The sequence below is a fragment of the Eschscholzia californica genome, unplaced genomic scaffold, assembly GCF_041429995.1.
Source record: "Eschscholzia californica isolate CP2 unplaced genomic scaffold, dmEscCali1.0.p SCAF_3, whole genome shotgun sequence".
In the NCBI taxonomy this organism is placed as follows: domain Eukaryota; kingdom Viridiplantae; phylum Streptophyta; class Magnoliopsida; order Ranunculales; family Papaveraceae; genus Eschscholzia; species Eschscholzia californica.
The window spans coordinates 11,499,633-11,643,811 of NW_028238420.1; the positions used below are offsets into that span (position 1 = coordinate 11,499,633).

General features: G+C 36.1%; 7 protein-coding genes, 2 long non-coding RNA genes, 3 other non-coding genes and 4 pseudogenes across 16 annotated transcripts; 3 read left to right on the forward strand and 13 right to left on the reverse strand.

Annotated features, from left to right (window-relative positions):
• Positions 1–11,852: 11,852 nt before the first annotated feature.
• Positions 11,853–21,374, forward strand: LOC147548402 (serine carboxypeptidase-like 34). Its single transcript, XM_086666424.1, has 10 exons — positions 11,853–12,324; positions 16,328–16,435; positions 16,656–16,751; positions 16,853–16,945; positions 17,031–17,119; positions 17,253–17,552; positions 17,918–18,054; positions 18,146–18,238; positions 20,168–20,273; positions 21,023–21,374. Exons 1-10 carry the CDS (start codon positions 12,012–12,014, stop codon positions 21,170–21,172), a joined length of 1,485 nt encoding a protein of 494 aa, XP_086522550.1. The 5' UTR covers positions 11,853–12,011; the 3' UTR covers positions 21,173–21,374.
• Positions 21,375–21,564: 190 nt separating this feature from the next.
• LOC147548403 (rRNA 2'-O-methyltransferase fibrillarin 1-like) lies at positions 21,565–25,440 on the reverse strand. Its single transcript, XM_086666425.1, has 7 exons — positions 25,073–25,440; positions 24,643–24,977; positions 24,322–24,417; positions 24,136–24,213; positions 23,872–24,048; positions 22,282–22,350; positions 21,565–21,894 (listed from the first exon to the last, which is right to left on the reverse strand). The coding sequence occupies exons 1-7, from the start codon at positions 25,086–25,088 to the stop codon at positions 21,718–21,720; spliced, it is 948 nt and encodes a 315-aa protein (XP_086522551.1). The 5' UTR covers positions 25,089–25,440; the 3' UTR covers positions 21,565–21,717.
• On the reverse strand, positions 22,724–22,793 carry LOC147548404 (small nucleolar RNA snoR60). The gene has a single exon (XR_015239058.1). It is a non-coding gene; the product is annotated as a small nucleolar RNA snoR60 (small nucleolar RNA).
• On the reverse strand, positions 23,300–23,372 carry LOC147548405 (small nucleolar RNA snoR60). The gene has a single exon (XR_015239057.1). It is a non-coding gene; the product is annotated as a small nucleolar RNA snoR60 (small nucleolar RNA).
• A 421-nt stretch (positions 25,441–25,861) lies between the features above and the next one.
• On the reverse strand, positions 25,862–31,795 carry LOC147548406 (zinc finger BED domain-containing protein RICESLEEPER 3-like). Its single transcript, XM_086668039.1, has 4 exons — positions 31,673–31,795; positions 28,212–28,253; positions 27,050–27,961; positions 25,862–26,308 (listed from the first exon to the last, which is right to left on the reverse strand). Exons 1-4 carry the CDS (start codon positions 31,793–31,795, stop codon positions 25,862–25,864), a joined length of 1,524 nt encoding a protein of 507 aa, XP_086524165.1.
• Positions 31,796–36,569: 4,774 nt separating this feature from the next.
• LOC147548407 (uncharacterized) lies at positions 36,570–37,419 on the reverse strand. The gene is made up of 2 exons (XR_015237197.1): positions 37,265–37,419; positions 36,570–36,820 (listed from the first exon to the last, which is right to left on the reverse strand). It is a non-coding gene; the product is annotated as an uncharacterized LOC147548407 (long non-coding RNA).
• A 2,226-nt stretch (positions 37,420–39,645) lies between these two features.
• LOC147548408 (uncharacterized) lies at positions 39,646–46,257 on the reverse strand. The gene is made up of 8 exons (XM_086668040.1): positions 43,964–46,257; positions 43,609–43,869; positions 42,109–43,514; positions 41,805–42,011; positions 41,605–41,694; positions 41,004–41,507; positions 40,825–40,896; positions 39,646–39,865 (listed from the first exon to the last, which is right to left on the reverse strand). Exons 1-3 carry the CDS (start codon positions 46,255–46,257, stop codon positions 42,815–42,817), a joined length of 3,255 nt encoding a protein of 1,084 aa, XP_086524166.1. The 3' UTR covers positions 39,646–39,865; positions 40,825–40,896; positions 41,004–41,507; positions 41,605–41,694; positions 41,805–42,011; positions 42,109–42,814.
• A 6,845-nt stretch (positions 46,258–53,102) lies between these two features.
• On the reverse strand, positions 53,103–67,987 carry GTA2 (global transcription factor group A2). The gene is made up of 22 exons (XM_086667189.1): positions 67,212–67,987; positions 64,526–64,764; positions 64,291–64,437; positions 64,056–64,214; positions 63,893–63,976; positions 61,385–61,455; positions 59,689–60,043; positions 59,423–59,578; positions 57,698–57,795; positions 57,542–57,590; positions 57,297–57,449; positions 57,054–57,194; positions 56,858–56,951; positions 56,213–56,371; positions 56,047–56,095; positions 55,877–55,965; positions 55,700–55,778; positions 54,962–55,016; positions 54,753–54,870; positions 54,520–54,657; positions 53,942–54,042; positions 53,103–53,459 (listed from the first exon to the last, which is right to left on the reverse strand). The coding sequence occupies exons 1-22, from the start codon at positions 67,540–67,542 to the stop codon at positions 53,214–53,216; spliced, it is 3,111 nt and encodes a 1,036-aa protein (XP_086523315.1). The 5' UTR covers positions 67,543–67,987; the 3' UTR covers positions 53,103–53,213.
• Positions 67,988–70,329: 2,342 nt separating this feature from the next.
• LOC147548410 (cytochrome P450 94A1 pseudogene) lies at positions 70,330–70,869 on the reverse strand (annotated as a pseudogene).
• Positions 70,870–75,096: 4,227 nt separating this feature from the next.
• On the reverse strand, positions 75,097–76,001 carry LOC147548411 (uncharacterized). Its single transcript, XR_015238255.1, has 2 exons — positions 75,874–76,001; positions 75,097–75,497 (listed from the first exon to the last, which is right to left on the reverse strand). It is a non-coding gene; the product is annotated as an uncharacterized LOC147548411 (long non-coding RNA).
• Positions 76,002–76,443: 442 nt separating this feature from the next.
• On the forward strand, positions 76,444–81,195 carry LOC147548412 (uncharacterized). Its single transcript, XM_086669666.1, has 5 exons — positions 76,444–76,608; positions 78,142–78,863; positions 78,957–79,473; positions 79,593–79,970; positions 80,050–81,195. Exons 2-3 carry the CDS (start codon positions 78,158–78,160, stop codon positions 79,451–79,453), a joined length of 1,203 nt encoding a protein of 400 aa, XP_086525792.1. The 5' UTR covers positions 76,444–76,608; positions 78,142–78,157; the 3' UTR covers positions 79,454–79,473; positions 79,593–79,970; positions 80,050–81,195.
• Positions 81,196–84,105: 2,910 nt separating this feature from the next.
• Positions 84,106–100,082, reverse strand: LOC147548413 (helicase-like transcription factor CHR28). Of its 4 annotated transcripts, none has more exons than XM_086667194.1 (13): positions 99,905–100,074; positions 99,759–99,826; positions 98,287–98,425; positions 97,982–98,183; positions 97,222–97,877; positions 96,622–96,693; positions 96,471–96,548; positions 95,018–95,930; positions 91,245–91,375; positions 87,932–88,153; positions 85,286–85,873; positions 84,937–85,146; positions 84,106–84,782 (listed from the first exon to the last, which is right to left on the reverse strand). In XM_086667194.1, the coding sequence occupies exons 3-13, from the start codon at positions 98,395–98,397 to the stop codon at positions 84,678–84,680; spliced, it is 3,288 nt and encodes a 1,095-aa protein (XP_086523320.1). In that variant the 5' UTR covers positions 98,398–98,425; positions 99,759–99,826; positions 99,905–100,074; the 3' UTR covers positions 84,106–84,677. The 4 variants fall into 4 exon arrangements, with proteins under 4 accessions (XP_086523320.1, XP_086523318.1, XP_086523316.1 ...); XM_086667192.1 differs by having other exon boundaries at positions 98,287–98,482; XM_086667190.1 differs by having other exon boundaries at positions 98,287–98,482; positions 99,759–100,082.
• A 2,625-nt stretch (positions 100,083–102,707) lies between these two features.
• On the forward strand, positions 102,708–106,442 carry LOC147548414 (uncharacterized; annotated as a pseudogene). Its single transcript, XR_015236728.1, has 3 exons — positions 102,708–102,764; positions 104,569–105,966; positions 106,044–106,442. The product of XR_015236728.1 is annotated as an uncharacterized LOC147548414 (transcript).
• A 23,204-nt stretch (positions 106,443–129,646) lies between these two features.
• Positions 129,647–129,789, reverse strand: LOC147548415 (small nucleolar RNA U3; annotated as a pseudogene).
• Positions 129,790–129,904: 115 nt separating this feature from the next.
• TRNAM-CAU (transfer RNA methionine (anticodon CAU)) lies at positions 129,905–129,976 on the reverse strand. The gene has a single exon. It is a non-coding gene; the product is annotated as a tRNA-Met (tRNA).
• Positions 129,977–136,219: 6,243 nt separating this feature from the next.
• On the reverse strand, positions 136,220–136,424 carry LOC147548417 (small nucleolar RNA U3; annotated as a pseudogene).
• Between the last annotated feature and the right edge of the window lie 7,755 nt (positions 136,425–144,179).

The window sequence follows — 144,179 nt, forward strand, 5'->3', positions numbered from 1 at the left end:
GGACGTGCTCGCTTCGCTCAAATGGTCCCCAATTCGACTTATCCCTTTTGACGTTTTAGTCCCTAACTAAACCGATTTTCGTTCAAACTTTAAACTTGAATTTCTCATTCATCCGAAATCGGATTTGAGTAATTCTTTGCTCTAAATTGATCAGCACGATCTTCCCTTTTCCTTCGACTTGGGTGGTTGAGTCGTTTCCCATGAACAAGGTCTCTCCTTCGGCTACTTCTTTATAAGAAGAGAAGGGGCTTTTGTCACCACAAATGTGACGAGTTGCTCCGGTGTCGACCCACCACTCTCTCTGGTTGTTAACGAGGTTAACTTCAGATACCACCGCACATGGGTTCAAGTTCTAAAGTTTCTCAGACACTTCTTCGGCTTCAGTAATCATGGCACATAGATTCTGAGTTTCGGTGTCTTCTATCAGCGAGGCTTGGTCGTTTGCCTTCTTATGTCGTTTGTCGGTTTTGGAACGACAATCCTTAGCTAGATGGCCTCGTTTGCCACAGTTGTAACATTGGCCGAACCTGGCCCTTTTCTTCAGCTTTCCTCCGTCTTTAGACGGATGCTTACGCTTGAATTCTTACTTATACCGGTCTCTACGACGTTCACATTAGAGAGCTTTTCAGAGTTCTTCTCGGCAATGCGACTGTCCTCTTCGATTCGAAGCTTTAGGATGAGTTCTTCAAGACTCATATCCTTATGCTTATGGCAGAGATAATTTTTGAAGTCTTTCCACCCTGTGGGTAATTTTTCAATCAGAGCTCGGACCTGGAAAGGTTCATTCGTTGTCATGTTCTCTGCATGTAGTTCTTGTAGGAGACTCTACAGTTCTTGGACTTGGGTCATAACTGGTTTTGAATCAGTCATCTTGTAGTCCAAGAATCGTCCTACGAAAAACTTTTTGACACCCTCCTTTTTAGTTTTATACTTATTGATAAGGGTGTCCCATAGTTGTTTAGACGTTTCTATAACCGCATATAGATTATAGAGTCCGTTGTCTAAACTGTTCAGGATATAATTCTTACACAAGAAGTCGTCTTGTTTCCATGCATCTATTCCAGCAGTACGTTGCGCCTCATCCTCTATTTCTGCATGGGTGGGCCTCTCTTCGGTTAAGTATTTAACCAGACCCAATGTCGTTAGGTAGAACATCATCTTCAACTTCCATCGGTTGAAGTCAGTTCCTTTGTACTTTTCTGGTTTTTCCCCATTCGTGGTGTTAGACGGAATAACTCGTAGAGTGGTTCTTGTTCTTGCCATTTCTGAAACACACAAAAAATAAACCAAATCAATTTCTTATAACCAGAGAAATAATCGTAATAAAATGTCTTAAGATTGTTGTTCCTCTGGTTATCAATCGATAAGTTGATTTCTCTCTGTCTTGTCTGGATTAAGACAGGGTTCCCTTTCTCTAATTTGTTGAGAGATAGACTGTAAGCGAATAATGATTTAACAGTATTCCTTCTCTCGGATTAACCGAGTTAATGTAGTCGAGGCGAGAATAAATTCTCTTTCCTTAAGACATTTTACACCCCCGTAACAGTACCAAACGTTAGGGTGTATGCCTTCGGGATACAACGACTTTCCTTTCAGAATTTTAAGATGGTACTTCTATATTCTGAAAGCGGACGAACCTTCATAAGTATTATGAGCTCTTGGACTTATGCGGATGATCTTCTAGACGCCTTAAAAATTCACTCGAAACTTCTTTCTTCCTTTTTCTAGATATACTAGAATTACTTCCCAATAAGTATTCCGACACACAATATATTAATTGTTAGAAGAGAATGAATATTGGAATGGTTTTGGGTTGTTTATATAGGAGTTGAATGGGTGCATAGTGTCTTTTGGGGTTAAAGAACACAACTGTTCGGAACCAGGGACTTAACTGAATATTAGAGGCGCAGCATCCTGGGACGTTAGATCTGGCTTAAACCCGCGGATAGAACGCCATCCGTTAGAATGAAATTGAAATCCCAACACTGTCCCGACGCGGAAGTGACGCGCGGCGTTGGATTTCGTTGATCCAACGCGCATGGAGAAATCCCACTACTGTCCCGCTCATTTTTAGGCGCGAGCCGTCCAGATCTGGACGTGCTCGCTTCGCTCAAATGGTCTCCAATTCGACTTATCCCTTTTGACGTTTTAGTCCCTAACTAAATCGATTTTCGTTCAAACTTTAAACTTGAATTTATCATTCATCCGGAATCGGATTTGAGTGATTTTTTTGCTCTAAATTGAAGAGCTCGACGAGACGAACATAATGGAGCGTTTCGTTTCCGAGTTTGACGAGTTGGGTCAAGCCAAAATTGGCTCCGATTCCAACAAAATTATCCCCTCTTTCTACTAACCGGGAAGATCTTCATACAACTCATCTCTTTCCCTTTCTCATCTGTTTCCAAAATCCCTTCAATCTTCTAAAATCTACTCGGTTTCCTTTTGGGTTTGAAGAATCATAGAAGAGAAGAAAGAAAATCTCTTTCTCTCTCTAAAGATATACTTAAATTAGGGTTAGTAGTTCCAAAATAATTGGGGATACGAATAACCGTGGGCCACCCCTGATTGCTGGAAAGCTGGCCACCGAAAGGACAAGGTACTTCACAAGCTACTGAAGAAGTTGAGACGTGGTAGAATGATCGTTGGATATAGTTGATACACACGTGTACATGGACGATTGTTGAACTCAAGCGGGGGCATTGAAGGTCAGTTGCGCACAATGTAGCGGATAAGTCTTCTTCTCTGTCCCAAATGTGTACCACATGCGCCCAACAATGTACCGAAGATTTTCCTTGGACCACCCGATCTGCGCCACGTGTCTATGATTGATTAAGTCAACCCTGATTTTGACTCATACTTTGACTAGCTCTAATCTCCTCATCCGACCTCCGATCGGGCTTCGTTTTTCGCCATTAGGATCGTCTTGGAGTCTAGTTTTATCCGAGCAACAACATTGACCAATTCATCAAACTACCATAACCTCCAAATGTTCAAAGTGCCCCTATGTGTGTTTTTCTCCCGATTTTATTTGTTTTTCGTGCTCAACTGTTTAGAAGACACCTAGACAAGAGAAACAAATAATTCATGAGAGTAACGGCTCGAAATAGGCTAACTAACCCAAGTTAAGAGATCCAGATGGGACATTTTCATGTCTTATTAATAACCACACATCAAATACAAATTATGAAACAAGTTCGTAAATTATGTGTTATTTATGACGAGGAAACCATCATTTGTCATGTATACAATGTAATTTATCCAATGGTTCACATTATTTATACCAGAACTTAATGTCTTTTACACAGGTACACTGCAGTATCTTCTCAACTATCTGAGGCATTCAACAAACAGCAGTTACACGCTTTAAATCATTCTTGACAAACGAACTGAATCTTCTCTGATGGAAATCGAAACAACTGACCAACTTCATTAAATATTTTATCCCAACCATCAGATTTTAGTTTCGTAGTCTTACTTAGGTTGGATGATTCGGTAGGAAATTCCACCAGTAACAGCAAAACTACAAAAAGAAAAACATATACATTAGTCAACAAAACATATAATTTACTACAAATGACATGTATAACACAGTAAATTATGTATAATGTTTTATAAAATTCATCATGCGTTAGAGACAACAGAACTTTAGTTTGACTAACAAGGTTACTGTTATGTAAAAAAAATATATGTAAAAAAAATATATGTAAAGTTTAATAAATTACATATAGGTTTTGGAACATTACACACTGTTTACCTTCTGTTACAATAAAATTGTACGAAATCTTCACTAGTTCAAATGTATAAAGCGCAATAAACTACATATAATTGTTTAAACAATACACATTGTTTACATTCTGTTACAATAACATTGTACGGAATGTTCGCTGGTTAAAATGTGTTATGTTCAATAAAGTACACATAATTTCGTATAAATTACACATTGTTTACATTCTGTTAAAAAAACGTACGGAATCTTCTCTGGATCAGAAATGGTACGGCAACCGGATATGATATCAAGAAATGTTCTAAACATCAAGATCTGTAACCTAAATCTAATGAAAAATAAAATAATACATGGATACAAACATAGCATAATCGAAGATAATGAATTAGTAAACAAGGATTTAACATTAACATCATAAATCGGTTATGAAGATCTTAGAGAAAGAAAATCATGAATAATGATGAATATTTAAGAAGACGATATAGAGATGAAATCGATTATAATGAAAATTATAAATATCTTTAAAGATGATGATGAAAAACATTAAAAAGAACAATTAAACTTGTTACTTAAACCTCATAAACAACTGTTGATATTAACAATAGTACGAACCTGAATCTTTGATGATGTAAATTAAAATAAACGATGGAGTTATCAGCTGGTCTAATGAAGATGAAGCAGATTTTGAGACTCAATAATGGAGGCTGAAAAGAAGATTCGGTTTTTGAGAGAGAAAATTAATAATTTTCGTTTTGGAGAAGAATGAAGATAATGTTTCTGTTAATATGATCGTGATTGGAGAGAGAAGGCGGGAGATAAGAATAGAAAACAGATATTTGGGGATTTTGAAGGAAAAGAAGGTTTTGTTTATATAGAAGGTTAAATTACGTATTATGGTTTAATATGAATCCTAGAGATTTGTGTTTTCTCTAGAGATGGATACAAATGGACTATATTTCCATTTATGTTAATATTTTGGTTTATAAACCCATTTTAGGATTAGAGAGGATTAAAAGTGTGTTTAAGGGTAGATTTTTGGACCATAAGCCCAAAAATTCATAAAACAATAAACGTTTATAACACAATACGAATTTATAAATCTTAATCAAAAGGAATTCGAAAATGAGAGGGAAAGAATACCACTAGTTCCATTTCATAAGCATGTGACTCTAGAATAAAATCTTCTTCTTGGACTAGACCATTCACCAACAATTTCAATTTCGAACTTGTATGAGAATTATGTGTTTGTATAATGCTCACTATTAAATACTAAACTGTGAACATGTATAGGTACCCTTTGACCAAGCAGTGAGCAATTGTGAATTAGAAATTCTGCAACTTCGAACTGCACCTTCAGTTAAATGCTCTGTCACTAACCTCACAATGAAAGAGTAGGAATGTCATTTTGACAAAAATGATACCCTTCTTCTTCTTTTTTTTGACAAAAATGATACCCTTCAGTTGTCAAAATGATCAATCACCTTAAGTTAAATGCTCTGTTAAAATGATACCTATTTTTTAACTTACAATGAAAGGAAAAAAGAAAACAAAAAGGAAACTAAACAACAGCCTTAATAAAAGTCGGGGGAGTTCCAAATATACTTTCGTTGATGCTTCCTTCCCCGTTTAGCTAACGCATCCGCGTTTACGTTGATTGATCTTGAAATGTAAGAAAATTTGATGTTAGTAAATTCGCTTTTCAAGTGGAGGATTTCGTCTAAGTGCTTCCTGGATTGCCAAAGAGTGGAGTAGTTTTGATCTTCCAAATAAGAAATAACATTGGGGTTGTCACTCTCTATATGGACGTGGTGAAGCTGAATATCTACGGCCTGTAGGAGAATCGATTTAATTGCTAATTAAACATTCGCATTCTTCCGCATTTTGATATTTGACTGTATCTGCAAGCGCTTATATATTGACTCCGCATCAATGCATCTGATCCCTGCTGGTTCAACTAAGTTAGTGCAGGATGCGTCCGTGTTAATTTTGAGAAATGGTGTCGATGGAGGGCTCCATTGTTGTTGCTTTGGTTCTTTGCCTTTGGTAGTAATCTTCAGTGGGACTGTTGAGGAAGCTTTGATTAATTGAGCGGTCTGAATAGGAGATTGTTTTTTTGTTGAGAAGCATGTTTCACACCTGACTTTCCAAATAAACCACATAATTTTAGCATATAAGTTCATTAGTTCCTCATCTAGATCCTTCCAAAGAAGGATCTATTGTTTAAGCGAGGTGAGATGTTCCGTCCTGACATGAGAATAAAATCATATAGCTTTGGCATAGTGACGATGCAGTAGCGAATGCTCGATCGTTTCATTAGCATTACAGTTAATACAAGTAAAGACCTTCCCAATAAACTTACCTATTTTATCTTTCACAGGTAGACTGTTGGTACAACATTTCTATACGAAAAGTTTAATTCTCGACATCGTATTCATGTTCCAAATGTAGTTCCATTCTGGTAATTTATTATTTGAATCATACTTGTTGGTTCTGAGATAATTGTACATAAATTTAATGGTATAATTACCTGATTTACTTAGAAGTCATCTGGCTTTATCATCAGCATCCATCTACAATAAGTCATTGTGCTTGTGCCAACTTAAAAGGGCAGAAATATAATAAAAATGTAAAAACAAAAATCTCATTTTAATAACATAATAGCAGAAATGTCATTTGGTATAATAGGAGGTAAAAGTGCACGTTAGAGTAACTCATTTGGATAACATGAGGACAAAAGCGTCATATTGGCAACATAAGAGCAACAATGCCATTTACCAATATAAGTGAAAAAAGTAATTTTGAAAAATAAGAGTAAAAATATCATTTGGACAACACACAAGGTAACTGAGAGATCATAATTAGAACCGATATTAAAATTCCTAACAAGTTATTATCATTTTCGTGAAAGTTAATTGTCAACAAAATAACGAGATTATATAATTTCACGAAATAACAAATGACAACCAAATAAAAAGAAATTTACTGAATATATTTCACGAAAGACTTTCCACTGTTAATCTTTATTTCCACGGAATTATTTATTTAATATCAAATGTAACCTAAGAAATATGGGATAATGGTGTAAGTTGTTTAGCTCTTACTCCCCTCTATTCATAATCATAAGTTGTATAACAATAAAATCTTAAAGGTATACAACTTAGGAAAGAGATAAACACGAGAAAACATAAAAATTAGAAGTAAGAATGTATTAGGAAATAATACACTCCTACTCGGATCACTGGCCGGATGGATGGCCAAGATTGACCTTGTGATTTTCGGCCTAGTGGGACAAAGTCCCACCACTATCATTACTACACTCTTAAAAATTGAACGTCAGTTTAGATCGTAGTTAAGTTCACTTTGGGCAAATCTTTTGAAATCGCAACTAAATAAGCTCCCTGTGAGAAGATCCTCCAATTGATCATGAGACGGGATATATCAAACTTGAAGACTATCTGCAACCTTTTCGCAAAGAAAGTGATAATCAAGTGCAATATCCTTAGAACAACCCTGGAGAACCATATTGACAATCATCAAAATAGACCTTTTATTATCACATAGAATTTAGAAGGAAAACTGAGACCCAAGTATAGTAAAACAAAAGAAATCCATGTAGTATCAGCTAGAGGCAAATGCTCATTATTTAACTTCAGTACTAGAACGAGAGGCTGTGAGTTGTTAGTTAGCGATCCAAGCAATAAGGTTAGAGCATAAAAATTTAGAGAACCTTTAGTAGAACGTCTCGTGTCAGGGCAACCTGCCCAATCGACATCTAAGTTCATATGAAACAGTTTCAACAAAAAAAAGTTCATGTGAAACACTATAATAAAATATGAAATACATAATACATTATGTACTTTTTTATTCTTTTTTGTTAAAGGTAATACGTTATGTACTTGAAATGGCATTTTGTGTTTTCATGGTTTGCGGATCTCCAATTAGTTTGATATTTTTGCCACTCTGTTCCCGCCTCTGGTCCCCTGCCAAAGCAACCGCCTTTCCCCTATCCTTTATCGGCGCATAAATTTACAATTAGTAAAAATTGAAATTGTATATTAAACTTTTAGACAGGTCGCCTTGGGCCGTGTTTCTACTCTCACAATATATGGATAAAATGCAGCTTGACAAAAAAAACATAATTTTCAGGATAATGAAAAAGACAGTAATAATCAACAAACTATTACAGTAAGAAAACTTCTAATTTTTGTACGTATGTCATTATTTAAACACGGTCCAGCCTAAAAGCCTCTTTGGCTTAACCAACTCAAGTATTTAGTAATTTAAAAGGCCAAATGAAATTGAAGTGGTGTATGGACATACATAATAGGGGCATATATATATATTTTGTATATAGAGTATAGTATAAAGTGTCCATGATTTTGCTGATCTTCTAAGTTGTCAAGTCAACCACACTCACATCTGCCTTATCCCTAAAACCAAAACTCCCCAGTCGATTGCCGATTATCGTCCCATTAGTCTTCTTAACACCACTTACAAAATCATTACTAAGATTCTGGCGAACCGCCTCAAACTAGTTCTTCCTAATATCATTTCCTCGTTTCAAGCGGCTTATGTTCCTGGTAGGCAGATCACGGACAACATTATCATTAGCCAAGAAGTGGTTTATTCGTTCAAACTCTGTAAGGGCTCAAAAAGCTTCTTTGCTCTCAAACTTGATATGTCTAAAGCTTTCGACCGAGTTGAATGGTCTTTCCTTACTACCATCATGAGGAGTATGGGCTTCGACTCAAAGTGGATTAGTCTTGTCCACACTTGTCTCTCCACTTCGACCATGGTTGTCCTGATTAATGGTCGTCCGGGTCCTACCTTTAATGTCAGCAGAGGAATTCGGCAAGGCGATCCCCTCTCCCCATTCTTATTCACCCTTGCCATGGAAGGATTGAGTCGTCTTCTGGAAACGAATAGACGGAACAAGCCTTTTCAAGGTTTTCCTATCCCTGGCACAAACATCAATCTCAAACATCTTCTCTTCGCGGACGATTGTATTATCTTTGGTCAGAACTCTTTGGTCAACATCTCCTCGCTGCAGAGCATTCTTGATATCTTTTGTCGGGCATCGGGGCAGATGATTAATTACAATAAGTCTACGATCTTTTTTTCCAAAAACACCCACCCGAAATCCAAACGAATGATCATTCGTAACTTTAAAGTGCATCAATCCTCCAATCTCGACAGGTATCTTGGCACTCATCTTTTCATAAATGCCAACAAAAGAAAAGCTTTTTCTGCCCTTACTACTCAAATTCAAAATAAACTTTCTAAATGGCAGTCCTCTTTCCTTTCTCCTGTTGGCCGCTCTGTTGTTATCAACACAATAGCAGCGGCCGTTCCCCGATACCAAATGCAATGTTTTGCCATCCCCAAAGGTATAAGCAATCGCATCGAAGTTCTTCAAAGAGCTTTCTAGTGGGGAAAACTTCGTTCCATCCATACGATAAACTGGTCCACCATCTGTCTCCCTAAGAAATTGGGAGGTCTGGGTTTTCGTTTCCCGTACCTGGACAACCAAGCCTTTCTCAGTAAACTGGTCTGGCGCCTTCTTAGAGATCCCGGTTCCCCATGGGCTGATATTCTCAAAGCTAAGTACTTCACCAAGGATCATAAACATAAAAGTGCTAAGAATCACCACTTGTGGCTCTGGAAATCCCTCTCCAAACAGGTAGATAAAGTGACCAAATTAACCTTTTGGGATATTAATTAATAAAGGCACGAAGATTAGTATCTGGCATGATTACTGGATCCCCAATCACCCACCCCCCATTAGTAACCCCACTAATAGTACTCTCACTGTAGTTTCTCAATTAATTAGTAATAATACGTAGAACTTGACGATCTTAACCCAATGTTTTAATCGTGATATCTGCAATTCTATTTTAAGCATTAATTTACAGGAACAGACGGAGGATATACCCAGATGGTCACTCACAAAATCAGGTAAATACTCTATCAAATCCATGTATTATTATCTTCGTACTGAACACTATCCTTTTGAACAAAAGGAATGGGCCTTCATATGGGATATGCATATACAGCCTAAAATCAAACTATTCCTCTGGAAATGTTGTACTAACAGCCTACCGGTTAGAGAGAAAATTGGTAAATATGTGGGCAATAAATTTAATTGTGAATTTTGTCAGGATGCCGAAACAATGATTCATATCCTCTTACACTGTGATTTGGCTCAGGTGATTTGGTTCCATTTTAATCTCTTTTCTATCAAGATTACTAACCTCTTGGACTGGATTATATCGTGGAAAACTCTTGACGAACAAACTAGCCGTCTTTTTGCTCACATTCTTTGGCAGATTTGGAAAGCAAGATGTGATAAATGCTTCTCCAACAATCAGATAGTATCCATGAAAATCATAGATCAGATCAAATGTATGGCTCATGTTCCACAAATCCACACCATTAACAGAAAGATTGATAGAACTATACCATGGTTGCCACCAGTACCACCGTATAGAAAAATCAATGTCGATGCCTCTTTTCTAAATGCACATGAATTAGCAGGGATTGGCTGTATTATGCATGATGACCAAGCAAATTTCCTAGCGGCAATGGCTTGTAATGTTCGAGGACAAAATGCGGAAGAAAGTGAAGGTTGGGCGATCTTGAAAGCTCTCCAGTGGTCCATGAAAAAGAACATTCAGTATATACATATCGAAAGTGACAATAGCAACTTGGTGGAATGGCTCAACAACGAGTCTTCAGAGATATCCTGGCAAACGAGCAAAATCATAGACAAAGTTCATCAGCTAGAAGCACATTTCTCCAAAGTGATCTACTCTCACATTCACAGAGAAGGAAACTACAAAGCAGATCAATTAGCCAAGTGGAGTCGGATACATGTGGGTTCCTGGGTGTGGCTGTCTCTATCTGACCTTCCAGTCTCTTTGTACCAGTGTTGTGCTTAGGTTTCGTCCGTTGCGTCTATTACTTTCTTCTCAACACAAAAAAAAAAAAAAAAGTTGTCAAGGTCTCTCTAGCTGAAGCAATTGACCAGACCACCAGATAACACTCTACTCACTTTTCTTTCTCCTTACTTGACAATTATGCCCTTCTATGCCCATCTTAATTAATTGGGACCTCTTATGGTTTTTGACTCTTTAGAAAATAACAACCCTAGCTAATAAATAACCAAATCTAAAAATTCAAGTCACTCAAATCAAAGAAAATCACAACAATGAATGCTTTATACAAATAACTAAGGTAAACATCTAACTAGTGGTAGGAATTAAAAGAACAAATAACTAAGGTAAACATCTAACTAGTGGTAGGAATTAAGAGAACGGAACTCACTGGTATTAGACTACGGATGTATTTGTTTTCAAAACATATAAATTTTACGTTCATATCGTTCTTTCAAGTTAGAGCAATCCTTATTTCACCTTCTCCTTTGCCTTTTCTCGGTCATATCTGTATTATTAGTTTGACTATTTTGCAAAAATAAAAAACTCATTATCAGCATTTAATATGTTATAGATGATGTGGATCAACCTTCTCGACTGTTAGTGATATTGTTCATTTTGGCATTTTTGGACTTCACGTTTTAAAAGGCCTCTCAACGGGGAAAGGTGTTTAACCTTTTATTAGTAGCACCACAATCCGTCTCACAACTGATGTGAGATTGTTTACAATACACCTTCCCACGACTAAATCACAGTAGAGCGATGTTGATAACGTGTTATAGGATATGGGGACTAGCCTTCTGGACTACTAATGATATTGTTGTGACACTTCTGAGCCTCGTGGTTTCAAGAAGTCTTCTTAGAGAATAGTGTTTAACCTCTTAAGAGGAACACCACATTCCGTTTCATCACCTGTGTGACATTGGTTACAACAAAATACTCAATAGTGACATAATTATTGAAAAATATGGGGTACAGTAGAAAGTCAAAACTATACCAAATGGACTTATCAATACTCAATTTAGAATGCCAGTTAAGGGTAGGGTGAAATATATACGTAGGATAAGAAAAGGGGGTCCATACTAGCATTAATACTTTTTGTATTTATTCATATTGATATGTATTATTCACAGCTCACTACAACTGAGGGTATTTTAATCATTTTAAAGTAAAGGGGGTAGTTTACCATCATCAACACTCAAAAACGTGACTTATCCGTCACATGCTCTCTTTGTATGCATTATATAAACAAGCCATACATGAGTACTGTTAGAGAAAAATCATTCACATATACAGAGAGAGAAAGCAATTTAGCCTTAATTAGCTAGAGAGATAGAGAGATTAGTGTTGGTACAATGGCTTCTATAGTCATACCCATCTCTTCTTCTTTCTATCTGTTTCATCTTCTTCTTGTATTTGTTCTTCTTCTTCTTCTTCTAAATTCTCTAGTTTCAGCTGAATTAGACTTGGATCGTATAGGCCCAAAAGCTAAGGCCCAACAATTAGTGGACCGTGTCGTTCGACTACCCGGTCAACCTCCAGTAAAATTTAGACAATATGCTGGTTATGTAACAGTGGATGAAAGTCATGGGAAGGCTTTGTTTTATTGGTTCTTTGAAGCAATTGATAAACCTAAAGAAAAACCTCTCCTTCTTTGGCTCAATGGAGGTAATTATCATACCTATTATGCTACCTAAAACTTGGTTATGGTTTCTAATTTTATTGTTTAGGTTCGAGTTATAATATTATTAATGACATGGGTTTAAAAACTATTACTAATGAATGAAAAAGAAGTTGAATTTTAAGTAGTTAGAGTTGAGCTTTTTGGTTAGCTTTTTGGTTAACTTTTTGGGAAAAGTTGAGTGTCTTTTGCTTTATTTTTATTTGATAAGATAGGTAACCAATTGAGAATTCTAAAGGTGGCTATTTATCCCAACATTTCGGGTATCTCTAATCTCAATTGTTTTTCGGGTTTGTTCGAAAATTTCTCACAAATAAGTAGGAAACTGAATTATTACAAATTGAAGCTTACAAGTTTGCAAAAGAACATCTTGTGTTTAGGGTACCTCTAGATGTAACCATCATTTTTTTTTTCCTAAGATTATGAGTTATTTGATCAATGCGAGGAAGCTAATGTTTTTTTATCTATTCAAGATAAATTATTGATTAAAATTCAAACGCACCAAGTTGGAATTAGTTCAATTATAAGCAAGAATTGTCATTAAACTTAAAACTTGTTTAGATGACGGTAATTTTAACATATACATTTGTTGTAATCATCGTCTTAATGAAGAACTAAATATTTAGTACTTTAAATGACGTTATATCATAATAGAAAAAAAAATACCTAAGACTAAATTGGTTGTTACACAATAAGTTTAATTTAACCAAAAACTTTTGTACTATATACATTTAATATGAATTTCTCAGAAGAAATTGTGGTTTTGATTCTAAAGAGCCACTTGTGTGATGGATTTTGCAATAATGTTGGAGGGGAATAATAACATCTTTTGGCTTCAACATTGTTTGAGTTAGGTGTCACTCTCCTTTAGTCTTGTAATAATATCATTATTTCTTTGACTATTTACTATTTGTTTGCTCTGCCTAATAGATATTGTTATGTTACATCAAACTTTGATAGTCATTATGTATGTTTGACCAATCTTTGAATTTGAGAAGATAAGACACAACTCTCATTGATCAACTTGATTGATGATTGTATTTGATGTACAATTTTAGTATGTCTTTTCTATTAGATCCATTGAAGAGCCTGTCAATAATGTGCTCTTAATGAAGTCTTTATCAAAAAGATATGTATATATATACATATTTATATCATAGGGCCATATATCTTAATATTTATTTTAATAGGCCGAAGTTAGTTGAACTTTAACTCTTCAATTTTGGTTAAAAATTAAAATATTATCTAAACCATTCAATTAATTAGAAAAATAAGTAATTAACTTGGAGTTAATTTTATCATGTCTATTTCACAATAAAAATGAAATAAATTTAGATTTATAATACATCTTGATAATTTTAAGATTGTCTGATATCAGAGTCTCAAAAGAAAATGTCACCAGATACTTCACTTATCTAGTGGATGAAAAAAGAGTAAGACTACGACAAATAGACAATAATGTTGCAAGTAAGTGCGCTTGGTCCATGGTTGCAAGTAAGTGCCAATGGACCACCCCACGAGAGAAGAAGAATATGGAAAATTTGACATATACAACATAAAACACATTAGAATGCTTAGGTAGAAATTAGAACATCACATCCACTAAAATGAAAATTTGACCCCACTAGCCACTTCCAATCAACACCTTTTGTACACATGATTCTCCTCAAAACCACATGCTTTTTAGGGGTTGTTCCCGTAAAGGGTTTATCTCACCGAAAGGGTTTCTCTCATACAAACATTAAATATTTTTAGGTATGTTGTACCGCGTCACCACGGGTACACTATGCGTTTATACTTACACTTTTGTGTTTTAAGAATTAATTTTATTATTACTGCATAATTATTATGTTAACTATTTTCATGATAAAAAAAAAAGAGTTATTTTCTTTTTGGTCCCCTACTTTATGCCCATCTTCTTTTTTGGCCCCTTATTTTTCATAAATTCAAATTTGGCCCCCTATTTTAAGGTAAATGTCATAACTACCGTCCTATAATATTTTTTCAAAATAAAATTTTCCGGCTGCCGAACTTCAAAGGAGAAAAGAGAGGTGAGGTGGAGAGAGATGTGTGGTGGAGAGAGAGGTGAGATGGTAAGAGATTTTGTAATTAATTTTATTTTGAAAAAATATTATAGGAAGGGTAGTTACGGCATTTACCTTAAAATAGCGGGTCAAATTTGAATTTATGAAAAGTTGGGAGTCAAAAAAGAAACTGATCACAAAGTAGGAGGCTGAGAAGTAGATAACTCTACAAAAATTATAAATAGTCTACAAAAGTAGACTTACTACAAATCTGAATAGTAATCAACTATTATTCATTGAGAGTGAAAATGTCCATTAAGAAGTAAAAACAAAATTTACTCAATAACAAATGTTGTTGGTTTTGTGTAAACATGGAGTGGACTTTAACTTATAACTTCTTATACCATTACTCATGTCAAAACTAAAGAGTTGTATTCTTACTTTTTTGTGAATTTAAAAAGTTTCACTATTTGGGTTTATGGTCATGTTAGATTGGTAAGTAAGGATCTCTTCGTAAAGTAAAAGACATCATATTGTGGTATCCCTCGACTGAAAAAAAAAGACTCCTACCTAAACCCTAAACTCGATCCACAAACAAAGAACTATTTAGACGTATAGTCGGCATGGGTATCATTTAATGAGACAATCACAACGGTTAATAATATTATAAAAGTCAAAGTTCTTATTAGACAATCACCACTCTTGAAGTTCCATCCGAAAATTAAATACTGCACGAGAGGAGAATAAAGAATTAGTGAGGGAATGAAGATATAACTAGTGAATTATTCCCAATTTGGTGGATCTTGATTCACCGTATTAAATTGTGTTGCGTGTTCTATTACCGTTGATTTTCTGTCTGGTTACAATTAATGTTTGACTTTTATTGTAAGATCCGAAGTGATATACTGATTTTGTAGTCGAGTCAACTAGCACATGCACTATACCGTTGTAGCCAAACATCATGCACCTATTTCATGAGATTATAAGCTATATATTTATATGGTTTTTCTACCCTGACATAAGGAGAGAGAACTCGTTTTTATTTTTAACTTAGAGATCAAGACAATCACAAAAGTAGTTGAAAAAACCCTACAAATCGAGACAATAACAAAAGTAAAATCTTTTTTGAGCAAATTTAATCTTTCATAGAATATCTCAACAAATGTCTTAAGTCTATATATAGCTTATAACCTCATGAAATAGGTGCATGATGTTTAGCTACAAGGGTATAGTGCATGTGCTAGTTGAAAGTTTACATACCAAAAGAAACAATTTGGGGCTTTCATATGTACTTTAAGTCTATATATTGCTTGAAATTTTTTATTTTTGGTCTCATGACTATACATATGTTCTTTTGGAAATGGTAAGATTCGAGTTCTAGTGTTTCTAGTAGAGAGATTTACATGTGATCGCTCAACTAAAGTAAATTTCACATAACAATTTATTTGTTTGTTAACAACTATTTGACATGTTGGTTGTATATCTACTCTAAAAATTAAGAGGTCGCGACTCACAGGTTTGATTTAGGGTGAAAGTGAAATTCATCATATATTGACTTGTGACAAAAAGTATAAATAAAGTGAAAGTAGGAATTGACTTTCAAGCCCCATGATGACACTAAGGGCGCTATACAGCCTTTAGGGTCTAAATGTCTTTGGTAATTATCAGATGGTCTTAAGTTGAGATAGTATCTTTGAAATGGTAATTATCATTTAGTGTTGCTAAACGAACTTTTTGCCTCTAAACTCTAAATCTTATGGCAGTCCCTCTGACGAAAAATTCTAGTTTGGCCCATGTATGTCATACCATATAAAACCATAAAATATTATATAACGACCATTTAGTAGTGAACTGCGGCCATGTAACGATCAACGCTGTTAATATTGTAATTATAGAGGTATAGAAAAGGATATCTTTAATGAAGCAAATATGAAATTTCTAAGTCAATTTGTTAACAACTTTGCAGGGCCAGGATGTTCATCAATAGGGTATGGAGAGGCAGAGGAATTGGGGCCCTTCTTAACCCAAAAGGGTACACCAGAGCTCAAATTCAACAAGCACTCATGGAACCAAGGCAAGTTTTTAAAAGTTACCTTTCTTTTTTCTCTAAATTCTTTCGCGTCACGTTCAATCAATTTACAAGGATGAGATAACGGTATCGATGTCGTTAGTTCTTTAATGTTTTATTTACCTATCTTTTCAATGAAATGGTAGGGTGGCAGAATTGCAAATAAATAGGGAGTTTTAATTATATATTGGTCCACGATTCATTGACGATTATGTATTTTTTCCAGCTGCCAATTTGTTATTTTTGGAGTCTCCTGTTGGCGTTGGATTTTCGTATACAAATACAAGCGAAGATATAAAAACACTAGGAGATACTATCGTCGGTAAATATCATATTTATATTTGCAGTATATTTCGTTTTATTTTAAATTGGTTTATAGTATTTAACTACCCAAGTACTTTTATCCATATTCTTAATATATAGCGAAGGATTCGTATCAATTTCTTCTAAATTGGTTTGAAAGGTTCCCACATTACAAGTCCCATGATTTTTACATCTCGGGCGAGAGTTATGCAGGTATAATAATACAGATATCATTTGATTTGATTTTTTTTTTTTGGCAAATGCTTATAACTAAAATTATCAATCTACGTCTTTTTAGGGCATTATGTTCCACAGCTAGCCGAAAGGATCTTCGACGCTAATAAAAATACGTCGAAAAAGAATTTCATAAATTTCAAGGGTTTCATTGTGAGTAGTTTTCTCCTTACATATCTATGGAAATGCCCACTTTGAGAAGTTTTACATGTCAGAATCAACGTTTTATTTTCTTCGGTATGCATTTCAATGCCTTATTGTTTTAAATAAAATTTCATTAATGCAGATCGGTAATGCGTTATTAGATGACGAAACAGATCAGAAAGGAATGATTGAGTATGCTTGGGATCATGCTGTCATGTCGGATGGTTTATATCATAATATCCAGAAGACTTGCAACTTCAGTGCCCCGCCACCTACTGCAGACGATTGTGATACATTACTTAACAAATATTTCGATGTTTATGATATAATAGATATGTACAGTTTGTACTCTCCAAAGTGTTTTAACGGTACAAATAGTAGTAGTGCCACAAGACAGCTTCGAAAAATAAACGGAGTTGCTCCTGCAACATTCTCACAATACGTAAGAAACTTCAGAAAAGTGATCTTTAGTTGGTATAAGTAGATTCCTATGAGTTTTTATTGTGATCACGTGGAGCACGGTGTGACTTTAAACCTAACATGTGTAGACCTAACACTGATACCATGTTAAGTTTATGGTCATGCAACTCAAGATCAATTGTCAGTAAGCAGAGAAAACTTAGATATTATACTTTTAGTTACTAGACCACTCTTTTTTGTATGTGAGACTATCCTTATATTGTAAGTGATCGTCACCCTCCTTACCAGATGGGGTTGATGACACTGATAAACATCGTCTTACTAGTAATGTCGGTTTAAATTTTTCGATTAACTTAATTAACGATTGAAACTTTTAACGGATTGCAGGAAGCATGGCATAAGAAACCAGCGGGTTATGACCCGTGTGTCTCGTCGTATACAGAAACCTACCTGAATCGACCCGACGTTCAGAAAGCTCTTCATGCTAATGTCACCAAGATACCATATCCATGGACTCATTGCAGGTGAGGGTTTTCTTCTTTATGCCAATTCAACTCGGAATCAATAACTCAATGAGTCAACTCAGTGATTGGTTTTGTAATTGTTGAAAAACAGCAATAACATATCATTTTGGAGTGATGCATCTCCCTCTATCCTTCCAATTATGAAAAAACTTGTACAAGGAGGGCTCCGGGTTTGGGTTTATAGGTAAACTCTTTCTTTATCTTATTTAAACAAATTTTATCTTCGTTCGCAAATTAAATATAGGATTTTTTAGTGAGAGATCCAAAAAATGGAGGGTAAATAAGCATTACCCCCAGCCCAAAAAAAAAAATTAGAACCCAGTCCAAATTGTCAGGACAGCTCACAGTTTTCTGGTTTTTATTTTATTTATCCCTCTTTTACCCCTCCACGGGAAAGTTCTGTGTTTTCTGACAATCTGACGGACGACAGCGAAGCAATTAATTCCCCGTACATGACGTCATGTCAGAGAAACATTCAGATTTTCTGAAAATTCAAAAATGGCGCCATTTTTTGACGAAATTTCAGCCAATTTTTTTGGATCCGTCCCATTATATTTTGTTTCAACTCCTTCTTTCTTCTTATTTATACATCCAAAAATCTTCTTCATCATTCTTATTTTGTTTTTCACATTTTATCTTCTTCATCTCTTTCAATCTCTAAAAACATAAATTTTCTTTTCTTTCTCTCTCTAAAAGTTTTATTTTCTTATTTTTGGATGTTCATCATTCTTTTTTGTTTCACATTTTATTTTCTTCATCTCTTTCAATCTCTAAAAACATCAATTTTCTGTTCTTACTCTCTCTAAAAGTTTTATGTTCTCATTTTTGGGTGTTCATCATTCTTATTTTGTTTCACATTTTATCTTCTTCATCTCTTTCAATCTCTAAAAACATTAAAGTTTTCTGTCTTTCTCTCTCTAAAAGTTTTATGTTCTTATTTTTCTTCTTCATCACTCTTATTTGTTTCACATTTTATATTCTTCATCTCTAAAAACATCAAAGTACATAACCAAATGTCCAGTGCACAGAACCATTTCCGGTACGGGAGAAAATTCCCAGTTCAAAAGTGTCCAGTACTAAACCAAATGGCCAGTACATAGAACAATTCACGGTGCACAAGAAAATTCCCCAGTACAAAAATGTCTAGTACATAACCAAATGGCGAGTACAAAGAACAATTCCCGGTACACAAGAAAATTCCCACTACAAAAATTTCTAGTACATAACCAAATGGCTTGTACACAGAACAATTCCCGGTACACAAGAAAATTCCCAGTACAAAAATGTGTAGTACATATCTAAAAAATGACCAGTACACTAAATAGTTCCCGGTACACAAGAAAATTTCTTTATACAAATCAATGAAATACTACCAAAAATGAAGAAATTTGTTGAGATTGCACTACAAAAATACGTCATATTTGTAACGGCTTATTGTAACGGCTATGACGTAAGCCGTTTTAAATAATATAAATATAACGGCTTTATCTGCACCGTTATAAGCATTGACTCTTTTGCAACGGCTTTAGTATGGATAGCCGTTGCAAATGATCTATATAAGTCAGCACCACTTTTTCGAAATAAATCTAATGAAAAAAAGAAATTTGTTGAGATTGGAGAGAGAAATATGTGTGGGAGAAAATAAAAAAGAAATAAGAAATAAATCTGGAAAAAAGAACGAAAATGGCAAGTTGGTAAATTTTGTAATGGCAATTCTGTAAATTCGTGGAAAGTACAAGGTTTAATGTCAGGTGCGTCAGACTATTTTTCAAAAAAATTCGCATTTCCCGGGAATTTTTCGGTGGCAATTTTGTGAATTTATTGAAAGTACACAGTCTGATGGGAGGCGTGTCAGATTATTTGTCAGAAATTTTCGAGTTTCCCGGGAATTTTTCGATGGTCGTTTCGTAAATTTCAAAAAGAAGAAGAGTGTTTCGGAAATTCCACCCCTAGCCTGACTTTTTTGGACCTGCCCCTCATTCTTTATCTGCAGTGGGCCTAATACATATTGTTGGGCTGATTTTGGGCCTTTTGCCCCACCCATATATTAACATTATTATTATTGGTCGTTGTTGCTATGGGCTAACTCAACCCATGTTGTGCTCATTTTCAGCGGAGATGTTGATGGAAGAATTCCAGTAACATCAACAAGATACACGTTAAACAAATTAGGGTTAAATATTGTAAAAGATTGGACACCGTGGTACAGCCATCGCCAGGTATTTACTTCTTCCTATTCTCTTTTGATTCAACAGGGTCCAAAAATAAAATCAAGGAAAATATATGTCCTTAATTTTTAGGTTACTCCAAACCAATTATCTGGTGCCGAATCCGTCTCCTCTTACCCCTTCTTGGACTAAAAGCCGAAATCCGTCTCCTCTTACCCCTTCTTGGACTAAATGCACTGGTCTAAAAACCCAAACAACAGACTTCTTTTGTTGGACCCTTCGTCTAGAAACCCTAACAAAAGGTTTCCCCTTCTTCAGACTAAAACTTTCCCCTTCTTCGACTAAAACCAGTAGTCTAAAAACCCAAACAAAGGACTTCTTTCTTTGGACCCTTCGTCTAGAAACCCAAACAAATTTCTTTTTTTGTTCGACCCCTCGTCTGGAAACCCAAACAAAGGGTTTCTCTTCGTTAGACCCCTCGTCTAGAAACTCAAACAAAGGTTTCCTTCGTTGGACCCTCGTGTAGAAACCAAATAACGGACTTCGTGTCTTGGACCCCTCCCTCGTCTAGAAACCCAAACGAAGAGTTTCCCTTTGTTGGGCCCTCTTCTAGAAACCGAAGAAACGACTTCTTGTCTTGGACACCTCGTCTAGAAACCCAAACAAAGGGCTTCCAAACGAAAGGCTTCCATCGTTGGACCCCTCATACCCCTTGTTGGGCGAAGGACAACTTTACTCTGTTTGAGATTACATTATTTAGCTTCAATTTTAACACATGAACTCTTGTAAAATTTGTTTAGGTGGGTGGGTGGACCATAATGTACAAAGGTTTAACATTTGTGACAATAAGAGGAGCTGGTCATCAAGTTCCAACTTTCAGACCAAAGGAGTCACTTCAGCTCATTAAGAACTTCCTATCCAACAAAAATTTACCAACTTCTCCTTTTTAGCTCCAAATATTTCTATTTGATGTATAAAATAAAGGTTATAAAGTAACTAATTTTTTTTGCTGAACTATAAAGTAACTGATTTAGAATTCTACATTTACAAAAATATTAATCATTCTCAAACACATTGATTTGTTTCTAATTTAGTACCAAAAACTCTGGTTGTAAATTTGAAATTTATCATTGAGAATGCCCTAATTACTTCCTTCTCAGTTTTAAGCTATATATTTTTTTTTATGTTGAGAAGTTCAATAGAAAAGCACTGTTTCTGCTGCAAACACTAAGAATTTTACAACAAGTCGAACCAACTATAATAGCGAATTTGGGTAATGTAGTTAAAGATCTGAATTCATCCAAACGGTGGGGAACCAACAAAATTATAGATAGATGTGAAGGATCGGAAATTATATAAACTTGATTAAGACAAATCAGGAAAGAAACAAACATCTAAATAGTAATGTCTTAAAAGAAGAAGATAATCAAAATCAACTACCGCTACTAGTAGTATTACAACTGTGATGTTCTTAGTACACTCTAAAGTTTCATACCTAGGCAGTAGGTTTTGTTTTCTTGGGGACTCGATAGCCACCAACAACACAAGCATGGTCTCTCTCGAAGGGCTCAAGTGTGACCTGTTCCGATGGTTTGAACTGATCTTGCTGCAATTTCTTCACTTCTTGTGCAAACACTGCTTCTGCTGGAACTGTTGAATCAATGCAGTTTGCCTATTGACAAACAATTACCCAAGTAAGATTCTCTCGTATACATAACTAACAAAATGCGCAAAAAAACTACTATAAGATAGATTGGAGAGCAGACACCACTCTTCCTCTTTAAGGAGGAACTCTCTAATTCTATGATAATTAAGATTGGGCTTTGGGCAGTTCTAGAGTATGAAATGAAATGTACACCCAGAAATTCTATAAACATTTCCTAACCAAAGGGATCAAGGTATCAGTATTCGAGGCTGGTGAAACCAAGTAAGGTTTTATATTCTGGCCAAAATTGGAGTGTGGGAACAAACAGTGGCCACAAGAAACCAGAACTGTAATGTAGTAAAATATGTTATGGTATGGTTAAGGACACAACGGAAAAGTAGAAATATAACACACCTTAATAGATATCACAAAGTGACCCCCATTCTTCAGGAAATATGATGCATTCAATGCTAAGATTCTAGCCTGCAAAAAAATGAAAAAGTTTAAGCATACCAAAGTTAGATCGGTGGTCGAGATACGTTATCTAAGTTTAAGAGTCATTCAAGTAAACAATAATGAATATCTAAATGCAATGTCTCGAACATTGCATCTACGACAACATGAAGTATCAAGTGTTCAACAGACAAAATATAAATGTAAATTGTGGTTCTTGTTTGTAGATGTGTAAGCCACAAAACTCCAAACCACACCAAGGACAAGTTTTCAACAGTCATTCTCCCTATTGGATACACCGAAAAAGGGTATGCTAACAAGGAAACAGCTTCGAAAAACAATTAATTCAAACTCAAGAGAGGGGTGACTAATGAGTTCTTAAGGACAAAGTTTTTCCAGTAAAAGCATCAGACACTCGAATCTGCATCATCCAAATGTCCTGAAGGGGAATCCGAGTAATTCATCACATGCTCTATACTGATAATATAGTGGATAACTGATACTCAAATAACATAGTAAGTCCCAACAGAAAAACTGAGACACATGACAAAAAAAGTGCACATTAGGTCCGCAAATGATGAACGAGCGTAAAAATACAAAAAACTAAATACACAATCAATTGAACTACAATTACAAGGCAAGCATGATTATACTACTACATGCAGCAGTGAAGACTTTCTAAATACATAAGATTACATCCGAGGTAATCTTAAAAGAAGCTGGTCCTTTATAAAACATTTGACAACATGAACACATTCAAGCTCATTTGATTGGCCAACATTTTAGAACATACTACCCAAATTCAAACTTATGGGTCCAGGTGAAATTATTTGTCGCTTCAATTCTAACAAGTTCATATTAACATTATATGGCTGTATAAAACAGATCATGTGCACAGTTAAGATAAATCCAAATCAAACTAAGTTAAAAATAGCATAAGAGATTTTAAAATTAAACTGGTTAAAATTGGAAGACTGGTAGCATCAGAAACTCGTGACTACATCATTCATAATGTCTTGAAGGGGAATCCGAGCAAAATTCATCATCTGCTTGATGTCTTAAAGTGACGCCATGAAAAAAAAATGAAAAACACAAAAAAAAAATCATAAAAACTCTTCATTCAACATCATAATGCGTCACATGATGCACAAAATGTTTTAAGTAATATCGACAAAATCAAACTTGCCTTCACATGATTCACAATAAGAAAACCCAACAACAGCAAAATCCAGAACCCACTATCAAAGAAAAGAGAATATAAAACTAGATAGGCATTTATTACTTAGTACTACCTCAATGGCATAGTTTAAAAGCAATGAAAGGTGTTCGAGAAGAAAATGAATTTTATGGCATATATCATCTATCATGTAAACATGTAATACTTGAACTGTTGTAAATATATGTGATTTAGTTAATAACAATATAGAGTTACTAACGAAGTAAGTTCAGAACCGAAACGAACTATACTACAAATAGGAAAGCTGACTTCATGATACAATTTAAACTTTTCAGATAAAGCAAACAGATTGAGGAAGTAGAAAAAACACAAACCTGATCAGGCTGGGCAACATCAGAGAATATAACATCAACCATGCCAACCAACATTCTGTACTTGGCTGGGTGTCTAGCATCTTCAATGATGGGTATAATGTTAGTCCTCTTCTTTGCCATGTTCACTAAATCCCTTCCACTTCTATGTGAAAACTCAACAGCATAGACAACTCCAGTCTATCAACACACAAAGAACATACACAAATTAGTCAACAAAACCTTTATAACCCAGAAGATGTGATACAAAATGGGGCATTTACTTACAGGTCCAACAACATCAGAAACATGGGAGACGGTTGTACCGGAAGCAGCTCCAAGATATAGAACCCGGGCACCAGGAACCTTCAAAACAAATATTTTGTTAAAAGCTTGATAAAATAAATAGAATATAAGCCAACATCGGCAAATGAATCAAAGATCATAGGGACAGAAAGAGAGAGAGTTACTCACAATCCAGACATTATCAACACCACCAAGAATGGCAGCAGCAAGCTTAGAACGGAAAGGATTCCATACCCTGTATTCAATCTTTGTTCCATCTTCATTCTGAAATTTAATTACAAAATTTGTTTAACAAAACCCTAAATGCATCAAAAAACTAGTAATAGTAAGAAAATCAAGCAAAAATCTTTTCAACATTGAGTAAAAGTTTGAGTAAACAAACATCATTAATCAAGTACCCAGAATCTAGGTTATCAGGTCGACAGTGAAACAGCAAAGTATGGAACTAAACTGATAAAAGTATACACTTTGTTAGAGAGAGAAAATCACCTGAACTGAAACCCTCTTTTCACCATAAACAGCTTCTCCAGGAACCATATTTCTAGTAACAAGCGCATCTTCTTTTCCCTTAGCGATGAACACTCCTTCATGTCTATGAGGCTCAACAATAACTTTGTTTCCACCCTTCATTCCACCACCTCTTCCTCCACCACGACCTCTTCCTCCACCGCGTCCAGCACCACGACCACCGCCTCTACCACCGAATCCGCCTCTTCCACCGCCACCATCACCGCCTCTACCACCGAATCCGCCTCTACCACCTCTTCCTCCTCTACCACCTCCGTCACTTCTGCCTCTGAATCCACCACCACCACCACCACGTCCTGAAAATCATTCAAAACAGAAATGAACATCAGATGTGAAAAGACTGAAACAACAAAATAGCAAACATAAACAGAGGGGAGGACTGAAATCTTACCTCTTGGAGGTCTCATCTTCTACGGCTTCGATTGAGATCACTTGAAGAGAACTAGGGTTTTTGAAGGAAGTAAAAGTTTGAGGGGTTTTAGGTTGTATTTATATAAACGTTCGAGAGTGTTAAGGGTTTTAGGGTTAGCTTTTGCGGCTTGAACTTAGAAATGTTAGGGCAGACTGTCGGAAGAAGCCCTAAACCTGGGGAGTTAGTGGTACCGGTGTTCCGGTGGGCTTTGACATATGGACCTCCGAAACCACCATAAGTGTGGCGGTACACTCGCATCCTAGAAATTTTAAATACACCCCTTAACTTTACTAGATCAAACTTACTGCGACCAAGTCAAGTGTTATCCACAGACCACCACCTTGTTCTAGGGGTGGGAATCGGGCGGGCTCGGTCGGGCTCGGGCTACCAAGTGCCGGGCTCGGGCGGATCGGGCTCGCATAAGCCGAGCCCGAGGTAGTGAGCCGGGCGGATCGGGCCGGGCTAATCAAAGACTTGAAGTGCCCGTAGCCCGTCCGAGCCCGGCTACCCGAACGGGTTTCAACGGGCTCGGGTTTTATGGAATCATTAAAAAATAAAAAAAATAAAAATTTAATAATAAAACAATAATTTAATTAAAAAACAATAATTAATTAAAATACCAACCATTATATATATGATTATCAGATTATAACATAATCAAAATTACATAATCACCCATTTTAATAACAAAAAATACATTTCCCTCCAACATTTTAATAACAAAAAGTCCAAAATATAAACAAAAAGTTACATTTCTCTCCGTCATCATTAATCGAGCAATTGAACTTGAGAAATGCTAGGACTAGGAATTGGTTCGGGAAATCCGTCGTTTAACGGATCAAACTCCTTCAAAGTAACATTGAGCTCATGTTTCCACCAATCCTTAAGACAAACACAACACTCTAACATTTCCGGAGTTAGGCTACTCCGATAGTCCCCCAAAATTCTTTTACCTAAAGAGAAAGCCGACTCGGAAGCAACAGTCGAAACCGGGACAGCAAGAACATCACGTGCTATTCGGGACAAAATCGGATACCTCTTCTCATTCTCACTCCACCAACCCAAAACATCGAACTTTTCAATATTATCGACCGCAGGATCTGGCTCAGACTCATATCTAGATATTTCTTCGGAAGCGGTAGCTATAGGATCCTTTCGGACTCTCTTAATGCTTCTCCAAAAAGCACCACGCCTAGACGGTCCATCTAGCTCACTCTCGGGTTCATCAACAGTAGACGACGAAGAAACGGTAGGCACACTCAAATCAGCCGTATACTCTTTAAACAATTCACGTAACTTGCCGATCATGGTGATAGATTGCTCAGAAGAACACTTGATAACATGAGCCGAAGTATCGAAACAATTCTCAAGTTCGCGTAAGAGCATATCAACTTTCATTTTGATCCTTGGATCTAAAATACATGCAACACCAAACAATACGGGAGTTTCACCCCAATACTTGCAAAATTTAGCCTCCATCGAATGAATAATGCCCGCAAACATAGGATCATGTCGATTATCCAAAAAAACCATCCCAATATCAACCAAATACTCCAAGACGGAGTTAGAAGTCACATAATCAACACCAGAAAAGAAGTTGGTTGCCTCATAAAAAGGCTTCAAAAACTTGTACAACAAATTGGCATGCTGCCAATCACTACCCGTTAAGACAAAAGGTGGAGATCGATCAGATAAGAACGAGCCAATCGGATCCCTAAACGGAAGGGCACTTCTCAACATAAGATAGGTTGAATTCCAACGATGTTTTACATCCAACTGCAATTTCTTAGGAGAATAGTTCTTTGATTCACAATGTGTTCGAAATTGTGCATTTCGAGTCTCCGATGCAGAGATATATTCAAGACAACCTTTCAGCCGTGTAAGCATTTCTTTAAACTGGGGAACTTTAAAACCATCCTGAACAACTAAGTTCAAGATATGACAGCAACATCGAACGTGAAATAGTTCGCCTCTCAATGGCAGATGAGGCATTAACTCGATTAAACGGGAAACAGACACAGTATTTGCACTAGCATTATCCATTGACAAGGAAAACACTTTGTCAGATATCATCCAATCATTAGTTAACTTATCATACAAAACATTGGCAATGTGTTCCCCAGTATGAGACTTGTCCAACAAAATGTAAGAGATAATTCTCTTTTGGACACACCAAATTTCATCAATGTAATGCGCTGTTATGCACATGTAACTAAGCCTCTGATTCGAAGACCAGATATCAGAAGTAAGAGCAATTCGACCAGGAGCACTAAGTAAAGCATTTCTAAGTGCATCTTTTTCTTCCTTAAAGTATTTAAGGATATCGTTTCTAACAGTGCTCCTAGAAAATGACTTAAACCCAGGATGGAAGGAATCAGTAATATAAAATTGAAAGAAAGGGTCCTCCACAAATTGCATCGGCAACTCGCGAAGGATTAAAAGCTTGATCGTGTTTTTGCGAGCTCTCGCCTGACTAAACTGAAATGATCCCATATTTCCACTCTCTGGATCTTGTACCAACTTTGATTGAGTTAAGTCGATTTTTAGTGCTGCAGCACACTTAAATGTGTGTCTCTTGAAATGTGTTGTCCCATTAGAAGACTTCGGATTTCGAGAAACACCACAAAAGTTGCACTTGGCCATTTTAACGATCTTGCCTCCATTTTTAGGGTCAGGAGCATCATGAAAGGAATAAAAGTTCCAAACCTTAGATGTTCTATCTCTCGAACAGGTTGATTTCCCAGTCAGCACATCTACTTCGCCTGCGGGAGAACCAGCAGGAGCAGACACACCGGGAACAGGAGGATCAGCAGTACCAGCAGGAGATATTTCTCCATGAGCACCAGTCTGACTCTCCGTCAAATCAACCTAAGTAGAACCACAGCCAACATAGAAAGTCATTCTACTAAGCTGAGTTCAGGTGAAGAGATTTAAGATAATGAAATTCATCATCGGTTTGTAGGAACATCAATATTCGTTCGGACATTCAATTTCTAACCAGCTTCCTTGAATCACCCATTTTGGTTACAGTGTTCTAACAACAAAGAAGTGTCCACAATTGAGAGAACCATTTAGGTTCTTCATCAATTCGGTCCTTCTAAGTGTTTAAACAACGCACCAAAACTGGAATGACAAGTGATCCAGTCTGAAATCTTGAGTCCTACAGAGAAGGTAAGAAACATAGAAGTCAGAAATAGACAAGTTTAAGAACTTAGAAGATAGAAAAAGAGAGAAGAGAAAAGAAATGTTTTGTAAAAACAGAGAGAAGAAATGTAGTTTAAGAAAAGAAGTTGTTAAAAAAAAGAAAAAGAGAATAGTTTTAAAAAAAGAAGAAAAAGAGAATAGAAGTAGTTTTAAACAGAGAGAAAAGAAAATTAGGTAATGGTTTTTAAAAAAGAATTGTTTTGGAAAAATAGAGAGAAGAGAAGTAGTTTAAGAAAAAAAGTTGTTAAAAAAAAAGGAAAAGAGTATAGTTTTAGAAAAAAGAAGAAAAGGAGAATAGTTTTAAAAATAGAAGAAATGGAGGCAAGATCATTATGTTGGCTCAGATCTCATGAAGTCTGACTGAGTTGTTTCAAAAAAGAGAATACTTTAATCTAAGTTGTTTAAAAAAAGAGATTCGTTTAGAAGTTAGAACTATTATTAAATTACCTAATGGTTCTGAAACAGAACACTCGGATTTGTTTAATCAGACAGATCGATAGTCAGATGACTCAGATCTGTCTGATTAAACAGATCAAACTCAAATGTTTGTGTTCTGTTTCAGAACTATAAAAAAAATCATCTAATATTTATGATCTATCATCATTCATCAATGTATATTACATTATTACGTAATGGTTCTGAAACAGAACACTCGGATCTGTTTAATCAGACAGATCGATAGTCAGATGACTCAGATCTGTCTGATTAAACAGATCAAACTCATATGTTTGTGTTCTGTTTCAGAACTAAAAAAAAAATTATCTAATATCTATGATCTATCATCATTCATCAATGTATATTACCTAATGGTTCTGAAACAGAACACTCATTTGAGTTTGATCTGTTGAATCAAATGAGTGTTCTGTTTCAGAACAAAAAAAAAAAAAAAAAAAAAAATTTCCACTAATTTTTGTCTGTACATCTTACATCAACTTGAAGCCATCAACCACAAAAAAAAAAAAAAAAAAAAAAATTACAACAGGAACAGACCCTAATCCGATCTATTTGATCAGACAAATCAAAGGTTTAGAACTCTGATCTGTCTCATCAACAGATCTGTTAACATTTTAAGATTAAACTAACTATCTTACATCTAATTACAACATAATATAACTTTTCACAAATCAAAAACAAATAACAACATCATAACAGAAAATAAAAATAAAAAACCTATCTAAGATGAGTTCGAAGGCTTAACCGCTTCATTTGATCTTAAAGATCATCAGCGTATACCATTAACGAACATCATCAGAACTCAGAAGTGATCGCCTTTCTCCAAAGTCCAAACTCGAAACCCACATCATGCAGAAGTAGAAACATATGAAGACTAAAAGTAGATAGAAGAAAAGGAATTACTAACCATTTTTAGATCCTTACTGCTCGATTTTGCTTTAGGTTTTCGATTTTTGTAGATCCTTACTAATAACTAACCAGTAGCTTTAGGTTTTCGTTTAGGTTTTTCGTTTAGGTACTAGGGTTACTAACAAACAAGCCTAAACCATTTAGGTTTTCGTGAGATTTAGGGTTTAGGTTGAAGTTTTTGGTGTGGTAGGAGAGAGAGAGAGGCGGAGAAGCAGAGAGAGGCGGAGAAGGAGAGGAGGGTTAGGGTTCGGCTGTGAGGGGTTTTATAGGCTATTCGTTTTAATCCAACGGCTGAGATGTGATTTGAAGGGGCGCCCTATCTCAGCCGTTGGATTAAAATGACACGCGGAATTACACGGGTACCCTCTCGGGCTAACTGTCGGGCTTTAGTGTCGGGCTCTGTCGTCGGGCTTATTGTCGGGCTATGCATCGGACCGGGACTCGGACGGGCTTAACGGGCCGGGACTCGGAATTGAGAACCTGTCCGAGTCCCGGCCCTATTAGCCCGATATATCGGGCCGGGTTAGCCCGGCTCGGGGCTGCTTCGGTCTCGGTCTCTCACGGTTCGGGCCGAACGGGCCGGATCGCGGATTTCCGGACTGTTTTCCCAGCCCTACCTTGTTCCCAATTTTAGTCTGATTTTTGCTCTGAAATAGAACTTCTGCCTCTGTCTCCCCAGTTGGCTCTATTTGTAACAGATCTCTCTCTCTCTCGTAACTCTCTATCTGTCTTTCTTTGTAGATCTTTCTCTCTTTGTATATCTGTTTATACAGTTCTCTCGTCAAACTATGCAAAGAACAACCGGACTTCGAGCACAGTCTCGATTCAGGTATATGCTGAGCATTAAAGATTAATTACTAATGCGTCATAATTGCGCATTATCTCACACACGATTAAGCAAGAAAATCCAAGGAAAGACTTTTAAAATTGTCCTATTTCTTAGTTTATTTTCTTTCAACTAAGGAATGACGGGACTTGTGATAATCCAAAAAATGGTCACCGGTTGATTAAGGTCAATAAAGTTAAGAAAATACCAAAAGCCCGAGGTAACCCGTGACAAGGCAACAGGGAGGTAGAATCTGAAAGAGGTATGTCACTCAAGCCCAGAACTGTGGGGTCGAAACGACTATCTTAGGTGCCTTAAGCCCTGCCTAAAATACGACCAGGTCTGCCTAAAATTTACGAGAAGACTAAGGGGGGTCCGCGTAAGTGGGTTGATACCTTAATCCTGAAACATAGCGGGTAGAAGTTTGTGTAATCTTTACCAACTTAATCCTGAATCTAATCAAAGATCTAAGTCGGTGAAGATCTTAAGTATTAAATTGAATTGGGCTTCAAGAGTCTTTCAAGGAGGAAACATCTCCTAAAAGGTCTAAACACTCGAAAACAAATATATCAAGTACCCTCAAATGAATGAAATCTCAAATATCAAAGATATGGGATAACTACAAAGGAAAACCCTAATGTCTTATAAGTACGAAATAATAGTTCTAATCCAACACGGTGGATCTGATCGTCTCCCTGCAGTCGATCAAATCATCATTTAAAAAGTTGTAAGAGCATCTCAAAGAAGGTACATTCACAAAAATACATAATGAACTCCAAGGTTCACTCAGTACTTAATATTTTAACTAGAAGGGCAATCTGACTGTCTTGAGCGTTAGAGCGGGTTTCGGACTCCTTGCAGGTTTTCCCCGAGGTCACGAGGATCAGGAACGGGATTAATCACAACAATCTCATCGTTCACATTGGGATCCAATATCACGATTCTTTTATTCTGACTGATACAAGATTGACAAATTTTGACATCAACAACTATCTCTACCTATTTTTCGGATGTGGAGTTCCTCCTTTTCTGCTTGACTGGTACATGATCTTCTTTAATGTTTAACTTAAGGGTGATGACCGACGTGTCAATCTCCTGTACTTCGTCTGTTCCGAAGGCAAAGATGTGCCAACGTTCCTTTTAGAATTTCTCAGCTTTGTCTTTTCCTCCTCAGTTAGCGTGCTAACAATGTAAGTGGTTTCCGAAGGAAAATCTTCGATCTGGATCGGGATAGTTATATCTGCAGTCTTCTTTGCTTCTTTGCTTGGAGTCGGTTTTGTCTTATTGACCATATCATCAAGCGAAGCCATTGTGATTTCTTAGAGTAAATTTGAAAATATAACATGATTCAGCGAGGAATAAAGTTGAGATTCGAGTTACCGAACGATAGTGATTTTTGCTGGAGTCGGTCCTCCTTCTAGCGTCAATTTGTTGATGCCTAAATTTGGCTTTAGATTATCATTCAGGATAAAAAGACTGCTTCATTGAATCTCGAATTTCTCATCACGAACTAGGGGCGAAACATGCATAAAACTCGAAAACCTCTCCGACGCTCAAGTTAGCAAAGGCGCTCTTACAGTCAAATTAATGAATATTGAGTAACCTTTAGAGACTTACTGAATATGTTCAGAGAAATTAAATGTGTCTACTTTGAGACGATTGGTTTACCTATTATAGGCTTCTTCAACCGAATGTAAAGTGACAGCGTGATTGAGGCGGTTGAGATCCGCCGTGTGGGATTGAAACTGTTGTTTTTCCATTAGGAGATATTAGGATACCTATTTGGGATATCCCGTATCTTTGATATTTAGGAGTTTCCTTGTTCAAGGATTCTCGATAGATTATGTTTCAGTGTTTGTAGATTATTTAAGTCATGTTTCCTCCTTGAAAGGCTCTTGAAGCCAAGTTTATTAAATACTTAAGATCCTCACCGACTGGGATCCTTGATAAGATTTTCGATATTAAGTCAGCCAGTATTAGGCACGCTTCTATCCCCCATGTTTTAGGGTCGAGGTATCGGACCCCTAATCTTCTCGTAAATCCCAGGGCAGACCTGGTTGTATTTGAGGCAGGATTGTGTCGAGGCACCTAAGACGATTATATTGAGCCCCTATTTTTTGGCTTGAGTGTTAGATCTCTTTCGTGCTCAATTTTCCTGTCGACTTGGTACGGATTGACCGGTTGGCCTTTTTGTCTTTTTGACTCATTTACCTTAGTTAATTGATGACCAATTTTTTGATCATCAATTGTTCGTTTATTCTCGTGATGTGGTTTCGTCTTTCTCTTCACCACAAAAATATTTATTATAGGTTTTGCATTTTTAGGATATCCAAGTCATTGATATTGCGCTTCAAGTTTAAATCAGCAGGATTCATATCAGGAACGATAATAATCTCTTTCATTACTTGTATCTTTTAGGTTGTGTTTGATATCAGGGAAACAATTTCCATGGAAATACAAGAGTTCCATGGAAAGTCTTCCACGGAATTTACTCCGTGGAAATAAGAGTTCTTTCATTTGTTAGTCACTTATTATTCCGTGGAATTACGAACTCTGTTATTTGGTTGACAACTAACTTCTACGAATATAATATTCAATTAAAAGTTTTTATTTACTCTTTATGTAGTCTAAATGATATTTTACTTTTACGAAAATTACATTTTCATCCTTATGTTGTCTAAATTACATTTTTACCCTTATGTTTTCAAAATCATATTTTTACCCCTATGTTGTAAAATTATTTAACCATGTGTCACTTTACTAATTTAAGGGTAAAAATGTTATTTTGATATTATACGAGGGTAAAAATGTCATTTTGACAACATAAGGGTAAAATGTCAATTTGATATTATAAAAGGGTAAGAATGTAATTTTGGCTATAAAAATCCAAAATGTCATTTTGACAACTTTGTAAACATGTCATTTGGTAAGAAGGACAAAAATGTCATTTGTCCAATGTATAAGTAAAAATTTATTTTGCTAAATTTTATGGGTAAAAATGTCATTTTGAACATATATGGAGCTAAATTTTAAGTTTTAAGTATCCGAATATATTAAAATATTTTTATTTTGATTTTTGACTTTCCACGGAAACTAATTCCGAGGGGGGAGCAAGGAATTAAAAGTGGACTATTTCATGGAAATAGATTCCCTAGGGAATTAAAGCCATGGAATTACACTTCGTATCAAACGGTGGAAATACCTATTTCCATGGAAATTCTTTTATTTCTATGGAAATGAGAGATATCAAACACACCCTTATTTTTAACACTTCAATGACAACTTCATACTTAGAAACTCATTAAGTATACAGTGTCTTCTTGTGCAGGAGTTGAATTCAACTTTCTTAAGACATGTGAATCCAAGTTCTTACTTGTGAGTAACTTGTAATATTTGTGATACATTTTCTTATTTCTTGATCTGCAAGCTGTTGAGCGAAATGACTGATATCTTTGAATGGATTAGCAGAATTGATTAAGATGAATCTGGTATCACAAGCTTTGTATTTTTTTACTGTTTCACATAAACCATATTTCTTACACATAATTATTGTTTCCTCTTTAAACCATTTGTTAGAGACATGATATAAAAAATTTTGACCAATTGATACCGTTATTTTCAGTTCAAACTTAGGTGCTATATATGGTCGGTATACTTGCCCATATTATCTCATTTGGATGAAAAAATATATGTTGCAACATTTGTTTTAATTCGATATTTGAATTGGTCCGTAGAAAAGTAGTTTTTGCAAATATATAATGGTTATGAAGATTTTGATACACTCGGTGAAGCTTAAGTTTTTACTTTCAGGTAACAAGCATAATAAATAGTTGGGTGCACATCAATGAACTTAATATCATCAAACAAGAGGTCTCTGCTTTCACTGCTAGCACTGCCATTTAGGTTATTTCTTCGCTCTTTGTATAGGTTAATTAAGATTTGGCAGCAATAAATATATCATATACCAATTGAGGCCTTCCAGGTTAACTTCTCAAACAAGCTCTTTTTGTTGCCAGTGTTATGTAGTGGTGCACATGTAGGTAAATATTTGGTTTTTCGAGCTGCAAAATTATATATCTTTGTAGTTGTGAACCATGTTTATTGTGCATTTGTTTTCCGAAGTACCCCAATCCTGGTCTGACCTATTTGCAGCTAGAAAAATGTCACTTATTGTCACAACCCAAATCCAGAGGCAACATTTTTATGTTATTAAATAAATTAATGTAAAGAAACTCGTCTCGGGATTTTATTTTTTTCCCTTGTGTGTTGTAAAGGTGGTTATGGCTATTGCAAGTTCGATAAGAGCTGTACTATCCGCAAATTTTTAGTGAACTTACTATACATAGTTTGTCTTAGTTCAAATCTTTCAAAATATGTGAAAACCCTTGCAAAAAAATTCTTTTATTTGTGGCTATTGCAAATTTGAAAGGAGCAAATATATTTTTCGTCTGTGCTATAGGCAAATTTTTGGTGAGTTTACTATAAATAGTTTGTCTTGGTTCAAATCTTTCAAAATATGTAAAAACTCTATTGCAAATTTTTTTTCATTTGTGGTTTTACTTTGCTGTTTGTTTCAAATTCAAAGTTCTTTTCACATATAATATGTCTTGCTTGTAGTTTAAGGAACAATAATTATCACCATCATCATCTTCATAAAGGTGGTGGTAATTGGCTTGAATGTAATGTGATTGAAGAAGAAGGTTTATATGATGATCTTGATGATGATGATTATTATGATAAAGGGTTTATTCTTAGATTACAAATTTATGGTGGTTTGTTCATCTTTCTTCAAATGGGCAATAACAAATATCACAATGAAATCCGGTTTACGCTTGAATCGCAATTTCAGGTAACTCTCTTTTGAATTTTTAATTTTTGTTAATAGTTTATTTTGACCCTTTTCACTCTTAACACTACCATTTGGGTTGTTCTTTGCACCTTTTGACATATTATTTGGGATTTTGCAACAATAGTCGTATGATGTACCTACCAATGCCTTCTCATTGGAGTTCCTCGAACAAGCTTCCGTTGCAGTTCAGTTTTGTGTAATGTTGCATTTGCTTTTGAAGTATTTTTGTAAACATTGGTTTTTAAAGTCTTTTTTTTTATGAACTCTTTGTTTTTGAAGTTAGAAATTTTTGTATCTTTCTAGCTACGTATCATGTCTATTGTGCATTTGTTTCCTGAAGTACCCTGAACACGACCCAACCTATTTCTAGCTAACAAATGTCACAACCCAAACCTAGGGGTTTTTGTTTTATGTTATTGAAATGATTGATGTAAAAAAGTTGTATGTGAAATTTCTTTTTCTCTATTATATTGTGAAAGGTAGTTCTGACTATTGCAAGTTTCTCTCGAGCAAATATGCTTCTCTGTCAGGCTCTCGGTATCATTTTTGTTGAGTTTACTGTAACAACTTTTTAAATTCAAATCTTTGAAAATATGTGAAAACTCAATTGTAGAAAAAAAAATTGTTTGTACTTTTACGTTTTTGTTGAACTTGGACATATAATTGTTTTAAGTTCCTTTCGACTTGCAGGACTTCGATAACATTAACTCTCCAGTTTTATGCTCCAGCACATCTCTGCCACATTTCTCAGAAGTTTTAATTCTTCATTATGTCGGTATTTAGTTTTTTATGTTCATTTAGTAGTCATACTTTAACGGCGGTCGCTCACTTTGTTACTTTGCTTACACCTGTACAACCATTCGAAACGTCAAAAACGAAAAGCTCAAGGGTGATGAATGTATTTTATATTATAAATAAAAGGAAGAAAGTCCATGTGACAGTTTTTGTGTTCATATGTAATGTAATTTTTTTTTTGATGAAAAATATGTAATGTAATTGTTATGTAGAAACTGTATGTTACGCTGGACTGTGTTCTACGTATAAATATTTTAAGAGGGTATCTGAATTCAACAATATGCACTTGCGTTCACAATTATCATGTGTCAACAAATTTCGCCGTGCCAGAGGAAGTGGTTATACCTTTTTTTTTTTTTTTTGATGAAGAAAGTGGTTATACCTAGTTAGTTACAAAATGAAAAGAAAAATGATAAAAGGTGTGTTAACCGGTTTATTCGTACCAAAAGAAACTAATAAATATTTATTTATTAGAACAAAGCAATTACCATCCGAACTAATTTTTAAACTAAACGCTTCAAACAAAAACTTATCTTTGCAGGTCTTAAACCCTTCAATTATTACCTAATTCACATAACATGAGAATATTAAAGTAAACTACGAACTAAAAAAGAGACCAATAACTTCATATCTTCGTACATGCTTCACATCCATCTCTTCAAACTTGGACGTTAATACATCGGCTCATCCTCTACAAAAAATTCCAATTGAGAAATTGGTTAATTGACTACATTAAAAAAACTGGTCGGTAAGAAAACCTAATTGATTTTCATTTTTACCTTAACTATAATTCCAACATTTTTAAGTAACAATTAGAAAAGCCGCGAAGAAACTCAACAGCTAAGACATTTAGTCGAACACTCTTTAACAAAAATTTGGGACAAAGGCGATTGAACAAAAAAAAAGATCAAACTCTTTAACTAACAAATATTGAAATTGGATTAAAAAAAAAAGGTTTAACTAATAAACTTAGATCAAAATCGGCAGAGCCCGTTGAACAAAATCAAAGAGACGGAGAAGAATAATCTAAACAAATTAGGAAAATAGAGAAAGGGAAAAGATTGATTCAACCTGTCGGTTGTTCTCAACATATTGTAAACATATCTATGAAGAAAAATGGACCAAGAGATCATACCTTGTATAGGAAAGAGCGAAAGAGGGTTCCGGCCTCTGGGAGAGAGTAGTAGTGGAGAATGTAAGGCTGATGCATTAAGTTTCTAAGTCCCTCTCAAGTCATAATGGAATGAAACCGTTGAAGAGAGAGACTTAATTGTCGGGTTCAATGACATTAAGAGAGAATGTTGGAGGGACATGCATATTTACTGTTTTAAGGGTAGATGGATTTAATGCATCTAACAACTAAAACATGATCTAAAATAAAATAGACTATCGCGATTGTCATGAGGTTTGTTAAATAAATTTAGTGAGTGGGTGAACGATTTTACATTTTTTTGAAAAGGTGAGAGATCAAACGGGCAAAATTCTAGATTAAATCAAACGGACGGCATATTTACTGTTTTAAGGGTAGATGGATTTAATGCATCTAACAACTAAAACATGATCTAAAATAAAATAGACTATCGCGATTGTCATGAGGTTTGTTAAATAAATTTAGTGAGTGGGTGAACGATTTTACATTTTCTTGAAAAGGTGAGAGATCAAACGGGCAAAATTCTAGATTAAATAAAACGGACGGCATATTTACTGTTTTAAGGGTAGATGGATTTAATGCATCTAACAACTAAAACATGATCTAAAATAAAATAGACTATCGCGATTGTCATGAGGTTTGTTAAATAAATTTAGTGAGTGGGTGAACGATTTTACATTTTCTTGAAAAGGTGAGAGATCAAACGGGCAAAATTCTAGATTAAATCAAACGGACGGCATATTTACTGTTTTAAGGGTAGATGGATTTAATGCATCTAACAACTAAAACATGATCTAAAATAAAATAGACTATCGCGATTGTCATGAGGTTTGTTAAATAAATTTAGTGAGTGGGTGAACGATTTTACATTTTCTTGAAAAGGTGAGAGATCAAACGGGCAAAATTCTAAATTAAATAAAACGGACGGCATATTTACTGTTTTAAGGGTAGATGGATTTAATGCATCTAACAACTAAAACATGATCTAAAATAAAATAGACTATCGCGATTGTCATGAGGTTTGTTAAATAAATTTAGTGAGTGGGTGAACGATTTTACATTTTCTTGAAAAGGTGAGAGATCAAACGGGCAAAATTCTAAATTAAATAAAACGGACGGCATATTTACTGTTTTAAGGGTAGATGGATTTAATGCATCTAACAACTAAAACATGATCTAAAATAAAATAGACTATCGCGATTGTCATGAGGTTTGTTAAATAAATTTAGTGAGTGGGTGAACGATTTTACATTTTCTTGAAAAGGTGAGAGATCAAACGGGCAAAATTCTAGATTAAATAAAACGGACGGCATATTTACTGTTTTAAGGGTAGATGGATTTAATGCATCTAACAACTAAAACATGATCTAAAATAAAATAGACTATCGCTATTGTCATGAGGTTTGTTAAATAAATTTAGTGAGTGGGTGAACGATTTTACATTTTCTTGAAAAGGTGAGAGATCAAACGGGCAAAATTCTAGATTAAATAAAACGGACGGCATATTTACTGTTTTAAGGGTTGATGGATTTAATGCATCTAACAACTAAAACATGATCTAAAATAAAATAGACTATCGCGATTGTCATGAGGTTTGTTAAATAAATTTAGTGAGTGGGTGAACAATTTTACATTTTCTTGAAAAGGTGAGAGATCAAACGGGCAAAATTCTAGATTAAATAAAACGGACGGCATTTCTCTTTTTTTCGATTTATATTTAACAACAGTTTTTTTTTTTGAATTGTTCAGCGTGTGCCTCGAACCTTTGACCTCTAGGTGGAAGATTATACCTCTTACCACTCCAACTAAGGGTTGTTGGCGAATCTAACAACAGTTGTCCACTAGTTGGCACTACAAAACTTACCAGATTTAGCTATGGATCGAGGTCGTAGTTGATACGTAGAAGTCCGTAGCAGTTGATCGTTTACTACGACCTTGACTCCGTGACTGAAAGTGCCGTAGCAAAAGGTTTTTGCTACGATCTTTTTGCTACGGCTGTGGTCCGTAACGGAAATTTCTCATCTTTCGCTACAGATTTTTCTCGTAGTTAAAAGTCTTTTGTTTTTTCAAATAATATGACCGTTGGATGTGTAATAATTACGGCAAAATCCGTAGCAAAAGGTCCTGAATTTCAAATATAATCTTACTGTTGGATGTGTAATAGTTATGGTATAGTCCGTAGTAAGATGTCATATATTTTTTAAATAATGTGACTGTTGGTTTTTATTTGTTACAGCAGTTCCCATAGTAAAAAGTCAGCAAAAGGTGAAATACGACGTCAAACCTGGACTCATTTGACCTGTTATATACACACAATAACTGATATCACTTCATAATTAAGATGCATATGCAACAAGACGCACATATAAATAATTGAATTCAATTAATATCATTAGAAATCTATTGTATTTCGACAAAACCTTCCACTCACTTATATCCATCATACCTAATAAGAGTTGAACCTAATACTAACAAAATTTTGTTATCCATAAAAAAATCCAAGTTCACCATGTCTATCTAGGAATTCACCACATATTATATCAAAAAAAAAGAATCTCCCTCCAGCATGCCCGTGTCCAACTTATCCTGCATCGTTACAATATAAAATATCATCAAAAACCATATAAAATCGAAGATGATCATGAAATATCAAATGATATGAAAGAAAAGAAAGATTCGAGTTAACTTGATAAGAAGGATCCACAAGAGTGCATGAGAAAAAAAAGTATCAGACAACTGATGGTGGCCATATGAATACAATTATTATGCTGTTAATGTTGCCCCACTAAATGCAAGTATCTCGTTCTGAATAACTAGCCCAACAAAGAGCTGTATTCTTCCAAGGGCATGACCAACCCAACAAGAAATGTATCTAAGCCCAAAGGCAAAGAGAAAGTAGAGTCGTTCTATCTGTCTAGAAGGATTCGATAAAGAGAATGTGAATGGGCGTGAGATCAATATATAAACACAGAAAGTGAAAAGCAAAAGTAGCAAAAGGCACTTGGTGATCTAGCTACATGAAGAACAATAATTCTATTTTGAAGAGCAGTGTGTTATAGTTTTACACTTTCCTGAAGCAATAAGATGATGGATGGGATGTTAGCCTTTAAACAAAATAATTCTAGTTTAAAATTCACGAATATAACTCAACCAATATTCACACAATCAGCCATAATAGTTTCAGGTAAAATACACAAACAGTAGAGATTATATAGTGTTAGATATCTGACATATTTCTTGTCTAAGTTCTTCACTTTAGAATGATCATTCAAAACATAATTGACATGAGATATATATTTTGTATACTTGGGTAACCTCGCTACATGAAGAACTACCAATTTATTTAGTATAGATATATTTATATCAATGATGAATACATATAAACTAAATTAGGTTTTTTATTATACAAAACCTGCAATAGATTCCAAACAGAATCATGCAAACATCTACATAGGACATTAGGTTAACTTATTTTGCATACTTGAATAAATATATTCAAGGAAGTGTATCATAAATATATCGAATGAAGTAACTTACAAACGTACCGCATATAATCTCATGGCTTCCAAAAAGTAGTAGCATGCTTATTGTTGCTCAGTGCTGGAGGATGAAGTACCCTATAAATAGTTAAAGTAATTATTATTTGTTTGAAATAGGAAAAATAGTTGAAACTTTGACAAGTTATAATAATTTTTAGATTACACACATATAAAAATGTACATACCTGATGAGATAGTCGTGATATCTCCCTTCTCATTTGATCCATAATAGTCAACATATCATCACGGTCTTTGCGTAGCATTTCAACTTGTTCCGTCAAATTGTTGATCTTGTCATCATTGTTGGTAGAACTTGAAGAACTTTTATCAGTTTTGTTAAATTTCATTCTAGGTCCTACAACACGCCATCGCCCCTTTTTCTCAGGTCCTACAACTTGCGAGTAGATGTCTCCAGCCAAGTCCACAGTAGATCCTGAAATAAGACGACATCTTCGCCACCGCTGCTCAAGATCTCATCCATCTTGTTCTGCGTCGTAAGTATACAACAAAAGTTTAGATTCAAAGATGAATACGAATATTATAAGAGTACATTTCAAGCAACTGTAAACATATTAGCATAATACTATTCTCTCGGTTGCAACGTCAGAAGCTACAGTCCCATCCGAACGACGATGTGTCTTCTTATAAATCAATGACCGAGTAGGCTTGACATTCATTGCAGCTTCTATCTATAAGAAGAAAGGAAATAAAGGGAAAAAAAGACAAATAATATAAGTAATTTTACATTGATACAACTCTTTATATGATAATTTATGTGGATTTTACCTCCTTAGCGTAATTCATATTAGATTTGGAACCACCAATATGTGGATCCTTGCTCATCGCCTTATTCTTCTTGTTTGTCTCACTTGCTTTCTATACAATGAAGTTGAATTCAATATAAACTATACTACTCGTTAGGTTTTATGATGAAAATAAAGATGAAATATATAAAACTATATATATGTAGGATACGATAGACCAACCTTGAAATCAGAATTTGTTTGCCAATAACTAACCATATTCACCCATTGAGTTGGTATGACACTTTTTGGACAGTTAGCATACCACTCGTTATGATTGTTGTATGGGTCAAAATGTTTCCGCTTCATTTTGTACTTATGGCTCCTCCAACAGTTGTTTAGAGTAATCTCTAACCAACGATCATATCCTTTGGGAATGTCAAAGATATTCTAAGAAAAATAAACATTTATAAGAAAAGAAAGACATACATCAAATACAATCATATATAAGATTGGACAGAAAGAAAAAGTGAGCAATAATCTTTACCTCCAAGTCATCTTTCACCCGTTTTACCCTCTCTACCTTATCAACCATTTTGCTCCATACAGGCTCGTCAAATGGGAAGTGTTCACCATCTTTGGCTAACTTTCCTACATAAGCAGCTAATTTTGTAGAATTTTTACCATAAGGAATTCCATCCTGAGTAGTTACCGTAAGTTTGGTGCCAGGAGGAATCTTTGATAAAAATTCCAACTTAGCTAGACCTCTTTTTCGTTTAAGAGATTGAGATTGTTCTCTGGCCATCACCTTCCTAAAAGCTTTATATCCTGTCTCCTATACAGTTTTCCAAGTTAGATCACTACAAAGAAAACATAGGTTAATATTGAAGAAAAATGTACGTGATACTTCCCATCATTATTATATTCAAAAATTCGAAGTAAAAATGTTATCATTCATAAATATATTTAAATACTTAAAGGAATTGTTAAGTTGTCATTCTGTTTTGAAAATATAATTATGACAGATGCATTCATATGTCTGAATCCTCATCGTCCTCTTCATCACCATCTTCATTGTCATCTTCATTTTCATCATCTTCCTCATCAACATCTTCATCCTCGTCATTTGTGCTTTCATCTTCATCTGCACTTTCAGTGTCATCATTATATATGACATTCATTGAATCAGTTGCCTGGGTACGACTTGTGTTCACAGGTGTTTCAATTGTAGTTCCAATCAAATCCTCTCGTACTTATGTTATATCGTTTTCTTCTTCATTAACGGCATGTGCTAGGTGAGGAAAAGGTTCAATATCCAATAATTGATCGTCTATCCCCAAGTCAAAAGTGTCTCTTGGCTTATTATTAACAACAACCTGCCATCTTGGTTCAGTGGGATCTTCAACATAAAAAACTTGTTTGACTTGAGATGCTAGGACATATGGCTCGTCTCTTTGCGATGCAAGTAAATGATTGAAATTAACAAGAGTGAATCCTAACTCATCTTTTTTTATGCCTTTGCCTTTGTCAACATCAACCCAATCACACTTGAATAGTAAGAAATTACGGTTACGTGGATATGACACCTCAATAATGTCATTTAAACGTCCGTAATATAATGTCTCTCCGTTCACTGGATTTTTGTCCTTCGCACTGGAAAAGTTCATGACTGTTGCTGTAAGCATTACACCACTGTTTTGAGTTTTAAAATCACGTTCTCTTTCTAATGTTTTAAATACATATCCATTCACCGTGTAACCGGTGAACCTTTTTGCATGAGAGCGCAGACCTCGAGCTAATGAATCGAGATCTTCAGAAATTGGTTGTTTTGCTTGTTTTTTCCGCTCAATTTCTTCACTAAACCACTTGGCAAAATCCCTTTTGTGCCTTTTTTGTTTTTCAAGGGCTGAAATTCTTCGTCCAGCCATCAAATTAACATATGATGCATGTTGCCTGTATAGAAAATTATGCTTTATAAGGAAAAACGCCATCATCATTCTTAACAATATGCTTGAATAACAATGAAATAAGAGAAAAAAATTCTTACTTCACATATGGAGAAACATCATCGTCATTAAACAATATGTAGTCGTGCACTTGTTTTCTTTCTATAGGATCAAGAATAAAGCCCTGGAGCCCCCCAATATGGCTATTATCTTTGTATCTAGGTGGTCTTTCTAATTGAGTCTCCACATCTCCCAAATACCTTGTCAAAAATGTGAGGCATTCATTGGCAATATATCCTTCTGCAATAGATCCTTCGGGTTGAGCTCTATTCCGCACATACGACTTTAAAGTACATAAAAATCTATTTGCAAAGACATGTATCCATAAACTAAATTAGTTTGGGTATTATAAACTAAAAAAATTAAAAAATTATTATAACTTGCAAGATATTTTACCTTTCTATAGGATACATCCATCGAAAATGGACAGGACCACCTATACGTGCCTCAGATGCTAAATGGATGACCAAATGGATCATAATATCAAAAAAGGAAGGGGGAAAGATCCTCTCTAAGTTGCAAAGAGTTGTAGGAATACGCTCCTCCAAGTTTTTGAAATCATCTGGTGTGTTCACTTTAGAGCATAAATCACGAAAAAATGAACTTAACTCTATTATAATAGAGCTGACTTGCTTTGGCAATGTCTTCCGAATAGCAAGAGGCAGAAATTGTTGCATAATAACGTGTGAATCATGGCTCTTTAAACCAGATATTTTGCGTTCTTTTACATTAATTCGACTAGCAAAGTTTGAAGAATAGCCTTCTGGTATCTTTATATTCTTTAAAATCTTGCAAAATAACTCTTTTCTAGGCTTGTCCATGGAGTAACATGCAGGGGGTATATAACATTTTGTACTATTTTCCTCAAACCGTAGATGAAGTTCAGACCTGATTTCCATATCTTTCAAGTCAAGTCTTGCTTTTGCATGATCTTTTGATTTCTTGTCAATATCCAGAAGTGTACCGACAATATTATCAAATACATTTTTCTCAATGTGCATGACATCAAGATTGTGTTTAAGAAGATTTTCAGCAAAACTAGGTACCTCATACAATATACTCAATTTTTTCCAATTATCTGGAAAGTTAGGTAAAGACTCAGTCTCTCTTGGTCTCTTTCTTCGAATAGATGACAATGTATCTTTGACTTCAGGTTTTTTCCCAAATTTACACTGCACATCTTTTAGCTTCTCCAAGACATCCTTCCCGGTAAGTGGAGTTGGGGCCATTTCACATTCAACGGTTCCATCAAATTCCTTTTTAAGTGTGCGAAACCTATGATTTAAAGGTAACCATCGTCTGTGGCCCATGTAGCATATTTTTTTCGAATGCTTCAAACGCTTGTGGTGTGTATGCTTATGACACGTGGGACATGCCTTAAAACCCTTGGTGCTCCATCCAGAAAGCATTGCAAAACCGGGAAAGTCACTTATAGTCCATAATATCCCTGCATGTAATTTGAACATTTCCTTACTGAATGAGTCGTATGCCTCGACTCCTTCCCATAATTCTTTTAGCTCTTCTACTAGAGGTCTCATATATATGTCGATGTCATTACCTGGACTTTTAGGACCCGGTATAAGCAACGACAAAATCATGTGAGGTTGTTTCATACACAACCATGGTGGCAAATTGTAAGGAATAAGCACCACTGGCCAAGTACTATGCGCACAACTCATTGTTCTAAATGGATTAAACCCATCACTCGCTAAACCTAATCGTACACTTCTCAAGTCTTTTGCGAATGTTGGATTTTTTTCATCAAAATGTTTCCAAGCCATCGAATCTGCAGGATGTCGTAAAACTCCATCTCTTGTGCGAACTTCTTCGTGCCATCTCATGTCTTGCGCCACTTCTGGAGACATATACAAGCGTTGCAACCTTGGAATCAAAGGAAAGTGGCGAAGGATCTTAACAGGTGTATTCTTTTTCTTTCCAGATCTTACAACCTTCCATCGGGATGCCCCACAAATAGCGCAAGATTGTAGGTTAGAATTTTCCTTCCAAAACAACATACAATCATTTTCACACGCGTCTATCTTATTATAACTCAATCCTAGATCAGAAATAATCTTTTTACACTGTGTAAAATTCTCTGGCAAAGTACATCCATCTGGTAAAGACCCTCTTAATAACTGAAGCATCATACTAAAAGTTTTATTACTCCACCCACCAAGGCATTTAAAATGCCACATTCGAATAAGAAATGCTAACATTGTTTTTTTCTCACATCCTGGGTACAATTGCTTTTTTGCTTCTTCTAATAACTTGTTAAATTGTCCAGAAGTAGTATTACTGCTACTACCATTGGCTCCTTCCACCCCATCAACCATGTCTTCATTTCTATTGGGAAACAAATCATGCAACATACCGTTGATATTATCCTCATTAACATTCTCATCACTTAGATGTTCTCTATTCTCAACTATTATAGGTGACTTTGATGTCGTTTCTGCTCTCTCTCCATGATGATACCATGTTGTATATGTTCCCAACATCCCTCTACATACCAAATGGTCATAGATAGTGTCTCTATCTTTGAAGATGAAGTTCTTACAATCTATACATGGACACCTTATAAGACCTTCTTCGTTAACATAACCATGAGCAAAAGCATAATCCAAAAACGCAAAAACTCCTTCATCATAACCTTGAGAATTTTTACACAGATGAATCCAACTTTTATCCATCAGCTTCAGAAAACACTTAAAAGAACTTAATAAGTGAAATTTTTTTAGAAATACGATCTACAACTCTGTTACAACAAACAACAGTTTAAAAAAAATTGTAATGAAACTCAAAATTATATTGTGACTAACACTTTTAAAATTCAGCGCCACTATTAACATTTAGCTACTGCTTGGGTTGTTAAAATACAACAATAACAATCTTGCCGCAAGGCAACGTAGTTTGCCTAGTTTACACTAACCTAAAACAAAGGAAAATCAAGAAATATGGAGAAGAGAAAGTAAAATTTCTGGGTAGTTCTATATGATCACTATATTTTACTGCATTGAATTAAAAGGTAAACACAATCAACTCATGCAAAAACCATATAATGAGATAAACTCACTTGTAAATATCAGAGATATCATCCAAAGTTCTCAACAATCAATATTAGAGATCATCAAATCTTCATAGAAACTCAATTTTCAACAACAAGATCAACATCCATTTATCAATAACCATTCACGGAAACTCAATTTAATTCAATTGCCATTTGTGTAGGTGGGAAGTATTTAGATCAAAATCCTAAACATTCGAATTCTAGTAATCATAGATCTTTACTACTTACCAACTACAATTTCAAACTTGAACCAATTATAGAACCAAATTGAATATACAATTGAGGAAAACTTTTAGAAAGATGATAAATCTGAGTAATTTCTGACCTAATTAATCAAAGAGTAAGAGAATCAACCCTTGCTTCCTGTTCATACTTTCTCACTCTATAAATTACTTTAGCCATTTTAATGATGTTATAAATATTCAAGTTTGAGATTGAAACTTCATATTTCCATTCTCTTTTAAAGCTTTTGGAGCAAAACTATAGATGGATTTCAGCAATTTAAAATTAATCTAATACAACTACATCAGTTTTTCCAACAATTGAAAATTTAGGGTTTGAAATTATGAAACAAAATCAAAAGATAAAGAAGTACCTGACTTGTCTCCCACCAGCAAATCAATAAAACCCTTCTTAAAAAATCTGTTCTTTATCTCTCTCTACTACCTCTCCTTCTTTGAAAGTATGAACAAGAATCGCTCTCCTTCCCTCAAAAATCTCTCTCCGAGTTCGATGACGAGTAGTGGTATTTATTTCGAAAACCTACTCAAAAATTCCTCTCCTCGTCGAGCTCGAAAATCTCTCTTTGTTGCAGCCTAGAAATCTCTCTCCTTCCCTCAAAAATCTCTTGCCCTAAACTTCTCGATTTGTTCTATTTCCAAAAAAAATATGGGATGATTTAGGCACAGCAAAACCTAACATCTTTTACAGAAGGCGCCCAAACATTTTCCCTCTTTTACAGTGAGCACCCAAGGTTTTGGCGCAACTTCTAATCTTTTCGCGCAATATCCAAATTTTTGGCGGAGTTTTTTCGCTCCCAACTTAATGCTACAATTTTGATACATTAGCTATGCCACAAGCCGTAGCGACTGACGACCAGTTGCTATGCCTTTTAGGTCGTAGCCAAAAGAGGCTTTTAAATTTTTCGAAATAATTGCGTGTCAAACATATTTAAGACGGACTCATCTGTAGCAGGTGCATATATAGTTTGTAGTTGTTGGTCGACATTTGCTACGAACAGAAGATATCCATAGCAAATGGTGGCTAGTAGCTACGCTTATTGAAGACCATAACAAAAGGGTCGTAGCTAATGTCTGTCAATTTTGTAGTGTGGGCTCCCCAAATCAAAATTCTATCTCATGAATCAAATAGTGGTTTCTTCAATCAACCAGCAAACTAATGATTACGAACATGTCTTTTTGGAAGCTTCCAGCTCATCAACAACTTCCTGTTGCTTCTGCCCAAAATGTGACAATCTTTAATCATCATACTAATTTAAATCTTATTTATAGTGGCTAGTTACTACCCTAAATCATGGGTTATTTTCAGGTTCTATTAATGCATTAGTGGAAGGGAAGTTCAAACCTAGTTTACTTTCATTACCTCAATTGAGGTTAAGAGGATATGATGGGATTTCGGCTGGTAACCTATGATTTTAGGGATTCATTCTTCTTCAATGAGTCCTATGCAAACATATTTTATCTTGATTTTACTTAGATGGAGGAAGAAGATGAATTAAATTGAAAAAGAAGAAGATGAGTCAAAACTTCTTGAATTAAATAAATTAGGGAGTCTAAACAGAATGTTGTTTATGTAAGGGTAAAGTGGGATTTTTTTAAAGTTATATTCTTGGGAGATTCCGTCAAAACGGAGTCCAAAATGCAACTCTGAAGAAAAGGAGTCCTAACTGGAAGTCAATTATAAGAAAGGGGATCCAAACAACAAATCTCCCTAATTTTTTTCATGTCTCATATATGTACGTATCAGAACACTTAGTTTGATTTCATAATTTCATGATGATTCGTGTCGAAGATGAAGATCTTCATTAAAATTGCAAATGATAGGAAATTTTCCTCTCCTGTTTGGATGGATGACCGAAGCCCGTTTTACCTGTCACGGGCTAGTACCCATGACGGGCTTTGTGCAGAAAAGTTTACTTTTTCCTGGCTCAAACTTGCCCGCCCCAAGTCAATGAACATTGATATACGTTACCTGTGTAGGGATTTATACCCTTATACTAGTGTTTATAGCGGAAATAAGACATCTAATGTCTACACTAGTATCCCCAGGATCACATGCAAAACTAGTAATTAATCTAACGGAGATAGTAGATTACCTTAATCGCTTTTCCCTTGAACTAGTTGAATTGATTGAAGAAGACCAAGAGCTTCAAGTGTAGCTCCTCTACTTGGGACACGAGCAATCAATTTGATCTCCCACCTTGTTGTATAGCTAGCACACCAATGGTGGTTGGAAAAGAAGAACACCTTCTTCCTTGACTAGATTGATAGTAATGGGAATTAGCTCACTTTCTCCTCTCTACTTGATGTGGTAGAGTAAGAAAGCTTAGAGAGAAATTCCACACCTTATTCTCTGCCCTAAGAGTGTTTATATAGAACCCTAATAAGAATCCACCTCCTTTTAGGTTTCCTAAAACACCCTTTAGAATAAGATTTAGGGAAATAGTCGAAAATAGCAACTATTGGTATTTTCTCAATTCCCTAAGGAGATGACGTCCAAACCCAGCCAAAATTGGCATATTTTGATGTTCATAACATAAGGAAACGTCCCTCCAAAAATCAGCCCAATACGAGCCCTAAAAGTGCCCGAATCGGCTAAGGCCCAAAAACCCTGTTTTTGGCCTTTTGTACTATCTTTGCCTAATTCCTTTTTAGGCCTATGAGATATGTTTATGGGACACTCCCATGATTATATCTCACTCCCACTAGTCATATCCTAGATCAATTTGTCACTCTTATGTGTAACCCGTTGTAGGATCCGATCGAAGTTAGCCGCGAATTACTTCGTAATTCGACGATCCTAGTTGGTCTCTAGCTACAACTCTACGATCCCTAAATCAATCGGACTTGATGATCTTCCACATCAATTGTCCTATCCGACAAATTGTTCGCATTGTCACCTTGGTCGAAGGACATCTCCTTCAACTCCTTCAGACTCCCACTTGGACTTAGAACAAGTGCAATGCCTCGATTCCCGTGTCAATTTAGTATCCCATCTGATACGTCACGTCATTCAGACTTTCTTGACATCCGAGTACAACTGTAAAAGACAAACGATTAACTTTTAATCCGTTTGAGCGCGACCACGCATTTTCAGTTGCTACTCATCAAATGGCCTTGAGACACTTTGTACCTAATGTGATTAGGGTGACACAATCCATTCTTGCGCTCCCACTTAACTTCATGTCTATCCTGTCCTTCCCAGTATCCGTCTTTATAACCTCCTTTTACGGCGCGGCGTTTAACGGAACCAAAGTCGGGCATTCCTTACATAAGATGAGTGAAGCACTCATGTTTTGAGGAATCTCTCCAATTGTCTTTATGAGAAGTATTGACGTTCATCACGAGTGATGTAATTCTCATTTGAGGGTTATCCAGTGTATAAACCTTTTACACACCCACGTAGTCGAATAGAATATACTATTCCTATAGCCCATGAAACTGCGCTATCCCACCGACTCCCGTGCTAGTCTTCGTGAGTCATTGTTGTCCATGCAATGACCTGGACCAGGGTTTTTGATAATAAATATTCCAAGTTCACTTAATAGGGTTTCATTCATCAGATCACGTATCTGACAAACCTATTCGGAACGTTTTATTATCGATGGACTGTCGTTTAAATACTAAACCAAATTTAGACGACTGGTGAAATAACTCTTATTATTTCTGATAACGAGAGTTGTAAATCTGAGCCTCTTCCGTAAAACTCCTTTTACCCACTCAATTTTACTTTGTCGAGGTTTAAAATTATACCTCATGCCTTAGACTGTGTATGAATCTCATACTATGTCTTAGGTGACAGTTTAGTTTGACTACCGTGGTAGTCGGTTTTAAACTTTGCTTATTATCAATTAATTTGAAGATTGCTAACTTCAACCTTGATAATATCTAGTAACTTTTACTAGAGTTAAGGCTTTTAATTCTTTGTGTAGTATTTGCAACAGTTTCCGGCTTAAACACTTTTAGCCTACTTTCCTTCCATGTCTGAAAGTTTGCTACGATGACATGTTCAATTTTTTGTACTACTTCATCCTTTAGCCTTCTAGGATGTACTAAGTAGTGTTTCGGTTTTCCAATCCGAATTCGGATGTTTAAATGCTAATCATGTCCAACATGATTGACTTTATGTTTTCGAACATAAATGTTTCTCTCATGCGTGCTAGCTCATCGGTGTCTTTTCAGACTCCGAGTTTTGCAACGCCCTCTGTCATGAGTTTTTGGGTCGAAATCTTTTAGACTTTCCGAGTCTTAGATTTTCTGTTTCGGATCTCAAGCATCTCAGCGTACTGAGTCTCTCTAATCCTATCATCCTTTTGATCTATGCTTATAGATCTTCAGATGCCCAAAATGGCATTTTATCCTTTTGTGTGTGGTCCTTTATTGAGTCAGTTCGTTACTGTTATACAACACCTTATGTCGTACTCAATCTTTTGTATGTACTCTGCATACGGACCCGGAAGGTTTGTTTACTCCCACTTACCTTCTTGAAATTTCGTGATTCAAGATTTTCTTCATTCCTCAGGAATCAAACTTCTTTGATTGCCTTTTGAATCGAAGATTCTAACTCTTGCGTGCTTTTAATCCGTCGATAGATTTCTGAAGCATGCTTGTGGACATAACTTGATATTTTCTAAAACACCCTTTAGAATAAGATTTAGGGAAATAGTCGAAAATAGCAACTATTGGTATTTTCTCAATTCCCTAAGGAGATGACGTCCAAACCCAGCCAAAATTGGCAGATTTAATGTTCATAACATAAGGAAACGTCCCTCCAAAAATCAGCCCAATCCGAGCCCTAAAAGTGCCCGAATCGGCTAAGGCCCAAAAACCCTGTTTTTGGCCTTTTGTACTATCTTTGCCTAATTCCTTTTTAGGCCTATGAGATATGTTTATGGGACACTCCCATGATTATATCTCACTCCCACTAGTCATATCCTAGATCAATTTGTCACTCTTATGTGTAACCCGTTGTAGGATTCGATCGAAGTTAGCCGCGAATTACTTCGTAATTCGACGATCGTAGTTGGTCTCTAGCTACAACTCTACGATCCCTAAATCAATCGGACTTGATGATCTTCCACATCAATTGTCCTATCCGACAAATTGTTCGCATTGTCACCTTGGTCGAAGGACATCTCCTTCAACTCCTTCAACCTGGACCGCCGAACCCGACTTTGAAGTACCCATGGCCGCCCGAACCCGACTTTGAAGTACCCATGGCCGCCCGAACCCGACTAGATTAACACCCCCCCCCCCCTCCCTCTTTCGGTAATGGTCGTCGGCAAAACGACCAATGCTGGCCACCAACCTTTTTTTAGTCTTTCTTCTCCTCCATCCACCATTATCTTTATCTCTTCCTTTTCTCCCTCACCATTTCTCCCCTCGTCCCTCTCTCGTTCCCCAGCTCTTCTCTCTAGCTGTTTCTTTGCAAAGAAAATATGAAGAACGACACCAATTTGGGAAATCCCAAAACAACTTGGTTTTACAAGTATCCTAAAATCGCGGAGGGATCCCCCAACTTCCCCTCAGAGATCTCCCAAACCAATCTTTAATTTGGGAGATAGTGGATTTGGTTTTTCTGGTGAATGCTTGCAAGAAGACGTGTTTCTTTTTTCTTTTAAAATTTTGCACACTGAAAAATTAGTCAAAATTCACATTTTTTTCCCTTCAAACTTTTCTAACCCAGAAAATTTTCTTATTTCTCCAAAACAGCGGCCTTTTCGTAAATGCGGTCAGGAGTGCACCGATGTAGCTACATCACTTGAGCAGTTGAGCTGCATCATTTAACTTAGAGTCAAAATGTCCTTCACGTGAGATAACATCTTGGTTAGTAATCTCCCGTAGGACCAACTCGTAAATTGGTCAAAAGTCCTTGGACCAAATCTTTTGTCAAAAAAAAATCTAATACTCATTAGTTTCAGGTCCCTGGCAAGATTTTTACATATTTGCAGGTATTCACACAAATTTGCATCACTAAAAGCACACAAACTCGCACATATTGTGCAGTTAGACTGTAAAGTTAGTGCCGATTTGTAGACTCACACCAGTTAGCACAAGAAGCACAGACCTAGCACCACATTGGACATTGAGCTCAAGCCTAAAAGAAACTGTGTCATCTCTTTTTAACCAAGATCTGAAATTTGGTTTTCGACCTAATTCTTATTTTCCAACTACAACGGGTGCATCTCCTCGGGTTGAAATACAGAATAGAGTATTCAAACGCACATTATGAGTTGAGAAGGTAAAACTAATTCTTCACTAAAAGTAGCAAAACAACATACTAACAAATAAGCAAAAACTTTATCTTTACTGAATTTGTGCTTGAAAGGGAAAGGAGAAACTATGACTGCGCTAGTTTAGCCAGAATTACCATGTCGAGAATCTTTACATCAAGTGTGTCGTCAACCTTCACAATGCCATCTGTCCCGTCTATACCAATCAGTTTGCCAGTCATTCCTCTTTGTGCACCGCTCATTATTTTTATCTTATCCGATTTCCTGGGTACCACCATTTCCAATTCATTTGGAAGAGCTGTCACAATGTCTCCGTTCCCACTTGACCCAATTGAAACTCTGCAAGAACCATCCTGAAACCCCAAACAACAACCAGAAAGAAAACTTCCATCAGTTATGCTCGATGCTTAATAAAAAAAATTACCAGATGGTAAATTAGTGCAAAAACTCGCCGAGTTGTTGTGAAGTCATTCATTAATCATTAAATTCAAATTCTGTATGTTTTTCTTTAAATGATGGATGGATAACCCAACTCTAGCATTTAACAGAAATAAACCCATAAAACTAGTAATAAGCTAATAGCACATTACTTTCTCTTTCAGAAGTCACTGATGAGCCTTTTCAATAATAATAATAATAATAATAATAATAATAATAATAATAATAATAATAATAATAATGTATATGCACATATATATGCTACATCGCTACCTAACGTACCCTAGTACAAGATATAGGTATTTTGTGCTGGTAATTTTGCTGATAAAATTGATATATATACATATATATATATTGGATCATATGTGTATACGTACAAGAACAAGAAGTTATATACCTGAAGCACATCCCTCACAACAGCTACGACAGGGTCATCTCCTGATTTCCGCAAGTTGACCAATATATCAGTCATGAACCACGGCCCATCACCCTCCCCACCTGCAACGGATGAGATTCATTTCAAATTGTTGCCCAAAAACTAGTTACTCACAAGAATGTAGTAAAATGCTGAAAAATTTAGAGAATTGACACTTCGCAACTAAATTTGTTGATCTATAGAAATTATTTAGTTGATGTGTTAAAATTAATTTACAATGGATCAAAGAACATGGAAACTTCACATAAGCATCTCATCCCTACTGATTAATGGAAGTCAAGTTTATTTAATGACTAAATAGCGATGGTACCAAGTTCAACCAAGATTTTTCTGATCAATGGCATCAAGAAAACAAAATTTGAAGCAAGACTAGTATATTTAAATTTTGCTAGATCAAGATGTTTAAGCTTTTCTCTAGAAATGACAATCCCAACTAATCAGCTGACGTGTCCTGTTTCGGCATGATTATAAGAAAAAGATCTTTCAGAAGGAACCAGTAAAATACAAGGGCCAGAAAGTATAGGATAGCTTTAGCAAACCTATTGCAGGAGACATAAGATCCAGACCACCACTGGGTGTCATCGGCTGCCCACCAGGAGTTCCTGGTAAGTACGACACTGAACCTGGTGTCATTGGCTGCCCAGGAGTCGACGGCAAGTAAGGACTTGGTGCATTTGCTGAAAAAGGAGTTGATAAGACTCAGTTAATACAGTTGCAACTTGATTAATTAATCAAATAAAACATGAATTAAATTGAGTTTTATTGAACGTGCCATAAGCCTGGCTGCTTTCACTTGGCGTTCCAGCGTCACTATAATTACCGCCAGGTGTGTTAGCCCAACCTGTACCGGGAGTGGGTGCTTCATACGAACGTGCAGGAGGAGTTCCCGGCTGAAAAATAACAATGTATAATGATGTTTATAATTACAAACCAACATATCATACATAGAAACCAAATTCTTGAGTGAATCACACTATTTACCTGATACTGTGGACTGGCTCCCCAGGATGCAGGATTTCCATCTTCCCAGTTCTCCCTGTTTATCATGATTCAGAATTTAATTGTCAATGCACATCTTCCGGGCGTCGAACATAAACCAGAATGAAGGTAAAGAGGGTACACTAATTTGATATCATAGACAATGACACATGTTGAAGTATGTAAATTTTTTACAAGAGAAAAATATACATACAAAGAATTAATATTTATACCATTATGGAGTAGTACCACTTTAGAAGATCCTGATGCATAGATAGGGAGTTAACAAACAGCCAAAGGATCAATACTTCATTTAGAGTTCCTAAATGTGACGTTTATACCCTTCTAGTTACACTTCATCAATACTAAATTCGAATCCTTTCTAAGGGCTAACAACTAGCAGAATGCTATTGATATTTTTACCAAATTGAGTATATGACTTTTAATGTTTCCTATAAGAAATTCCTATGTTCTCATGAGAGAGCCTTGTTTCCTAAATAATGTACTAAGAGAAGAGAGAGAAGCATAAGGACAACAAACTTAATACAGGATAAGACTTCAACCCACAAGACGTTCTTTGGTTGTTTACAAACGTGGAAATAAGTAAGGCAAGTAGATTATGAAAACAAGGGTAAAAAAGTATTTCCTTTTTAGAATAATAGCACAGGATAACGATCCATCTGAACCCAATAATTCTTCAACTATTCGACTTTAAACCAAATATAATTTCAAGGAACAAACCTTGCTGGAGTCATGGCAGCATATGGATTCCAAGCTCGGTCACGCATAGGAGTCCGCATACCATCATGTATCGGTGTTGCTGTAAGAATCATTTAATGGGGACCAGAATTAACTTAAGTACCAAAAGAGGGTTTGATTTCAACAACAATACATATATCTAGGACCCAACAAACAAACCTGCAGAATCTCTCATAGGGGTATATGGATATGATGGAGTTCGTGAAGGATGCATTGGTGTTTCGCTTCCCATACCGTATCTAGTCTCCCTGGTAAAAACATGGAAATGGTTACATGTATATGACTTGCCAATAACGCTGGTAGTAAATCAAACAAGGATCAATTATTACCTATGTGTAGTAGAAACAGTCACATTGTCGGATATTTGATCACGATTAACTGCATGAGATCAAGAATTTACGTCAACAGTAACAAGAGATAATAAAGCTGATAAATATATATAACAAATACACCAAGAAATATAAATAATAAAGATGTAGGAATAGAAAAACTTGCCTGTAACAACCTTCATCTGAGAATCCAATTCAACTCGAACTGATTGGCCAGTGACATCTACAACGCGACCACGGTACCCCTTAAAGGGACCAATCCGTATTTTTATGGTAGTACCCACCAAGGAATCATGTCCTCTTCCACCTCTATGTCTTCCTCCATCTGCGTAATTGTTGATAAGACATTTCTTTGTCAATGAGTTAACAAAAGGTATTCCTCGAGGCAATTTGCTCTCACAAGGCGAGGCGGCACATCGAAGCGTATGCCTCGATGCATAAAAGGCGTAAACTATTTTTTTGTGAGGAAAGTGATATCAATTATGTAAAAGACATACAAAATTTTCTACTTCACCATAATATGAAGTCTTAAATGTTTAATAAACAAAAATTCTAATACTGTTGTGGTGCCCAACAACTCAAACATAATTTGTTGACTTCAAATACTGTTATGTAAAAGGGTCATGTGATCGCCTCGCCTCAAAGCGCACCTCTAGGCGTACGCCTTGATAGTTTTTTAGTTGTTCTTTGTTATGTGTAACAAGATCATATTTTTTTATAATTATGAGACAACCAACCAACAGTTAAGATTATTAACAAGGCCATACAAATTATAAATATATACAAAGATAATTAAATGTCAACAGCATACAGTCTATCGGTGGCCTTCCTCTGGGCATTCTTCTTGGGGACGGAGGAACACGAGATGCACCTCTGAAAGTTGAAAATCTTGATAAAGAACCGCCCTGAAACATTAGGTGTTGAGACGAATGAACTTAACATAAAGCACCAGCCAAAGAACTTAAAACTACAAGTACAGTACACAATAGAGATGACTTGAAGCTTACATTTCTTTCACCATTAGCACGTCCACCTACTACCAGACAAGATTGGGATTTTGCACAAATATAACCAGCATGCTCCAGGTGATGGCGATCAGTGATGAACAAGGTTCCCTTAAATATATGCTCAACGGACCCTTGCTTCCCCTAATATGTATATAGATAGTTATCCCAAAATACATATCAGTTTAACAAGGGTGAACCAAGTTAAAATAAAGAATCGTTTACTATTAAACTTTAGAAACTCACTTTGCATGGTCCATCAAGAATCCTCACAACATCTTTCACGGCAACAGTATTCTTAGCATGATCTTGTGCACTGCTCTTCTTCTCGATCTTTGCTTTGATTTCCCTCAACTTCACTAGTGCAACCTCAGGTCTATCTGGAACTCCCTTCAGTACCTGAGTAAGAGAAATATCACATTCTCAGGCATGGAACTATGAAAGAACCACTATGACTACTGTTTTATCCACCAATCAGAGTCTGATCGTACCTGGAACGCTTCACTCTCCACACGTATAATTACCCCAAAGCTATTGTTACTGCATGATGTTTGTTAACTCAAATACATAAGATACCAAATCATGCCGAAAATAAAGAAAAGTACCTATGACATGAATCATAAGATTATAGGATCAAAATATCTCACTCTAGCAGCACAAGATCGTGTAACTCATAATCCCCAATTTTTGTAACACCGGAAGTTACTTCCGAGCTCTCCACCACGTGGTCCGCAAATACACGGATCTGGAACGGGGGACAAGACAAATAAGTAATGAAACAAGTGCTCATGATAAGAAACTGGTTTAAATGATTGTGCAAATGTAAGGGAGGTTGAAAATTTGAGACATACTAGTTTGTTATGGAGAAAGGGGATCCCAACCAGAGTCAGTTTTACAATTTGGGCTGCTCTCAAGTAAGCTGCCCACAGAGGATCAGCTAAGGAGAAGATGAGTAACTAGACCTAATATGGACTATGTGCAAGGAAGAGCAAAAAAGGGGACCATTTGTTCTTACAATGTGAAGTTATAAGCACGGTTTGGCAATTTTTCTAGACCAGTTACAGGTTGTTTTGGAGTATGCCTTTACATACTTTTAAATTGTTTCGGCAACGGGAATCTACTGAGAATCCAAAAAAGGGAGTCTACTTGGGAGTATCACTCGTAATGTGATTGTATGGGGTATTTGGAAAGTGAGGATCAACTCCCATCTTTAAAAGCAAGCAAGTTAAAGTGAAAGACATTATAAAAGAAATTCAAGCTTTGGTATTGGTCTAGAGGAGATCAATGGGCTAAATTCAAATCTTATTTGACTACACTCTGTCTTGGAATGCTATTGCTATGATTGTAACAACATAGGATTTTCTGGTTTTCGAAAATTGCTATGCCTGTGTTTATAACAGGAGTGCAAATATGTCTCGTTTTTATTTAATTCAAATTATTCAAAAAAAATTATTATGCCAGTGTGAACATCAGACCTTTTTTTAAAAAAAAAATTTGAATTGATATATTAATGGGAAAAATTTACATGAAAATAAAACTAACTGCAATTGTATGTCTATGTTACGATACTACAGCCTCCCAGTTAAACACAGAATCATAGAACGATATTGTTTTCGCTCATTTCATACTTCTGCTCCAGTGATATAAAATCCTTTAACATCCTCAGCCTCTAGGTTCCTCTCGTGTACACTACCCTTACAAAATGTTATTGTTCCTATCGTCTGAACATCAGACTTGGTGGATGTTTGTTGCTACAAATTAGTAATAGGCCCACCAAATGCTTTACTATAACTCTATAAGTAGTGGTTACTGGCAATTCGGGTTTTTGCTTTAATCTTGAGCTAGACAAGAAACAGAAATACCCTAAGCCACGAAGTCATCTATTAACTCTACTTGTGACACATAAAAACTGGATATAAAGGAGACACAACCACCGATAAAAACCACTGTCTTGTTAATATAATCATAATAATATCAATACACAAATTTAAGAACCAAAACAGAGCAAATTAAGATGAGCAACAAGAAATTACACAAGCGAAGTGCTGAAAACAAGATAACAATTTCAGATGATAGACATTGATGTGTATGGAATCAAAATAAATAATTCATGTGACTTGAGATTGCTCTTCAAAAGGTTCCAAGGACACAGTAACGGTCACCTTGCTATATCTTTGGTCTAAGAGAAAGAATTGAACAAAATCAATCTCTTTCGGGATTCTAAAACTAATTGGAAGATTTTTTTTCGGCAATGATGTAATTAGAGTCTTATTGCTTTCCTGCTTCAGTTTTGATTAATGTAGCTGTACATTTCACACTCATTAAGAAAAAATATCGCTATTGTTTCAAAAGAAAAGAACGAAGTAACTTACATCTTCCTTGGTTGTATCAGATACAATGATAAGCACATGACCCTCAACCTTGACAACCATACCCGTTGCACCCTCCTGAGCGCCAGAAACAACCTTCACATGATCTCCAGGCTTGAAGTATTTACAGAGTTCTTTCTCATTCACAGCAAGGGTTTTCTGCAGACACAAAATATCAGAAAGTTACATGTTAATAATAGACTAAAAATTTGAATATTTGAACATTTAAATAAGCGACAAATAAAATAGATAGCTCAAGAAGCAGTTACAGGAAGGTCCTTCATTTTCGGTCTGATATGGACTGTATCTTCCTCAACTTTCTCAACCCATCCCATTAAATTCTTTAAATCTCCTTTAACGACGATAACAGCATCTCCCTTCATGAAGTGACCCTTTTTCCTGTTCGCAAATAAGGTGGACAGACCAGCCACATCACCGTCTCCATCTCCAGGCTTCTGGAACTTCTCAAGCTCATCAAAAGATGGCTGTATATTCTGAGAGCTGATTGATTTTATTGAAACTGATTTGTAAAGGAAGCCTTCTTTAAACATCATGCCACCAATATTGTGGAAGAAATCACCAGTGCTTGGATCCTTCCTACGCTCAGCCCGAATGTGCAGCTCTCTACATGAAGACAGAAAATTGAGATCTATACAACTAATAAATAAATGAATAACATATGGAGACTTCTTGTGGCATGATAATGAGGAGTCTAAACGCATGCATTGGGTGGCTTGGAAGCTTATTTGTAGAAGCTTGGAAGAAGGAGGCTTGGGAATTAAAAATCTGAAGGATATGAATAAAGCCCTGTTATCCAAATGGCTATGGAGGTTGGCTAGAGAAGACTCAGCCCTGTGGCGAAAGTTGATTGTGGAGAAGTATGGTATCAAGCAGGGGGGATGGAGCCACAGTCCCATTAAAGCTGCGTATGGGTGTGGGGTTTGGAAGGGTATTGCTGGGTTAGCTAGAGACTTTGACAGAGTAACTAAATGGAAAATCGGGAATGGTAGAAACATTAGGTTTTGGTTTGATAAATGGTGCCACCATCTGCCGCTGAAGGAGAGATTCCCGGCTATTTTCTACATTGCTGCTCAGAAAGAGGTCACAGTTTTTGAATCCTTTGACTTTGGGTGTGATTCTTGGGAGATTAAAATGAGGAGGAATCTAAATGATTGGGAGGTTGGTATATTAGTCGACTTGCTTCAGCTATTGGATCACTACAAACCTAAGCAGGAGGAAGTGGATTCGAGAGTTTGGATAAGAGAGGAGGAGAAAGAGCTCAATGTGAAGAACTGTTATAATAGGCTGTCAGTAACTGTGTATAGTGAAGAAGAGGGGGTCGATTTTAAGGGTCTTTGGTCTAAGCTTATCCCCCCTAGAGTTAGCTTTACTATGTGGGCGGCAGTTCTGGGGAAGTTACCCACGCTGGATGTTCTAAGAAAGAGGGGTATGCTCATTACCAACTGGTGCGCGAGATGTAAGTCGTATGAGGAGTCCATAGATCACCTGTTCATACACTGTGATGAGGCCTGGAAGCTATGGCTTTTCTTTATCCGTACAGCTAATATCCACTGGTGTAGTCCCGTATCTCTTTCCAATATTTTTTCGCAATGGGAGGGTAGAGAAATTAGAAAACCGAGAAGAGCTCTTTGGAGGTTAATCCCTTTCGCCATCTGCTGGTCTATCTGGAAAGCGAGGAATGTCGGAATCTATAAGGACTCTCCAAGGGACTTGGTGGTGGAGGTTGAGGATGTACTAGGTCTTTTATTTCATTGGAGTAGGAACCTAGGTTGGGCAAATAATTTGTCGTATTTTGATTTTATTTCTAATTGGGAGGACATAATGAAGTAACAAGTACATTATGGTCCTCCCCTGATGTATTGTTTCCATTTTATTAATTCAAATTTTTCAAAAAAAAATAACATATGGAGACTGAGACAAAATGAAGAAGCAAAAAGGAATTACTTTGCTTCTTCCAAGTTCATAAAACGCTGAGGGGGAACTAATGCCTTCTTCTTGACAACCTCTCTACCTTCCTGAAACCATGCAAGGTAATAGTTAATATTTATGTTCCCAGCCAAGTGTATTAGATCATTGAACCCAAATTTTCCTGGTACCACAAGAACAACGGTGAGAATAAATTGAGAACAAAAAATGAAAGAATAAAAACTTAATGAAATCATCGTACAGACAAAATTCAGGGTTGTACTTGAATCAAAGTCATTGATGTCCATCGTTATTTGTATCTTAAGATATCCAAATCATATCCTACAGAATCAGATTTGAGTTCTTTTCCGGATCAATGTTATACCCGACTAAATAGGCTCCTGGACTAGGTAACCAGACACAGGATACTTAGATGTTTGATTAACTGTTGATAGCAAGTATAATCTGCCATACTTGAATTGAAAAATCGAATGAGTGATGACTCACAGTTTCAGTCAATAACATCCACCGTTATTTGAATCTTACAATATCCAAATCATATCCTACAGAATCAGATTTGAGTTCTTATCCATATCAATGTCATACATGACTAAATAGGGTCCTGGACTAGGTAACCAGACACAGGATACTTAGATGCTTGATACACTACTGATCAAGGAACGAGATCTCGGTTTTGATGGGAACTTCGGTCGGTCCAAAAGTCGAAACTTCGTGGGAGCGTTTCGTTCTGTGTGGAAATTTTGCAAATGTGTGGAAATGATAAAACAGTCCTAAAACAATTAAGTTAGGTACTAATCTACAGTAAAACAATTAGTTTAGGAGATAATTTGAGTTATTTAACTCTAATAGTACTAAAACAGTTAAGTTGGGTGCTTATCTTCAATTACACAGTTAGTTTAGGGGGTAAATTGAATTATTTATCAGATGTAAACCTAAAACAGTTAGCTTAGGGTCCAATTTGCAATAATGGTAATAGTTACGGGGATAACCAAAAATAAACATATAACATACTTGTTTTGTAGTAAAAATTGTTTCCCCCTTAAATACAACCCTTAAACCCTATTTCTAAGACTTCTCAGCCGAAACCAACTGTTCCCTCTTCCTCTCTCTCTCTAGATTTTCTTTCAAATCCCAAACTAAAACCCTAAAATCGAAATCTGGAGTTAAAGATCACCAAAGAAGACAAGAATCCCTTGAAGAACAAAAGATTTGAGAAGAAATAGTCAAGAAAGATGGAATAAATTAACAGAAAGGTAGAAGATAAATGACTAAGGTATGATATGAGTTTCTGATTTTGGAATCTTTCGAAACCCTAAACCTAAAGCTTTGTTTCGAAATTTCGTGTCAGATTTCGGTGGAAATTTGACACGAAATTCTTGCAAGTACAATTTCGTTTCAGTCATGTGAATTTAGGACATATTTCGGTCATTTTATTCCTTGCTGTTGATAGTAAGTATCACCTATCATACAGCGCATACAATTTCTATTTTTTGCATCTTATACTCTGATATATGAAACATAGAGGATTTGTCCTCCCTAATAGATGTTATAATGTGCAGATGCGAAGAAACCCCAGACCATCGTTTCCTCAGATGTAGAATTGCATCAGATCTTTGGAATTACTTCACCACTTCTCTAAATATCAAACGGTGTAGGTCTAATAGCGTTAATCAAATGGTCATTCAGTGGGAAGGTATTTAGCAAAGGAAAAACAGAAAAATGGCTTGGAATCTAATCCCGGCAGCTATCATTTGGAACATATGGGAGGATAGGAACAATAAAATTTTCAAGGAGAAAAAACTTATCGAGTATGGTGGACATCGAAGATATTAAAGGAACGGTTTTCATGTGCTTAAGAAGCATAGAATCCTTCAAAAATCTGTGTTTTATTGATGTAGATGTTAATTGGAAAGAGTGGATGTCGTGAGAAGTCAAGTTAATCCTTAGCTTCCCTTTTTTCAGTTTTGTATAGTTTTCTTTTCTATATATTCATTCAAATTTTCAAAAAAAATGATCAGGTTACTCCCAGTGGGGCTTCTGTCAGATTCTGTGCGTACATCTTGTGGAAACTGCACCAATCATTTTAGTGCCACTAATTAATTCGATGTTTACTTTTTTTGTACAATGTAACAATGGCTTATCCACGTGAAGTTATAACTTAAAAGGAAGCCACTCATGCCTAAGAAAAAAAATGTATCATCTATAAAGTTGGTTCCCACTACTGTAACTTTTCAGTCGTTGTATGGCTGTACACTACACTTCGTCAGTCATACACGTGTTGGATATCCATATCTTTAGTGATCCAGTTTGTTTAGAACTTAAACTATCTTTACTAATTATATATAAATATATATTACTTAAGAAAAACTCGATTCACAGCTCGAATTTTCCATACGAAAATTTGTACAAAAATCAATTAGAGTTTCTGCAAATTCACTTTCCTACACCCGAAATAACCACCAACCAAGAGTTTGGACGCATAGAATTGAAGTATAATTCATGAATTAAATCAGGAATGAGATTTACCAACTTATTAGCAAGGGCTTGTAAATCAATCCTCGGAATTAGCTTAACGGTAACTCTTTGCCGCACATTGTCAACATCCACAACCTAATGAAAAAGAAATAGGTAAGTTAGGAAAAGATTAAGGCAATGACATCACGGGAAATAAAGAAAGTCAAGTGCATACTTTGGCAAGGTCCCCTTTATATGTCCCAATTTTCATCCGAACCCACGTATTGCTTTTAAGATCAATAGATTTGCTTTCAACTGATAGCACGTCTGTCATTTCTTTTATTGGCACAAGCATCACCTTTGCAGAATATATATCACGGAGACCCTTGCAAGCCTGAAAAAGGAAAATATCAGTACTGATCCAAAAATCAGAAGATTAACATACTAAATATAAATTAATTTGGACATACCTCTCTCACATGGGCCTCCTTGTCAGCCTCTATGTATATGTAGTTTTTAAGATGATCAAGGGCCACAGCAGATCTTATCTGCATCTCAGGACCTTTATCTATAGCCTTCTGCATAAGCCGAGCGACTACCTCTCTTTCACGACCAATCTAATCAGATTTGCACAACGATTTCACAAATAAAATTAAGAGCAAACCACTACTTAAAAGTTAACAAGATTGAGATGGAATATCATACCGCACATTTAACCATCCACAACTTTGGATCTTTAACTGATGGCAAAAGAGCTTGTTGTTCAACATCTGTAGCTTCTTCATCGTATTCTGCATGGCTTGACCTTGCATATCTTTCTTGAATCCTTCTCTCAAGAGCTTCCATATCTTCTTGCTCATCATCCCGCGATAATAAAGGACGTCGGTGCATCCTTCTCCTATCATCCTCTTCATGTAAGTCAGCACCGCTTTCAACAATAAAGTCTGCACTTGAAAAATTGCAACCTGTTACCGCAGTGACTAGGCAGAAAATTGGCCTATCACAAAATAATATGGATATCCGCCTACGGGAACCTATTGATAATTCTAAAAACTGAAATCTGTAAAATGCAAAGTGATGTTCTAGTTTTTTTTCATATCAATCAAGCTATGAAGAACACAACAGAGTGATGCTAAGGCAGCTAACCACAACGCATATGATGTAAGGAGACTACACATGGTCCCACAAAGCATTGGCAGAAGTATACAGACGAAGAATTATGTCCTCTACCTTGTAGAGTAGAAAGATAAGCCAAGAAAGAAGTAGTTTCTATTAAATCCCAATCTGTGGGGCTATCAATATAAGTACTTTGAGGCTTAAACTTTTTGAAAGTCACTATAAGAAACATACAAGATTTTTAATTAATTTAATAAGACATGTATTCAAACGTATCTACTACTAGATCAAACCTTAAATTTCTTTTTGGCCTTTTTACCCATCTAATAGTATTTTGAGTTTTCTTAAGAGAACTTTCATACCAATGTTACCAGATACTCAACCCCCTGCGTACTAGGTACCCGATTCGCAGTACGTTTTTTGAGTGGGTTAACTCGCACAGTTGAGTTAACTATAAGATTTCTTTAGTTAACTAGTTGAAAATAGCGAGAGTGGTATCTATTGTACATGCATTACGAAAAGTATATATTGTTGAAGAAAACAGTCCAAAACATACTTTGACGAAAAATAGTGTATTGAAGAGGTATACACCTAGTGTACCTGATACTCACGTGGTAGTGTATCGCGTTCGGTACTTGTACCACGTACTCGAGCGTGTCAGTAACATTGTTTTATACATGGTGGTCTTAGGTTACATATAATAACATCCAAATAGTTGGGAACAAGAACTGGGTTGGGATCAGCTACTCCCTGATCCCCGACATCCCTGGTATGGCCGAATTTCCCATATAATACAAATTTACTGTCACAGCAGCATCTTTTCTTTCTTTCTTGATTATATAGGAACAGTGGGACCATTAGTAGTCGGGGTACCAAGTTTTCGAGGTGTGCTAGCCATCACTTTTGGACCACATATATCTATACATATAAAAAGAATAATACTTATGTATGAACAAAGTTGTATTGCCAGTTCTAGTTCACATACAAATCACAATTTTTGATTATCAGAATTACAAAACAAAATTAGTTTGTATCCAATGGCACAAACCACAAGTATTAGCATATTACAGGAATCATGCATGAACAAAATTTTAGACAATTAGAAAGAAAGAGAAAAAAAAACTACGTGTAAATATGCGTAGGAAGCCAAAAGCTTTTAGAGACTGTTTGACACTATTAACAGTTAACTCGTATTCACAGATTAATGAGCTTCCTTCATGGGCCTACTTGTACTCGAGTGCAGAGTTGATTCTATTTCAAACAAGTAGCATTATCCCACAAAGGCTGTCAACATACAGGCTGCATACTCAGCAAGTATTGACGAATAAAGAGTAGAACTCATGAGAGAGAATGTGTTTTTCTCTCATAGGATGTCATGGGTTTGTGTAACCAGAATAGCACAAAGTACGTGTCTGAGTTGTATGCCTCACACTGCCTAATTATTGTTGGATTTAGACCCACTAACCCACGCTATACTAAATTCACTCCTCTAAGGCTCTAACAGCTGCACCCGTTAGTGGTCATAAGTGCTATTCTTTAACAACAATTTGCCCACTGATAACTTCTCCTTGCATAGGTTATTCCAACAAAAGAAGAATCTGAAGAAATAATAGTTAAATCTATTTGGGGACCTTGAACATAGGAATATGAAGACTAAAAATCTCCATATAGCACATCAATACTTATAAAAAGTCATAAGGCTTCTTACGGAATCTCTAGCCAATAAACAATCCCTTCTAAGAATGTTGTGCAATTTGAGGAAGAATGTATATCATGGAAAATTATAATCATTTATTCATTTATAGCGAAAACCCTAGCAGATCCTAGGGACCAAGGATTTGATCAGAACATTAATCGAAGAAACCAACTTCAAAAGCATGAACAAAAGCCTTAACTTTAAGCACAGTATGAATGATGGTGAACAGGGGAAGTGAAAGCTTGATTTTGGAAAGAGGTAATTCTCATAAATAACAATGAATATAGCAGAAGACAAACAACAGATAAGTGGTAGAAGAAAGAAATCGAACTTCCACTACTCATGGTTGATGTCTTTCTATCATTCTATATCATGCAATTAGACTTGAAGAACACATACATCTCCAAAATCACAACTTTTTGCTTGCTTAGCGGCTTGCCTAGGTAGGATACTTTGTCTATCAAGGAGCAACCCTAGTGATGCTCAAATTACCAAACCTCCAAAATTTCAGTATCCAACTATTGAAACGCCAAAAGCAATAAAAATATAACATTTAAGAAAAAGAACAAAGAAAAATACCGTCTTCGCCGTCATCTTCTTCTTCTTCATCTTCACTATCAACTTGAGCTTCAATATCAAAGAATCCCTCAGCAGTACGTTTTCTCTGCTTGTTACTACCTCGACGAGGGTTAGCACCATAATCCTCATCATCATCATCCTCCTCCTCTTCCTCCTCTTCATCGTCCTCTTCCGCAGCATCATCTATGAAGTCGGATCTTCTGCGTTTCTTACTAGAACTACCACCTCGACTTCCTCTTCCATATTCTTCATCATCAAGATCTTCGTATTCTTCTTCATCTTGATCTTCTTCCGCTTCATAATCATCTTCTTCGTCTCGCCGCCTGGGCATCTTGAATGTTAGGGTTTACAAAGTTAACTGATTGAGAGACAAAGATATCAAACACGAAATTGGATCACAAGGAACGGAAGTACTGAGGGGGTCTATTTATAGGGAAACTGGAAACCCTAAAAATGGTTTTTTTGAGGGGAAAGGTAGTATGTATGAAGCGAATTGAATCAGAGGTGGGAAGAAAATGGGTTGGATTTTTACGCAGCACAGCAACGATGAAGATTGAAGACGGTGGAACGAGTTTTGTATTTATACGGAAGTAAAGTTTTAGTGTTGTAAAAATTTAGATGGATTTCTGATGATCCAATGAAATGTCTGTACGTGTACATGTAAAAAACCCACAAGATGTAATCTTTTGTTGTTCCTCGATTATTTTTGGATTACAAGGTTAGAGTGTTGAGACAAATAACACAAATATTCACGACGAAATTAAGAGACTACATGTGAGTAAATCTTCGTCAAAACCCTTAGAGAGGCAGGTAAAGAGCTATGTTTTGGTCTCGAAACAGTAAAGCGAGGTATGCGAAAGTTGTTTAGCATTTTGAGGCATGCTCTGTCTCGAGGCAAGAGAGAAAGTGGATCTTACTCAAGTTTCGCAACCTGAGCCTTGTTCTGGTTGGAAATTCAAGTAAAGAGACCAGCTAGAGTAAGCATATTCCTTCCAAGCTCAAATGCGCCTATAGAAAACGGTAATGACATGGAAGGCCATATAGAGTCAAAGATCCACTTTTTCATACACAAACCATTATGTGTAATTGAATTTGTTAGTGTCATAAGATACGCAATCATCATATATTATACGGTCATACATGTGGTTATTATCAAGATGGTGCCTTACAGCCCGCATCATCACAACCGTGCTTTGCCATGATCATCAAAACTTATAAAGCATAAAAAGTTTTCCCTAAAAGGGAGTCAAAGGTTATCTTTTACACTTAGACTTTTGAATTATTTCCTTAAGATAGAAAACACACCTCATTGGCTTAAGGTTCCGAGTGTCTTCTTGATTTTTTGCAAGCTCTGTCCATATAACTTTAATCGGAAGATTGGAGGAAAATTCACCATTTGGTCATAGATCTTGATCATTAGGATGATACCTAGAAAACTACTTTCAAATATCATCACTTTGACGCTTGAGGAAATGGGACACTTCAAGAATCCCCAAACGATTGTTTAATCACGAATACAACAAATGCTAGCTTTACTCTTCAACTAATCGAGCTATAACTTAGTTGATTAAATTGAAGCGCATTGAAATCTCTTTCGATTAACCGTGTCTTTCGATGAAGATTTGGCCCTACGGCTGAAAGACGGAAAAGGCAGGATTTTCGTGTCAATAATGCAATCACACTTCAACAACCCCCAAAAGATCATTTAATCACAAATACATCAATTGCTAGCTTTGCTCTTCAACAAATCGAACTAAACTCATAGTTGATTAAATTCAAGCACATTAAAATCACTTTAAATTAACCATATCTTCCAATGAAAATTAAGACGTTAAAATCGCACGACTGAAAGAAGAAAAAGATCGCACAACTGAAAGAAGAAAAAAGGCGTGATGTCGACGTCTTGCTCCTGATGCAACCACTCTCCTGAAAATGCAAAAAGAGATGGGTCAAATAAAAAAAGCAAATTGATGTAAACAACTACGGTCTAGTTTTACCTTAGCAAATTCACTGAGTTTGAGTTTTTTTTGTTTCTCTTATGGTTGTTCTTACGTTTTTTGTTTATTTTTCTTTTGTTTTATGTGTAGTGTGGGTGACTCGGACTGGGTTCTTCGTGTAATCGAGATGAGTGATTGTGGTCTCTTTACATAAGGAATCGAGAGAAAGAAAAATACAGATCAATCTAATAATAATGAAAAATCAATTGAGATTTGTTTTAAGTGATTGAAAATAAAAATCGGAAAACATAAATTGACAAAAAGGTAGGGTAGGCTAACCATGGTGATATTACAGATCTGAATAAAAAAAGAAAGGTGAGATTCGTCGATTAATAAGTGTGAGCTCTTTTACGATGTGAAATTATGAAGAACACAAGAAATAACAAAGCCACTAATCTTAGATTAACAAAGTAGCAACTTTATTGATCTCACTAAATGAGTACTTACAATATTACATTAGGGTTAATATCAGGGTCATGGGCATGGGTGGGGGTGCCACAAGTGATACTGCATCGGGCCTCCTCACCCCTAGGTAGGGCTGGGAAAACGGTCCGGAAACCCGCGATCCGGCCCGTTCGGCCCGAACCGTGAGAGACCGATGACCGAAGCAGCCCCGAGCCGGGCTAGCCCGGCCCGATATAACGGGCTAATAGGGCCGGGCCTCGGACAGGTTCTCAATTCCGAGTCCCGGCCCGTTAAGCCCGTTCGAGTCCCGGCCCGATGCATAGCCCGACTACAAGCCCGACTACAAGCCCGATGATAGAGTCCGACTACGAAGCCCGAAAGATAGCCCGACAGTGTACCCGTGAGTATCCGCGTGTCATTTTAAATCCAACGGCTGAGATAGGGCGCCCCTTCAAATCACATCTCAGCCGTTGGATTAAGACGAAGCGTCTATAAAAACCCTCAGCCGAAACCTAACTCCTCTCTCCTTCTCCGCCTCTCTCTCTCTCCTACCACCATCAGCCGAACCCTAACCCTCACAGCCAAAACCTAAAGCCATTTAGTCTTCATCTCACCATCCTCTCTCTCTCTACCAGTAACCCTAGTAGCAATTTTAGTCTTCATCTCACCTTCATCATCCAACAGATCCGAGTAGCAATTTTAGTCTTCATCTCACCTTAAAAAGCAAACCTTTGAAGGATATCTTGAAGATCAATAACCGATTTCTTATCCATTGTCATTGAGAGAATGGGTATTAATCTATCATAAAGCTCAGTGTTAACAACATCTTCAACGAACTTTCGAAGAGATTTAGTGTTAAATTCATGACTAGATATTTGTCTCTGAAACTTCCAATTATCACCATCAGTGTTAAATATGCCAGTGTCAAGGAAATCAGAAAGTGTAGTAGTAAAAATATCACCTTTTGGGTAGAGATGGAATTGAGTCTTGAGTATGTGTTTTACATTTTCAGGATTTGCAGTTGAGACTTCACAAGCACCAAAAGGACCTTTAAGAGTATAAGTTCCAGTGGGGCAGTACTTAAGAATCTCTTCTGCCCATTGATTATGTCGATTTCGATTCAATATAACAGCTATATAAGAACCAATAAATGGGTAAGATGTAGGTATAATACTCGTCGAAGATGAAGAAAACTTAATGTAAATGAGACAGATGATAAAGAGAAGGACTGAAGCTAAGAACCCAAGCTCTAACATGATTGAATATACCCGAGCCCGTCCGACCCGAGCCCGTTGAAACCCGTTCGGGTAGTCGGGCTCGGACGGGCTACGGGCACTTCAAGTCTTTGATTCGCCCGGCCCGATCCGCTCGGCTCACTACCTCGGGCTCGGCTTATCCGAGCCCGATCCGCCCGAGCCCGGCACTTGGTAGCCCGAGCCCGACCGAGCCCGCCCGATTTCCACCCCTACCCCTAGGGACCCCTATTTGGTAATGGTAAAGGTGCAGCACCACATATAACGGAGAATATAAAACTAAAATAAGTTCCAATCTTTGTCAACCTGATAGTAAGTGTGGTTAATGCACTTAACATCACTGAGTTCAAGTCCCTCCACCCACATGAATTGTTTAATTTTGTTTCACATTTTCTCTTTGGACTCTTCATGCTGTTTGCGCCAGGGTCCTTGGTACTAGATAATTTAGTGTATAGGCAGCTCTTCCACATCAAAACTATCACATCCACAGTGAGTAGACATCTATATAATAAGGGAGGAGGGTATCTTTCCCCCTCCTCCCAACGGATGAGATTTAATCTCATGAGGTTATAAAGAGTGGTTGTGATTTAATTTGTAAAAATTGGACGGGTGTGATTTAAGGTACAAACAATCCAAGGGTTTAAATAAAAATGAGGGGAAAAAGAATATTCCCTTTTCAAACTTATGTTTGCACTCTTTCCCTCTCTTTCCCGTCCCATCTCTTTGGTCTGTTCAAATTCCTAAGGGCTGTAGTGGGAGAAATCATGCTCCCTAACCAGTTCCATCCCTCATCTTCGTCTCTCTCTCTTATCCGTATTTCTCTCTATTCATCTCTCTCTCTTTGTCTCTCTTTTTCTTCATCTTTCTCTAACTCATGGAAGATATGGGAGATGCCTTTGTATTTGATTTAGAGATGTGGGAAATGTCTTTTCCTTCATCTTTGCTTCGTCTCTCTCTTACCTGTATTTATCTCTGTTTCTCTCTTTTCCTTAATCTTTCTCAGTATTTGACATGGTTTTGAGGTTATCAATTGAAACCATTGTTCTAAATCTAAACCACAACCAAATTTAATCAATTGAAGCCACTAAGTTCTGCACTCAACATCTGCACTCAACATGTTTGATGAATTGTCTCATAGACTGTTATCCTCAAATTGCATTTCATTTCTTTGTATCAACTTTACTGACTTATTTCCTTTGATCTCTTTAAATGTCATGCAGTATCAACTATCCTCAAATTGACAAATTGTTGCATTTTGTACTAGAGGTAAGCTCTTCGTCGAAAATTGACAAATTGTTGCATTTTGTACATGTAACTGCATAATGTATTATATAGATTTGTAATGGATTAATTACTTGGTTACTGTTACATACTTTATGATGTTAAAGTTACATCTTTCATTTTTAATGGATTTGCTTTTTTGTTTTGTTTTGTTTATATTATGTGTCTTATCCTGACCGATAAACATTCTCGACGTACATCGACACCATGTTTTACAATTGTTGTTAATTAAGTTAGTTAAACTATTTTTGTTGTTAATATGCAATTAGATTTTTTAAATCAATTGGTCTCTTTCTCAATTGATTTGCTTAATTTGTTTTTTCTTTGACAATAGGCATCGGTCTCATTTTGCTTCGGCAGCGGAGAGTTTTAGGTACTCTTTCTCAAACGATTTCTATCTTCTGGGTTTGTAAGTTTTATGATTTTTTATTTTGTTTGTAAGTGATTAGTTTCCAATTGTTTCAAGTTTGTAAGTTAACATCTAATTGAGTATCACATCTAATTGTAGTTATAAACTGAAGAGTAATTTAGCTATCTTCATGTAATTGTTTGGTGATTTATCTAGGCTGGTGGCGCCGTCGCAAAAGATGAGGGATAAATATGTTCTTTGAAGGTGTCTCTAGAGGATCTTTACAGTCACCTATCGAAGAAGCATATGTCTGTGCGTAAGATTTGAATTTGAAGTTTGGATTGGTGTTTAAAGTCAGTATTTGATATAAGTGGTCTGTGCGTAAGATGAGGGACAAATATGTTCTTTGAAGCTAGCAAGCAGGCACCTAAGTCTCTTATGATCCAACAGATGCAGCATTCCATATAATGTAACTGTGTCCGTCTCTATGGGTGTTCGATTTTATTGCTAAAGTGCTATAGGTGGTCTTTTGTGGAAGTTTGATTTTTTTTTTAAGTTTAGAGTTGTTAATTTTTCATAATGTGTAGGTTTTCAGGTCATGTGAAGTTTAGGGTTGTATTTGAAACTTATGTGAGCGGGAAGAAGTTGAACACTTTTTTAGTTAATTTAGATTTGATTTACCTATGTTTTTGTTGCATCAAAACTTTATCATGTTCAGTAACACGTTTGTCACTCTATAATTTGCTGATTTTTTCCCCGCATTTTTGTTGAATTTTGTCCTCTTATGGTTTAGTATGAATTAAGCTATCATTTTGTTGTCTTACTACCATTTTGTTTTTTTTCGGTTTTAGTCAAACTTAGGATAATCAATGTGACTAATTGGGACTTACATTACACTGTTTGTAGAGTTCAAATCAAAGGTGTCCACAACAACAATGCCGACTCAACATGATTCGCAGGTGAATCACCGTTAATATTGTAAGGTTTCACCAATACGCTTATGTAGACAAATTTAGTTTGCATCAAGTTTTAGTTTCTAAGTTCAGCAAGTTCTTAAGTTCATTATATCATTTTCGGCTTCTTTTCCTACTTTATGCCAATACGCTCCCTCTCGCTAGTGGCTTTAGGTTTAACATTTGGCTCCGTTTTCAATTCTGACTACACTGTAGCTTCATTTAGAAATTGTTTTTTGGTAAATCCATCTTCTTTTTTCTTTGCCTTTTTTCACTTAACTTCTGATATACTTAATGGTTTATGCTTTATACTTTATGACGTTATAAACATTGATGTCTGCATTGAGGTGGACACTATTTAATGAACTTTATTAATATTGATATATTACTTTCTGTTCAAGGTTTCTGAAGTTAAAAGGTGTTAAAAACGACAAATGTGAAGAATGTTGATGTACTAGGGGCATTCATGAAAGGAAAACTATACATATATTAGACCATGAGGTTTCATAACTCTTTGACTCTGGAGTAGTGCAAGGCAATGGAGACTGTAATTCTGCTAGGACAGTAACTCAAATAACTCTTTGACTCTAGAGTAGCGCAAGGCACTGGAAACAGGAATGCATGATGTGAACATCAAGAAATAGTTGAACTTTCTGTACCAAGCTCAATCAGCTTATGAAGGAAATCGTATGGTCGTGGTTGTGAAAGCGAGAAACGAGACTCAAAAAGGTTCTGTGTTCTAATTTGTAATGTTTATATGTTTGAACTTATTAGTTTAATACTATTTCCAAATTGTAGCTTTTATTTTGAATTGCAATTACAGTTTATTTGTGTTACTCTGTTTTTGGGAGTATGTGGATTTCCAAAACTGAATTATGTAAACTGAAATCGAGATTTAATAACGTGTTAGCTTAGTTGTTGCATTGACTGTAACTATTAAAACATTCTTTTTTTTTTTGGACCTAATAGAATACTGACTCTTTTTTGCTTATTTTTATCGTCAATACCATCAATCTGAAAGAAAAAAATCGCACATCCTCGCGTAACGTTTGAAAATACTGTCCGTGCCCTACGGGCACGGGTTACACCCTCGTCCTCTTATAACAATCAAGGGGCGTCAATTGCTCTTATCAAGATCAATTCTTTTATGAAATTTGGGTTTTAACTAACTAGATCTTAAATTTAAATAATTTTAAATTTTGGATTTTAACCAACTTAATAAATCTTAAACCTAAACAATTTTAGCTGGTGTTTACAAACATTTTCAATCTATTGAAGAGTTTAAACAAACAATTGTACACACAAATATTTCCTGATATCTTATAGATTTATTATTTTTCATTTTGAAATATATATATACGAGGGTGTAACCCGTGCCCGTAGGGCACGGACAGTATTTTCAAACGTTACGCGAGGATGTGCGATTTTTTCTTTCAGATTGATGGTATTGACGATAAAAATAAGCAAAAAAGAGTCAGTATTCTATTAGGTCCAAAAAAAAAGAATGTTTTAATAGTTACAGTCAATGCAACAACTAAGCTAACACGTTATTAAATCTCGATTTCAGTTTACATAATTCAGTTTTGGAAATCCACATACTCCCAAAAACAGAGTAACACAAATAAACTGTAATTGCAATTCAAAATAAAAGCTACAATTTGGAAATAGTATTAAACTAATAAGTTCAAACATATAAACATTACAAATTAGAACACAGAACCTTTTTGAGTCTCGTTTCTCGCTTTCACAACCACGACCATACGATTTCCTTCATAAGCTGATTGAGCTTGGTACAGAAAGTTCAACTATTTCTTGATGTTCACATCATGCATTCCTGTTTCCAGTGCCTTGCGCTACTCTAGAGTCAAAGAGTTATTTGAGTTACTGTCCTAGCAGAATTACAGTCTCCATTGCCTTGCACTACTCCAGAGTCAAAGAGTTATGAAACCTCATGGTCTAATATATGTATAGTTTTCCTTTCATGAATGCCCCTAGTACATCAACATTCTTCACATTTGTCGTTTTTAACACCTTTTAACTTCAGAAACCTTGAACAGAAAGTAATATATCAATATTAATAAAGTTCATTAAATAGTGTCCACCTCAATGCAGACATCAATGTTTATAACGTCATAAAGTATAAAGCATAAACCATTAAGTATATCAGAAGTTAAGTGAAAAAAGGCAAAGAAAAAAGAAGATGGATTTACCAAAAAACAATTTCTAAATGAAGCTACAGTGTAGTCAGAATTGAAAACGGAGCCAAATGTTAAACCTAAAGCCACTTGCGAGAGGGAGTGTATTGGCATAAAGTAGGAAAAGAAGCCGAAAATGATATAATGAACTTAAGAACTTGCTGAACTTAGAAACTAAAACTTGATGCAAACTAAATTTGTCTACATAAGCGTATTGGTGAAACCTTACAATATTAACGGTGATTCACCTGCGAATCATGTTGAGTCGGCATTGTTGTTGTGGACACCTTTGATTTGAACTCTACAAACAGTGTAATGTAAGTCCCAATTAGTCACATTGATTATCCTAAGTTTGACTAAAACCGAAAAAAAACAAAATGGTAGTAAGACAACAAAATGATAACTTAATTCATACTAAACCATAAGAGGACAAAATTCAACAAAAATGCGGGGAAAAAATCAGCAAATTATAGAGTGACAAACGTGTTACTGAACATGATAAAGTTTCGATGCAACAAAAACATAGGTAAATCAAATCTAAGGTTGTGTTTGTTTTTTTTTTTTCAGATCTGAAATCTGAATTGGACTACAATTCAGATTTCAGATGTTTGTTTTTCTTTATTAACAAAATCTGAAAAGTTGGCTGAATGGATTGGAAGTCTGAATAGGCTGAATAGAGACCATTTTTTTCAGACTTCAAAACAAGTCTGAAAAAAGTGGGAACAAATCTGAAAAGGTCAAATCTCGAAATCGCCCCTCTCTAAAACTCAAAATGAGTTGAGTTTCTTCAAAAAAAATCACGGGGGTTTTGTTCTTCAGCTGGTTCTCTAGTCGTCTTCACTAAGAAATCTAGGGTTTCGAAAATCCTAAGCCGAAAGATCAAAGTGGGCTTCAACAATTCGTTCACCTTCTCTCTCTGCTAGGGTTTCACAAGCTCTCTCTTCCATTAACGGTTCAAAACGAAGTAAGAGTTCAAAAATTACTCATCTCTCTCTATTCATACATCATTAACTTCCTGCAACTGATCCATTTATAAAACCCTAGTTTTATAACCAAATAGGACTTTTAACTCACAAAAATCAGACTCTCATTGACAAATTTATAAAACCCTAGTTTGATTAATGTAAGGGTTCAAAAATTACTCATCTCTCTCTATTCATACTTCATTAACTTCCTGCAACTGATCCATTTATAAAACCCTAGTTTTATAACCAAATAGGACTTTTAACTCACAAAAATCAGACTCTCATTGACCCATTTATAAAACCCCAGTTTGATTAATGTATTTATTTCAAGAGTTGTTGTTTGCTTGGTTATAGAGAAGCTTCCTTTGTTGTTGTTTGAAGATAAATATGACTATATATATGCTTTTGATTGATGTATTTTTTGTAAATGTTGTTTGAATTTAATTTCATCGAAATCCCATTTCCATTTGGTATAGGAAATCATTGTTCTCTAAACCGATACTTCGAAATTTCATGTAAAAACTCAACCCCATTTCTCGTCGAAACTAACCACCAAATCCTTAGCATTAAAAATGGCGAATTACGTATAAATTCAACTCCTTATGTAGCTTAATCAAAATAGTACTAGTACTAATATTTCATTATCGGAAAAAGACCATTTCGAGTATCTGAATTATCGAATACTTTTACTGCAATAGGTTGTGATACAGTTGCTATATGAGGGAATTTTCGAAGTTTGGGAAGGATTAGGTTATGAGATTGGATTGGAGTATTGTAAGTACAGTTGTTCTAGTCCTAAGGGTGGTTTTTATTTGTGGGAATAATAGTATTTGTTTTGATTCAATTATTGGTACTGGTTATCTTCTCTACCTATTTTAATGGTGGTGATAACATATGATATTGGCTTGTGGAAACAATGCTATTCAGATTTAGTTCAGGACAAAACGTGTGAGATCGACCTCATAAACCACAGCATGTTCACATATCATATGTGCACTTGTTAGTAATATTGTTCGAGTTACCAGAAACTTAGGATCATTTGTACCTATTTGTGGTGCAGTCCGCAATCCGTTTGATTCACTGACGATATTTTTAAATTAGATTATAATTGATATTATTTAAAGAGATGCTTAATCTGATGGGAAATCAGGTCGTGTTCAGCTTGTTTGCTGTTGCGGTGATCGGAACAGCAAACTTAACCTTATCTTTGGAGCATGCTGTTTATTACGGAAACTTAACCTTATCTTAGGAAAATGATTTCCTACCTAGCTGTTTTTTAACTATCTTAGCTAACTACATTTGAAATATTCAGGCTAACTACTTTTGAATTTTCACATATACTTTTTGGATTATGATGTAAAACTTTAATGTGAATGTGTTCGATATCTTGGATTTTAATGTGTGACATTTTGAAATATAATGGATCTAATATGTTGGATTATGATATGTTTAATATCTCGGATTATGATGTGTTTAATATCTTGGGTTTTGATGTGTTTAATATCTTGCATTTTTTATAAATTGTTTTTTAGGTAGAAGGAACATATAATGAAGACTTTGATAGCTAAGCTGATACCCATACTTTCTTTACTTCGGAAGCGTAAACATTCTAAGCGTGTACGTCAGCGATTGTGTAAGTCAAGTCTAACAGGAAAGACTTATATGAAAGAATTATTAGAGGGTTCTTCTACATGTTTGTTCCGCCTAATGAGAATGGATAGCAATTCTTTTAAGGCATTGTGTAATCAGTTTAGAGTTAAAGGTTTACTTGGAAATAGTAAGCATATTGAAGTCGAAGAGAAAATGGGAATATTTTTAATGACGATCAGTCATAATTGCCGAAATCGGTTCCTCCAAGACCGTTTTCAACATTCGGGGGAAACAATAAGCAAGTATTTTCATGAAGTATTGAATGCCATGGTAAGATGGTCAGAGGAAGTGTTGGTTCCACCGACTGATCTGTTTAGTAAGACACCAATAATACGATCTCATCAACGACTTAGAGAAGGGGCATTTAAAGGTGCTATTGGTGCACTAGATGGTACACTCATAAGTGCACATGTACCCATTGACCAACAAACACCATATAGAGGGAGAGGGAAAGGACAATGTTTTCAGAATGTAATGGCCATTTGTGATTTTGATATGAGATTTATTTACGTGGTAGCTGGATGGGAGGGGACGGCACATGACTCAAAAGTGTTGACTGAAGCAATACATGATCCGGAGTTCAATTTTCCGATGCCTCCTCCTAGTAAGTTTGCAGATTAATTATAATTTATTCTTATTATCTGATCAAGTGTATGTTTTTTATTTGTAATTTCTTTTTTCTCTTCCTTTGATGTAGATATGTATTATCTTTGTTATGCTGCATACCCACATACTAGAGGATTTATGTGCCCTTATCGCAATACAAGGTATTGGTTGAATGATTTTCGTCGTGGAGGTCGTGCTAGAAGAAAAGAAGAATTATTTAATCACGCTCATGCTCAACTAAGGAATGTTATTGAGAGATCTTTTGGAGTACTTAAAGCCAGATTTCCAATTTTAAAGACAATGCCTTGTTATAGTTTAGAAACTCAGAGAGACATAGTTCTAGCATGTATGTCAATACACAATTTTCTACTTGGAGTTTCACGGGGTGATGTGTTGTTTCAACGATTTCAAGATGATTCGGCGGAAGTACTTAATAGTTCAGAAGTCGGTGCAAATTTAGAAGATCCTCCACCAAATATACCTCACATGTTCGGTCGGAATGAACACTCTTATATGGTTAATTTACGTGATGAAATTGCAACTGGACTTGTGCGATCTGCTGCTCAATCAAACTCTAATAGAAGATAAAAGTCGGAGCCGACAACAAGGTAGATATATTCACTTTAACTACTCGTTTTTTTTATTCGTGGCCTAGTGATTTGTTTCAATGTCGTTAAAAGTTTTCTAATTTTGTTCACTTTAAACCAATACTTATATATCCAAACAGTGGGGAGACATATGACGCGGATCAAAAGGAATGGGTGGTAAGTTCACTTTACTATATTTTAACATCATTTAGTTGTTTCTACTGCTAAACTTCGGAACTATCGTCTCTTTTGTATCTTTGAATACGGTGATAGCATACGTCAGGTTGTTTCGAACTTTGAATACTAAGTTCACTTTACTTTTACTAATTCCTTGGTTCTGTCAGGCAGCAACACAGTTGTTATCTGTTGCTATGATAATTCGTGCTCATACTGTTTCTTCTCCTACATCATCTGTGCTGCTAAAACCTTGGTTCACCGTACTAGTATTAGCTGGTGCTGTTGAGAGGCTATCAGGCTTGGCATTGGGTGTTGCCATGGAACGCGACTGGGTTGTGCTGGTAATTCCATTTCAGATACATTTTTGGTCCCTTTTTATGTGCCGATGAATTTCTTACAAACAGAGTTTTATTTGTACAGTTAGCAGGCATGAACAAGCCAATTGCTCTAGCACAAGCAAATGCTATTATCAGTCGAATAGATCTTCTCTGTGAGGTACTAATGTCAATAAGATCGATTAGTAGATATGGTTTTATCTTGATGTAATTGGTGGTTTGTTTTTGTTTCTCTATTATCTTTTCTACATTTGAAGAAACAAGTAAAAAAATCAATTTGATAAAATAACGTGTACTCATGAAAATTTCTGAAATCAATTGGAGCAGTAGTTATTACAACTTGCTCCGGACCAATATTAGATTGGCTAGGTCGTCGTCCGATGATGATAATATCTTCACTTCTGTATTTTGTTAGTGGTCTAGTTATGTTATGGTCTCCCAATGTCTATATCCTTCTCTTGGCAAGGCTTTTAGATGGGTTTGGAATTGGTCTGGCGGTTACCCTTATTCCCGTTTACATATCCGAGACTGCACCACCAGAAATACGTGGATCACTGAATACTCTTCCACAGTTCACTGGTTCTGCTGGAATGTTTTTGTCATACTGTATGGTTTTGGGATGTCTTTGACAGATGCACCCAGCTGGAGGTTAATGCTCAGTGTTCTTTCAATACCTTCTCTTGTTTATATCGCGTTAACAGTATTTTTCTTGCCTGAATCTCCTCGATGGCTTGTGAGTAAAGGGAGGATGGTTGAGGCGAAAAAGGTTCTTCAACGGTTGCGTGGGAAGGAAGATGTGTCAGGTTTGTTTGACATCACTCTTTCTCACTATTTACGTAGTATTGCTGGCTTAATGATCTTCACTCTTCCCGTTGTGGTAATTACGTTCTTTGTGACCTGCTTATCGGTTCTCTCTTGCCATCTTTCTAATCTCCTAATTCATTTTCTATTTTGAAGGTCTTTCTTATGTGGCTCTGTAACAAAGTTTCATCCGGTGTTCTTGATCGTTCGAAATGTCCTCAGATCTGTGGTAGAACTTTTCAAGGAGCACCTCTGTCGGTTGATGCAAATTTAGGTGAATATACATGATTATGTAATTTTATGTATTTTTTTTGTTGAAAGATTTGGATTTTATGTAAGTAATTGTTGTTTTACTATAAGGGTATAAATGTAAAAAATTCAATTCAGAATAATATTTCAGATGAAAAAACAAACATGCTAACTCGTAAAACTATTCAGCCAATTCAGATTCAGCCAAAAAAAAAAAAAAACAAACACAACCTAAATTAACTAAAAAAGTGTTCAACTTCTTCCCGCTCACATAAGTTTCAAATAAACCCTAAACTTCACATGACCTGAAAACCTACACATTATGAAAAATTAACAACTCTAAACTTAAAAAAAAAATCAAACTTCAACAAAAGACCACCTATAGCACTTTAGCAATAAAATCGAACACCCATAGAGACGGACACAGTTACATTATATGGAATGCTGCATCTGTTGGATCATAAGAGACTTAGGTGCCTGCTTGCTAGCTTCAAAGAACATATTTGTCCCTCATCTTACGCACAGACCACTTATATCAAATACTGACTTTAAACACCAATCCAAACTTCAAAATCAAATCTTACGCACAGACATATGCTTCTTCGATAGGCGACTGTAAAGATCATCTAGAGACACCTTCAAAGAACATATTTATCCCTCATCTTTTGCGACGGCGCCACCAGCCTAGATAAATCACCAAACAATTACATGAAGATAGCTAAATTACTCTTCAGTTTATAACTACAATTAGATGTGATACTCAATTAGATGTTAACTTACAAACTTGAAACAATTGGAAACTAATCACTTACAAACAAAATAAAAAATCATAAAACTTACAAACCCAGAAGACAAAAATCGTTTGAGAAAGAGTACCTAAAACTCTCCGCTGCCGAAGCAAAATGAGACCGATGCCTATTGTCAAAGAAAAAACAAATTAAGCAAATCAATTGAGAAAGAGACCAATTGATTTAAAAAATCTAATTGCATATTAACAACAAAAATAGTTTAACTAACTTAATTAACAACAATTGTAAAACATGGTGTCGATGTACGTCGAGAATGTTTATCGGTCAGGATAAGACACATAATATAAACAAAACAAAAAAAAGCAAATCCATTAAAAATGAAAGATGTAACTTTAACATCATAAAGTATGTAACAGTAACCAAGTAATTAATCCATTACAAATCTATATAATACATTATGCAGTTACATGTACAAAATGCAACAATTTGTCAATTTTCGACGAAGAGCTTACCTCTAGTACAAAATGCAACAATTTGTCAATTTGAGGATAGCTGATACTGCATGACATTTAAAGAGATCAAAGGAAATAAGTCAGTAAAGTTGATACAAAGAAATGAAATGCAATTTGAGGATAACAGTCTATGAGACAATTCATCAAACATGTTGAGTGCAGATGTTGAGTGCAGAACTTAGTGGCTTCAATTGATTAAATTTGGTTGTGGTTTAGATTTAGAACAATGGTTTCAATTGATAACCTCAAAACCATGTCAAATACTGAGAAAGATTAAGGAAAAGAGAGAAACAGAGATAAATACAGGTAAGAGAGAGACGAAGCAAAGATGAAGGAAAAGACATTTCCCACATCTCCAAATCAAATACAAAGGCATCTCCCATATCTTCCATGAGTTAGAGAAAGATGAAGAAAAAGAGAGACAAAGAGAGAGAGATGAATAGAGAGAAATACGGATAAGAGAGAGAGACGAAGATGAGGGATGGAACTGGTTAGGGAGCATGATTTCTCCCACTACAGCCCTTAGGAATTTGAACAGACCAAAGAGATGGGACGAGAAAGAGAGGGAAAGAGTGCAAACATAAGTTTGAAAAGGGAATATTCTTTTTCCCCTCATTTTTATTTAAACCCTTGGATTGTTTGTACCTTAAATCACACCCGTCCAATTTTTACAAATTAAATCACAACCACTCTTTATAACCTCATGAGATTAAATCTCATCCGTTGGGAGGAGGGGGAAAGATACCCTCCTCCCTTATTATATAGATATATTTTGTTTCTTTGTATGTATTAATGCAAAAAAAAAAAAAAAAAAAATTTTATTTTTGTATCTTTTTGAATCGCATATTTTTTTTAATTAAATTATTGTGACTGTCCATTGTTGTAGTCTAGCAACAAACTGTGCTTTTGATACATTATTGCATTATAAACTTTCAAAGTTTTAAAAAAATAAATATGTTTATGCATAAATTCGTGCGTAATACCTTTTCTGTATAATGTCGTACAAGATATTATGGTCAAACTCATAATTTAAATATCATGTGTTTCGATTTTTTTCATATTATTTTGTTAAGAGCCACGATCAAAATTTATATATATTGAAATTAGGGATTTTTTATATTTTATTTTCTCTCACGGTCAGTTGAATGGAGGGTGTCATTAAGCTTCAATAAAGACATGCGCTTTCTTCGAATTGAGGGGGGAATAGAAGTAGTGTTTCAAGAATCTAACACTAAAGACTATGAAAGTTCAAGAAAGTAAAGAGATTTCTAGTTTCGGTTTGATTTCGAAAGAGACCAAAATGTAATAATTGAAACCATTAAAATCTCATGTCTAGAAAAGTGAAAAGATACAAATTAGTATGTCTAAGCCGTAAAAATAACTAGAGATCCTATTTTAAACATGTAGACAATTACACATAAAAGAAAAGTAACACGATTAGTAATTTAAAAATATCATTCCCCTTCTAAACCGGCATGGCAACATTTTCCTCATTTTCAATTATCTCAAACCAATATACCAATCATTTATGGGAATATTTTATCTCATTTGAATCCCTTGGCCATTATAACCAAGAGTCCAAGACAGGCAGACTAATAAATGAGTCAGTTGGTCAAGCCCTCTCTGCAGTGACCAGAGAAGTTATGGACCTAAAGGACTCTCCCATATCCAAGTCCTCGGGCCCAGCGGCACAGAACAATTAATAGCAGAAGTATAAGAAAAAGGGCAACCAACATGTATGGAAAAATACTAAGTTGAAATAAATACATCGATCTTGTAAGGAAGAGCCTAGCTCAAAATGAGGCAAAAAATATAATGTGAGACAGCCGATTATCATATTTGCTCTCTCTTCATAAACTAAGAAAATAACAATAGGTATATACATAAAATGTCTGATAACAGCCTTCTGCTTGTTTCTCTTATGCAATAAATAGTTACAAAAGCAGGAACTTAGAATGAGACGATATACTTCTGTAATCACTAACTTCAACCATAAAAGCAAATTTCGAACCATTTTTACCATATAAGGTAACTATCTTCTTCTGTGGGGTGTGAAGAGAAATTCGAAAATGCTTCATGGGTTGATGACACTGACAAAACTACTTCAATCCTACTTGAAACCTGATACTGAGTAGGCATTGTTCAGTTTATTTGCATTTTACATCTGCATTCGATATTAACAAAATTGACTTTGAGGCCATGACATAATGTCTCGCCGTTTCTATTAGAATAATTAGTTGCTATCTCATTCTCATTTCGAAGCCATAAATACACACTTCGGCAGCTATTATCAAACTTGTAAGACCTTCTCATATAAGTTTGAATCATCTAACCTTTTGTTTGGACAAAAATGTACCATTCGGCTGCTTACAAAGCACTCAAACAGTAAATGTATCATGTCTTCAAACCATAAAAAGATATCTGAGATCCTCTACAGTAAGTCGAGTTGCAGTGCCACCCATTTGATCTTCCCCAAAAGCAGATGCAACCATGTTTCTCTTATCTTCCTGTAATATCATATGGAAAAGGTTACCGAAACCAATGCAATTAATGGAACCTTTATACTTGCTTTTCTTGTTGACGTCATAATTTTCTATTAAATAAGAAAAAGTTACCGAAACCAATGCAATTAATGGAACTGGGGAAAGTAAGAAGTCAAACCTGAAGCGCTAATATCCGATCTTCGACTGTATTTTTAACAGTTAACCTTGTTACTGTAACAGGACGAGTTTGCCCAATTCGATGAGCACGATCAATAGCCTGATCTTCAGTAGTTGGATTCCACCAGAGATCTAGGAGAATAACATGACAAGCAGCTACCATATTTAGACCAAGGTTTCCTGCTTTTAGCGACATTATCATCACAGTCACCTGCAACCAATATGATTAGTCAAAACCAATGAGTTCCAGAACAAATACTGAACAGATACCATGAGTAAGGCACCTCAAGCGATTAAACCTAATGACAGACTTAAGAACTTTTCATATTCCTAAAGGGAAGGAGTCGAACCTCTGGATCACTATTGAAGTCCCTCACAGCCTTATCTCTTGCAGCCAGGGTCATCGTTCCATCTAATCTCCTATATTGTATTAACGAGTGATTTAATGCAGTTTCAACCAAGTTAAGCATGCTTGTCCATTGCGAGAAAACAATAGCTTTTTCTGTTCCTTTACTTTGACTGTCCTTAATCTCAACTGGAAGTGCTGTGGTGGTAGTAAAATCACAATTGCCACTATTGGAGTATTCAGCTTCAACAGGATGAGAAATCCCATTGGGTATCTCAGGATTTTGTTCTTCATTCTTTACTTTACAATGCCTTTCCAGGAATTCAATGGCAGCTCTGATTTTGGAAGAGCCATATGCATTAGGGAGAGCTGAAGCACTCTCGGCAACTTCAGACACACTTGTTGTAGTACCAGTAAGCTCATCCGAAATGACACTAGTTAAAAGAACCTTGGAGAAAACAACATCAACACTGAGTTGTTCTTTGCATTGAGGAACAGGACACAAATTGTCATCACCAGTTAAATATTCAGATACACATTGATAGCAGAAGACATGGTGACATATAGTGACAACAGCATCCTCAGGTGGGTCCTGCAAAAACAAATAAAGCACATAATATATACAACTGAGGGCTTCAACATTAGAAGTTATATCTCTTTACGAGAAATTTCTAACAATAGTATCAATACTACAAACCTAATACATTAAAATGACCAAAAATTATCTGTGGAAACACCGCGATGGACACCTATAAAGAGACCCAAGTTGGGCAGTTGGATAGTGTCGCACAACTCGAAGTTATAGTGTTGAGTAAGGCACCTCAATCCATTAAACCCAATGACAGACTATACAACCATTGCAACAAGAGTAACCTCTGTGCAGAGAAAGGCATCAGAACCTAAAGCACATCCGTTTTCTCGAAGTTTGGAAGATCCTATTCTGTCTTTGTATGTACTAGAAGTCCGCGGTTCATGGACGTTTGCGTCAAAGTCATCATAAACGCCGTAACAAGATTAAACGGTCATTCCATCTTCGTGAGTGGATCGAAGGAAAAAAATCGAGACCAAACTTGTTTGGATGGAGGGTGGATTATGTCAATCAACCAAAGGGTCTGTTTGGGTGATTTGATGAAATTAGGGTGTCCTAAAATTAACTCCCTCCGTCTCATATTCATAGTCCATTATCGAAACTCACCCGATTTATTTTCGTTTTGTGTGTTCCCATATTGTCCTTACTAAATAAGAACGCTAGCATTTATTGTAATTCAATCTAATGAATTTTATTGGACAAAAGTAGTGCATGCATTATCTTTCTTAATAAATGCACTTGATATTGATAGAATTAAGGAGGGGTATATTTGCCAAAATAGTGGATATTATAGGCTATATATGGTATGGGACTATCATTTTGAGACAACCCAAAAAGTAATAATGGACTTTCATTTTGAGACGGAGGGAGTATGTTATTTTCTATACATGTCCAATTCATATAACACAGGTTTCAATTATCTTTATCACTTTTGGTAGTTTTTTTCCCGTAGTTTCTATACATATTCAATTTATATAACACATGTTTCTATTATCTTTATCATTTTCCGTAATTGTTATTAGGAGGTCTTTAGAAGTCTCATAACTTCTTATATTTAGGTTGTTTTATATCTACAAGGAGTCGTTAATGTGTTAGGTATTATGGGCAGCAAAGTTTAGGTGTCTCGATTGGTTAACAACTTGAGAGTTCGTTTTTATAGAGTTATCTATATAAAGACTTACAAACTTCGGAGATTGGATTAGTACTTTTCTACAGAAAGTATGTGTTTCTTACTTTCTTATTGGGTAAATCAACTTGAGCTTGTTTTTTCCGCAAGATTTACATTCAATAGTAGTCAACATCCAAATAGTACGAGTAGTGCTTGGATCCAGAAGCCGATTTTCTATATCTAACCTCTTGTAACAGTTGGAGACTGATAGCCTATCATTCTCCTTCGATACCCAGACTCTTTTATCCTGATTATTTGAAAGACTTACAGGGCGTAAAATCTCCAAGAGATTTACATACTGTTGCACTTGCCAGTCGTTTAAGTTCCTCCTTAGGTTGATCTCCCAAACTTGGGAATCATGACTGATGGCATCGGATACCTTGATATCCTTCTGAAGTATAAATAGCAGGGAAGCTCTCTCTAAGAAGCTGGTGTACCTATCCACACATCTGACCAGAAATTTATCTTCTCTCCACTTCCTAGTGCTCCCATTTGGTTATGTTTTGGTAGGCCCTTAGATTGGTAATAAATATTTTCTTACTCATTTTCTCCAAATTTAGGGCAAAATAGTTTATTCTTAGAAATGTTTAGTTATTCGGTCATTTAGGTGGAAATGTGCAAAGAAAACATGCAAGTAAGAGTTGGCTCAGAAATGGAAATATTTCGATAATTTCGCTAGCATCTTTGGGAAATTTAATACCTTGGTTAATTCATAATATATTTTTTTCCGTGTTGCTTTTTAATAGCAAAAACAAAGAGGTATATATAAGGAATTGCAAGTATTAAATACCCCTAATGAGATTAGAGTCACAAACAAGGACATGCAACAACGCAAACACTAAATAACATAGATGAAATAAAAAAACACAAACAGGGACTTGAGAAAATCTTACGTTGCACAGAGTACAAATTGCTGAAGAAGTTTCCAATTTGTTCAGTAAATTGAAAAGCACTTCCCTGGGAAGCTTCCTTGCAACCTCTAGGGAAGCTTTTCCAACAGAAGCAGAATGATACCCTTTAACAAGAAAAGGGTGGTCACATGCCTGACGAAGGCGCAAAAGCATCAATAGAATATTTGCATAGTTCTGATTCACCGTGCCAGCTGCAGCATATGCCTGCAATAGAAAACTGAAACGACTTAATATCTGCTTAAAGGAAAAAAATAATTTAGTGCCCGTTAATCAAACTTGAGGCACAAGATAACAATTAGATAATTAAGTTGAAAAAGAAGAATATCATAAGCAGCTATAGATGAATCAGAGATAAAAAAGACCCCACACCACCAGCAAAGATCCCGTACAAACACCAAGTGAAGGAAACAATGCTTTCTGTTTTCATACTAAGTCGCAAGATGAAAGCGCAATGGCTTTCAATTGAACTCCCCACTTGTATATTGTTTTCTGAAACCTTGTATGAATATTCATTGGAAAAGAATAGATCTAGTTGTGGCCGTTAGATATGTTACATCATCATAGCAATTCTGAAAAAAAATCATTGTAATAAATTGGGCCAATTCAGTTTTCTACTCCAATGAAATAATAAACCTTTAATATCCTCTACAACTATGGTGCAATAAAGATATGAGTTTTTGGATATCTTGTTGTTTCTATCCTTCCACAAACTCCAAATGATCGCCATAGGGACAAGGTTCCATAGATTTTTTATTTCCAATCCTTGGAGTTTTCAAGATTTGCCACTGTTGAATAGCTTGATCTACTGACTTTGGGAGGCAGCACCTGTTCAAATTGTGGATGAAATAATACCATAAGCCTGCTGCCACGTTGCAGTGTAGCAGCAGATGCTCCAAGGTTTCATCATTACTTTACAAAATATGCATCTGTTCACCAGCTGAAATCCCCAACAATTCAAGTGATCCAAAGTCCGCTCAATGAGTTCTTGTTTCTTTCCTGTCTTTCCAAAGAAAATCACACATTTTCTTGTCTATGATTTTGGGATTCTTATGGGGATTGCACAAGGAGAAAGATAGTATAGCAGTAAAGCTGTAATATGGCCTTCCACCCTCAAAGCTTCGTACTGAATCTCTCAAGAGCTGACCGGTCCCACAATGCTTCGCTTCTATATCCTTCTTCCAGTGGGAGGCCAAGGTATGAAGTGGGTAATGACTCCAATTTGCATCTGAAACTCAGTATGTCTGCTTCCAATCCCGACTGTGCCTGCTGACTGCGAACCGTGTGGATAGACGATTTGTTATAATTAACCTTTAGTCCTGAAGCTAATTGATACCAGATCAGAATGTACTTCAGTTTTCAAAGTTGTCTGGAGTCTTCCTCCACGAAGAACAGAGTGTCATCTGCAAACTGCAGGTGGTTGACCGGGGTTCCTTCAATATTAGTCATGAAACCCTTTATCCACTCATTTTCCTCTGCTTGTTTCATGCAGAAGCTGATGACTTCTGCAACGAGTAAAAAAAGTATTAGAGATAGCAGTCACCCTGTCTTATACCCCTCGAGCTTTGGAACATTCTCTAGTTGGGTTACCATTAATCATAACCACAAATGTCGCCAAGAAGATCCACCCATAAAACTAAGCACGTCATCTTTATCCGAACCCCATCGTTCGCTATAAGAAGTCCCAACTGATTCTATCGTAAGATTCGGCCTTAGCCAGGACTCATCTACTCCCCTCCTTTCTTCTAGAGTAAATTAGCTCGTTGCCTATAAGAACACTACCTAGAATCTGTCTTTCGGCTCCAAAAGCTCCTTCGAAAGGTGATATTAGCCTATCCAACACCAAGGATAATTTAATGGCCAACAGCTTCGTAACTGTCTTGTACGCGACTCTAGATAGGCTGATAGGCTTGAAGTCTGTAAGGATTACTCCTTGTCCTTCTTCAGGATGAGCACAGTAAAGGTTTGATTTAACTTACAATCCACGGAGGTTGTTGCCAGAAATGCATGTAGCATGTTCATAAACTCTACTCTAATAATATCCAAGCATCTTTTTAAAACGAGATCGGGAACCCATCTGGCCCCGATGCTTTGTCCTTTACCAAGGCTTCGATTGCCTGTAAAAAATCCTCCTCCGAGCGCTCTCTCTAATAGGTTGGATATTTCAGTTAGCACCGATGGCAATTCCATGGATTCAATGCTTGGCCTTCCTTGTCTCAACTCCTTGTAGAGGTCACTACAATAATTAATAGCCACTTTCTGGATATCTTTTTCTTTTCTAGTTTGGAAGTCCTGCTGAGACTAAGTGTTTAATTCTGCTTCCATGTCCCATCCATTAATTTCTTCTTGAGGATGTCTCGATTATCATTCAAATGCGGATCTTCATTCTCGACCAAGACTTTAGACTTTCCTTGAGTAACTAGAGTTTACTGCATATCCTTTTGCTACTGGGTCCTTCATGATCACCCTCATCCCGCTACTCTTTAATCCTCTCTTTAAACTCAGGATACAACATCCAGAATTCTTCCAATCTGAATGGAGGAGGGTTGGTATTACTTACCTCTGTTCTCAGTGGCACCGGAGAATGATCAGAAATCTGCTTAGATAGGACAATCTGTTCAACTTGAGGGTAATGATCTTCCCGTTCTTGATTTATAAGAGCGATTTAGCAGACTCCTTGCCAGATTTTTTGGTTCTTGCATATTTCATACATCAAATAACAAATTCACAACATTTTCTGAAGAAGTCCACTAGGCGCCAGTAATGGCTATTCTCAGTCACAACCAGCTACGGCCTATGGGGGTGGGTGTGCTGGTAACTACCAAACTAACGTAGTGCTTGATAAATCCCTGAGAAGAGCTTCGTGAAATGTCTATATCAGGTCTTCCTAGAAACAGCTAGTATTAATTTTTTTGAGCAGAATCAATCTCTACCAAAAGTTATGTTCTTAAGAAGATCGCAAAACAGTTGATAAACTCACCATGCTCGGTGTACTTAAACTTTTTGTATGTCCAGAAAAGTAAAGATTTACACATCCAAGGGAATTTTTTTCACAGGAAAAAAAATATATTGACCAGTGTAAGAACAAAAAAGTTTGCAAATTTCTTATTGAACAAGGAAGTGGTTTATGCGAAGTACAAAACTTAGTAACTGTGAGACTCATGCACAGCCTGAGAGACGGCATACTTGCTCTTGAAGTAAGTACGTGGTGAAGTATCGAGACATTCCCTAACATGTAATCAGTAAGAGACTTCTACCAAGCATCAAAGTTTAACACAAAGATCAGTATGATGAATACCTTGAACTGTGTGCGTGAATCCGATTCTAGCTGGGAATAGAACGCGCGCTCCTCACTAGAGAACTCCACCTTCGTCAAGTTTATTGTCTTTGGCGGTAAATTGATAATGGGTTCCCCATCAATTAGGGTTCCTATATATCACAACAATCAATCATAATCAACATCCCGAGGCAAAACTAAAATGCTCATATACATGTCAAGTTTATATTGCATCATAATTACAACCATGTGTGTTCAATAAAAGAAACACGAAAGTACAACAAGATATGTTACACTAAGCACGATTACAACCATGTGTTTCTTAATAACAATGTATTAAGCAGCTGAGTGCACACAAAGTTATCAAAATGCCAGATAAACAATTTGCAGATATTCCAGAACCCCAATCACGTAAAGAAGTGTCAAGTGATTCAGAAGAGGTTGCTACTACAACAACTTCTAAAGGAAAGGAAAGGGGCTTCCTCATTAAAGTTCCCAACTAGTATTTCTACCTCTATACAAACATCATCAAAGCTAAAAATTCACATAAGAAAGAAAATTAGGGTCAGTGACTCATTTGAACTTGTACGCAAAAGTTTTACGGAGGTTTTCACCAACAAAAAACTATCGGTACTACAGTTATACAACGACATTTATTTTTCCGTGGGCACGGTTTTTCGAGTAAGTTTTACTATCTGTTTTTGAGGATTTAAGACTTTAAAATATCCCAGACCACAGAATTGAAATCTATTGTATAACTATAATTGTGCATGTTTGTTGTATAAAGTTAAGAAAACAACATCCAACAGTGTTACTACAATATCAACTCTTCAATAAAAGTAACTAAACTTCAAAATTATTAAGTTCATATTAGGGTTTCCTTATACAAACAACTCCATGTCTCTAAAACTCCTAAAACTTGCTTATGGTGTTAGGTTTGACTTTGTCATTCAATGTTGGTGGAAGATATAAGCTTTCTCTTATATTGAGGTGACTGAACATGATTAGGCAGTCCCAGTTTCTACTGTAGATGAGTTTTTTCTCCAAACATTGTTGAGGGGATTTTTGTGCACTGAACTAGTCAGTAAAAAGGTGAAAATTGATCTTGGGGACTATATGTATAAAATAGAATTACAAGTTCAGAAATAAATGCACAATAATGTTTGTCTCATCTAATCTTTGTAGCAACTTGGTTTAGAGTTGTGAGAACGGGAATGTGTTTTCTAGAATGCTGGGAGGAGCATGAACGATGCAAATTCACAAAAAACAAAAAAAACTAGTGGACGTTGTTCCACATTTTACAACTTTTTGCACGTCTACTCAAGTTCAATATAAGTATATGTTTCTTGAACAACAGTTAATTCATCTTTTTGGGATGTCCGTAGATGATTTCGGGCTTTTAGAAGAAGAACATGTCCAGAAACAGCTATTAAGTACTTCAGCGAATTATATGAAGAGCCGAAGCAGTGGCGTCCAGGTAATCGAAAACATGGAGTTCCCGGCGATGGCAACTGTAACCTCCAACCTTCTAGAGACAGAATGCTCATAGGAGGAAGTTTTAAGGGCAATAGAAGGGCTTGCGAAGGATAAATCTCCTACCAAATGCATTTACAATGTTATCCTTCAAAACATGTTGGGACATCATTAAACAAGACTTCATGGCCATGGTGGAGGAATTCCTGACTAGCCTCATTAAACTGGACACTAAACCAAACATTCATCAGGTTTTTTCCGGTTTTGTTTTTTCTCCAAAAGGACCAAAACTGCTTCAATCGTCTCAGCTCGAGTGCTCGACTAGGTTTTCCCCTAGTCGAGCTGAGTCGATCGCCCAGGCGCGCTAAGGTGCAACTGGAGAAACCAAGGGACCTCTCCCTCTTCCAACCTTGCGCCTTGGTCGCCAAGGCAACGCCTTAGCGCGCGTTCGACAACATAGCATTTACTTGATGTCGAACCAACAGAGGTAATCGAACATAAAATATGGTATAATGCGTTTCACGATTGGAAAATGGAGAAGCTCCCAATGACCTACCAAGGCTTACCTTTGGGTGAAGGATACAGGAATAAAGATTACGGGATCCAGTGATTGAAAGGGTACACCAAAAAGCATAGAATTGAAGGTAAGAACTCTTTCAAGAGGGGAGAAGCTCACTCTGTTCAAGGTGGTGCTCTCTGCCCTCCCGCTTTACTTTCTATCTCTTACTCCATTCCAATGGGTATCCTCAATTTCATTAACAAAAAGATGTTCGACTTTTTATGGGATGATAAGGAAGACAAGAAGAGAATACACTACGAGGCCTGGAATATTATATGCCAGGACCCGAGGGAGGGAAGAGCGTGTATTAAAAATCTCTAGTGGATGAATGAAGCCTTGCTCTCAAAATGGATACAGATATTTGCAAGAGAAAAAACAGCCTTATGTCGCAAGATTATTGCATACAAGTATGGGGAGGATAAGGGAGATTGGGCGAACAAGTAACTTAATTTCCGTACAGATGCGGGCTCTGGAGAGCGATCCTGAATAAAATGGAAAGTTTTAATAGGCTGACAAAATGGAAACTTGGGGACGGCCGACATATCAAGTTTTGGAAAGACAAATGGCGTCACACCTGCAGCTTGGGCGTCAGGTTTCCAGCCATCAATACCTGGCCGTCATGAAGGAAGAGACAATACAACAAATCCCCAACAGCAACCTTGGAACTTGGGATATCCAATTGAGAAGGAACCTCAACAACTGCAAAATCCTGATCCTAATGAAAATCCTGGAAATTTTGGAAGATCAAAGCCAAAATGACGAAGAAGACTACAAAGTTTGGAAAGAGGAGGACCTTACGGTGAAACATTGTTACAAAAGATTAAACGTACCCAGCCAAAGGATAGTCATTGAGTCTCAACTAGAGATACTGAAAAAACCTATATCCCATGGCCATGGGTAAGTTTCACCATGTGGGCCGCATGTCTCAACAAAATGCCTACAACAAAGATGCTTAAGGTGAGAGGGTTTCAATCTGCCAGCCGATGCATCTTATGCAAAGAAAAGGAAGAGACGGCAGAACCCATATTTCTTCATTGCGAGATGGCCAGTGCCTTATGAAATTACTTCACGGAAGCCGTGAAAAATTAGTGGTTCACACCATTTTCAGTGGACCAAGCAATACATCAGTGGCTGAACCTTAAAGTCTCCAAGAGAAGGAAAAAAATGACGGACTATCATGCCCATGGCACTCATTTGGAGCCTAGAAAGACAGAAACGATAAAATCTTTAAAGACTCAAATACAAAAAGTAGAATAGGAGTAGAAGATGTAAAAGGTCTAATGTTACAGTGGAGCAGGACTCTGGAATGGACTAAGTCGAAATCGTATAATGACTTCCTTTTGAATTAGGAGGCTACGATTATGTCACAATGTCACATAGCCCCTCTAATCCAAAGTATATTCTTTTACAATAAGTATTAATTCGAAGTTCCAAAAACCATCAAAAGGAAGTACCAACATATTTCTCCAGCACACCCCAAAATTAGTAATGAAAAATTGACAAAGATTTGATGCAAAACGTTGCAAATGTTGAAAAAGTTGCATTCGCATGTTATTGAGATTCAAATATACTTGGTCACCAAACACAGGAAAGAACAAGGGACGATCTATGAAGTCTTGGTCATGAGCTGCGAAAAGCCATGGTGATAAAGAAACACAAATCACTAAGTCTTAATAAAACCTATAGCAAAAGAAAACAGAGACCATACTGAAATTAATAATTATGTATTAAATTATGAACGATAAACACAAAGTGAACTCACCTTTTGTACGACGTAACATTATAGTTTTCAGAACTGCTTGAAGCTTCTTGTAACCATTGCTTGAATTTTTTGATATTGGATACCTTATTGATGAAACAAAAGATTTATAGACAGAATATGGATCATACTTTAGAAAGCGGAAGTAGCTGAAAAGATCATCAACTGAATTTTGTATAGGAGTCCCAGATAAGCACCACCTCCTTTTGGCTCGGAGACCACAACAGGCTCTAGCTACTTGAGTCCTGTGGTTTTTTATGGTCTGGGCCTCATCTAGTATCACCCTAAACCAACCAACCCGTGCAAGTGCACCACTATTGTAATCAATAAAACCATCGATTCCTTTCTTACCCTTCTTCCCTTTCTTACTAGTGGCAGCCATCTTTTTCCTTTTCTTATTCACAGAAAATTCTGAAGACAGACCATATTTTTCCCCATTTTTTGCATCTTCATCATCATCATCATTGTCATCAACTAGAGGTTGCTTCGGAACTTCATTAGTTACGATGGAATATGTTGTGAGAACAACGTCATATTTGGCCAACTCAACGGGATTCTTTGTCCTATTGCTTCCATGATAAACTAAAACAGAAAGCTTCGCACCTTCTGTGACCTTATCTTCCAGTTCCCTTTTCCACTGGCGAACAATACTTGCTGGACACACAACCAATGTACCTGCAGAGGGCCTCCCACTATGAAAAGAAGGTACACCCGTACCCACCTCTAGCCCTGTCTTAAGGTCTTCGGATTCTGGTATATTCTTCCCTTTTTCCAACTCAAGAACAACCTCGTCATCATCATCATCCAAATTCAAAGGTTCAGTTTTTATAGACTCTGCATCATCTTGTGTTGGTTTCGCCTGCAAATGTCTCTGCATTTGTATTAGCGCAATCATTGACACAGTCTTACCAAGTCCCTGTTCGATAACAACACGAAGAGTGTAGAACGTTAAAGGTAATGTTTTCAGTTAAAGGACTGTTAAGAACTGAAGATGTATGTGGGCAAGACATGTGCGTGATTTTTCAGATAATAGTATCCCATACATGTGCCGTATGTGACAAACTTACAAAATACCCGATTCTAATACATATCATAAACTTTGCCCACCTCTTTCAGATTAAACATCTTTGGACCCACAAACCTAATACTTATTGTTTAACAATAATTTTGCATTTTGGGTTGGTTGTGGGAGTCCAAAGGTTGTTATTTTGATAAGGGCAGAACAAGGTTAAAGTAGGTACTTGTATATCAGGATGTGGTATTTTTGTAAACTTGACAAGTATGACAAATGTGAGAGGTAAGGTTATCTTCTAATCACACACATTTTTGCACATACTTCACGGTCCGTTAAAAAACACAGTAAACTTTAAGATGCAATTGGTAAGTCATCAGAAACTTTCAATTTTCAATTACATTTAGGGTGTAAAATAAAATTGCACAAATGTGAGCAAATAACCTGATCATCTGCAAGAATTCCACCTAAACACTGCAGACTATTAGTCTCCTTCTGCACCATCCATGCTAACCCAATTTTCTGTAAGATAACACTGCGTAAGCACCAAATAGCTAAGAAAGACGAAAAATCCACCATTTCTAGACTACAGTACCTGGTGCCTTAAGAGAGGAACTGCCAAAATACCATCTGGTAGAGTAGCTTCTAACTTTGGCTGTGAGAGATCCTATAAGACAGCCAACAAATTTCGACTGTTATAAATTATGCGATGGCCGTGTAGCAGAAATACAAGAGAGTAGTAGTTAAAGGGAATGATCAGGATTCATCACTATTGCTACTTGGTACTAGCTTTATTGTAAGACGATTCCACAGCTCTCACTATAAATTGCAAGTTGGTTGTTTTTCAGTGTGTAGTAGCTCCCCATTTTTCATGGAATTGGGTTAGTTTAAAAGAAAGGGTTTCAGTTTTCGTTTGGATGTTTGCCACTCCAATTACAGAGTTGGGGTGGACCTAGCAAATTTAAAGGGAAAACGAATGAAATAGATGATTGTTGACATAAATTCCGCAGACACATTTGTGTTCCCCCAAAAACGTTTACGTGAAACTACTGCAAATGAAGGCATTTCCCAATGTCTATTTCCTTGCTACCAAACACAACCTCACATAATTTGCAATCCACAGCAATTGATTATGTAAATATCCTGTGTTCAGTGCCACGTATGATCGAACTGATTAAAGGATTATTTGAAATACCTGCAATGCTGCCTGAAAAATTAGTCTCTCATCATTTTCTGCAGGCCTTTCTTCTGCCCCTAGACGATGTACGGAATCATCAGAGATAACCAATTGTGAATTGGTAACAGACTTCACATGCATCAATGATGTAGGTAAGACTCTACTTCCACTATGTTCATACATGATAACATCATCATCATCATCATCATCAATTTGTTGCCTCCCTGAATGATCGCTAACATAAACCTTCTTATTAGCTATATTTGCACTCATGGAGAGAAAAGATTTTCCATGGGTATCAGGCATCTGACTGCTACTGCCATTCCCGGAAGAAGCTTTAAATCTTGGAGCGGATACTGATGTATGAAAAGAAGGTGGAAGAGACCTCAAACTTTGTTGAGGTAACTTCTCAAAATCTGCATCAGGCGCCTCCATGAATTTGGAGTCAAGGGTCCCGTTAAAATTCCTGGGATGAAAACCATTACCCAAAGAAGCCATTGAGCTATTACTTGTCAAAATTTTTGGATCATGCATCAGTGAAGTGTGCCCGTCCATGGCCTTTTCCTTGCATTCGCGTAATTCGACCGGTGGATGGTAATTATGGTCCATAAGCCTTTCATTAAAAGCTAATGCTCTATTAGGCAAAAGAACATTTCCGGGAAATCCACCGAAACCTGCAACATTCACGCAGCAAGCCTCTTTAAGCATATTCCATCATTATATTGGATACAGGATTCAAATAGAGCATTCCTATTGAATTAAAAATACAGATACATACTTTTTGAATTTGAACTGGATGTAGAAGCCCATGATGGAAGATGTCTGACAGGTAGAGAAGTCTTTTTTCTAATACCCATTTCTATTTCACTGTCACTATCTGACGAACTTATATCTATAGGATCCATCAGAACAGTTGCTCTTGAATGGATTTCCTCGTCAGCAGCAAATTTACGACTATAATTCCCAGAGGGTACCGTAATCTGAAGCAGCAAATATAAAAGTTGTATATTCAGAGAAAATACTGCAGAAAGACATCAAAACATATTGAGACTTCAGAGTGGCTAGTAACTGAGACGTACTTACCAACTCCTTGTAGCATCTCAATGTTAAGTTGTAAATGAATACTCTCAAAATAAAGAAAACCCTTTGTGTAAAGTCCAACAGCTCATGAAGATGTGTCCCACGACGTGGCATTAATTAAAATTGCAATACAGCATATCCACTTTATTGGGCACCAACACATTGGTGAATAGGAGAGTTTGTCAACAAAAAGACCAAACTGAATCAGAGATCAAAAGGAACCAGTATGTCAGTCCAAAGGGTAAGAACAATTCTTGTTCGAAAATTGAGGGAAAGAACAAAAGTAATGGATGGTACAAAATTATTGTGCAATGAACCCATTTAGACACATAAAGAGTAAACTGTGAACCGTACAAGAGAGGGAAGGGTGAGCCGACACGGCGACACATATAGATACGTAACGGTTATATTACATCTCATGTTACAAAAAAATGGCTATATAATGAACATTATATATAATAAGTTAGACAAGTGAACCAACTGATATATGGTATGTTAGTACATTATGTAATATATTTATTTGAATGACCAACCCAAAAGTTTACTATGGTCACCAAGAAAGGTACTAAATAAGATGGAACGGCAGCCAAACTGTAGTTAGAGATGTGGTCTAAGCATGCTTCTAACTACATTATGGCTACTAAGAAAGGCGCTAAATTAGAAATGCAGTGTGGGAAAAATTATAAAAGCCAAAGTGGACTGGATACATGGCACCTTCTATAACACAGGAATAGGAGTTCCCTCTTACAATTCATCTCTCAGGATGTCAAGTGTCCTGTATACCAAGGCTTTCGTTTACTCTCTCAACCCATGAACCTCTCTTATTCCCGCTCCCCCCTCCCCCTCCCTCATTACAAACCAAACCATAAGAGTCCAATGAATCAAATACACAATATCAACACATGATACTTCATTTCAAATATTTTCTCACAACATGTAACAGTAGTTTCCCTTTACAATGTCAAGTTGAACCCTTCATAATGAAAATAATTGAAATACCGCATGTTAGCCTCCAAAATAGCTAATTGGCATGCATGCAGTTTATCTAAACTGCAAGCTATTCTTAGCTCTGCTCAATTACAACATTAAGTTATAATCGACGTTCATATTCTTGATTAACATCTCGAGAACAGTTGCATTCTGTAATTAAGTTTTAATATAATCAATTCAAGCAGACTGAAACTAAGGAATGAAGGCTATTCGCCATATTACAACATCATCTATTAAAATCGTCATTCTAGCATAAACTAATCCAATTCCCACTGTACAAATAAACAATGATCCAAACAAGATCATAACAAAACCAGCAAGGAAGAAGAAATTCAAAATAAAGGGTTTTCCTCAAGATAGTTATATATTAGGAAGCCCAATAACGAACCCTAGAAACGATAATTGCATGTAAAATCCAACTTCATACACTCTATTATGGAACAGAAAAAAGAGAAAGAATCAAAGAAGAACTAAAATCAACTTACAAATAGCAGAGTTATGACAAGGAATCCGACTTCTTTCTGTTATTCCCCCTACCGATCAGAATAAAAACCTAAAATTGTGAACCAGTAAAATTAAGATTTCTCAGTCAAAGGCGGGAAGAGGAGTACTGAAATTCTAAAACCCTAACCTCAAGATTAATAGAATGAATGAATTGAGGAGAGAGAGAGAAACAGTGGCGACACAAACAAGAGTTTGCAGTTTCCACACATTGAGAAGACTCAAAATTAGAGCAGAGGGTCTTCTCGAGTTGGGTGCTATTTCCTGTTTACCCCCAGAGATGTTACCACTTCCCATTTTGGCCACCTTTTTAACAATCATGTTGAGTAAATGTTAAGTACAAAATTTACTTTCCGTTTCTACCCTGAGATTCCAATTGTTACATGTGAAGTCGGCTAGGAAAATCATTTTTTGTAGAAAAATTGATTTGCCACTGTTCGTTGAGTCAAACTAGTGCGAAAACGGATTTCTCATGGGAAAGAAACGTGTGAAAATCGTATAAATTTTTTACCACCTTTAGGTGCGAAAATAAACTTCCCACTCAACTGTCAAAAATGCTCTCTCTCTTTCCCTATGATTGTTTCTCTCTGTCAACTGTCTTTCTCGTATCTCCTTGAAGCATTTCTCGCACAAATCTATTTATCTTTCTCTCACCTTGCATTTGAGACATTCATGGGGGCAACAAGTTGATCAAAGGTTGATCCAAGGTGGCATGATCTTCGTATTAAACATTTTGGAGGCCACCATCAACACTGATTTTTTTTTTTTGTGGAAGTCGAGATTTTTCTTTGCAAAACAAAACTTCGAATGAGTACCACAATTTCAACTGAAAGTTTTGAAATCTTTGAAACTACTCCACTTGATATTTCAAAGCTTTCAAATTATTCACTTGAAATTGTGGTATTAATTCGAAGTTTTGTTTTGCAAAGAAAAATCTCAACTTCCGCTAAGAAAAGGATCCAGTGTTGATGATGGCGTCCAAAATGTTTAATACGAAGATCATGCCACCTTGGATCAACCTTTGATTAACTTGTTACCCCCATAAATGTATCAAATGCAAGGTGAGAGAAAGATAAATAGATTTGTGCGATAAATGCTTCAGGGAGACATAGAGATATTCTATAATCGGTGTTAACCCACAAAAAGAAAGACAGAAAGTTACTTGTCAATTTGCGCATGCACTTCTGTTTGGGTTAAACCATGAGAAACTCTCAAAGTTCGAACAAAGAGGAAGTGGAAAGTAGTTGGAGAGAGTGGTGGTCTGCCGTACATGTTGAAAAGGGGATATTAGCATAATAGATACAAATAAAATCGATTCCAACGCGATCAAACGACATTAAGAGAGTCGTCTAAGTAACTCTTAAAATTACACAAAATGCAATAGGATACTATTGTTGAAAACTTAAAGAACACTCCATACAAAACCTAACCTAAGAAATAAACAAAGACAACTTTAAAAAGTACTTACTTAGTAAAGCAACTAAGGACTAAATCTGAAAAAAAAATCTAAGACATCTTCACACTTTTTTTTTTCTATGGAATCACCAGACTACTTTAACTACAACGTTGTTCTTAGGCTAGAGAAAACGCTTTCATCCGAGTTAAAATGTTGGCCAAAGATGAAGGTAATCTTAAACACTACACACATTTTTCTGAAGCAAACAGGGACAACGAAGAAAAATCTTAATTCTACTATCTCTCGTTGAAAGTATAAAGATAGAAGTGGAAAGTTGAGTTGGGAGGTATTTTGAGTTCTTTCAAACACTAGATTGTTGAAACGTACTTAAAAGTGAAAAACATCACACCATTACTTTTGGGTTGTTATGTTTGTGGTCAAAATCAGGAGGAATCCTAATAGGGTTGGACTTCGAACATTTTCCCAATATGCTGGTCCATTAATTGCAAGTGCCCTCATCGTGGTTTGAATTTCTTTCCCTAGGTTGGGCTCTTGAACTTACTATAGCTTCAAGGGAGGATTGAAGGGGGAATGCGAGGATTGAAAGGGCGAGGGGAGACGACCTCTTCCCTGACTTCTTCCATTTTTTCTTTTTTAGTATTAGTAATTGATGATAAATCAGAAGCCCAGCGGACCAACCCGTCTCAAGGCAACATGACCACTAGGCCCAAAGATACATGACACCTAAGCCCGGAACTGGGAGGTCGGTCAAATCATCTAAGGAGCTCCAGCTTTATTTCATATAAAATACAACCATGTCTACCCTGGGCAAGAAGTATAAGGGTCTTGGCTTGCACCCTGACATATGGGAGGCAAAAGCGCGCCGCACACTTACTGACTTAATCCTGAATCTTCCTAAAGATCTCAACCTGTAACATCCCAAGATTTCAAGTTAGATAAGGGACCATTTTGAAGGTAGACTAAGTCAAAACAGGGATTAAATTTGCAAACTGTGCAAATTTGGGGGGTATTTAGCAATCCGATGGGTATTTAGTGATCTGATCAAACCCAGGGACTAAACTGAAATTTGGGCTGTTTAAGTGAAGAAATCAGATTCGACCTTCTTCTCTATCCAACTCGTGTTCAAGTCTAGGGTTTGCTTTTGGGAGAAACTACTTTGCTAAATTGATGAAGGATGATAAAGAATTGAAGAGGGTTGATACCATGTACTTATTGAAGCTATAGGGTTGTCAACAATGGAGGTTGAAGGTAAAAGTTTTCTCTCTCTCTAAAATCCAATTTCTCCGTAATTTGGTTTTAATGGATATATTTGCTACGAATTTGTATTACTTTGGGAAGAAATTATGAACAAGTAAATCAAGAACAACTAAATCAAGTTAGTAATTGTTGTTTTGATGATTTTATTGGCTTGTTCTTAATTTTAGGGTTAAATGGTTAAATTTGGGGGTTTTCTGATTTTAGGGTTTGCATGAGTGAGAATTCATGTAGTATTAGTGTGATGCTTGATTTAAGAGTAATGGTTGAACCTAAAGATGAAAATGAGTCCGAAATTATCGATTTGCCCGGACTTCAGGTCGTAACAGTGTACTGTTTGGGCCCGTAGCTCGACCTAGAGAGCTCAAAAGCTTTTAGAGTCTTCCGCTAACTTGTAGCTCGTCTCGAGACGACTCCAGAATGGTATGGTAATAGTCGTTTCGTGTTCGGATGAGGGAGTTATGTCTGTTAGAGTGAACATCGAGCATTCGGGGAAGACTGATGCACTGCTGCGTCTATTTTGTTCGTTTCGAGGTTAAACACTTGGAATTTGGCCGAGAACTTAAAGTAACGAAATGTTAGAAATTGAATGACCTTTCCAGCGATGTGTGGTACGATCAAAACAAATCTAAATTGTGGTTGTTTCAAGGTTATCAGATTCGTTGGTACCTCTTGCGAATCGCGAGCTGGATCGCGCGTACCCTTTTAGGGTGCGTCCGCGTACCAGATCGCACCATCTAGCGAACTGTTCTTTAGAGAAGAAGAAATACATACCATGATTACTTGAAGGCTCCTAATCCTTTCGAAATATGAAACTTTTACAGAATGGTTAAAGAAAAAAAATGTAGAGTAATAGGAAGAAGAAGATAAAGTACAAAAACCCAATAACAAATCTTCACTTCTTCTTTCTATTACTCTATATTAGGTTTCTATTATCATAGTTTTCTTGAGAGAAGGAGAGAAAGAGAGAGTGAGTGAGAGCCAAAGTGGTCGGCTAGTTCTCTTTAGAATAGGGAATGCTCTTTTTTGTAGCCCATTATCTTTAGGGTTTCCAATATTTTCATCTTGATGGATTTTTGACCATCGGATTTGATTTTAGGGTTTTTATAACCTAAAACAGCAAGGACAACTCATATCTCTATTAAATCTCCATAAAAAGACAGCTCCCATCTCCACAGGATTTTCTATGTAGAATTTTAACTTTTAAATTAAATAATTTCCAAAAGATCATATATTGTTGTATTGAGAATCATTGAAAATTTAAGGAAGTTCTAATTGAAAAAAACGAATTTCTCTGTAAGATTTGTCAAAAAAATATTTAAAAATTTAGGGTCTTCTTATTAATTAGTAGGTACTAGAATGTTACAATTTCTAATTTCTAACCACTTAATTAATTCTTTCAACAAATAAAAAAAAATACTTAATTAATTAGAAACATCTCATTATTACCAATAAAATAAAAATCTTAAATAACAATTTCTAATTGAAATAACCTACTATTAACCAAGGACCCTTTTGCATGTAAACATATATATATATATGGATCACCTCCTACTTAGTTTATAAATTACTCATAGTTTTGTGTAGTTTTTTGGAGTGATTTACAAAGATGGTGTGTGGAAAAAAAAAGAACAAGAGATGATCATGATATTTCTTCATCTCACACACTAGATGTTGATCAAGAAGATATTGAAATTCATAATTTGGAAGAGAGTTCTGGTGAAGATGACCATTCTATTAATGCTAACAATAATTCATGTGCAAGAACCAACAATTCGAACAAACCAAGACAAAAAAAAGATGATTCAAATTCAAAAGAATCAAAACCATTGCATGATGAAGTTATTTTCAATGATAATAAATCTACAAATACGGGCGGTGGGTCAAAAAAATTGGTCTTGCAAACATTGTAAAGGTAATTTTACAAGTTCATATACTCGTATTTACGTTCACTTCTTTGGTCCTCCAGTAGGCAAAAAAGCTGATAGCAAACGATGTAATGTTTTGATGAGCAATCGATCTTTATATGAGAAAGTGCGTCAAAAATCAATTGAAGCGAAAAAAAAGAAATTTCTTCGTCACTAAAAAGTTCACTCTTACAAAACCAAAACAAGTATTTTCAGGACCACGAAAGTGCATTCAAAATAATGGATAGAGACGAGGTTGATATGAAAATCATGAAAGGACTGTGTGCAAATGGAATTCCTTTTAATGTTCTTAGAAATCCTCAATTTCAGATGATTACAACAATAAGTTGAGGGCCTAAGGATTACAAGGCTCCATTATATGAATAGGCAATAACTACTTTGTTAGATGAGTGTAGAAGAAATGTTGAAACGGATATGACACCTGTCAAGGATACATGGTATTCCCATGGAGTTTCAATTGTTTCAGATGGTTGGATTAATGTTAAACACCAACCATTGATTAACATCATTGCAGTAAATAACCTAGGCGCCATTTTCTTATATGCTCAAGATTTTGAAAGAACAGAAAAAACTGGTTTAGCAATTTCAGAGTTCTTACTTGAAGCAATTGAAACAGTAGGTTCATCTAACGTATTGCAAGTTGTTACTGATAATGCAGCAAATTACAAGCATGCTGGTAAAGAAGTTCAGAAGGTACACAAACACATTTTTTGGTCTCCTTGTGTTGTTGACACTTTAAATCTTATTTTCAAAGATACTGCGAAAGAGTTTACATGGTTTATAAATACTTATAGAAGTGGAAAGAATATTGTGAAATACTTTCTTAACCACACACATGCTTTAGCTTTATTTAGGAATCATTCCAAATTAGAACTTCTTAAAGTGGCAAAAACTAGGTTTGCTTCACATTATATTTTGTTGAAGCGACTTGTCGATTGTAGAGAAGCTCTTGCAACTACTATTGTTGTTAGAACATGGAAAGTATGGTAAAAAGTGGAGATAAACACAATCGGAAAATGGGAGAATTAGTTACAAATACAGTTATTAGTGAAGAATTTTGGGATGATGTGGACCATATACTAAGCATTACAAAACCAATATATTTCTTAATCAAGTTTTGTGATGGAGAAGGTCAAAAAGTGGGTGAAATTTATGAAAGAATGAACAATATGCTTGGTGAAATAAAAGATATTTATGTGTGAAGGAAAACATGCCGATAAATATCCTGAAATCAAAAGTATTGTGCTTAAGAGGTGGGAAAAAATGAATATTCCATTGCATTGTCTTGGATTTGCACTAACCCCAAGGTATTATGATTCTCTCTATCTTGCTACACCTGCCCCAGGTGGTACAACAAGAAAATCTCCAAATCAAGACAAAGAGGTAACAATGGGGGGTTTGGAAGCATTTGATAGAATATCATAAGATGTTAATGAATCAAAAGAATTGCGGGAGGAATTTGCGAGATTTCACTTAAGAAAAGCTATATATGCCATGATGTCTGCCCAAACTGATGCTGTAACAATGAATGCAATTGATTGGTGGTGCACATATGGTTCAGAAACTCTAAAATTGGCTCAAGTAGCTAAAAAGGTAAAATTTTATTAGTATTTATTATTTTTCTGCTATTATTTTCATAGTTTTTAAATATTTATATTTTTATTTTGAAGGTATTGGCTCATCCAATTACTAGCTCGTCTGTCGAAAGGAATTGGAGCACATATTCATTTATACATAGTGTGAAGATAAATAGGTTGAATTCTACGAGAGCTGATAATTTGGTTTGCATTCATTCCAATATTCGTCTTCAATCACGTTTTACTAAGGGTTATAAGGAAGGCCCTTACAAAAAGTGGGACATCAATCTTGAACACACACACACACACACACCTAGATGACTCAATTATCAGACTAGAGGATATGCGTTGGAGTTCCTTAGAAGATGATCAAGTTCATGATGATAATGAAGAAGATAATACACCATCTAACACTTCAAGCACATCAAAGTTTGCAAAAGGAAGCAGTTCAAAAGACAAAGGCAAAGGAAAGATGAATTAATATTAGTAATTTAGTAATATTTCTTCTGGATTTTGAGTTTTAAGTTTTTCCAAGTAATTTCTATTTTATGAATTTATTTTTATGTTTTAAGTAATATGACTATTTTGAGTAATTAGTTGTTTCATCCCTTATGAGTTTTGAAATATTTATGTCTATGACTCTATAATTAAATTTTGGAATATCTTATTAAGGTAACGAATCGAAATTTTATATTAAGCAAATTATGTACCGAATTAGCGTACCGGAGAGGTATATCCCCAACGTACCAGATACAGTCTAATAGGCGTACCGCGTATCCGTTTTCGTACCGCGTACCGGAATGTACCGAGAATCTGGTAACTTTGGGTTGTTTTGGATCTAAGACAGAAAAGAGTCACACGTGGGTCCTTCCGATGTTAAGCGGGTTGGATTTGGGTTTTAAGTGTTTTATGCATTGAGTTCTTTTGACTCTTGTTTTATGGCAATGTCCTTGTTGGAATATCCAACATTTATGTTTACTTTATTTGTTTTTGTCAGAGGGGGAGCCGAAACGAGTGTAGAGCGAGTTGCTCGAGCCAAAGCGGAGGACGACGAAATTCTAAGTCGCTAGGTAGGGGTGATCTCTTGTTTTCTTTTATATTATTGTCTAGATTCATTCTAGAAGTAGGAGATATGCATGCATCACTATGTATAGATGGTAGGTGATCATATATGCATGATTTAAACCCTTGGTTTCAATGAAAGTTGTATCGTTGGTTGTGATTATTGATTATTGATGGTGTTAATGATTTATACTCGGATTTCGATGAGATTTGTGAACTTGATGCGATGGTTTTGTGTATGCAAACATGTCCTACGAATGATTTCTAGATAAATGGTTTTTGAAACGGATTGTGATAATCGATGTTTTGCAAACGTATTGATTTCGTATGCTGTATGTGATTGGTGAAGTGGCCTGAGACGAGTCATGAAGCTCTTGGCAGTTGTAGTGCTCCACTCTCTGGCCAGGATTCTCGTTTAGGTTGGACTCTCGGGGCTCAGGGATTTGCTACCCTTGACCGCTCGACTGGACTGTAACCTGTTTGTTCTTACCCTCGGGGCTGAGGGGTTGTACACCTCAAACCGCTCGACTGGTTTGGTGATTGGGATCCCTCTGCACGTTATGATATGACTCTTGGTTATGCCACTTCTGTGTGTGATAAGATAAGTAATGTTTTAAAAAGCCTATCTCAGTCGAGGGTGTAACGGGCGAGTTCCGAATCTGCTGAGATTGTGGGTGAAGGACGTTTTTACAAGAAAATAGTATTATTTCGGCTTTTGACACAATAAATGCTTTTCCAAAACCAGAAGAAATAGTTGCATGTTAGGGTACTGATGAGAATATGCTTTTCGTCCCAACACGAATATTGGAGGAACGACCTGACTATTCGACTTCGGTGAAGCTAAAACGTATCTAGTTAAGCTAGGTGTGTATATTTATCACGAGGTTAGCTTTTCAATGACTGTGGAGTCGCCTAGTGGGAGAGGGCGGTAAGCCACTTTCTCGAGAGAATTTGAGTACCTTGGTTAGTGCCGGTATGGGACGGTACTAGCCAAAGTACTATAGAATTCTCTGGGTAACTTCCTGTTAATTGAGAGGCTTACCATGGGTGGGCAGTTAAGTCTGTTATTGTATGCTTGAAGTAGGATTGATATATTTATATGTGTGCATGTTTTACTTGCGAAAAAGGATTTTGTCATAGTTTTGTTTTGGGACTCCTCTACCAGTTTAACTCGTGTCGGTGAGTTACTGACCCCCTACCAGTTCTTAGTGTGCAAGTACTTCTTTAGTAGTCTGGTTAGAATCATCTGCAGTGGCAGGGATAGCAGATGGATTGCAGTGGTTGTGGCGGGGCGCCACTTTGGTGTTATTTCTTTTCACTTTGATTTTCTTTAGTTTCAAGTTATACTTTTATTCATGGAGAACCATATAACATATACATGTATCACATAGGTTGTATAAGGATGTATGAATTTGTGCTGGATGAGTTAAGTGAGTTCTGGTGGTTCGGTTTTGAACCAGAGTTTGTTAGAATAATTTTGTTTTATTTTAGCTTCCGTTGTGTTTGGGTATGCGAATGTATGATTTGCATGACAAGTTTTACAGGTGCGATCGGTTCGATTTACAAAGGAGATGCTGCCGAATTTTCGGCTTGTCTGTGAATTGCCGGGCGTGCTCGTGCCTATTTATGGGGTACGGGGCGTCACAAGTGGTATCAGAGCATGAGTTCTGGTGTCCGATAAGTGGTGTATAATGTAGAGCTGTGATTGGTCTGGACTTTAGGAAAAGATAAAAATGGTCAAGACTATGTGTCTAAAAGCTTCAAGATTAAAAACTACGAAGAGTAAAAGATGTTATGTTCGATGTTTTCTTGGATTCTCCTTATTTTTTTCGTTTTACTCGCAAAAGGAAGACCCCGGGACGTGTTGTGATTGTTTCCTTCAGTGTGGTTTAAGATGTGGTTAGAGACGATTACGATTCGTGAGAATGATAATTGGTGTAAATTGGATGACAGTTTCTAGTGATGGAGAAAAGTTGTGTATCGAGACAATTAAGACTAGTGAAGAAAGGGCAACTTGGTCATAAGAGTTGGGTTTGAGATCAACATGATGCTGGGGTCCACGAAGTTTTTACAGACAAAAACTAAGACTGCATGGGATGACAGACAAGATTAGTCAGACATAGTTAGTCAGGGGATTTGGTGGGAAACTTTTGGACTAGTAAATCTCATCTGGATCGGGGAAAGACCAAATACGACCAAATTGCAAACATCAAGTGAATTTGGTACATGGTGGTATGAAAGGTGATAGTGTTAGCTAGAATATATGGAAAGCAGAGAAAGTAAGTTTCGCATTGAGACACATTATGGTTATCAAAGGACCGATTAGTGACTTAGTGAGGTGATACAGTTCAAAACTTTAGGAAACAAATATGGTTTAGAGAAAGTTATCTTTCGAAGGAGGCCAAAAGAGAAGAAGAGAACTTTGAGGAATTCGTAAGCTGAGAGCGAGAAATGTGAAAATCAGGTCTTCTTATAAGAATCAGACAAGTGAAACGAATGGTTACAAATTTTAACAGGACAAATGTACATATCAGTTCAGTCGGAACAAGGATAGAGAAATCAGTAAGGTAATTTTGTGAACAGATAAACTAAAAGAGTGTCAACGAGTTAAGGAAATCCAGGGTAACAAAGTGTGGTAGCAATCAGGACAACAATAGTTACTTCTTGGAGACAAAATAGTTAAGGATGCAAACATGGTTAACTTGGTCAATAGTGATGGAGTTGTGGTAAAATCTTATGAGCTTAAGTCACTCAAGCTGGTGATTCTCATATGAAGGCATTGCCAGGAGTAGCTAACCTAGGCGAACCAATATTATGGGAAATGCCCTCGAGTAGCGAAGAAGCTACAGATTGAACCACATGGAAAGTTTAATGACCAAATGACATTTTGAAGCATCATACAACCTGGATAATACAATAAAGGGCTTACAAGATGAATAGTTGTAAAGAGCTCAGACATGCAGATAAGTGAAAATTATAATGATGACAAGACATAAGATTTGTTAGATTATATGCCCAAGTAGTAGAGGCTACTCAAGGAAGTTATCAAGACAAGTAAATTGGTTATGACAACAAAAGAGCGTGTAAGAGAATCTCATCAGATCTTCAGTTATTCGATGGTACAATATTGAAGGATAAGGATATCTGACAATAAGTAGAGTTAGGAATAACTCGACAAATAGAGACTAGTTTTGATTGTGATGTAGATTTTAAACACAATAAATTCAGGAAATGGTAGATTGAGGGTTCATCAGACCTATTAATTCTCTATGGGGGCGTACCGAGGAACAAGGAAATTCCGTTGGTAATAATTCTATGGAGGCACAACAACATCGAAGAATCAACATGGGAGAAGGAGACAGAAATGCAAGAAGACCCAAAACTCTTCAAAGGTTAAGATGCCCGGAGAATGTAAGGGTGGTGAGAGATACGGTGTTAAAATTTTGAGGTCTTAGATGGTAAAGAAAAAATCGAGTATGTTAGCTGAATCAGCTCATGAGTACGGCATCAAGAGAAGCGCTTAGAGGATCTTTCGATATAGTCAAAAGTTTACGAATATAATGTGGAGTAATAAAGAAGAGTTGCGGCATGGGTTGGTAAGTCGTGAAAGGAAAATGAGTCGATTTAAGAGGTTCATTGGGAGAAAGTGAGAGGTAATCCAAATTTCGAGGACGAAATTTCTTTTAAGGGGGGAAGATTGTAACATCCCAAGATTTCAAGTTAGATAAGGGACCATTTTGAAGGTAGACTAAGTCAAAACAGGGGTTAAATTTGCAAACTGTGCAAATTTGGGGGGTATTTTGTAATCCGTCAAACCCAGGGACTAAATTGAAATTTGGGCTGTTTGAGTGAAGAAATCAGATTCGACCTTCTTCTCTATCCAACTCGTGTTCAAGTGTAGGGTTTGCTTTTGGGAGAAATTACTTTGCTAAATTGATGAAGGATGATAAAAAATTGAAGAGGGTTGACTACTATGTGGTTATTGAAGCTATATGGTTGTCAAAAATGGAGGTTGAAGGTGAACGTTTTCTTTCTCTCTCTAAAATCCAAGTTCTTCGTAATTTAGTTTTAATGGATATATTTGCTTCGAATTTGTATTACTTTGGGAAGAAATTATGAAGAAGTAAATCAAGAACAACTAAATCAAGTTAGTAATTGTTGTTTTGATGATTTTATTGGCTTGTTCTTAATTTCAGGGTTCAATGGTTAAATTTGGGGGTTTTCTGATTTTAGGGTTTGCATGAGTGAGAATTCATGTAGTATTAGTGTGATGCTTGATTTAAGAGTAATGGTTGAACCTAAAAATGAAAATGAGTCTGAAATTATCGATTTGTACGGATTTCAGGTTGTAACAGTGTATTGTTTGGGTCCCTAGCTCGACCTAGAGAGCTCAGAAGCTTTTAGAGTCTTCCGCTAACTTGTAGCTCGTCTCAAGACGATTCCCAAATGGTATGGACCATGGTAATAGTCATTTCGGGTTCGGATGAGGGAGTTATGGACAACGAGCATTCGGGGAAGACTGATGCACTGCTGCGTGTATTTTGTTCGTTTCGAGGTTATACACTTGGAATTTGGCCGAGACCTTAAAGTAACGGAATGTTAGAAATTGAATGAATTTTCCAGCGATGAATGGTTCGATCGAAACGAATCTAAATTGTGGTTGTTTCGGATCTAGGACAGAAAAGAGTCACACGTGGGTTCTTCCGATGTTAAGCGAGTTGGATTTAGGTTTTTAAGTGTTTTATGCTTTGCGCTCTTTTGACTCTTGTTTTATGGAAATGTCCTTGTTGGAATTTCCAACATTTATGTTTACTTTATTTTTTTTTTGTCAGAAGGGGAGCCGAAACGAGTGTAGAACGAGTTGCTCGAGCCAAAGCGGGGGACGATGGAGTCCTAAGTCGCTAGGTAGGGGTGATCTCTTGTTTTCTTTTATATTATTGTCTAGATTAATTCTAAAAGTATGAGATATGGATGCATCACTATGTGTAGATGGTAGGTGATCATATATGCATGATTTAAACCCTTGATTTCAATGAAAGTTGTATCGTTGGTTGTGATTATTGATTATTGATGGTGTTAATGATTTATACTCGGATTTTGATGAGATTTGTATCGGGAACTTGATGCGATGGTTTTATATATGCAAACATGTCCTACGAATGATTTCTAGAGAAATGGTTTTTGAAACGGATTGTGATAATCGATGTTTTGCAAACGTATTGATTTCGTATGTTGTATGTGATTGGTGAAGTGGACTGAGACGAGTCATGAAGGTCTTGGCAGTTGTAGTGCTCCACTCTCTGGCCAGGATTCTCGTTTAGGTTGGACTCTCGGGGCTCAGGGATTTGCTACCCTTGACCGCTCGATTGGACTGCAAGCCTGTTTGTTCTTACCCTCGGGGCTCAAGGGTTGTACACCTCAGACCGCCCGACTGGTTTGGTGATTGGGATCGCTCTGCACGTTATGATATGACTCTTGGTTGTGTCACTTCTGTGTGTGATAAGATTAGTAATGTTATAAAAAGCTATCTCAGTCGAGGGTGTAATGGGCGAGTTCCCAAATCTGCTGAGATTGTGGGTGAAGGATGTTTTAACAAGAAAAGAGTATTATTTTGGCTTTTGACACAATAAATGCTTTTCCAAAATCAGAAGAAATAGTTGCATGCTAGGGTATTGATGAGAATATGCTTTTCGTCCCAACATGAATATTGGAGGGACGGCCTGACTATTCGACTTCGGTGAAGCTAAAACGTATCTAGTTAAGCTATGTGTATATATTTATCACGAGGTTAGCTTTTCAATGACTGTGGAGTCGCCTAGTTGAAGAGGGGCTTACCTACCTAGGGGTAAGCCACTTTCTCGAGAGAATTTGAGTACCTTGGTTAGTGCCGGTATGGGACGGTACTAGCCAAAGTACTATAGAATTCTCTGGGTAACTCCCTGTTAGTTGAGAGGAATACCATGGGTGGGCAGTTAAGTCTGCTATTGTATACTAGCAGTAGGATTGATATATATTTATATGTGTGCGTGTTTTACTTGCGAAAAAGGGTTTTATCATAGTTTTGGTTTGGGACTCCTCTACCAGTTTAACTCGTGTCGGTGAGTTACCGACCCCATACCAGTTCTTAGTGTGCAGGTACTTCTTTAGTAGTCTGGTTAGAATCATCTGCAGTGGCAGGGATAGTAGATGGATTGCAGTGGTTGTGGCGGGGTGCCACTTTGGTGTTATTTCTTTTCACTTTGGTTTTCTTTAGTTTCAAGTTATACTTTTATTCACGGAGAACGGCCTTATAATATATACATGTATCACATAGGTTGTATAAGGATGTATGGATTTGTGCAGGATGAGTTAAGTGAGTTCTGGTGGTTCCGTTTTGAACTAGAGTTTGTTAGAATAATTATGTTTCATTTTAGCTTCCGTTGTGTTTGGGTATTCGAATGTATGGTTTGCATGACAGGTTTTACAGGTGCGACCGGTTCGATTTACAGAGGAGATGCTGCCGAATTTTCGGCTTTTCTGAACTGTCGGGGCGTGCTCGTGTCTATTTATGGGGTACGGGGCGTCACACACCCGGCTACGATCCTAAGTGTTTAATTAACTTGGGTTTCAAGAGTCTCAAAGGAGAAAACGTCTCCTAGATTATCTATCAACTCGACATGATATCTACGAAGTATTCTTGAACAAAGGAACTTCTAATCATCCTAGACATGAGATAAACTCAAAAGGAAACCCTTACTGCAGAAGAATAGTCTTAGAACGGTGGATCAAAACCGATTCATCCCAACCCTCTATCACAGTCTGTCCTAAGCAACCTATAAAATAGCACCTCATCACCTTGACCAAGGTAAGCTCATTACGTTCCACAAGGGTCACTCAGTACTCATTCTTTAACTGCAAAGGGCAATCTAATTGTCGAAGAGGTTTCTGAACTCTTTGAAGGTGTTCCCCCAGGTTTCTAGGAGCGAGGAACGGGAATTAGAAAAAAGCAGTATCGTTCATCCAGATGAAATATCATTCAATCAGATGATCCAACATCAAGGTCTCTATTTCCTGACTAATAACTGGAAGTGACATTTTTCGACATCAACAGTAATTATAAAGATTGTGTGTAATACATTTATGTACATTTGTAACTTGTCAGAAAAAAAATGGTTGCATGTTTCCAATACTCGAGTTATAAGAGGTCCTACGAAGAAATTCCTTCACTTGTTTTATGTTCTATTTGGGGATTTTTTGGGTTGCACCCTCCCCACTGTTCAATGATGTTTACCCCCTTTTATGTCCTTTTAGGTTAGTTCTCACATACAAAAGTCGTGAAAGACCATTATTTTTCTTCCCAATGTTTAAATCTATTTAATTATTGTTTATTTATCTTTTGTTGTTTATTTCTAAACATATTTTTTTGTATATTAATTATCATCGTAATTTGTCTAATTTTTAATTAAATTCTGTACTTAAGAGTAATATGATTTCAAAGAAAATTGTAGTTCGCTAGTTGACGATGTGCTTTGTGCTCAACTATTTTCAATTAATTTCTTTGTTTTCAATTAACAATTTGCGTTTTCAAAATTATCCCTTGGCCTTTCAAAAGAAACTTAACTATTTGTTCGACAATTACATGTATAGTCAATCAATTGAATTCACACTAAAATTTGTCTTATGCAAACTAGTCATATGAATTTCTTTCTTACTGTTTTAACTTATTGTCAGCTATGTCTGACGCAAAATCTCGGCTCAACCCTTCATTTATTATACATCAATTATACTTTGTACTATATAATGTATTTGTGTTAATAATTTTCGTACTTTAGTCATTGTTTTTGTAAAGTTTTATCTTTTGCGCATATGAGTTTTTGAAAAATCTCAAACCTTGGATCCACCACTCCATGGCCCATACTCAGTTACTGAATTAATATTGGTAGCCATATTAAACTTACTAGGGGGATTTGTTTAGACCCCTTTTCTATATATAAATTGCTGGTTGGACCCCCTTTTTCTAGTTTTGCACTTCAAACTCTTTTTTTTTTGAAAAAAGAAAATGTTAAATATAACAGTTGCAAAGTGTTTTGGACTAGAGGTGTACTCGAGTCGAGCTTTTAACGAGATGCTCGAGCTTGGCTTGACTATTGATCGTGCTCGACTCGAAGATCAGGGACGGAATCAGGATCAAAGATCAAGGGGGGCAATGTAGACTAATCGATATCCTTGATTTAAATGTAAGAGAAAATTGATTGTATACCCTTTTCAAACACACATAGAGAAGTCTTGAAACATATAAAATAAAACGCGGTCACGTGGTGTCGAACACAGGTCACCTGGGTTAAAAACAGAAAGTTCTTCCAAGAAGCTACTAGCAGTTACTGTTATCTAATAGATATTATGTGTATTAATAGGCAATGTTTGTGAATCATAGTTATAGTAGATTGTAGTGGAGGCCGCTACGGCCTCCACTACAATCTTAGTGTGGTTCCGTCCCTGTCAAAGATTAACGAGTACCAGCTTAACACAAGTCCAAAATCATGCTCATTTATGTAAACAAGCCGAGCTTGATTATTCTTTAGTGTATCTCGGGCTACTCGTGAACAACTCGTTTGACATACAATCTATATTAGTGTAGTACATAATTACGTATTAGTATTGAAACTTGTACATGAAATATCAACTGTTAAAAGATTATTGGAATATGAATCATTATTCATTATTGTTGTATGTGAGTATTTTGATAATTTAGGAAGTTGTTTTAATTTGAAGTATTTTGATAAACGAGAATAAACAATGCGAGCTCGAACTCTTTCAAAATATACAAGTCGAGCTCGAGAAAATGGATAGTTACCCGACCGAGCTCGAGCAAACAGTCAAAGACACTAGCCGATATTGAACATCTTACTACTCGCATCGGCTCGACCCGTGTACACCCCTACTTTTGACTATTTTATCCTTCTTCTTCATGATGTTATTAACCAACTCGACTGTGAACTTCAACAAGCACAATTACAGTTAACCACCACCACCACCAGAAACCACCCCACCACGGTGAACCACCGCACCACCAAAGCTATAACACCAATTCTACGCATAAAATTGAGAATCTATCACACATGTTTCAATCCCTAATTTGAAGTCATACAGTTAACCGCGACTTCCTTATCTCTCAAATATCAAATCTTCCCTCTCTCTTCTCTTTCTCCCTCTAGAATTGGGTGCGATCCCTAATGTAGTGAACCCTAGAATTTACCAAACTATGTTGCCGAAATTCGATGAAACTATATTGAGGATCTTCTCAGTAAATGTCGTTTTCAGCCCATACTTCATAAATTTCATCTATGAGCTCTATAATTGAAGGCACCAAAATCTTTACCCTTAGAAGAAGTCATACTATATAAACTAATCAGCTTATGAACTATCAAATTTTTTCTTTAAAGAGCTGAAATAACAAAATCAAACGCACCAATTATGAAGTCTAGAACAAATTTATACAGTAAATCTCAATTTCACTGCTAACGCTTCATCACCAATGGAATTATTCAAAACACAAGCAAGATATACTCCCTCCATCCCAAAATGAGTGACCTATTTTGAAAACCCTACGTTTTAAGGGAACATCATTAATTAGAGTCCGTATTTGAAAAATAACATGATTTTTTCAATTGTGCCCTCATTAACTTTTTTACAATACAATAAAAAAGTTTAACTTACTTCTAAATAAAGTTGTCATTAAATTTATAACAATGGGTATTATTAGAAAGGGCGAAAAATTCTTTTCCTTATTTTTAGGAATGGGACACTAAAATGGGATAACCCAAAAAAGAAATTAGGTCATTCAATTTGAGATACAGGGAGTACCAGATAATATCAGTCACCCGGGGTCCTAAAATGACTAAATTATAAAACCCAGAAGAAGAAAGAATCAGATTCGATCAAACTCGATTGAAGATGCTGCTGAAATTTCATTCACATTTTAGTGGATGCTGCCAAAATTTCACTCATATGATGGACAAGTTTTTAGTGTGGATGCAAACTTATAAATTAGGGAGCCCAAACTGTAATACTATGTAAGTTTAAAGTAGGAATTTTTTTAAGTATAACTTCGGAGATGGAATATTACTGGAGTATTCCGCCAAAAGAGAATCCAAAGTGCAACACTAGAAAAAGGGGATCCAAACAACAAGTCAATTATAGAAAAAAAGGTTCAACCGACAAATCTCCCAACTTACTACTTTAAATTATGAAATTATTCCCTTTGGGACGTTGGTGTGCTTGGAATTACCTTGGCTCCTTACCAATTTAACCCCCTTTAGTTTGGCCTCTTTAAACTTACCAATTGATTCCTCCTGTTTTTAAAAGCTACCACTAAATCCCTCACTTAAGTTTCACGTGAGAATATATATTCTTTTCCATTTTTTTAGTTTTTTTTTTCTCTCGAGTATGTCATATATCGCTATTACATTAAGAAAATAGAACAAACTCAAATTATTTATGTCGTTGAAGTATTATTTTATAATACGATTGACTCATCAGGTGGAAAAAACAGACATTATAGGATCATCTTTAAAGATCATAAGGTTCTTAAGAAACTAATCCCTAAAGGTCGTGTAAGAGTAAGGCACAAAGCCAAAATATCGTCTAAGAACTACCTTTACTTTTCACACGTATAATTACGTAGGAAAACAAGGAAATAAACCAAGCTCCCTAAAACTTAAAGAGAAAATGACTGCTTGGAGTGAAAATATTATCATAATAACCAAAAAAGCCATCATCTTTTTTTATTAACTATAAATTATCAAAATATTAAAACTAATAACAAGTTAAGTTTAAAATAATATGAATAATTGTTAATCAGGTCATTTTCTATTTTTTTTTGTTCCCGAAATACCCTTACAACCTTAAGTCTACTCTCTCTACTCAGTGATTTTTAGGGCTTTTCCTTCTTCATCATCTTCTTCATTGATATTGTTTCGATGTTTCTTTCTTTTCTTCGAATCTTCTTCTTCTTCGGTTTGTTTCATCACGAACATTATTGAACTCTAATTTAACCATCAAAAAAAAAACCCTAAAACCATTATAGAAAAACAGTGCAGATTCTGGAACTACATTTAGCTTTGACAGTAGATGATAACTCGCACACGCAGATCATATAGTGTGTCATCTTCTTCTTCTTCTTCTTCTTCTTCTTTAATGCTGCTTCGATGTTTCTTCTTTTCTTCGAATCTTCTTCTTCTTCAGGTTGCTTCATCACCAACATTATTGAACTATAATTTACTGCATCAAGATTTAATGATGCCATGTTCCTTGATTCTAAGATCTTTTTTCAATTTATCGTAAGATAGTGAAAGATGGTGTAAACTGGAATTGTGTATGTGGATCAATGTCACTTTTAATGAAGTACAGATGTTTGATAAAATGACTGAGAGAAAAACAATGTCACTTTTAATGCAGTACAGATGTTTGATAAAATGCAGCTACAGGGAATTGAGGTTCGTTCTGTGCTATCCTAACTAGCTAATTAGAATTGGAACTTAAATCTAACTTTATCTTTCTGCAGATAGGTGCTCATGTTGGCAATGTAAATGATTTAGCATTCTGTCATCCAGACAAACAACTATGCTTGGTTACATGTGGAGATGACAAACTGATAAAGGTAGAACAAAAAAATAAGACCATTCTTCGTTAAACTGTGCGTACTTTTCTCATCTCTACATGCATTTAACAAGTTAGAAGTATGTATAAACGGGTTTGGAATTTGGCTGGACATAGGCTCTATAACTTCGAAGGTCATCAAGCGCTTGTTTATTCCGTATTGCCTTATTGTAAAGAGAGCATACATGTAACAACACACTAACTCTACACTTCCGCTTTGTAGTGATAATTCTTTTCATTTGGCCATAATTCAGTTTTATCATAACCCCCATACCATGAAGTAGAGTTGTATTAAGAAAAGTAGATGGAAATGGACAAGTGTATCAATCCTATCGTCGAACGTCCTTATTATGTTGTTCCAACAAACATGTCTAAGTGGTCGTCTACTTTTGTAGGTTCATAGTTCATTTTTTCAACTGCAGTCGACGGAAAAGTAAAGCCTGGCTGTATGTCGACGTGGGTTCTAGAGTTGACTATGACGCTACTGGAATGTGGTGCACAAAGATGCTCTATAGTACTGATGGCAGTAGGTTAGTGATATAAAAAAATTGACCATTTTCTATTCCCTAGACATGTTAAGTTTCCTTGTAGAATATATGCTTTTGCAAATATATATGTAGAATATAATATGTTATATGTTTCTTCTCTTATATTAGAAATACATGTGTAATTGTGCTCATACTGTATTTCTTGTTACTAGTGGTAGATACCTATTTCAGGAAAACATTAAACAAAAGAACAAGGAGACAAAAATTATATGCATAATCATTGTTGCCTTTCATGAATTTCAGGTTGTTCTCTCGTGGGACAAGTAAATATGGATATTCTTTCCTAGTTGAACGGAACGAGAGTGACAGAGCAATAAAGAGGGCTTTAGAAAGACAACAACGGGCATTGTTCAATTTATATGATGAATGACAAAATCAATTCCAAACTTAAGATTTCGTAGACACGTAAACTAATGGGTTATGGGTTGGTATAGCATCAATAGGGATAGTAAATTTTCTGCACTATTAAGCTTCTGACATTTTTTTTTTCATGTGTTCCATTCAATGATGTCAACAGATTGGTGAAATATTTGTCTGAGAAATGGTTTTTTCATGTTTTCAATTCAAAGATGCCAAGAGAAGACTTGTAAAACTTTTTATTCAAGGACAGTGGGCAAAGTGTTTAAGTTTCATATCTTTTTCCTTTCATGTGTTGATAATGTCTTCGTGCAACTCTGGTTTCAATTTCTATGTATAAAAAGATTATACGTGATGACCTATTGTATTCATGACATGGTTGCACAGATTGTATGTGTTTAAGTGTCATCTTATGCACAAGCTTAATAGTGCAGAGATTGCTTTTGGTGATTTTACAAACGTGATATGAAGAGGTTTCAAACTAATTTGCAGGAACTTGCGAACCCCGGTTGTAGGTTTAAATCGAATTTGCAAACTCAGTTAGCAATATCTCAAATGCAAACACAGTTGATAATATCGCAGATGCAAACTCAGTTTGGAATCTATATTATGCAAACACATGTTTGCAGATCAGATTGTTGCAAACACGTTTGCATAACAGATTGTTGCAAACACGTTTGCATAGCAGATTTTTTTAAACACGTTTGCATAACAGATTTTTGCAAACACGTTTGCATAACAAATTTTTGCAAACACGTTTGCATAACAGATTGTTGCAAACACATTTGCAGAAAAACGTCAAGGAAAAAAACGCCGTTTTTTTCTGGGTTTTTTTTTTGAAAAAAAAGTATTGAAAGTGGATCTTGTTAGAAAGCTAATGAAAAATCATTTATAAATATATAATTTTTATAGAAATCCGACATCTCAAACAAAAGTTATATCGATTTAAAGTTTAAAGAAAAATAAAAGAATTTAGTTACACAAAATGACAAAAAGGGGTATTTTAGTATTTACACTCTTTTTGACCTGAATAATAATTCTCAAATGTTTTGTGCTTTTCTACTCATTTTCAATATTATTTTGACCTTTCTAGAAATTACCTCAAACTTAAACCTCATGACTTTTTAGTATTTTTAGAGGTATGCAAAACCAACTGAACTACATGCCTAATTTGGGTACACACATAGCTTATATTATGAGTTTTTCTATAAGCCCATAAATAAAAGGGCTTTTTAAAAATCTGTTTGAGTCGTTTGGTACGCTACATAAAAAGTGTTTTTATATCTTAAAAAGCAAGGTATGACATTTGGTAAAAAATGTAATCTTCGTATTGTAGTTATCAAACAATATGCTTATATCATTACATTAATAAAAAATTTATAAACATTAAATACTAAAATAAAATAATAGAATTTTTGTAATTTTCATAAACACATAAAGATCAAAATTTGAGCCTAGTGCAGTGGTGATAGTGCTCAATGGTGATGGACGTGTTATGGTGATGCTCAATGGTGGCGGAGTTATGGTAGTGATGGCGGTTGTAGAATGGAGGGGGTATTGGTGGTTAGGGGGTAAAGTTGCAACAACGGTAGTAAAATGAGGTTGGTGGAGGTGGTATAGTGTGGTGGTGGAGTGGTCGATTTGTGGCGATGGTGGTGAAGTGGTTGTGGTAGTGGTGGAGTTGCACCGAAGGTGAAGCTACGTCGGAGGCTGTGGAGTTGCGGGGGAGATGGTGAAGCGTTCGGTGATGGTGGTAGAGTGGTGACGAAGGTGGAGTGGTTGTAAAAAAAATTAGATTGTTGTAGAATAGTTGTGATGGTGGTGGAGTTGCGGCGAAAGTGGTGTAGTGATGGTGATGGAGTTGCGCCGGAGGTGGTATGGAAGTGGTGGAATGGTGGCATAGGTGGTGGGGTGATGGTCAGAGGTGGTGGAGTGATTGTGGTGGTAGAGGTGGTGGGGTGGTTGTGATGGTGGTGTATGTTTATTGATGGTGACAAAAAAAAATATTTTATTTTATTTTGATAGCTAGCTTTTAATAAGCAGCTAAAAAAAAGCCACAAAATTGTGGCTTCCGCTTTTTAGAGAAAATGGGCTTTTCTAGCTTAAAATAAGCTACAGCTTTTTTGAACCAAACGCGTAAAGTTTTCAACAAGCGCTTAAAATATGCTAAAAGCGGGCTTTTAGCTTTTTTTAAGCGGAACCAAACGAGGCCAGCAGGTTTACTTAAAGTAAACGTATTAATTCTGAAATCTCCCTAATTAGGTCAAATTAAATTGACCAAAAATTGCCCTCCAACATTTCTGGATGCCCCACCCGTTTAAGTTGTATATTGGTCAATCATTCACTTTAAACGATTAACTGATAAAAGTGAAAAGAAATCAGAGTAGGAATTCAGCTAATTCAGAAAATCAAATCCAAACATCAGAAAAGAAAGAGAGAAAGAAAGATTCCTGAACATAAATGTTTCATCTAATAAGACCCCCATTTTCCCTTGTTTCCATGAATTGCCGTACTCTTGTTAATAAAAAGAGGAAAAAAAAGCTGCCAGTTCCAATTAGTGGCTCTAAAAAGCATCAGATCAACTTATTTAACAAGCTATACACTTCTCTTTCTCTCTCTAGATTTCAACTTTCTCTCTCTTGTTTCTATCCAATATAAAACTTTGACTAGAATTTACACTTTTGGTTATTCAGAGGAATACCCATTTTCTTGATTTACAAAGCTTCTTCTTCTTCTTCTTCTCTATTCTTTCTCTAGAAATGGTTGTAATTGGGGTTTATATTGATCCAAGTATTGTATATGACAATGGTAAGAAGATGTTTAAGAGTTTATATTGGAGAGTTCGAGCTGAAATAAAGAGACATGTGAAGAATCATTCAAAGCAAAAGCTAAGCTTTAACTATGATCCTTTCAGTTACTCTCTTAATTTTGACAATGGAGATTCTGGTTTCTTATGTTAGTTTGTATTACAAATTGATTTACTTTTCTTTAGATTAGTAGAATAGTTAAGTTTAGTAGCTCTAATTAATCAAGAGAATCCACTTTCTTAATTTTGACAATAGAGATTCTGGGTTCTAATTTTGAAGTTAAAAGCAGCAACATAAGAAGAAGATCTAGTCCTTTTTCTAGGGCTTTTCTTTAGTTGTGGGGACATGTTATTGTTGATTTTGTAAAGGAAGTATGAAAAATTGTATGGATATGGAGTTATTGGTTCTTTTTCATTCTTTTTATGTATTTTGATTAGTAATAGATGGATGTCGGCATACAAAATATTATGACTTAAAAGACGAATTTGTTTTGAGTCTATCAATCGGCTTCTTTATTTTTATACTCGGTAATTTTCATCACCCTCGTTCAAACACCACACACAACCTTTTAACAAAAAAAAAAAACACCACACACAACTTCTACCTGTGACCACCACCACCACCACCAAACCAAATCGGTTGTCTGAGCAAAGGTCTCATTTGTCGAAACAAAGAGGTTGAGAGAGAGAGAGAGAGAGAGAGAGAGAGAGAGAGAGAGAGAGAAAGAGAGGTGAAGAGGAGAGAAAAGATAATTTTGTGGTGTTGGTTGAAGATGAAAATTGGAAAGGAAAAAAATGGACAATTTGATTTTCTGACTCGAAACAAAGTTGTTTTGTAAAATGAATCTAATCGACTCGGAGAACTTTTTACATGTCTCGAAGTTGCCGTTGAATCTCTTCAATTTTGACTTAATTTAGAGCATTTGTATTTTCTATCTGAAGGGTAACTATTTACTCAAGATGAACATGTTTAGTGTTTGGAGATCACCCACCTCTTTCACTGAAAGTTAGAGATAACTTTTTTTTTTGCTATATTAGATTTAAAAAGGGACAGAAGATTTTTTTTTGTTCTGGTCGCCAATATATTACTCTTTTAACAACACATCTAAGGTGTTGTTTGTTTTTTTTAATGTCTGAATCTGAATTAGCTTAATCTAAATTGGCTTAACCTGATTTTTTTGAATTATTTTCAAGTTTGTTGTTTGTTTTTTAAATCTGAACCATCAAGTCTGAATTAAATTTATGACATTTACACCTCCGATATTTTTACTTTCTCCTTTTTTTCTTGTCCGACCAAAATAAAAGAAAACCCTCATCTAAAAAGTACTATTCAGTCTTCTGCCTCTCCCTTTTTTTCTCTCTCTCCCTTCTCTCTGTCTCTCTCTCTAATGATCAACCACTTTTAAAATCCCCCAAACTGTAGAAGCTTCAACTATCTCTTTAAAGATCTTTGATCTTTCTCTCTTCACAGAAACTTCAAAATTTAACTTTATTTGTCTCTCTGCAAATCTCGCTTGATATTATTGGGGGTTTTATAAGGGAAGTCATGAAGACAATGGAAATGGTAGATGTTGGGGTTTATATGGATTTTATGGTGGGGGTTGTACATGCAAGTAGTATAGTTGTGCTGTTTCATGATAGTTTAATCTACCGCTCTTGTAGCTATCTTCTTTCTATTTCTAAAACAAGAACTTTGTGGTGGTGGTGCTATGGTGGTGTTGTGGTGCTAGTCTGAATCTTGATATTTGGTGGTGGTGGTCTGGTATGTGATGGTGTTATGTTGGTGGGGTGATATGGTTTTTGGTGTAGTACTGGTGGTTTTGGTGGTCAGGTGGTGGTTTTTGGTGTAGTACTGGTGGTTTTGGTGGTCAAGTGGTGGTTTTTGGTGTAGTACGGTGGTCTTGGTGGGTTGGTGGTGGTTTTTGGTGGTGGTTTTTGGTGTAGTACTGGTGGTTTAGTGGCGGTTTTTGCTGTAGTACTGGTGGTTTTTGGTGTAGTACTGGTGGTTTATGGTGTAGTACTGGTGGTTTTGGTGGTCTGGTGGTTTTGGTGGTCTGGTGGTGGTTTTTGGTGTAGTGGTGGTGGGTGGTCGGTGTGGAGGTACTGTTGGCAGATGGTGAAATATTTAATTAAAGACAAAGGACTTAATTAGAACCACAGGGGTAAGAGCGTCATTTGACAAATTTCAGATGTTGGACCAATGTTTCAGACTTGTATTGAAGTCTGAAATATGTGGCATCTTTTTCAACCAATTCAGACAATGACGAAAATCAAATAAATTTTCAGATTTTCTTTAATTTAAAAACAAACATCTGAAATCTGAATTGGGTTGCAATTAGATTTCACATTTGAAAAAACTAAAAAACAAACAACACCTAAGTCAACAGAATGATACAGATATGATGAGATTAAAGGTAGGAAGATCCAATAAGATTAAAAAATCAAATTGAACAGTGCCACAAAGGGAAGGAACTATTGTAAGTTGATTGTTATGGGATTATACATGACACATAACACCAACTCTCCAAGTGGATTGATACAAGGGAACTTTTATAGGCGCCTCCTAAAATTGTTTTTGGGACTTTTGTCTATAGGCGCACCCCATACGGTCCAACACGCCCTCCACGCGACCCTTATTTTTTTTCTTCGTCACTGCTTCTTTCTCTCTCAGTTTTTCAATCTTAAGCAAATCAAACCTTAAGCATCACCCTTAAGCAAATCTTTAGCATCAGTTTCACTGGACTTGTCAGTCCGAGAGGGTGGCGCCTACAGTTGTCGAAAATTGACGATGGTCGAAATCTCTTGAAAGCCCAATAACAATTATGGGAGGCGCCTACAGAGGCACCCTTGATACAACCCTGTAAATTATGTTGGTGACATATGATTACATTAGGCTCATGAGTAGCTAGACACCATTTCTGCATAGTTTATGGATCTACTGCCATGAAATAGTTATTGTTCTTTAGTGGGTGTTTTTTTTATTAGTGGGTGTTTTTTTATTAGTGGGGATGATCACTATGGACTAATGGTGGCCACATTCCTTTCTTTACATTCTCTCCCATATCCCCTTTTGATTATTCCAAATACACTAGTATGTTTGGTCCAAATTATTTTTTAGATATAGCTTAATAAGAAAATGATAAAGAAAAAATAACAAATCTAGATATAATATGCAGGTCCAAGTCCTTAAATTAAGTCTAAAAGAAAAAAAATTCCAATCTTTCTTTGGATTGATTTTCACCATAGTTTACGATGCACATTTTTCATTTTTGTGAACGTTTTGTTCTTAATTTTGGTTTTTTGTTAATACATACTATTATTTGTCACCAACACAAAATTGTTTTTCTTTAACATTCTCTCTTTTTCTTTCTAATTTTCTTTTCATTTTTTCGAAGGTAAAATATACACCTAGTTGTATATAAGAATACTTAAAATATACACCTAGTTGTATATTTGTATATAAGAAATAGTTGTTTTCTTTCTAACATACTGCAGGTTGTTTTTTTTTTTTGTTAAACAAGTGGTACCATTGTATTATTTATGAAACATGAAACGATACAACACTGAACAGTGGGGTACAGATATGAAGAAACAACTATTACATTTATAATTTAACCCATTCTCTTCATTCTGTGTCTTCGACAGTTGACATCCTTCTCCGCAATAGTAAGTGGAAAGGATTGGTACTCCAAAGACGATCATAAAGAACCATACCCAATGAAACTGAACCATCTCCCCATAAAATGGCCAGATTGAGACCCGGTTGGCGGAACGTGACTCCCATTCCTGCAAGTAGCCACTAACTAACAGTCTAACCCATGACCACCACTTCACAATCAAATTCAGTTCAGAGCACACCCGAAGAACCAAGTGGAAAAAGAAAATCAGAGCTTCAAAGAAGCCTTGCGATTTCTTAAAGGCGGAATCAACATATTCCAGGATTACCCCCCAGTATTCTCTCGATATAGAAGTCTTGTCCCACCACAACCTGAAGAGATTGCGATCGAACACCTGGTAAATAGGGTCGCTGAAGAAGTCTGAGTCAAAAGACTCAACAAAGACAGCAAAATAATGCAGACAAGCTGTAGAAGGTGGAAGGTGAGGCAGAGAAGCATATCTAGTGAGAATTGAGGTCAAAGCTGAGGCTACTAAACCAGTGCTAGCCGAAATAGGAGGAACCCAAAACATTTCCAAGAAGTCTGAAATTTTCTTGCCCGGGTCAAAAGGCCGGCCCAGAAGGAATAAAAGCCAGACCCCCCTGGACTCTCCCGGGTCGAAAGGAATGCCTAATAGATAAGTGGACCCAACCTCACACTTGAAAATAGGAATTGGCCCCAGAATAAGTAACGTGCCTCGAAACAAAAAGCCCTTTGTTGTCATGCTTAGAAATTGTAGTCCAAGGCCACCTGACAGTTGTTGGGAAACGTGAGAAGGTAGAAAAACCTTAAAATACTCAGGCATGACGGGGAACAGTAATTGTGAGAAAAGTTTGGTTTCCAATAAACTGACGTCAGCCAAGTAAAAATGACGTATCTCGGAGGAAAGAATTAACGGGAAGCTGCAATCTTGCCGTCGACCACTGGATTGAATGAACACAATCAAGACGACCCTGAAATGGTTGAACCGATCTTCTCTAAAGGAAGAGATTGAGAGTCAAAGAGGACTCTAAGCTGGTCAATCGATTGATTGAAATCAGAAAGATGAATTGCACATAACTTTACTCCACATCAAAGAAGGATCAGGTGTAGAGACTTATCTAATCATAACAAGCAATCTCACCAAAGAAATTTTAATTAACAAACCAAGGATAAACCCTCAAAGAAAAGAAAAGGAACTACTAGGAAATAGTATAGATCTAAGGAAATCAGTCAACTAGGAGTGAGATATCAATAGATCTTAAGAGAAGGAGATGTGGATGCATAAAAACCATAAAAAACAGCAAAACAAAAGATCACAGACAACACCAATCGCTTAAAAAACTTCAAACATCTTCATCCTTCTGGTCGATTAACCTCTTACGGTTGTGATCCTATAGTTACAAGAGAATATCCAACCTTAGATCCACTTTCTCTCTCTAGAAATTGAAGATGTTAATGGTGGATTTTGTTTAAGAAGGTGAAGGAGATGGTTAAGTTGGAAGCTGGTGAGATTGAAATTCCCTGCGATTGGGTCAGGGGTCCCTTATCTCCGATTACCGACACTAACTGCCGGTGATCAAGATCAAAATACTCTCCTATTAGGTTTTATAGCTTCAACAGTTACTCTCAGTTTCACTTATTAGTTTAGTCTTTACATCTCCCCTTAGGTTTGTGATCAACAAAGTAAGAGTTGAATCACACTCAGGTTCACCAGCTGCAGGTTGTTTCATACCACTTGTTTTTTGGAAGACATAATACACATATTTAAAAAGACAGTAGTTTGTGCGCTACCATACTATAATTTATTTTCAATCACCTATTAGTTTGACTGAAACATAACATTTTATGTTAACAGTAGGTTGATTCTCTCACACTTCTAATTGATCCATAAACACAAAAATCACACATAAAAGTTAATTTGAAGCAAAACCAATCATTTGAAGTTGAACATATCCATATACACATAATCAAACAAAATAGTTCATATGCAAAACAAAGCACCCCCGGATATTGGATCACAAAAACCCCAATGATTTGAGACAACTCCCAATCTTAGAAGCTTAAAGGACTCTATGAAATGTGCACTTGTACAATCGACTATCTTCCAATGAACATTCATATTGTCAAAGTTGTGGCGGTGGGGTGGCTCAATATGTTGACACATCAAACAATGAAATAAGGGTCAAACCTTTCACGACAGAGTTTCGTCTCATCATCAAATGATTGTCCTCGTGTGTCATTATCTCATATCACTGCCAACCGTCGAGATCATGAGCTACATGTGACAACATTTGATATCTCTATTGTGAATCACGAATTTATGTGGTTTAACTTTGGAATTTCTTCCCATGCATAGGTAGGAAATAGATACCGACATCATGAAACAAAAGGGAGCTCGAGGTGATGCGAGTTGACCCTTCCTCGACAAAGGTAGGATGCTTAGGCACGCTTATTCATCGCTGTAAAAATTTATAAACTTAGCTATATACGTGTCATCGTGGATTTTATGTGACAAAGTTGTAAATCCGATAATGATACGATAATCCTTTGATTTGGTCAACCTCCATTAGTATTTATACAATTAAAGGTTTCCCTCGCTGATGGTATTTCGCTAGCGAAATCTGACACCTAATTACTCTCATTTTGGAACGTTAAATATTTAGTAATTTTTGAATCATCCTTGCTTATTGATTTGTACTCAACATGATGATAATTGATTCAACCCACATATAATAGTCATATCGACATAACATTTCAATTCAAAGTCGACAACAGAGACCAATTTATTCATTAAACTCACTTGGACAAGCTTCAACCTTGACACGGCCAATGTCCCTTATAGAAACTAATGCTCCAACTTCCAAATGTTAGACCTGAAACACTAGCGAAAACGGTTAATTCTATTATACTTACGATAATTAAAATTGTGAAACAAGTATCACAAATAAACTTATATTTTCAAAGAGAACTAAACAACCATATCTAGCTGCAAAGATGCTCCAACCAATGACACACTAGTATTGATTGGATCTAACACAAAATGCAAGAAACGCTTCTTCATTTTATCGAATGATTGTTTTCATATATAAGGTCATCTCCTTCAAAGGATAATATAAACAAATAAAGAAAAGAGATAGTCCTTCTAGTCTTCTACCATGAAATGTGAAAGATCAAACTATCAATCACAAACTATACAAACATAATCAGAAAATTGGGCCTAAGGTCTTGGTGAAATAAACATGTCACTGTTGTTTAGTCTTGCCTCCATGTAAAATCTTATCAAAACCGTTAAAACTAATCTTACATATTATGTGTGAACTTTTGCAAACATTACTCCATGCAAACTCACATAGGAAGCTGAAGCATAAAAGAATTGGCGGATCCTTTCGGACAAACGAATTGAGGTCCATAATCGTTAATCAAATAACTAAATGTCATTGAACACTGGCAGTAAGTAAAAAACTTATGCCTACATGTATGATTTTTGATGTCCCATGATATTTATCAGATTGTGCAAGTTATAACTCTTTCTAGTAGAACCAGTTGAAATCAAAATCTGAAGTAAAGAAATTAAAAAGGAACAAAGTAAAGCAAAACAATCACTAATTTTAGGAACCTAGAACACATAGGGAAGAAAAAATATGGGGGAGTCTGTCAGACAATCGACCGACCATCTCAGCTATACTAAGAACTGAGAACGATCATCCACCAGACTTAGGTTTTTGTCTCCTTAAAAATCAAGGATACAGATGTACGGTCCTATAGAACAGATCCTGTTCAAGTAAGGTCGTGCTATATAATGAAATCCATTTGTTTATAAGAAAGAGAAATGTTTCCTCCTAAGTTGATGTGAGGCTAAAAACTCACATTAAAATACTTTAAATCAGAAAAAATGGGTTAAAAATATATCAGAGCCAGGTTTCGATCCTGGGACCTGTGGGTTATGGGCCCACCACGCTTCCGCTGCGCCACTCTGATTCTTGTTACATTTGTGAACAAAGCCATATATAACCTTTAGTTTTAAGCACCCCCTTCAACTCCACACCGGTCCTCCTACTTATTATTGCCCATGAGATTTCTATTGGCACCCCTGACTTTCACTTATATAGCTTCACTTATATAAACAATTGACAGTATCTATATTGCTATACCAATGCTTCGTCATTCCAAAAGACATAAGCAACTGCATTGAGACCTTGCAAAGGTCTTTCTGGTGGGGGAAAAACCAAAACCATCCACACCATCAACTGGTCCTCCAATTTGGAAATCTCGCAAACTAGGAGGTTGGGGTTCCGTTATCCGCACATTGATAACCAGGCTTTCCTCAGCAAGTCAGTTTGGAGGATGATAAAAAATCCCCAAGAACTTTGGCTCGTATTCTGAAAGCTAAATATTTCCCGAAAGTTCCTAAACCTAACCCCTCCCAGCTTCAATCACTTGTGGCCTTGGAAGTCCATCCGCAAAAATTATGATCAAGTGGCCAACCTTATCTTCTGGGACATCAATAAACGTACGCAAGTTAATATCTGGCTTGAGCATTGGATCCCTAACCACCCGCCGCCCATACCCAACACCGGGAATGTCGAAATAACATGGGGTAGTCAGCTGATTACCACTAATGAATGGAATAAGAATATTATTAACTATTGTCTTACCTCTGATATTAAAAATGTTATTATGAGTATCAACTTGCAGATTAACAACGAGGATTCAACTAGATGGCCACTGAACAAATCAGGAAACTTCACCATTAAATCCATGTATCACTATATCAGAACCAACATAAATGAGTATAATAACGAATCTACGAAATGGAATCATATTTGGAACCTTAACTCGATGTCACGAATAAATTTATTTCTGTGAAAATGTTGTACTAATAGCCTTCAGTGAAGGATAAAATAACTAAATTTATTGGAAATGTTTTTTCTTGTATGAATTGTGATGCTAACGAAACAACATATCATACTCTGTTGCAGTGTCACTATGCCAAAATAATATGGTTTATTTTCAGGTCCCGACGTATCATATCCCTTTGGTTAAACAATGGATTCTTCTTTGGAAGGATCTAGATGAGGAGCTAACCAATTTTTATGCTAAAATACTACGGTTTATCTGGAAAGCTAGATGTGAAGCATGCTTCACGTCCAAAAACAATCTCCTTGCAGACTATTCATATTATTAAAGCTTCTTCAACAGTACCACTAAAGATAACCACTAAAGTCAAAGAACCAAAGCAACACCAATGGAGCCCTCCATTGACACCATTTCTAAAAATCAACACTGACACCTCCTTCACTAACCTATCAGAGCCGGCAAGAATTGGATGTATTATTTTCGACACTCAAGGCAACTTTATATCGACCCTTGCAGACTCAATCAGAGGCCAAAATTCGAAAGAGTGTGAATGTTTAGCGATCAAATTTGCTCTCCATTGGGCGATCAATCTCAAAATTCTCCATGTTTATATCGAGAGCGACAACCTCAATGTCATAAAATACTTGGAAGATCAAAGTTACACTACTCAATGGCAGTTCAAAAAACACTTAACCGAGATCCTACACTTGAAGAATCAATTCACGAACATCAAGTTCTCCTACACTCCCAGAATGAACAATTCGATAGCTGATGCAGTGGCAAAATGGGGAAGAAAGAACAAAATGGGGAAGAAAGAACAACCAACGGAAGATCTGGAACACCCTCCCGCCTTTTATTTCTTGTAATATTTAGTTGCTTGTTTTTTCTTTTTTGTATTCTCAAAAAAAAAAAATCAAGTTCATAGGTTTGTTTTAGAATTATGAGCTTGAATGATAATATGCGCAAACAAGAAAGGATTTTTGAGTCAACAGTCCAAAATCTGGGGGGTAAACCCAAAAATAATCCACTCTTGCCCAAAAATTAGTTGCAGGTCCAAATGTCAGTTTTTTTTTTATTCCCCTCTTGCCCTTGGACGGGACATGCTGACGTTTTCCTGGAAAAAAAAAATGTCTGGTAAATAAAATAATTTACCAGTACACGTAAAATTCAAAGTTTCAAAATTTTTTGAAAATTTGAAACGAAATTTCAAATTCCCGCCCAACAAACCATCTCTTCCCGGTAAATAAAATAATTTCCCGTACACAAAAAATTCCAATTTTCAAATTTTTTTTGAAATTTTCAAACGAAATTTCAAATTCCCGGGCAAATATTCAAATTTTTTTGAAAATTTTAAATTCCCTCCCAGCAAAAGTGTCTAGTACAGAAAAAAATTTCCAGTAAATAAAATAATTTCCCGGTCACAAAATTTTTTTTCGAAGTTTTGAAATTTTCAAACGAAATTTCAAATTCCCGCCCAAATTTTCAAATTTTTTTACGAAATTTCAAATTCCCGCCCAGCAAAAATGTCTAGTACAGAAAAAAATTTCCAGTAAATAAAATAATTTTCCGAAAAAAATTTCGTTTCCCGGGAATTTTTCGGTGGCTGTTTCGTAATTTTCTGAACAGTACAGATTCTGATGGACGGGTTGTCAGATTATTTTTCAGAAAAAAAATCGTTTCCCGAGAATTTTCGATGGCAATTTTGTAATTTTCTATGACATGAACGGTAAATACTTTATTTTCTAAGGGCCCTCTACGTAATTTTGACCCCCCAAACTGACACATTGGACCTCCCTTTTATTTTTAGGCAACTTTGGGTGGGATTTTCATTTTGGCCCCCTTTTTGGACCAATGACCCAACCCCTCAAACAAGAAATTGCCTTCTAAAATGGTTTAAGTTTTTAATACATATTGATTTACTGTTCTTTAGATTTGTAGAATTGTTAAGTTTAATAGCTCTAATCAAGAGAAACCACTTTCTATTTTTCGACAATATTCTAAGTTTGTTGAAAATTTAGTTCAAAGATTGCACATCTGGGTGTTCAATTTTTTCTTCAATATTTTCCCCTTAATGAACCCTTTGGGAAGTTTTGGTTCTAATTTTTGAAGTTAAAAGCAGTAACATAAGAAGAAGATTTAGTCCTTTTTCTAGGGCTTTTCTTATAGTTGTGGAGACATCTTATTGTTGACTTTGTAAAGGAAGTATGAAAAATTGCATGGATAATGGAGTTATTGGTTCTTTTTCTTTCTTTTATGTATTTTGATCAGTAATAGATGGATGTGGGGCATACCATATTATTACATAAAGCCTCACATCAATTAAATTTGGACAAATTTGTTTTGAGTCCAACAATCTGCTTGCTTATTTTTTATTCTGTAATTCATCTCACCCATTCAAACGCCACTTACTATACCTCAGACTAGGGGTGGGAAAAAAACCCGTAAGCCCGAACCCGACCACGGGCACCCGAGCCCAAGATCAACCGTGGGGCCCCGCTACCCGTTGTGGGCAGCACCCGCCCGCCCGACGAGTTTTTGTGGGCGGGCTCGGGTATAAACCCTTACCCGAGGTACCGTCCACACCCGATACAACTCGGGCATATACGATGGGTGCCCGAAAAACCCGCCCGATTTAACTACCCGAGAGAGTATTCATAAAGGATCACCGTCCCTTTTAGGGTCATGAATTACAACCGTGAGATTATTAGGTTTAATATATATAAGTAGAGGAATCAAATTCAACCCTTATCTCTTCATTTCTGCCTTCTACTGTCTTCTAGCGGCAACAACTCCTCTCATCTTTTGGCTCTCCAACATCTTCTTTCTCATCTTTCTAACATTTCATCATTTTCTTGAAACCTAATGGTTTGTTGTACTTTTTTCGGTGGAACACACTCATCTCTTTCATGAAGCCAGATCAGAATCTAAGATTTATCCATCTACTTATAGTTTTTATAGATTTTGAATGAAGCAACATACGGACTGAAGAACAAAATATGACGAAGGTTATAAAACAATCTTAAATTTGTATTTTTCTGTAGATCATTTCTAGTGGTTTATGAAGAAGGCTATGAAACTATCTTAAATTTCTTTCTCTGTAGCAAAGATCAAAGTTCATTTTTTTCTATAAGTTGTAATGATTTGTATATATGCATATTATGCGACAGAGAGGGAGATGTACAGAGAGAAAGAGAGAAAAATATGCATACAGAGAAAGAAAGTGAGATTGATCTGTTGTAATTTAAAATAATGAACTTTGATCTTTGCTATTTTTCGAGAAACTAATTTGCAGATCTAGGTTTTACAATATATATGGATCTATACCAGTTGTGATCATCTCTTGTGTAATGATTATTTCTTTCTATGCTTGATTTTTTAAGATTTGTGATGATTTGATATCGATTTTTTCGGTATTGTTAGTTTACACTTTTCAAACCACCAGATACCCGATCACCCGATGCCTGTTTCACCCGGATATTTAAACGGGCTTGGGCGGGCTTTGAGCATGAGAAGTTTGTGAAATTCCCGCCCGAGTCCGCCCGAAAACCCGAGCGGGCAGAGGAGAAACTTACCCGACCCGCCCGAGCCTGACTCAAAACTACCCGCGGGTGCCCATACCCGCCCGATTCCCACCCCTACCTCAGACCACCACCACCAAATCAAATCGGTTGTCATGGCGGAGGGTCTCATTTGTCGGAATAAAGAGATAGAGATGAAAGAGAGAGAAATTGTGGTGGTCAGAAATAAAGTTGGAGATGAAAAATAAAGATTAAAAAAATGATTTATTTAATCAAAACAATGTTGGTCTTCAAGACAAATCTAATTAACTGAGAGAATGTTTTTGATGCTCCAAGGCCGCAGTAACTGAGAGAAAGTTTTTGAATGCTCCAAAGTCACAGTAACATTCTCCCAATCTCGGTCTCGGACTCGGTCTCGGACTCGGACTTGGTATCGGACTCAGACTTGGTCTCGGACTCGACCTTGGCTTTGGTCTTGGACTTGGACTTGGTCTTGGTCTACCAGAGAACTGCCTTATTTTTCTATGACGTTTTCCTCCCACTACTGGGTAGTGAAAACAATCCAGTACGTAATTTTCTCTGACTTCCTCTTCCTACTACTGGCTAATGGAAATTGTCCAAGTACGTGTGTACTGGCTGGTTATGTTCCACTGTTGGATCAAAACGACCTAAAGTCGTCTGATCAAGTTTCCCCACTCTATAAATAGGGAAAACTCCCAAAAGGAAAGAAACATAGAAAACAATAATCGTCTTCTAACTCTCTCTCAGTATTTACTCTTCTCTTTGTTATAGTTATGTCAAGGTCAGGAGATCAGAATTGAAGTTTGCTTCTTCAAGTTTTGATAAGGAATAGTCGAATCCTAGGGGACTGCGCTCTCATACTGCAAAAGCAATATCAGATACTACGGTAGTAGGGCGTTTAAAGTCTTCAAGACAGCGAGTCTAACTTATGCCTCTGTTCCACCATTACTGTTCTACTGTCTACTTGCAGGTTCATTATCTGAGATTGGTACACTTACTGTTTAATTAAGCTCTGCAAAAAAAAAAAAAAAGATAAGTTTTCTTCTTTAACCTACTATTTTATTGCTCAACTAATTTTTGATTTTATTATTTGATTTTTAATAATATTTTGATAACAAAAAGTATCACAAATAAGCTTACATTTTCAAAGAGAACTAAACAACCATCTCAAGCTGCAAAGATGCTCCAGCCGATGACACACTAGTACTAATTGGATCTAACACAAAATGCAAGAAAAGCTTCTTCATTTTCTCGAATGACTGTTTTCATACATAAGGTCATCTCCTTTAAGGGATAATATAAACAAATAAAGAAAAGAGATAGTCCTTCTACTCTTCTACCATGAAATGTGAAAGATCAAACTATCCATCATAAAGTATACAAACAAAATCAGAAAATTGGGCCTAAGGTCTTGGTTAGATAAACACGTCAATGTTATTTAGTCTTGCCTCCATGTAAAAACTTATCAAAATCGTACAAACCAATCTTCCATAATATGTGTGAACTTCTGCAAACATTACTATGCAAACTCACATAAGAAGCTGAACCATAAAAGAATCGACGGATCCTTTCGGACAAATAAATTGAGGTCAATAATCGTTAATCAAATAAGTAAATGTCACTGAACACTGGCAGTAAGTAAAAATCTTATGCCTACATGTAGGATTTTTGATGTCCCATGATATTTGTCAGATATTGCAAGTTATAACTCTTTCTAGTAAAATCAGTTGACATCAAAATCTGAAGAAAGAAATTAAAAAGGAACAATGAAGTAAAGCAAAGCAATCACTAATTTTAGGAACCCTAGAACACCTAGGGCAGAAAAAATTTGGGGGAGTTCGACCATCTCAGCTATCCAAGGAAGAACTGAGAACGATCATCTATGGATTATGATAGATCACAACTCAACTATTAATCACGCTCTGATCGGGACGATCATGCTTCATCGACCATACTTAGGTTCTTGTCTCCTTAGAAATCAAGGATACAGATGTACGATCCTATAGAACAAATCTTGTTCAAGTAATCGTGTCATCTAATGAGATTCGTCTGTTTATAACAAAGAGGATCGATTTCTCCTTAGCTGATGTGGGGTTAAAAGTTCACATTAGAATACTTTAAATTAGGAAAAATAGAATAAAAAAATATCAGAGCCAGGTTTTGATCTTGAGACCTGTGGGTTATGGGATTCTTGTTACATTTGTGAACAAAACAATATATAATCTTTAGTTTTAACACCAACTTCAACTCCACACCGATCCTCCTCCCTAGTGTTGCCCATGAGATTTCTATTGGCACCCCTGACTTTCTACCAGTCAAGTTCATAGGTTTGTTTTAGAATTATGAGCTTGAATGATAATATGGGCAAACAAGAAATTGCCTTCTAAAATGGTTTAGCAACGATCGACCTATTAGCTCCACTTCGACAGATTGAGGAGGCACTTTGAAATGTTAGATTGCTTAACATGTTTACTATACTATGCGAGTATTTTTTATTACGTGATGCAGCGGAAAATTCCGAAAGAATTAGAACTCCGTCTAAAACTTATAGAATCCAGAAAAAGCGGAAAATTCCGAAAGAATTAGAACTCCGTCTAAAACTTATAGAATCCAGAAAAAGCCTTTAGATCTCCGTCTTAAGACTTGTAGAACCAAAACTAACTATATTAAACTAAAATACTCAATTTTATTTATCAAACTTGAATGAATAAAACAACTCCTAGATCCCCCTTTATATAGACTTAGGGTTTCCTTAACCTAATCAAACTCAAATAACAATTTCTAATAAATAAAATACTACTTTCCTAAACCTAATCAAATTCTTATAACAACTTCTAAATAAATAAAATACTAAATCTAAAACCTAAAAAGTTTTCTAAAAATATAAAACTGCTAAAAATAATAATCCTTTACGAACAAAAATATTATACTAATAAAATAACTAGATTTTAAGATATCCAAGATACTTGGAATATCTCGTGAAAATCTCCCTGCATCAGTCTCCTCCACTTCAAAGAAACTCGTCTCGAGTTTACTAATTGAGTTGAATGTTATCTTGATTGACACTCCCTTGATATATCCTTCTCGTGAACTATGCATAGGAATTACCAAACTTTCAGATTTAACTGACGATTTTACTAGGCCATAAAATATTTTCTGCCTATATTTGTAATTTGACTCAAGCTCTCTTTTCACCCCAAAAATAAACTTGTACAGATCATGAGTATAGTGATTGAAAATTATGAACTTCGATGAAGACTTTCTAATAAAACTACTTATCAATCCATGTGAAACAATTTGAGATTCGCAAAATTCTAAGAACGGATCTTCGTATGAAGGAACTTCAATTGGACTAATGTCTGACTTCCGAAGTTTTTCACTTTCCTTTGATTCAGCTTCTTGAACAACGTTTGTCTCAATTTCCTGAACAACGTCCATTGTCTCAATTTTCTGAACAACTTCCTTTGACTCAATTGGTTGGACCACTTCCTTTAAATCAATTTTCTGAATAATTTCTTCACAAACGAATTCCTTACCATGTAAATTGATATCAGGAGACTTGTTTGTGAACACAATAATGTTAGATTTTGATTCATGAGTAATATTACTTGAATTTTCTATGCTCACAATTTGTGGTGGTTCAACATTCTCTAAGGGAGCTGTTTTTACCTTTTTTATGTTTAAGCGAGGTTGTTCTTCCCTTCGAAATCCAAAGTTCCTATATTCCCGCTCCTGAGCTTCAAGTATTAGGGCTAAGTTGTACGCAGCTTGAATAGTCCATACTGTAACAATCCCCACCTTATCTCGCAGACTAAATTTTAATCCGCTTAGAAACCGATTTGCTACAATATCTTCATATTCTGCAATGTTCTCCATATTGTTTCTTTGAGCCAGTTTTGAAAACTCTTTGTAGTAATTACCCACCGAACGCAACCCTTGTCTACAGTTCTTGTAAGTCATAAACAAGTGTTGTTGATAATCAGGAGGTAAAAACCTATCTCTCAGGTTCTCTTTCATAGACGGCCAATTCTGGATGGGTGGCCTTCCTTGTCTCATTCTTTGATGTTGTAATTGATCCCACCAATCTGCGGCACCCCCTTTAAGTCTACAAGCAATAATTTTAACCATCTTCTCATTGAGAATATTAGTTGACATATTAACTTGTCGTTCAACCTTCTCTAGCCAATCTAGGAACTCTTCAATAGTTAAATATCCATCGAAAATTGGTATCTCTTCGTTGATCTTATACTCATTATACTCTCTACGTTAGATTGCAAACAAGAAATTGCCTTCTAAAATGGTTTAGCAACGATCGACCTATTAGCTCCACTTCGACAGATTGAGGAGGCACTTTGAAATGTTAGATTGCTTAACATATTTACTATACTATGCGAGTATTTTTTATTACGTGACGCAGCGGAAAATTCCGAAAGAATTAGAACTCCGTCTAAAACTTATAGAATCCAGAAAAAGCGGAAAATTCCGAAAGAATTAGAACTCCGTCTAAAACTTATAGAATCCAGAAAAAGCCTTTAGATCTCCGTCTTAAGACTTGTAGAACCAAAACTAACTATATTAAACTAAAATACTCAATTTTATTTATCAAACTTGAATGAATAAAACAACTCCTAGATCCCCCTTTATATAGACTTAGGGTTTCCTTAACCTAATCAAACTCACATAACAATTTCTAATAAATAAAATACTAATTTTCTAAACCTAATCAAATTCTTATAACAACTTCTAAATAAATAAAATACTAAATCTAAAACCTAAAAGGTTTTCTAAAAATATAAAACTGCTAAAAATAATAATCCTTTACGAACAAAAATATTATACTAATAAAATAACTAGATTTTAAGATATCCAAGATACTTGGAATATCTCGTGAAAATCTCCCTGCATCATTACGTATGGTCGATCTCAATATATCTTGGTGACTACATCTAACTAAACCGATAACCACCACCACCACTATAAACTGGCCTGTGATAAACATATCTTTTGGAAGAAGTCATTGATTCACAGTGATGTATGGAGAGGTCCTGAATATGGCATTGTTAGAGCATCTCCAATGCAACACTCAAACTCTAAATCTTAGAGTGCCACATAAGATTTTTTAGAGTTTTTCTTTAAAATCTATCTCCAATGCAAAACTCAACATGAATCTCTAAAGTGATGTGTCAAGATTTATTTTAGAGATCCTTAAGAGGACACTCTAAATTTAGAGTGCCCTCTTGAGTTTCTCTAAGTGCCACATAAGCAAATCAATTAGTTTTTAAACCAAAATAAAGGTTTTTAGAGTTTCTCTTGAGTGTTGCATTGGAGATGGTTTTGAAATAGAGTGTCTCTAAATGGCCAAATAGGAAAGAGACCATTTAGAGATCCATTTTTCGCACTTGACACGTAGGATTTTTAAAGTTTTTCTTGAGACTTGCATTGGAGATGCTCTTAGTTAGAAAATTGTATTTTGTCAGTGTGGAAGTATTTATTCTCACAGGTTATATCATTTGTGACGTTGTTTGACCTTCTCTCATAATCTTTTTGTTAGATGACATTAAAAACGTGTGATAGTTCGGTATCTCTTTATCACGTATTGGTCGAACTCTTCTACCGTTTTTTTTCTTTATGTTCGGACCGCGTGATCCTTTTTTTTTAATGAGAATCGATTGATCTATATATGTTTTCTCTCAAGCGGTCAATCTCGATGTGTCTTGACTGGGAGACCCGACGGTCATATGATTTTCAGTTTAAATTTGAAAACCAAGTAATTCTGATTTCTAACCGTTGGTAGGGCAAAAGAATCGGCCTGTTCTAGAGGGTTATAAATTACCCATACCCTCTTATAAGAACACTATCCACAAACCCTATAAAGAGCAAGATAAAATAGAAAAGAAAGTGAGAGGAGAGTATGGGTAATTTATATAGGGAAATGATAGAGTTACTTAGAATTTTGGCTTTTAGTGAACTTCACGTCATTATGTCATCCTCTAAGTAACTGTAGCATCTCCCATTTATATAAACTAGGTATAACCCGTGCCTCCGGCACGACTGAACTTGTTTGATGCATTATTTAGTTTAAGTGTGTAAGTATAGTGCATCCTCCAATATTCGTATGTTGCATTTGTTCATTTCTAAACCACATGTGAATGAAACTATTATTACATTATGTAAAGAAAAAAAAGACAACTTGAATAGCTTTACAAAAAATTCAATAAAAACTCCTTAATAATATAACGAAGAAGCAAAGACAAATGTTTACAAAATATAAATTTAACTACAAATTCCTCAAACTCCTTAGGACTTGCCTTGGAGCCGGCTACAATGGTTGCTCAGTTTGAGCAAAAAAGTTTCTTAAGATGAATCAGAAACATGTGGAAAATGAGAAAAATGAAGAATCTAAGTTACTAAAGAAAAATACAAAATATGGCAACATTTATCTTACCTGATTACTTGGAGCTCCCAACTGATGAAGTGTGCGCCTCAAAATGGGATTAGCACTAAATAAATTGTTGGGGTCCCTCCTTATAATTAAAGGACTCCTAGTTGGAATAGGATTTCCCTTATTCCTTGTTTGGGGAAAAAATAGAAGTTTCTATTTTTTCAAGCCTAAAAAGGAATTCCTATTTCTATTGGTAAACCTCCCTATTGATCATTATAAAAGGGAATGAAAGGGAAGAGATTATTACACAACAACTTCCAGAACAAAGAGAAGTCAGAGAAAGAGAGATTTCTGAAGTGGTTCTTTCAAGAGAGATTGAAAGAGCAGAATATTGGTTTGAAGAAAAGAAGATTATTAATCTTGTGAAGCAATTTAGTTTGTGGTTATCTTCTTCAACCTTTAGGAATTTAGAATTTATTCAAATCCTAAGGAGTAAGAGATTTTATTTCTTTGTTTCTTTGTTCAGTTTATCCACCATAGGTTTGGTGAAGAGTTGTGTAACCCATTATTTAATTATAGTGGAAGATTTCTGGACTAGGTCCCGTGGTTTTTTACCTTCTAGTTTGGAGGGGTTTTTTGCCACGTTAAATAATCTTGGTGTCTCTACTTTTACTTTCACATCGTTTATCTTCATATTCCTGAACAAGTTAATTAGGTTATTTTTCCTAACAAGTGGTACCAGAGCTAAGGTTGGATTTATTGTTCAGAAATATGGAAGTGAATACTAATCGTATGATTAGTTTAGATGGAGAAAACGATTTGATGTGGAAAGCAAAAATGGAAGATTTGTTATACTGCAAAGACCTAGCTGCACCCATTGAAAATCACGGTACAAAACTGATGAAGATAGATGAAGAAGACTGGAAGGTATTAGATCGTAAAGTTGTTGGATTTATTCGACAATGGGTAGAACCCAGTGTTTTTCATCATGTATCGACGGAGACTTCCGCTTATAGTCTATGGAGGAAATTAGAAGAATTATATGATCAGAAGACAGCTGCCAAGGCTTACTTGTTCAGAAAGCTAGGAAAATTACAATATAAAGAAGGAACCTCAATTGCTCAACACTTGAATGAGATGAAAAGTCTAGTAAATCAGCTTTCTGCAATGAAGTTAGTTTTGGATGATGAGTTGCAGGCCTTACTTCTTCTAAATTCTTTTCCAGATAGTTGGGAGACATTGGTGGTGTCTCTTAGCAATTCTGCTCCTGATGGCATAATGCGTATGAATCACGTAACATGTAGTTTGTTGAATGAAGAAACAAGAAGGAAATCATCGTCAGACGAGTCTCATTCAGAGGCACTTGTTACAGAAAGACGGGGGAGAGGTAAAAGTAGAAAACCTCATAACCGTGATAAGTCAAGGGGGAGATCAAAACCAAAGAAAGAAGTTAGATGTTTTGGTTGTGGAAAAATGGGTCATTACAAGAGTGATTGCAGGAAACCAAAGAAGGAAAATAAAAAGGATGATGAAAAACAAGATAATGTTGCGGCAGTTGCCTCAGGTGATGACATTATCTTACTCTCAGGTTGTGGAGACACTTGCTTAAGTATGGCTGAGTCAGAACCAGAAACAACATGGTTGGTTGACTCAGGTGCTTCGTATCATGCTATTCCATGTAAGGATTTCTTTAACTCTTACAGAACTGGTGACCTTGGCAAAGTCAGGATGGGAAACTTAGGTTTCTCAAAAATCGTAGGAATTGGAGAAGTGAAAATCGAGACGAGCACAGGGAGTACATTGATTCTTAAGAACGTGAGACATATACCAGATCTTCGATATAACCTAATCTCTACCGGAGTATTAGATGATGAAGGGTACCACAGTCACTTTGGTGATGGAAAGTGGAAGCTCACAAAAGGGTCAATGGTGATAGCAAGAGGGAAGAAGTGTTGTACTTTATACAGTACTCAAGTAAAACTGTGTAAAGGAGAATTGAATGCAGTTGAAAAAGATTCTTCCACTGATCTTTGGCATAGAAGACTCGGGCACATGAGCGAGAAAGGACTTCAAATCCTTGCTAAACGACAAGACTTACCGAACGTAAAAGGTATAAATTTAAACACTTGTTCTCATTGTTTAGTAGGAAAGCAACATAGAGTTTCCTTTCAAAGGAATGCATCTGAAAGAAAATCCAGTGTTTTGGAGCTTGTTTATTCTGACGTTTGTGGACCTTTAAAGGTCAAAACACTTGGTGGTGCTTTGTATTTTTTTACTTTTATAGATGATGCTTCCAGTAAAGTTTGGGCATATGCCATAAAGACCAAAGATCAGGTACTTGCAGTTTTCAAGAATTTCCACAACATGGTAGAACGGGAGACAGGAAAATCATTGAAGTGCATTCGCACTGACAATGGAGGAGAATACATCGGGTCGTTTGAAGAGTATTGCAAAACCCATGGTATTCGACATGAACAGACAGTTCCCAAAACTCCACAACAAAATGGTGTAGCAGAACGCATGAATCGCACTATTGTGGAGAGGATCAGATGTATGCTCTCAGAAGCTAAGTTGCCTAAAAGTTTCTGGGGTGAAGAAATGCGTACTGCATGTTATCCGATCAATTTATCACCTTCAGCACCATTAGATGGAGATGTAGCTGAGAGAGTGTGGGCTGGGAAAGAAGTCAGTTATGAACACTTAAGGGTGTTTGGCTGCAGGGCTTTTGTGCATATACCTAAAGATCAAAGAGCAAAGCTTGATGATAAAGCCAAGCAATGCATCTTTTTAGGCTATGCAGATGAGAAATTCGGATACAGGTTATGGGATCCAGTCGATAAGAAGATTATTAGAAGTAGAGATGTGATCTTTCTTGAAAATCAAACTATTGAGGACTTCGGAAAGTTGAGAAGCATGAGAATCATAGTAATGATCTCATTGATCTAGATCCACATATCTCTTCTAGGTTATGCATGGTAATGCAGGTGAAGAACAAAATCATGAAGATGAAGCTCATGAAGATGTTCCTATGGGTGATGATGTTGAGCAAGGAATGGAAGTTCAACATGAACCACCAGCTGAATTGAGAAGATCGACTAGGGATAGAGCACCATCTACCAAGTATCCTCCACACGAGTATGTGATGGTTACAGATAGTGGAGAACCACAGTGTTATGAAGAAGCCATAGATGATGAACACAAGAAGGAGTGGTTGAAAGCTATAGAAGATGAGATTGAATCGTTGCATAAAAACAACACTTTTAAGTTGGTTGAAAAACCTAAGAATAAGAAAATTCTTAAAAATAAGTGGGTGTTCAAAATCAAGACCGAAGAAAGAAATTCACAACCACGGTATAAGGCACGCCTAGTGGTGAAAGGATTTGGGCAGAAGAAGGGTATTGAT

Excerpts from the sequence above, each read along its gene's own strand:
- LOC147548402 (XM_086666424.1), top strand. The coding sequence starts at position 12,012 with ATGGCTTCTATAGTCATACCCATCTCTTCTTCTTTCTATCTGTTTCAT. Across the intron at positions 12,325-16,327 it reads CCTTCTTTGGCTCAATGGAG|GGCCAGGATGTTCATCAATA; the intron begins GTAATTATCATA and ends ACAACTTTGCAG. Across the intron at positions 16,752-16,852 it reads ACTAGGAGATACTATCGTCG|CGAAGGATTCGTATCAATTT; the intron begins GTAAATATCATA and ends CTTAATATATAG.
- LOC147548403 (XM_086666425.1), bottom strand. Across the intron at positions 24,214-24,321 it reads GTGTTGATAATGTCTGGATT|GTTCCTGGTGCCCGGGTTCT; the intron begins GTGAGTAACTCT and ends TTTGTTTTGAAG. Across the intron at positions 24,049-24,135 it reads TTTCTGATGTTGTTGGACCT|ACTGGAGTTGTCTATGCTGT; the intron begins GTAAGTAAATGC and ends GTGTGTTGATAG.
- LOC147548406 (XM_086668039.1), bottom strand. The coding sequence starts at position 31,795 with ATGGCTTCGCTTGATGATATGGTCAATAAGACAAAACCGACTCCAAGC. Across the intron at positions 27,962-28,211 it reads CACTTGTCATTCCAGTTTTG|GTTGATTTGACGGAGAGTCA; the intron begins GTGCGTTGTTTA and ends GGTTCTACTTAG. Across the intron at positions 26,309-27,049 it reads TGAGAGGCGAACTATTTCAC|AGTGAGCTAGATGGACCGTC; the intron begins GTTCGATGTTGC and ends GATGAACCCGAG.
- LOC147548408 (XM_086668040.1), bottom strand. The coding sequence starts at position 46,257 with ATGGATAAAAGTTGGATTCATCTGTGTAAAAATTCTCAAGGTTATGAT. Across the intron at positions 43,870-43,963 it reads TGGATGTATCCTATAGAAAG|ATTTTTATGTACTTTAAAGT; the intron begins GTAAAATATCTT and ends CTTTGCAAATAG. Across the intron at positions 43,515-43,608 it reads GATGTTTCTCCATATGTGAA|GCAACATGCATCATATGTTA; the intron begins GTAAGAATTTTT and ends TTTTCTATACAG.
- GTA2 (XM_086667189.1), bottom strand. The coding sequence starts at position 67,542 with ATGCCCAGGCGGCGAGACGAAGAAGATGATTATGAAGCGGAAGAAGAT. Across the intron at positions 59,579-59,688 it reads CGAAAATGAAGGACCTTCCT|AAAACCCTTGCTGTGAATGA; the intron begins GTAACTGCTTCT and ends TTGTGTCTGCAG. Across the intron at positions 57,195-57,296 it reads TTCTTGATGGACCATGCAAA|GGGAAGCAAGGGTCCGTTGA; the intron begins GTGAGTTTCTAA and ends TATACATATTAG.
- LOC147548412 (XM_086669666.1), top strand. The coding sequence starts at position 78,158 with ATGAAGACTTTGATAGCTAAGCTGATACCCATACTTTCTTTACTTCGG. Across the intron at positions 78,864-78,956 it reads TTTTCCGATGCCTCCTCCTA|ATATGTATTATCTTTGTTAT; the intron begins GTAAGTTTGCAG and ends CCTTTGATGTAG.
- LOC147548413 (XM_086667190.1), bottom strand. The coding sequence starts at position 98,397 with ATGCCACGTCGTGGGACACATCTTCATGAGCTGTTGGACTTTACACAA. Across the intron at positions 91,376-95,017 it reads AATGTTACGTCGTACAAAAG|GAACCCTAATTGATGGGGAA; the intron begins GTGAGTTCACTT and ends TGTGATATATAG. Across the intron at positions 85,874-87,931 it reads CAATTTGTACTCTGTGCAAC|GACCCACCTGAGGATGCTGT; the intron begins GTAAGATTTTCT and ends TTGTTTTTGCAG.